General features: G+C 34.0%; 15 protein-coding genes, 3 long non-coding RNA genes and 1 other non-coding gene across 29 annotated transcripts in view; 10 read left to right on the top strand and 9 right to left on the bottom strand.

Moving 5' to 3' along the window:
• Positions 1-6,386, top strand: part of LOC108202838 (AP-1 complex subunit gamma-2) — a 14,940-nt gene extending 8,554 nt beyond the window's left edge. The window contains exons 9-18 of one of the 2 annotated variants that reach the window (XM_017371400.2): positions 35-89; positions 1,489-1,611; positions 1,715-1,810; positions 3,154-3,281; positions 4,107-4,211; positions 4,394-4,656; positions 4,911-5,165; positions 5,249-5,424; positions 5,568-5,672; positions 5,861-6,386. In XM_017371400.2, the coding sequence (XP_017226889.1) occupies positions 35-89; positions 1,489-1,611; positions 1,715-1,810; positions 3,154-3,281; positions 4,107-4,211; positions 4,394-4,656; positions 4,911-5,165; positions 5,249-5,424; positions 5,568-5,672; positions 5,861-5,956 (1,402 nt within the window). In that variant the 3' untranslated portion in view covers positions 5,957-6,386. The remainder of the gene's footprint in view (positions 1-34; positions 90-1,488; positions 1,612-1,714; positions 1,811-3,153; positions 3,282-4,106; positions 4,212-4,393; positions 4,657-4,910; positions 5,166-5,248; positions 5,425-5,567; positions 5,673-5,860) is intronic. The other variant, XM_017371401.2, reaches the window with a different exon arrangement.
• Positions 6,387-8,400: 2,014 nt separating this feature from the next.
• On the bottom strand, positions 8,401-9,830 carry LOC108200976 (RING-H2 finger protein ATL46). Its single transcript, XM_017369262.2, has one exon. The coding sequence runs from the start codon at positions 9,681-9,683 to the stop codon at positions 8,604-8,606; it is 1,080 nt and encodes a 359-aa protein (XP_017224751.1). The 5' UTR covers positions 9,684-9,830; the 3' UTR covers positions 8,401-8,603.
• A 10,223-nt stretch (positions 9,831-20,053) lies between these two features.
• LOC108200903 (WAT1-related protein At1g70260) lies at positions 20,054-23,645 on the top strand. Its single transcript, XM_017369173.2, has 7 exons — positions 20,054-20,319; positions 20,462-20,521; positions 20,619-20,735; positions 22,148-22,397; positions 22,834-22,992; positions 23,113-23,264; positions 23,346-23,645. The coding sequence occupies exons 1-7, from the start codon at positions 20,117-20,119 to the stop codon at positions 23,491-23,493; spliced, it is 1,089 nt and encodes a 362-aa protein (XP_017224662.1). The 5' UTR covers positions 20,054-20,116; the 3' UTR covers positions 23,494-23,645.
• A 2,626-nt stretch (positions 23,646-26,271) lies between these two features.
• LOC108200933 (MLP-like protein 423) lies at positions 26,272-27,560 on the top strand. Its single transcript, XM_017369205.2, has 2 exons — positions 26,272-26,524; positions 27,085-27,560. Exons 1-2 carry the CDS (start codon positions 26,335-26,337, stop codon positions 27,366-27,368), a joined length of 474 nt encoding a protein of 157 aa, XP_017224694.1. The 5' UTR covers positions 26,272-26,334; the 3' UTR covers positions 27,369-27,560.
• Positions 27,561-35,978: 8,418 nt separating this feature from the next.
• On the bottom strand, positions 35,979-39,659 carry LOC108200506 (cyclin-D1-1). Of its 4 annotated transcripts, none has more exons than XM_017368682.2 (6): positions 39,279-39,659; positions 38,956-39,045; positions 37,821-37,919; positions 37,515-37,716; positions 37,227-37,369; positions 35,979-37,158 (listed from the first exon to the last, which is right to left on the bottom strand). In XM_017368682.2, the coding sequence occupies exons 1-6, from the start codon at positions 39,525-39,527 to the stop codon at positions 36,925-36,927; spliced, it is 1,017 nt and encodes a 338-aa protein (XP_017224171.1). In that variant the 5' UTR covers positions 39,528-39,659; the 3' UTR covers positions 35,979-36,924. The 4 variants fall into 4 exon arrangements, with proteins under 4 accessions (XP_017224171.1, XP_017224173.1, XP_017224172.1 ...); XM_017368684.2 differs by having other exon boundaries at positions 37,227-37,357; XM_017368683.2 differs by having other exon boundaries at positions 37,821-37,916.
• Positions 39,660-42,522: 2,863 nt separating this feature from the next.
• Positions 42,523-48,112, top strand: LOC108200499 (uncharacterized). 2 transcript variants are annotated; one of them, XM_017368671.2, is made up of 10 exons: positions 42,523-42,622; positions 43,086-43,460; positions 44,390-44,548; positions 45,561-45,644; positions 46,310-46,399; positions 46,711-46,803; positions 46,879-47,022; positions 47,351-47,458; positions 47,622-47,673; positions 47,764-48,112. In XM_017368671.2, exons 2-10 carry the CDS (start codon positions 43,119-43,121, stop codon positions 47,793-47,795), a joined length of 1,104 nt encoding a protein of 367 aa, XP_017224160.1. In that variant the 5' UTR covers positions 42,523-42,622; positions 43,086-43,118; the 3' UTR covers positions 47,796-48,112. The 2 variants fall into 2 exon arrangements, with proteins under 2 accessions (XP_017224160.1, XP_017224162.1); XM_017368673.2 differs by having other exon boundaries at positions 42,526-42,622; positions 43,147-43,460; positions 47,764-47,962.
• A 3,782-nt stretch (positions 48,113-51,894) lies between these two features.
• Positions 51,895-53,471, bottom strand: LOC108200269 (protein JINGUBANG-like). Its single transcript, XM_017368369.2, has one exon. The coding sequence runs from the start codon at positions 53,334-53,336 to the stop codon at positions 52,119-52,121; it is 1,218 nt and encodes a 405-aa protein (XP_017223858.2). The 5' UTR covers positions 53,337-53,471; the 3' UTR covers positions 51,895-52,118.
• Positions 53,472-60,607: 7,136 nt separating this feature from the next.
• On the top strand, positions 60,608-71,485 carry LOC135149207 (uncharacterized). The gene is made up of 5 exons (XR_010287455.1): positions 60,608-61,946; positions 63,723-63,917; positions 64,793-68,323; positions 70,100-70,294; positions 71,170-71,485. It is a non-coding gene; the product is annotated as an uncharacterized LOC135149207 (long non-coding RNA).
• Positions 71,486-72,734: 1,249 nt separating this feature from the next.
• On the bottom strand, positions 72,735-74,022 carry LOC108200664 (metalloendoproteinase 5-MMP). The gene has a single exon (XM_017368894.2). It carries the CDS (start codon positions 73,856-73,858, stop codon positions 72,746-72,748), a length of 1,113 nt encoding a protein of 370 aa, XP_017224383.1. The 5' UTR covers positions 73,859-74,022; the 3' UTR covers positions 72,735-72,745.
• A 6,519-nt stretch (positions 74,023-80,541) lies between these two features.
• On the bottom strand, positions 80,542-81,537 carry LOC108201725 (mitogen-activated protein kinase kinase kinase 20). The gene has a single exon (XM_017370011.1). It carries the CDS (start codon positions 81,535-81,537, stop codon positions 80,542-80,544), a length of 996 nt encoding a protein of 331 aa, XP_017225500.1.
• A 1,572-nt stretch (positions 81,538-83,109) lies between these two features.
• LOC108202555 (uncharacterized) lies at positions 83,110-87,948 on the bottom strand. 4 transcript variants are annotated; one of them, XM_064084156.1, is made up of 13 exons: positions 87,838-87,948; positions 87,579-87,623; positions 87,390-87,488; positions 86,991-87,101; positions 85,576-85,762; positions 85,417-85,473; positions 85,181-85,317; positions 85,019-85,078; positions 84,849-84,926; positions 84,362-84,432; positions 83,912-84,029; positions 83,708-83,781; positions 83,110-83,516 (listed from the first exon to the last, which is right to left on the bottom strand). In XM_064084156.1, the coding sequence occupies exons 1-12, from the start codon at positions 87,910-87,912 to the stop codon at positions 83,713-83,715; spliced, it is 1,107 nt and encodes a 368-aa protein (XP_063940226.1). In that variant the 5' UTR covers positions 87,913-87,948; the 3' UTR covers positions 83,110-83,516; positions 83,708-83,712. The 4 variants fall into 4 exon arrangements, 3 of the variants coding, with proteins under 3 accessions (XP_063940226.1, XP_063940225.1, XP_017226498.1); XM_064084155.1 differs by having other exon boundaries at positions 83,110-83,492; XM_017371009.2 differs by having other exon boundaries at positions 83,110-83,492; positions 85,588-85,762.
• Positions 87,949-96,854: 8,906 nt separating this feature from the next.
• On the top strand, positions 96,855-100,915 carry LOC108202556 (transcription factor BHLH089). Of its 2 annotated transcripts, none has more exons than XM_017371013.2 (6): positions 96,855-97,358; positions 98,456-98,653; positions 99,025-99,090; positions 99,438-99,506; positions 99,579-99,650; positions 100,426-100,915. In XM_017371013.2, the coding sequence occupies exons 1-6, from the start codon at positions 97,161-97,163 to the stop codon at positions 100,552-100,554; spliced, it is 732 nt and encodes a 243-aa protein (XP_017226502.1). In that variant the 5' UTR covers positions 96,855-97,160; the 3' UTR covers positions 100,555-100,915. The 2 variants fall into 2 exon arrangements, with proteins under 2 accessions (XP_017226502.1, XP_017226500.1); XM_017371011.2 differs by having other exon boundaries at positions 96,889-97,358; positions 98,453-98,653.
• A 464-nt stretch (positions 100,916-101,379) lies between these two features.
• TRNAL-UAA (transfer RNA leucine (anticodon UAA)) lies at positions 101,380-101,462 on the bottom strand. The gene has a single exon. It is a non-coding gene; the product is annotated as a tRNA-Leu (tRNA).
• Positions 101,463-101,694: 232 nt separating this feature from the next.
• On the bottom strand, positions 101,695-108,525 carry LOC108202554 (disease resistance protein RUN1). Its single transcript, XM_017371008.2, has 5 exons — positions 107,964-108,525; positions 105,160-106,285; positions 104,630-105,049; positions 102,928-104,511; positions 101,695-102,735 (listed from the first exon to the last, which is right to left on the bottom strand). Exons 1-5 carry the CDS (start codon positions 108,449-108,451, stop codon positions 102,070-102,072), a joined length of 4,284 nt encoding a protein of 1,427 aa, XP_017226497.1. The 5' UTR covers positions 108,452-108,525; the 3' UTR covers positions 101,695-102,069.
• Positions 108,526-114,244: 5,719 nt separating this feature from the next.
• On the top strand, positions 114,245-114,961 carry LOC108202157 (uncharacterized). Its single transcript, XR_001803011.2, has 2 exons — positions 114,245-114,517; positions 114,689-114,961. It is a non-coding gene; the product is annotated as an uncharacterized LOC108202157 (long non-coding RNA).
• A 2,542-nt stretch (positions 114,962-117,503) lies between these two features.
• Positions 117,504-118,000, top strand: LOC135149740 (uncharacterized). The gene is made up of 2 exons (XR_010287935.1): positions 117,504-117,649; positions 117,733-118,000. It is a non-coding gene; the product is annotated as an uncharacterized LOC135149740 (long non-coding RNA).
• A 6,479-nt stretch (positions 118,001-124,479) lies between these two features.
• On the top strand, positions 124,480-125,576 carry LOC108201724 (mitogen-activated protein kinase kinase kinase 20). Its single transcript, XM_017370009.2, has one exon. It carries the CDS (start codon positions 124,485-124,487, stop codon positions 125,574-125,576), a length of 1,092 nt encoding a protein of 363 aa, XP_017225498.1. The 5' UTR covers positions 124,480-124,484.
• An 8,579-nt stretch (positions 125,577-134,155) lies between these two features.
• On the top strand, positions 134,156-139,231 carry LOC108203113 (uncharacterized). The gene is made up of 9 exons (XM_017371860.2): positions 134,156-134,646; positions 136,056-136,145; positions 136,258-136,731; positions 136,904-137,039; positions 137,202-137,364; positions 138,206-138,334; positions 138,453-138,635; positions 138,826-138,948; positions 139,063-139,231. The coding sequence occupies exons 1-9, from the start codon at positions 134,463-134,465 to the stop codon at positions 139,168-139,170; spliced, it is 1,590 nt and encodes a 529-aa protein (XP_017227349.1). The 5' UTR covers positions 134,156-134,462; the 3' UTR covers positions 139,171-139,231.
• Positions 139,232-139,277: 46 nt separating this feature from the next.
• On the bottom strand, positions 139,278-141,809 carry LOC108203112 (LRR receptor-like serine/threonine-protein kinase FLS2). 2 transcript variants are annotated; one of them, XM_017371859.2, is made up of 2 exons: positions 140,541-141,809; positions 139,278-140,381 (listed from the first exon to the last, which is right to left on the bottom strand). In XM_017371859.2, exons 1-2 carry the CDS (start codon positions 141,577-141,579, stop codon positions 139,627-139,629), a joined length of 1,794 nt encoding a protein of 597 aa, XP_017227348.1. In that variant the 5' UTR covers positions 141,580-141,809; the 3' UTR covers positions 139,278-139,626. The 2 variants fall into 2 exon arrangements, with proteins under 2 accessions (XP_017227348.1, XP_017227346.1); XM_017371857.2 differs by having other exon boundaries at positions 139,280-141,807.
• Positions 141,810-142,011: the final 202 nt, after the last annotated feature.

The raw sequence follows: 142,011 nt of genomic DNA, 5'->3' as shown, positions 1-142,011 counted from the left end.
CAATACATTATGTACTCTCTCTTTTTCTGTGTAGGTTTTCACCAGAAAAAATTTGGTACATTGATCAAATGCTCCAAGTTCTGTCTGAGGTATGCAACTTGAGGACGTACTCCCTACTTTACTTTTTTGCTTGATCTTACTGCTGAACTTTACTCAGTCACATAGTAAAGTTTCATATTCTATCAAACAAAGGTTTGAGATACCAGTTCATACTTCATAGCCTTATGACCGTTATTGTTCTTAGTAATCGTCCATCTCTGCTCATTGCAGACACATGGGGGACTGTGATCCAATATATTTATAGAGTAGATGGAAAGTAACTTTCCTCTAGAATATGTTCTGTTAGTAGTAAAATAAATATAGTTTTTTTTTATAACTAATTCTAGGCTTCTAGTACTTTTTACATTATTTTTCTGTTATCCTAATAGTTGGCTAAGAGTACATTCTTTTGCAAATCAAAAATGCTGCTGCTCAATCTGTATTGTTTTCTTTTGGTAAAAAATAAAATAAGATGAAAGTGGGATTTTAAGAGAGAATACATGCCCTGAAATTTATAGTCTCTCAAATGGTATGCCCAAGCAATATGTATCAGTTTCTTGAATGTGTTAAATTACTTAAGAAATGAAAGGGGGGATTTTAAGAGAGGATACCTGCCCTGAAATTTGTAGTCTATCAAACAGTGTGCCCAAGGTTTCATGAATGCGTTAAATTACTTTGATACAGGGCATTCAGTTTGACTTATCATTTACTCCCTCTGTCCCATTTAATTGTATACGTTTCTTTTCAACTGCTCGACACGCATTTCAATGCTCTTATAAAACATAGTTCCGTAACTTATTTTTGAGATTTTCTTTTTCTGAATAAAAATATAACATCCAAACTTTAATTCAGAAAAAGAAAATTTTAAAAATAAATTACACAACTACACTTTACAGGAGCATTAAAGTCCGTGCCGCGTCCCCGTCCCCCAATGTATACTACTCAGGGGGACGGAGGGAGTATCAAGTTCAAGCAGTCTTTTGTAGACATGTTTTTTCCCACTTTAGATGAGACGTATGTGATTGTATAGGGTTAGTTGATCATAATTATCATAATCATGTATGATGGTGTTAAATGTCGCTACGTTCTTGCAAATAAATGGACGCTCATTTTCCTATGCATGCATGCATGCCCATCTATGCCAACATTTATAATTGTTTGTTGCCTGTTTCATGTGTATACATGTCATTTTGATCAAATGCTGTTTAGGTTTTGCAGTTCTAGATTGTAGTGCTTCAGGATTTTGTTATAATTTTTAGTTAGTTCTTTGTAAAAATCACATATATGTGTGGCTTTTTATATTAGTTATTTTTAACCAGCTTTAATGCATCTTCAAGTGTATTTCTTTTATGAAATTGTTTTATGCTCAAATATTGCCCAAAAGGTAGCTAATTTGGTTTGTATTTGAGCGTGTGTATATATTAATCATTTCTTTGATATGCTTAGTAGGCTGGAAATTATGTGAAAGATGAAGTCTGGCATGCACTTATCGTTGTAATCAGCAATGCTTCTGATCTTCATGGATACACCGTAAGATTACTATACAGAGCAGTCCAAAAGTCAGTTGACCAGGTATATAATATGTCGGAGTTGGTTCAATTGGAACTTGACATGCCAGAATAATTAATTTTTTATTTATGTACGTACTAAAAGGGCAATTCTTTATGTCAATCAGGGAGTTCTTGTGCGAGTGGCTGTGTGGTGTATAGGAGAATATGGTGATATGTTGGTGAACAGTGTTGGAACACTAGCCATAGAGGAACCAATAACTGTGAGCTCTTGTTCCTCTACTTGAATCAATGCAATATATATTGTGACATTAGAACGAAGATTTACAAGTTAAATGGACATATACTCATATAGTAAAAGGTTCCATTGACTAGTAAAATAGATAAATGCCACGCAATATGTTCTTCCTTGTTTCTGGGAGCATATAAATTTTCCAATTGTACAGTTGCAATTGCTTGCTCTGTCATCGTGTCTTTCTTGTAATTTTAGTCGCAAGTTGTTTGACCTAGCTTGCAGAGGTGTTTCTTTTCTTCAAAAAAATTTCATGAAAGTTTTCCAAATTAAGTCTTACCATGTGCTATTGTATATATGTATCTATAAGATGTGTATATATATCTATCTATGGGTTGCGCTTAAGAGAGAACCGATCCTTAAAATAGAACCGTAGAACCATTAAGGTTCTGCTGCAGAACTCCAAATTTTAAATAGACTTTCAGGATCTAAATCTAAATACATGTTTTTTGCATCGTTGTGTATGTTGAGAAATAATTTCAAAATATAATACATAAACACGACATATTTTGCATGTGAAGTTCTGCTACGGAACACTATTTAATACCGAAATAAAACTAATGGTTCTAAGGCTTCTTAGGATAAGGGTTCTAAGTGGAACATATATATATATATATATATATATATATATATATATATATATATATATAGGGATAGGATCAAATAAAAACTTTTTTAAGTTACAAACTTACAAACTTTTTTTTATTCCCCTATCGTGTTAATCCTTAGTTATATAAAGTATCCATGTTGAAAATTTTTCAAAAAACATCACAATTTTTAAAAATAACACATAAATAAATCGCGTTTTCAACACATTTATAACTGGGGTTCAACATCGGGTGTTGAACACTAATTATCATTGTGTTGAATATATCTAAAAATATGTTTAAACTATACCTCTAGGGTTTGGGTAGGGTCTAGAAACATAAATATTAGTTATATAACATGTTTACCTTAGTTCTTACATTTAAAAATTGGTTTATGTATTTCTCCACCACTATTTTAGTCAATGTTCAACAAAAAATGTTGAAAAAATGTTGAACTCAAGTTATATATGCGTTGAACAAAAAAAGTTTGTAAGTTTGTAAGTTTGTACCAGAACCCTCCCCGATATATATATATATATATATATATATATATATATATATATATATATATATATATATATATATACACACATACTTATTTCAACATTCAGATATAACAGCCGGGTAGTTAATTATTATTATTATTTTTTTAATATTGTGACACTTTTTCTATTGTTATTGGCCATTATCATGATTAAGATACTTACAATCCTGTTTTCTTTAACAGGTAACCGAGTCTGACACCATAGATGTGATAGAGACCGCCATTAAGCACCATACCTCAGATCTAACTACTCAAGCAATGTGTTTAATTGCTTTGTTGAAGCTATCCTGTCGTTTCCCATCTTGCTCAGAGTATGTTGGCATCTCTTTGCTTATGTATAAAAGATTTGTGTTATATTTAGTATTGTTTATCATTTTACTTTCATCATTTCTGCCTTTTACAAACCACTTGCTTGTGCGTACTTTCTTTCAACTCCCCTGGTTACTGGCCCCCTAAAGTTCTATTAGGTTCCAACTTCAAATATATTAAGTGTTATACATCAGGACACACAAAATTGTAAATTTTTAAAAAATTGATCAGCAATCTAAAAACAACTTCTTGTGCAACCGGAATGAATGAAGTTTTAGAAAATGTTATACCACCCAAAATTTCTAACCAACCTTTGGAAAATCTTTTGTGAGACCGATATGGGAATTTTACAGGCAAGCATTTCTAAGCTTTTTTCTGTACAACTTAGCATCACCTGACCACTCAAGACTAGTACAGTTGGAGTCCTATTATTTGTACTATTTATAAGGAACTCGCTAGGACTCCGTTGGACTTGCTCTAAGAATGATAGATGGTGTGCTTGACTGCTTGTAGCTGAAGGCAAGGGAAGGATATAGGGAGAGTAGAATATGATCGGAAGATATGTAGGGGGCAGTGATAGTTGTGGTTGAGTCATGAGTGTAGGGCCTAGTGGAAAATATATGTTCTTCTCCGTTTGGTGTGATCCGTATTGTACTTTCAGTGCTTCATATGTTCCACTTGTTTTCCTACTGAGTGGTGCACAACATTCCCTACTGTATTACTATCAAATCAGAGAACAAGTCAGTCTGGAGTTTCCTTTTCTTTGTGACCAATATGACCTGGTAATTAATATGTCAATGATAACTGAACATTGATTACTCTCTCAGGAGGATACAAGACATCATCGTCCAAAACAAAGGAAGCCTTGTGCTTGAACTTCAGCAACGATCTATTGAGTTCAACTCTATTATTCAAAAGCATCAAAATATAAGGTATACTTCGTAATACATAGATCCTGGTTAATCTTTGTATAGTTTAAAGAAAAAATTGCTTGTTCTTAACTAGTAAGTCGTAATGCTGTCTTGGGCAGTGTATGCTGATATATTACATAGCTTCTGTTTTAATTATTTTATTAACTATAATAACGCCTTACTATGCTACTGACTATCTTCAGGTCTGCTCTGTGTGAAAGGATGCCAGTACTTGATGAGTCAACTTACAGTGTAAGGAGGGCTGGTTCATTACCAGCTGCTGCTTCATCTTTACAAGCTTCAGCAGTAACTCTTTCAAATGGTGTTACCAAACCCAATGCCGCTCCTCTTGTTGATTTACTAGATCTTAGTTCGGATGATGCTCCAGTACCAAATCCTTCACATGGCAATGATTTTCTTCATGATCTTCTTGGTGTTGATTTATCTTCTGGTCTATCACAGGCAGGTAAGCTTCAGATTGAGATGCATGACTGTTTTCTGTTGTAATGTTTCCTGAACTAGGACCTAGGAGATGTCTAAGGAAACAGAGCACCTAAATTCAGTTTTTCACTTTAGTTCTTAAGTTGAACTTTTTACAAGCACAATATTATTTTGATGCACAATAATCATTATATTATATGTATCTAAGATATTGATTATAGTTCTGGAGGATTTGGTATATATTCTCTGCTGTTCTCTTAGCCATCCACCAAATTTTAGGTACAAACCAGCCTCAGAAAAGTGGCACTGATGCCTTATTGGATCTATTGTCAATTGGAACAACTCCAGCTCCAAGTAACTTTTCTGCACTAGATGGTTTATCTTTGGGTCAAGGTGCCGATACAACAGTAAGTGCATTAGCGGGATTAGCATCAACTTCAACAGCAATACCTGCTACACAACCCTCACCTTTAGTTGGAAGTTCTCCTGTGCTGGATTTGTTAAATGGATTTGGGCCTTCTGAGCATATCCAGGGTATGATTGCAACTACTAATGCTTGAACAATGCTTAGCCTGTGATTTGCTGGCAAAATATTAACAACTTTATTTGTAACACAGAAGAGAGTGTGCCTGCTTATCCATCAATAGTTGCATTTGAGAGCAACAACTTGAAGATGACGTTCAACTTTTCAAAGCAACCTGGAAATTTACAGTCGACACATATAGAGGCTACGTTTATTAACAAGTCATCCAATGTCTATTCAGAATTTATGTTTCAAGCAGCAGTTCCAAAGGTAATATAAGACACATGAATGCTTTCCGTGCTCTATTTATCCATGCTGTCACTCTCTTTGACCTGCGATGTTTAATTGTTAGAACGTTATCTCTCACTCTTTTGTATTTGTGCGTATTGTAACATTTGTGTTTTAATTCACAGTTCCTTCAGTTGCATTTGGACCCTGCTAGCAGCAATACCCTTCCAGCAAGTGGAGAAGGGTCAATCACACAAAAACTACGTGTTACCAATAGCCAACACGGCAAGGTATGGTTTGTGAGCAAGCAGCATTGCATTTTGATTACCAATTTTATTTTAAAACTATCATTAGTACAGTATATAACATGAGAATATACGTGCTCTAAAAACTTTGTGAAGATAAAACAGAAAGGATGGGCATTAGTGTTCACACAAGTCAAAGAGAGAATCCCATTTAACTATTTTCTGATTTTCAGAAATCCCTTGTGATGCGCATTCGGATCGCTTACAAATTGAACAATGAAGATGTTTTGGAGCAAGGACAAATAAGCAATTTTCCTCATGGTTTATAAGCATATATGGTTCACAACATGACAAATATGAGCATTAATTATCATCCCCCCACAGATAAGTCTCTTTTTGAGCCTCCAGAGGTTTTTTAGTCCTGTTCTGTTGATTTTTGTAATTTTCATAGTGTCATGGTTTGGGGGCAATTGCTGTAATAATAGGATTTTTAGTCGGTTGATCTTGGGACCCATATAAAGCTTCACATCTTGTTTTCCCTTTTATCACTCCCCTGCAATTTTTATTTTTATTCTTACATTGTGATGGGATATCTCCTACACAAGTGATTATATGGTAAACAGAAATTTTGAGGCCTAGTGAGCAGCATGTCATAAGAACTAGAAGTACTTTTGGTTGTATTACAGTTCTGTATAAAAGATTGTGTAAATTATTATTTATTTGTGAAATTGTATCATATATTACAGTTTTTGAAAGTCATATTACAAGGTTTGTGTGTTTAATGCAGTAGGAGCTTGTTGAATGACTTAAACTCTGGACTTGATTCATTTATTAGCTATTCATTTTCTCTACTTCGTATCCTAAATTCCTAATTTGCATTCTGATTATCAGTTAGCTCCAGAACAAGAGTTTACTCCGAGTTTCCATTTACAAAATGTATTGAGAATTTATGACAGCTATTTAACAGTAGATAGACACTCGTTGAAAGTACGGCTGTCTGCTGCCTGTTCAAAATAGTCTATTGTTTGAGAAAGGGGTTGCAGTACAAGACGTTGATAAGATAAATGTTCGGTATCATACAACAAGATAATCAGGTGTTCTATCCTACAGGATACGTGGTCCCGATCCACAACTTGTCTTATATGGGGATTGTTCGCATAAACGGAAGAAGAAACCGATATGAAAATGTTTTATCGTCTGCAAAATCAGACATTGGATTCTTCACATGTTTTATTCCAATAATTCTGCTCCTGATACCCCGGTATAGAAGTCCCTACTAATCCATGGTAGGTAAGTGTCGTAATCCTCCCATGTTTATTATGCATTGTAATCAGGACTTGTTGAGAACCATTCTGTGATGGAGAGTTGAATTTATGAGAAACTTGAGTTCTGATATAATGTTAAATGATCAATTCTTCCAAAATCTGATATCATGTTAAGTGACCAATTTTCCCAAAATCTCAAGGTGCGGGGAGGGTGTGGAGAGGAAGGGTTATCAGGATCATATTGTATTCTAACAGAATAATCATATTATATTCGACTAGCGATGTAGTTTCTTATTCTTCTTACCTTTAACTATATGTTTTTGAATTGTCACTTGAATTTAAATACTTCTATAGGTTAAATCTCCCTCTACCAATGGCTTACTTCATTCCTCGGCAGACATGGAATAATATGGCATTTCGCTATCCACCTGCTGCAGGACGAGTAAATTAGGGTTGTTTTTGTCGTAGGTATCGACACATCGACATTAGCAGTTGGTACTTGTACGTGTAGAATCGACGAATACATCATCTTCATCATGGAAATGTATGTAAAATGATTGCACGTATGTGTTTTTTCTCCTAAAGTGTGACGATGCAGAGGGGATGAAAGGAACACTTTCTAACCCCACAATGCACCGACTATGACTATACTCTGTCAACCAAATGTTTAAAATTATTGCTAACAAGCTAGAGTATACAACTTTCAACTTATTCATCATAACAAGGCTTCCTTCCACTACTTTTCATGGATCCCACTCCAATCATCAGCTAGCTATAGTACCCAGTTTCTTCAGGCAAAAAAAGAGAGAAAGAAACTTCCTGTGCATTGTAGACTTTCTTTTTTGTCACTTTTTTTTTTCCTTTAGTGGGAGGCAAAGGTTCAGGATTCGAATTGTTAAGTGACCAATTCTCCCAAAATTTCAAGACTCGAATGCTCATTTATAATGATATACGGCGCCCATCTTGTTCTTGATAAATTACGAGGGGTCATAGAGAGTCTAATGTGAGACTGAGCTCTGATACTATGTTAAGTAACCAATCACGTGTTAAGGAATGGGCAGTGCTCTAATCGTCCTCAACCTTCTCCCTCTAGTGGGAGGCAGGGGTCGAGGATTCGAATTCTGTGTTGGAGAATGTGTGTGTGAGGTGAGGTAACTAGCCGTAAGAAGGGACCCTTCAACAATATCATTCTCCCATCGTCATTAATTCAACAACTCTGTATGTGTAGTAGATGCAGCAAGTGACTTGAGCATGTGATTCTACTTTATTGCCTAGACATGAGCTTTCCGTGATGCTGGTAGCATTGTGAAAACCTTTTCTCCGCAAATTAGCAAGTTACATTGAATTCTACTAAAGAAATTTTGTGTACTAGCTCGGTCCACACCCCGGGTTTACTTGAGAAACGACGTAAGTTTTGATACCTCGAGGCTCAAGAAGACACAAGTAGCTAATACATCCCTTTTATTTTATACGAGTTTTGAAATCTAAAAAGCATTGTAGAAACTAACTACTGGTGAGATCAAGATTCTTTAATTTGAATGAAAGGTAAAGTGCATGTTTCCATCTTTCTCTAGTGTGTGAAAAAGAAGCAATCACCAGTGGTTTTCATCTTAAAAGAATTTAAAGAGCAAGAAAAAAGTAGAATAGCAAAGAAGCTTTGGTTAGATCAATGAAGAAAGTTAAAAAAAATGACAAAACAACACATCTATCTTCATGTTACCGGAGATCTAATGCTCCATGGCAGACTTGCATTACTAGAAGAATTAACCATATGAGCATCGGCAGAATATGAGAACTTATCTTTCCTAGGCCAAAGCCAGATCTTCGAAACTGAAAAGCTCTCTCCTTTGCTTCTGTTAATTTTCTTACCTTCAAATTCCCCATCAATAGAAGAACTCCTATTCAGCCCAATCTTCCCTTTGACAGGCTTATCTCTGCTACTGGCACTCGGGCAAAAAGCCACTTGCAGCTCTGAGGTTCCGACAACATATTGAAATGATCCCATTGAGTAACACCTTCTTGCATCCAAATTGCTATTACTTGGTTCTCCCGTTTCATTTGTATGCTGATTTTTCCCTTCTACATTCGTGCTTCTGAATTTGCCTAGTCTCACCGGAAACATCCTCTTTTCATTAGTACCATTCTCGTGATCAGCTGGCTTTTGACCACAAGAAACACCAACGCGGATACTGCCTGAAAACCCATCTTCATCTATCCTCGAATCATTAAAATCAAAAACAGGGTTTTCAACAGAGAACCCGGGGGAGAAAAGGCTCCCTCTACAAAGAGGACAAGTTGAATTCGACAGTAACCAAGTCTCAATACAATCAATATGAAAAGCATGGCTACACAAGGGAAGCAATCTCAGTTTATCATGCTCCGAGAATTCACATAGACAAACAGCACAATCAAATGGCTCTTTCAAACCCTTTATTTCCTTGTAAAAAAACACAGGAAGAGCATCAATGAAAGCCTGATCCAGGCCTGAATCATGCAGATTAAAGAGCTGCTGTAATTGCCTCCGAAAAGATTCAGAATTCGACATTTCAGGGTATCTGCTGGACTGAAAATCTTGAAAGGGAGATCTTCTTCTCATGATAAATCTAACAAACAAGTGTATGACACCACAAATGAAAAATATAACAGCTAGAATCACTATAACAACAAGAACTGCTGGACTAATTTTACTACCAGAGGATGAGTTGGGCTCTTTCTGGTAAGTAGGAGATTGCACTATGGATTGGCCCACAAGAACATATCTCTGCTTAATTCTATGTTGGATCAAACACATTTTAGCTACTAGAATGAATCAAAACCAAACAATGTCATTCATATATAGCCTCAACTACAGTAAAAGTAAAACCTCTATGAAGTAATATTATCGGGACCAGAAAAAAAATATTACTTTACAGATTATACTGTGCCGAAAAATTCAAGATTTAAGCCAAACCGACCCAACTCATATATCAGAGGAAATAATATTTCTAGTAACAAATACTTAATAAGTAAAAAATAAAAATTTTACCACTAAATCAAGAATTTTATCTGATTAACCGATTAATCAGTATAAGGTGTTTTCACCGACTAATCCCGATTCTCACATAAAAACTCTTACTAAAGATGACAAGTTACTAAGACTTAACTTCAAACTTTGAAGGGAACTGAGGTTTGATGAACACACTTGAGGAGGTTATGTGAGTTTAGCAGCCTACACAAATGAATGTGAAGCATCTTCAAGCCTTGAAATCTTGGTTTTAAGAGGATTTGTGTGCATGTGTATGTGTATATTTAAATTTGGGTTTTGAAAAAGTAATGAAAGAAAGTGGTTTGGTTTGAGTAAGTTTATATATGAGTTGTATATGCATGTGAAAATGACTTGGGACTGCAACTACGTTCCAAAAAGGAGAGCTGTGCTGGTAGAAATACTCAAATAGCACCCAAAGAAAACAAACATAATGATAAAACATAATAATAATCAACTTGGTAATGACAGGTTTTATAAATGATAAAGAAGTTCAAGATTAGGTTCTAAGATTGACAACTGCCATAGGACAAGCCAAAAACCAGGCTGCAGGTTCTCCGTGGCACCCTGATTCTGGTTCGACTCTCGCTCATAAATTAGAAAAATGATAATAAAAGATACGTATAAATTTAATTATCAGTGAAATATTCCATCACGTTGGTGATATTAATTAATTAGGTTTAAAAACAATGTACTGAGACTTGAAATTAATATTGCATTACAACTTTGAATTTTTTAAGTGTAGAATGATAAATATTCAGAGATTTATACGGACTACAAAAATTGTCTAATGGAGGCGTGTGAACCACCACATAATCACTGTCCGCGCATCTCCAACAAAATAATTTACTCAAATCTTGCTCAATTTTAGCTTATATACTGGCATTGTCAAAACTTGCAAGTTATAAACTTTATTCAGTTGGGTAATTTCTAGGGGATTATTTAGTGCAAGTGTGGTCATGACATTATGTCAGGTTTATATAACATAGCGATTTTGATACAGGAAGCCACGTGATTAATAAATTTTTGTTATCTGACTGAAAAATACAGAGGAACAAGAAAATACTCATTCAATTTAATATCCAGCGGAAAAAAAGTGCCGAATATCATAATTTTTTTTAATAATCTTATCCGCTAAATACATAATCTAACCGTCCAAAATCTATATATTATATAAACCAATAAACCTTCCTTGACCTATATCAGTGACCAATTTCAATAGGCAGTGAAGGGACCCTGATAATTTCTGTATACACAAGCAAATTTCCAGTTCAGTATATGTCCCAGATATGTAAGTTTTATATATCGGGCCTTGTAAATGAGCGGGCTTGAATATTTAGCATATATATATATCATCTTTTATATTGGGCTGCCAACAAGCCCATATTTGTCGATGAACCCAAAATGCCAATTTCATTCCTATGAATCAAAAGGCCATGAAAAATAAGATACTGCGCATAAACATGTGACATCGTTACTCAGCTCGGCCAGACATAATGGTATAAAATTGCCAAGTTCAATATCATAGGCTCTTAAATATCATAGATCATCTACGGCTTAAAATAAATATATTACTGAATTTTAACTTTGAATCATGCTTTGTCAAACAAATTCTTGATTGATTTTCGAAACTCAGTCGAGACTGCAGTATAGATTGACTGCAGTATAGATTGACCTCAGCTCGGTCACTCGGTGTAATCGTTATAAACAGCTGTTACTATATGTGGCTTGTACAAGAATTCCGAATTCTGACTTTTCTTATAAATTAAAGTATATTAACCAGTCATATACATTACAATACAACTGAAAACAACAAGGTTCAACTCAAATGCAACCTCAAAAAAAAAAAATCCAAAAAAACACACAATCAAATTTAAAAAAAAACACTAAAATTATTAATTAGGTAACCTACATTTGATCACAAATGTGAGTGGCTGCAGCATTGGAAAGAGCTTGTAAAACTCTGAGCTGCAGCTTCAGCTGCAATATATAATCGGCTGTCATCTCGAATAAGTGATCATTCGACGATGACCCTTTTCCTCCGGGAATGAGCTTCTGCAATTTCTCCACCTTCTTGCGAACTGAGCCACTCGGCTTGCATGATAACGACGAGGAATGCTTCATTTTCCTTCTTGCAGCAATATTATGTTTTGTTGGCTTAGTTGTACTAATTTTCTCTGATATGCTCATTTTTTTTGCTACTATTTGTTAAGCTGGTTTTGTGTGTGATTTTGTGTTGAATGAATGATGAGGATTTGGAGAAAGAGAGTTGGGAGGATTTGTACACAATGCAGTGAGCAACGCGGAGGGAGATGAAATGAAGAAGAGTCTTGTGGGGAAGTATATATAGATACGATTAGGGCAATGTGTCTTAAACAGGAACTAATCTGATTATTATTTATGTGAGGATCTTTGAGAGATTTTTTTGAAAAATCAGATATTTCTAATCAAATCGGTGTATAATTTATAAACTAATAATATTTTTTCAAAACTTAATCAATAATATTTTAAATATTCGAAATTTTTAGAAAACTAGGTTTAATGTATGTACCAAACATATCTACTTAGATATATAAATCTCAGATACCGTATATGTTTGTTACTGATTTTTTTTTTTTTTTTGATTTTAAGGAAATATCACATAAAAATGGTATATATTTTGTACTAATAGTTATTTAAAATAAGATCACTCTATTACCATTAAAGTTAATTTAAAGATAAAAATTTGGAGAATATTAAAAAGTATATATTTTTTATATCCACTGTTGTTAGCAATAATTTGTGATGTGTGAAAGTGAACTCGTAATCTCGATAAAATAAAAAAATATTTTCATATAAACTATTTAGCCATGCCAGAAAAATGTGAACAAGGATCGAAAACATTAAAAATTTGATATGCGAACGATCGCATTTAATTTTCACTTATTTTTCATCAAAGAAAATTCTGTGACCACCATATTATAGTCATTAAAACTATGTAATACGTATACCACAAACATATAACACGTGTACATAACTATACAGCGATACACTAGACGTGGATAGATCATGTGAGCCGAGCCGTGTGGGCTTGAAGAGTTAAAAGTTATGTGGGGGAGTGAAGAATTGATGGTTCTGTCTTGTAGCGAGAAGAAGGCCCAATTGGCCCAATCCAGTTAAAGCCTAGCTACCAACGACCACTGAACGTGCTTGACAGCTCTTCGCCGCGCTCGCCACCCACCAATTAATTGAAACTGCCTGCGTCTTCTGTTATCAAGCTAAAATTTTTTAATCCAAGCAAACACTCTATCTGTTTTGAAATATAAGTCATTTGACTTTTTTAACTCATTTCTAAATTTTTGACCGTATGCTAAAAATTATTATTTTTGAATTTTTTTTGAATAAAAATATATAATTGATATTATTATTAAAAAAAGAAAAATTTCAAAAATAATGATTTTAAGTATGCGGTCAAAAGACTTAAAAATACGTGCAAAAAAGTCAAATGACCTATACTTCAAGCCGGAGGGAGTAACATTTTCTTATTTCAAAATAATAGTTGACACATAATAACTTATTTTCTTATTTTTATAAATTAAAATAACTTATTTTGTTAACAATATAATTATGACATATTTTAATCTACGATATTTATTTTAATATGTATATAGGAGTTCATTACATTTATAAACATGAATAAGTGACAAATTGATAATTAATTTTTGGTAATTTTAGAAATTCATTTAGGTACCATATGCATATAAGATATACTGGGCAAAGAATCTATAAAATGTGGAAATAAACAAATTAGTAAATTACCCGGACAACCGAGGTATGGGTCAACCTGATATTTCTGACCCACCAAAGATAACGAAAAAGGTCAACACTCAAAAAACCAACGCAATTTTTTCAAATCTCATCCTCGAATAAAAAACAATTCTTTATACGATATAATTAATAATGTAGCTAAAGAACCTGAAGACAAAGAAGCCAGCTCTAAGCCTCTAACTAAGAGACTAAAATGCACATACCCATACTGTATAGATATTACTCTATCATGAAAAGTTGTAGGGTTTCACATTAATAGTCAACTTGAAGGGTTTGCAAACAAAAAAGAATATCAATTTTTAAGAACAGAAGATTTTTTAAGGTCCCCTGATCCCTGCCTCACAAACTTCCAGTGTTCACGAGAGCATTACTAGAATAATAATAGCCCCCCATGCCATGTGAAGCTGTGTTCCGGACTTTGACGTATCTTATATGTGTGGTTATATATGAGTGTCGTCCGTGTGCATGCATAGTATCGAAGAGATGAACAAAAGTTGGTCGGCATGTAATATATCGAGGGATAAATTTAGATAATAACTTATAAATATAATATATCCGGCTCAAAAATACAATGTATTTCTCATATTTATTTTAAAAACCATCCAAATTTGATAAAACGATATTCAATTTGAAACATAAACTTTCATATATCCGCTCAGATTAGATCACGTTATTTTCATAATATGATTCTATATAAATATCCTAGTATCTTCCATGGTACTCTCTCTGTTTTGAAATACAGGTCGTTTAACTTTTTTGCACGTGTTTTGAAGTCCTTTGACCGCATGCTTATAATCATTATTTTTGAAATTTTCCTTTTTGTGAATAATAATATCAATTATATATTTTTATTTAGAAAAGAAAATTTCAAAAAAAAAATGATTTTTAGCATTTAAATATACGTGTAAAAAAGTCAAACAAATTATATTTCAAAACAGATGGAGTATCAAGAAATCCCGAATGAAAAACAAGAGTACTCTCAGATAAAATTAATCGAACATCCGGAGATCAATGCAGTGATCAGAACATCCGGAGATCTCATCATATGATCATTAGTGGTTCATAGAAGGGTAGCGAACAAGCTAATTAATAGTATATGGTTAATGGTAGGGTTGGAGATGATGAAACGCTCCCAATCATGTGCTTTGTCGCAAAGGAAACACGTAGATGATCAAGTCAAGTAGCTCGTCTAGCTAGGTTTAACATGTCCTAATTTCCTGGACCGCTAGTCCGCTACAGACCGGGGATTGCATGTAGGTACAAACCCATAACGTGCATGTGAGTTGCCAACTCACTCCATCGATAACTGTTTACCGGGTAACAGGAGTTCGTCATTTTCTGCTGCCTTTGCTACTATGCGCTACTCTAAACATTTTCCTACGTCAGGATCTTTGCCGACTTAAAAGTTAAACTGGTCGTTCAGTTCGGTTAACCGAATACCAGACCTAAATAATCGAAACATTTCTCCATCTCTCTCGCACGTACACAATCAAGACGGCAGCAGAGTTTGGAACTCAGATAACACCCCGACGACTCAGATAGAACCCTAGCTGAGCCGAACTATTAGATCCCTAGCTCCACAATCAATAAAAGCTTTTGGTAATAATGCTTCACCGGATTCTGTCGCCTCCGTCGGCTACGAAAAATTAGAGCAAAATAGCTTTCACCGGTGAAGAATTGAAGCCCGAAGATCTGGCGCAGATGACAGCAAACTCGTTTTAAAAATTATTTCAGTTATCTGTTCGGTAGTTCAGTAATCACCGAAATTTTATCGGTTTGTTTTTTGGTTCTGAGATTGGAACAATTTCGCTATTGTATTTATTAACCAAAATAAATTTCAGTCCGGGCTCGAATTACCGAATGCTCAACCTGTTTAAAGTTCTCCATCTATTATCAATGATGCAAATATGCAACATATGTTCAATTGTGATGCATGCAGTTTAGAACACGAGACACATGTACATGAGTAGTGCTAGATGCACAGAATTATTCTTATGTATATTGTTATAACAAAAGTATATAACAACTATTAACAAGTGTATTTATGACATAACATCTAAAACGGATACGACTAAGGCCAAAAATATGCATTCGTTGAATAGGTTAGTGAAACGCGAAGGTACTGGAGCTGAATGAGGAACGACAGCCGACATCGACGAGAAACTAAAACCTAGAAGTTGAGGTGCGGTCCATATCATTACTTCGGTTACTCCCTCCGTTTTGAAATATAGGTAACTCGATTTTTTGGCACACACTTTTAAATCATTTGACCGAATAGCTAAAATTATTATCTTTTTGAAAAAATTTCTGAATTATAATATTAATCATATATTTTTATTTAAAAAAAAATTCTGAAAATAATGATTTTAACAATGCGATCAAACGACTTAGAAATGTGTGCTAAAAAGTCAAGCGACTTATATTTCAAAACAGAAGGGTATTTTACAACTAGCTGCGGTTATGTTGAGGTGGTGGGAACGGAACGCACATGTTTTCACATGCTCTTCTGTGATTTATTTGGACTACGTTAATTTTGACTTTCTCCATTCGGATCCACGTGCATTTTAGGAGGGTCGGGCTGTTTGTTGCTTGACTTTTAAGGTGGCACTCCATAGTCCATACATTTCCCGATAATAATCGATTTGATTTCTTCAGATATTGTAAAAACAATATTTTTAAAAAGAGTTTGAATAAAATTTAAGATTTACCATACTATTCAGATTTTTGAAAAAAATAGCAAGTAATAACGTTACTTGCTTCAAGGCCAAAGTACAAATACATATGGAATTCATTTTCTCTGTATAAAGTTAATTAAATTACTCTAGTTACAGAAAAAGATAGTCAAATTTATGTTAGTTCCACCGCAAAAACAAGTTTATGTTTGGGCCTAGGAAGACGAGCTAAATTTAATTTAATTTTTGTGAGGAGCACCTCTAAAAGTCCCAAGGATTTTATAAATTTGTACAAAGCTCAATATCCAAGTTAGGCCCAACACTCAAGTCCAAAGTTGCAGCCCAAATCTGTAATCACACACGGGCCAAGGGTAGATTTCACAAAATCTTTTTTCAATTTTGTTGAAATATGAGTTTGTAGATTTTGGGCCTCTTTGGCAACGGAGTATAAGCTGTTCCTTTCCTGAGAAATTGACTTCTATTTTTTTTTTTTATCCATTTTTGTAAAAAAAACGGAAGCATTTTTAAACAGTTTGAAATGCTAACTTCTGTTTTAGAACTTTTATTTCTTTTCTAAACAGTTTAATCACTTACGAATCTTAAATTACTTCTCATTTAAATTACTTCTCATTTCTAGTCTATTTCGTAGAATTAACTTTTTTTAAGTTTATCCAAACGTCCCTTTTATTTAGTGAACGGTTGTGGAAGCATAAAAATTCATCATTATATGTGTATATGTTGCACGTACTTCACTGATCATTTTAACTTTTTAAACGTAATTTAAGATTATAAAAACATATTTTAATATATTATTTTTTTAGTTTTCACTTTTTAACTGAAATTTAAGATCTATATTTTCATTCAAAAAAATGAAAACTAAAATCTCAAAATTTATTATTTTAAAACGAAAGAAATAGTGTATATACTAAAAAGGTTGAAATTCAAGACCTAAAAAGCTATCCGACGTCTCGATTTCGGAGGAGACGTATATGATCTTTGGCAATTGTTTGGACTGATGATAATTATTATATATAAAAAAAATACGTATCACTTTTAGAAGTTTGCTTATTACATTTTACGCTTTGTTTTTATAATTGGAATGCACGAATCATACGTTGTTTGGACTTATTTAGTAAATAAAATAATTTATTAGATTTCTCGTTAGAAATATTTTATGCTAACAAGTCCAAACAGCTTAAAGACGCTAGAGCATGGACTTTTCTGTTGATGGATTACACATGGATTGCACGATCAAAGGCCTTCTAAGTTCTAACCCCTGAACTTCATTCAAAAAGAATGAGTTAAATTCAAATTTTTTCAATAAAACTTTTCAAATTCCAACTTAAAAATTGAAAATCAAATTATAAATTTACTGTGAAAATAATACAAACAAGTAATTATTAATTCAGAAGCTTTTAAAAAAGAAGTTTAGCGAAAAATGCACACTTATATTTATTTATCTATTTATAATGGTGACATTTAATTGCCTGCATTTCACAAGACCTTTGAGATTATCGGATTACGATGACCAAATTCATTCCTCATCGTCACTTCACCGGCCATTGACATATCTTGCCAGTTGCTAGTTGCCACCCCAAGCCGGGTCAGTTAAGTGATGAGCCAGATATGACTCGAATTATATTATTTTTCGAGAAGAGAATGAAGTGATGCAATTGGCGTAATTTGCAAATTTTCTTTTTCGTTCGTTGAAACTTCCCACAAGTGTGCAATTAGATATCATGTATGGCATGAGATCCGGATAAGTGCCTGATGGGGTGACAAAAGTACATACTCATATTCATATATAAACATAAACATATATATCATTACAAGCATCTCCAATGAAATTATCGAAAAATGGTTCGTTAAATTAGATTTTTGAAAAATTAAATGAAATTTCTTTAATTTGTAAAAAATTAGATAGAACTAATTATAGTAACTGAGTATACCTTAAAAATAATATTTTTTATTATTTAATATCATTATTAACGAAGTATATTATTTAAATAATTATCTCTGTAGTTTGACATTGTTGTTGCAGACAGCAAAAGCAGTTTTTTGCTGAAAAGATGGAGAAATATTTGGTAAATCCAAAAGCAGCTTTTTCAACAGCTTTTAGCTCAAAAGTTGTTTTTAAAAAAAGCAGATTCGCCCATATTTTTAGAGAAAACTGTTTTTTAGCTTTTGCATGAAGCTATTTCAGATTCCACTATCAAACTTTATCAAAAACATTAAAAATTATCAAATAATTATCTGATTTCTACAACAACACTTTGTTTACCAGTATTTTTTCTTAGAGCAAGTCCAATGGTGATGCTAAAATAGATGTAGCTATTGTTATAATTTGAAATCAAAAAGTGATTTTTGATGCTAAAATAGAACTTATGGTCCAATGGTAAATGCAAAAAAAACCAAATATTTTCAAATAAAGCTATATTCTAATTACATAATTTTGAAGTACATAACTATATTTGTTACTATTACTTTATTAATTAATGCATTTTGTCACTTGCATGCCTATGTGACAATTATAGTATGTGACAATTATAGCACAATCTATACTTGATTTTATATTTACATTCAAGTTTAACAACCCATTGGAGTTCGAATTTTTTGCTTAGATGCTATATTATAGCAATAGCCACTGGCGGAGCCACATTGGGCCCAGGACCCCGCTTCCCGCCCCCACCCCCGAAATTTGTACAAATACTTGTTATATAATAAGTAATCACATATTTTCTCTAGATCAGGTTCCAGTTGAGGTATAGTAGTCTAGAAGACCAAGTTATTGGCCCTCTTTGTGTGAGAAATTTTTTTAGCATATTTTGGTCCTCCCTGGCTATAAACTCTGGCTCTGCCACCGGCAATAGCATATTCTTTAACATCACCATTGGAGGGACAACAATTTTTAACGGCCATCAATGAAGATCCTGAAACACTTGTAAGATTGGAGATACTTTAACTGCTTACATAAGCAAACTCATTGGTGAATGTTTACCACTAAATATGGTGACTAATAAGCTGGCTCTGTATTTATATACAGTATAAGACAATGCACATATCAACCCAGTGACGCTACTTGAAGTAAACACTAAAAAAGGGGTAAATCTATTTTCAAATTATCGTTGGATCACAGTGAATCCACGGAGCCTACTAGCCATGTAGTGCAAACTATTAAAGTTTCTAGGTGGGCCCACTTTGAACATGAACCACAAAGTCAGTAACACATCAGATTTTAGAAGAGGTCATCTATTTCAACAAATGACAGATAAGCCTTAGATTAACACAGATTTTGAATAAGTAATAGTGAGTTTCATAAAAGTTAAAGGAGATGAATAGGATAATTAATTTTGAGAATTGGCAATAATAATTGTGTGGTCTTCTTTCCATTCGTTTGGGGCACACGAGTTGCTCTTTCCCTTCTTGAGTAGCTTCATCTTTCCTTGAAAGGTTACTCCTATTTGTCTCTGTCTCTCTCTCTCACATAGTGATGTATGCACACACTAACTCATTCTATGTCTTTTTATATTAAATAATTGGAGAGAGCCACCGGTACATGGATTACGTTAGGTATTTGCGTGTGCCCTGTATATAAACTACCGGAGAGATTTATAGGAGGATATAATCAGAGAGAGAGACAGAGAGAGAGGGAGAGAGAGAGAGAGAGAGAGAGAGAGGGAGGGAGGGAGGGAGGGAGAGAGAGAGAGAGGGAGAGAGAGAGAGATGGAGATGAGAAGGGTAATGGTGGGGGAAGGATTGTCATGTTTCTTGATGGTATTAATGGAAGGATGCACCATTGGATTAACTATAATGGCGAGCACAACTATGTCAAGAGGAATGAGCCCTTATGTATTTGTTGTGTATTCGAATGCCCTTTCTTCGATTTTCCTCCTACCTCATTCCTTAACTTTATTCATTTCGCAAAGGTATGTATTCATGTATGTGTCCTGATATTGATTTATTCATGCATGATAAGTGCGGCTCAAATGAGAACTAGTTCTCGGAGAACTAGGTGCAGCACTTGTAATAATTTCTGATTTTATGTGATTTTCTTTTTCTTTGTAAAAGGGAAAGTTGGCGGTCCATGACATCTCTCCTAATGCGATGCTTCTTTTTGGGTCTAATAGGGTTTGTTCTCCTTCTCCCTCGGATATATATGCATGCACCGATCATATATATATTTCATAATATCATATTTTATAATATATGTATGTATATTCTGTAGGGTGACGGTTGCACAGAATCTAGCATATGTGGGTTTAAGCTACAGTTCTCCAATCTTAGCATGCGGCATGGGCAATCTCATTCCTTCCTTTACCTTCATCATTTCCATTCTTTCCAGGTTCCATGCAAAAATATCTCTCTCTCTCTCTCTCTCTCTCTCTCTCTCTCTCTCTCTCTCTCTCTCTCTCTCCCTCCCTCCCTCCCTCCCTCTCTCTCTCTCCGACTCTCTCTCTCCCTCTCCCTCGATCTCCCCCTCCCTCTCTCTCCCTCCCTCTCCCTCCCTCCCATACACACACCACTAGCATACATACCCATTTGAATGCTGGCTTGAAGCTGCCTTAAACAGCCGCCACTAGTCAGGTAATGAAACTATAGGTGGAGTAGACCATAAAATATACTCACAGAAAATGACATAAATTTAAACTAATTCAGTTTTGAGCTAGCTAGTGGCGAAATTGACTGATCTAATAATCTGGGCCATTCAAGTCACCTGCTGTTAATTCAATTTTTATTCTTTTTTCTTGCCACTCGCCGCCGGCGCCCTCGGGCATAAAAAAAATTTAGGGAACTACTTGATTATACTTCTCCGTAAGTTGGATTTAAACACCGCTCAACAGATACCTTTATTAAAATCACCTGAGATGATTAAAAGATTTTTAATCTTGTGAATTAAAAGATTGTTTCTATGATATGAAATTTGCTACCATAAACAAATAATTGGTAAGAAAGTTGTGGTCGGTATTGAAGTAGAAGAATATTCACTTGTTGCGTATATCTTTGATGGGGCCAAGTAAATAGAGCCGAATTATATAGCATCATGATGGTTTTTCAATTTTTTTTTTTTTTGTCATAATGGTTTTCATTTTTATTTTCTTTTAGCAAATGATAGTTTTTCATTTTTCTTTTTCAAAACAAAAGGTAGGGACATAATTTACGTATTTACGTGATCGCCTGTTTGCCGTGGCTGGCTAGCTTTGCATGCATGCATGCATAAATCGTTGTTTTCGTTGAAAAAATTGTAATGTTACCGGTTCTCTCATTAGCAATCTTCCATTTTTCGAATATAATTTTGTTCTCATGTTCATAAGTAAATACGAGAATACTAAGGGTCACAGAATCAAACTCGACTATCCTACAGATCAGACTCTGATACCATATATAGTAACTTAACTATTCTCTCAAAACCTCAAAAATTTTAGTGAGGGTCTCATATATAGTAACTTAACTATTCTCTCAAAACCTCAAAAATTTTAGTGAGGGTCTGCTACGATTCTACGAATATATTGTATTCTGACAAAATTTTAAGATACAAGATATGATACTTTAATTATACTGATGCATGAAACATAAAAAAACTGAGAGGATATAAAAAGAAAACGCAAAAGAATGAATAGGATTGATGGAATTTTCTCTTGATGAATTTTGAATGAGCAAGAATCGAAAAACGACGGGATAAGTTGTTATTACCAGAATTTATAGCTAGAGTAACTGTAGCTTAATACTGACACGTATATGATGTCGGTGTTGTAGGAAAGCAAAAAATGAGTGGAGTAGCTCAAGTTTTCGGGCTAAAGTAGCAGGAACATTGATATCAATAATGGGAGCAGTATCAATCACTTTATACAAAGGCCCAGTTATCAAATATTCACCTTCGCATCAACTCCAACTCCATCTCTCAACAAAACTGTTCCTCTTCTCCTCTAGTCATGAAAACTGGATTCTTGGTGCCATTTTACTTGCAGCTGCTTCTTTCACTATTTGCAGTTGGAACATTATTCAGGTTTCTTCATTTTTCACTTCAGTTTACATGAGCTAGTTCCATGCAAATAGCGGTTAAACCGAGGCTTGGCCCGGCTGAATTTCAAAAATTTTATACATTTTTTTTTCCGAATGCTAACTTTTAGTTAAAAGTTACTCCATCCGTTTCTTCCATTATTATACGGTTTTTTCATTAGTTAGACACGTATTTTAAAACTTTTATAAAATATGATTCTCTAACTTATGTTTTACAATTTTTGTTTCTGAATAAATTTGTTTAGAAAAAAACAAGTTTAAAATAATTAATAAAACTATATTTTATAAGAGTTTTGATATGCATGCCGATTGCTTAGTCCCAAACAAACGTATAGACGGAGGGAGTAGTAAAAATATCATTTTAAGTCTTGGCTGTTATGTATGATATTTGAACTTGTATTTATGTATCTTCACTGGATCAGGTTAAAACTCTTGAAGCATATCCAGAACCAATGACGATAGTCTCCTTATATATTTTATTTGGGACGATATCATCTGCAGTTTACTCTGTATTTGTAGAAAGAAACATCAGTGCCTGGATTCTAAAGCCGAACATGGAGCTTCTTGTCATTATCTTAACAGTAAGTAAATAGGAAGTCTTCGATTCATCACCTTAAGGTTTTAGGAAAACCGTTAATAATTAACAAGTAATCAAGAGTATGCATGCATGCATGATTGATATCTAAGCCTTACTTGTACAGGCAATTTTTAGCAGTATAATCCGTACTCGTGTTCAGAAATGGTGCATGCGCGGTAAAGGACCTCTTTACGTGCCAATGTTCAAGCCAATGGGGATTCCAATTGCCACTATGTGCGGCTGTTTGTTCTTTGCCTACTCTTTTCACTATGGGAGGTAAAAAACCAGATATTATTAAGCTTTACTAATCAGATTAAAATTGTAGATTAATAATAACTCGAAATTTTATGAATGCAGCATTATGGGAGCCTTTGTGGTTGGATTGGGAACTTATACGGTGATGTGGGGGCAAATTACAGAAGATGATGTATATAAAAAGAATGAAAACGGATCGATGGTGCCTGATGAGAAGACCCCTCTTCTGCAGGGAGACAGCCAAGTATAAATAAGAACTGCAGTGTTTTTATTAGAGATTTTAGTTGATGTTCTTGTACATAGCATATGGAAGTGTTCTTGAGAATGTGCCAGCCTTTTATTGGTATATTTGTAACTTGATTGTTACAGAAAACAAAATGAAAATTGAAATTTTTGGTGATCTGATAATAAGCCTATGCAACTATTGCATTAAAAAATAAAGAATGCATTACTTCTGCTTACTTGAGCTACATATTTCAATGGTGTCGAATGCAAGATAGCTTGCAAACACATACAGTTTCATTCATTACCTACGCGGATGGCTCATAGTGCAGGCATGAGGGCTACATATAAGATGACAAGCGCAAATTATACATATGCTCTGGCCTAATTATAGTAAAATATGGAAAATATTGTTAGCTCGTGCCATCATTGACAGAGACCCTGTCAACTAAAGACTCAGAGTAGAGCTTTCTTCAATGCCTCACATCTGCTGGCACATGAGATTCATCATCTGGGGAAACAGACTGTAATTCTGAAATTTATCTGTAGAGAACCATTCCCTCTAAAACCTTAAGGTGTTAGAGGAGGCCACTTTATGGATCTTATACTTTATATTCAACACTCCCCCTCACTCGAAATCCCATTATTTGGGTTGAAGAGTGGATCATGGGCGCCCATCTTTGGGGTATAAATTGCTTTCATGTCCATTTTAAATTGTGAGAATATTGGGGGGTGGCAGGGGCTCGAACTCGAGACCTCCCGCAAACCTGAGCTCTGATACCATGTAGAGAACCATTCCCTCTAAAACCTTAAGGTGTTAGAGGAGGCCACTTTATGGATCTTATACTTTATATTCAACATTATCTATAGCACCAGGGTTGAATTAGATATATGTACGTGGTTCTAATTCTGAGAGGTCTTATACTCTTATCGTATCTCAAATGAATAAGTTGGTCTGTGTTGTATAATGACAATGTGGGGGATATTGTAGCATTTGGTTAGCCAGTGGCCTAGGAACCTCTCAGTCTCTGACAACAAGATTGTCGCCTTCACAAGCAAAGTTCTTAATTTACGACAATGAATTATCAAAAAAGTGATTGCAACAATATATTACGAATCCATCTGCCAGAATCACCCAAATTTATAGTACTTGCAGATGGTCCCTTCACAGTAAAGTACTGCATATCCATTTTTTAGTCACCACTCACTGAGCAAGTCCAGGCACAAAACATTTGAGAATTGCCTGAAAAATTCTACAGGCTACTTGACTGGAGCTCTTTGGTTTAAATATCAATACTTGTTACTGGCCTGTAGCATTCCTTATAGCTGAAGTACTTCATAGAGGCAAAGTATCGCCTAGCGGCTAGAGATCACCAGTTGCCTTGGAACGGTCTGGAACCTCTGTTACGACAAAATTGTGTCACCTTCACAATTGAAGTTCTCGATTTGTGACAAATCAACAATGGTTTATCAAGCAAATGATTTCAATGATATATTACAAATCTATCTGCCACATCTACCGAAATTTAAAGCATCTGCATGTGGCCCCTTTGCACTTAATATCCATTTATGAGAGTCACCAGGCAAGTCCATCATGACAATTGAGTGAATTGACAGTAAAATATTACAGTCGATGTCAATTGTTTTCCTAAACATACTGTTTCTTCCCTGAAAAATCGAATGACATAGTTATCCACATTGTTTGGCAGCATCCTTCTTTTCTCTGCAGAGTGCATCATACCCTAGTGTTGGTGATTCAGCAATGTAGAAGAGTACACAGCTAATGCACCTACAGATCCATCTCTGGACACAAACTAAAAAGAGCACCTGACCACAATCTCGAAAATGAGCAACAGTACCAGACAAAAATCTCGAAAATGAGCAACAATACCAGACATAATCTCACCAATGAATAACTCATAAAGTTGTCCTATCCGAATGATCATCTATATATACGGGAGTCGGGACTAACAACTAGTACTTTTTACTTGCGTGGATGATTTTTATTGTTTGGGATTTTTGTACATGCAGGGGCTATCATTATTAATGAGATTGGAGTAAATAAAAATCCGTCATCTAACAAAAAAGTGGTTGTTAGTATGTGTTCATGAAAAATCCGTTCCTAAAATCCTTAGGTACGGGGAGAGTGTACCATATGGAACACATTAATTTATTACAGAATGTTAATACGTATCGAATTCGTACAAATATCTGATTAGCAAATAAGAACTTTAAATTGCAGACATGACACTGTTACATTAATCACTGGAATGAGAAGAAATTAGAAAGAAGAATGCCGACAACTTCATGAAGTGAACTTGGCATAAATGGCATGCTTTGACAGTACAGGGGTGTAGAGCACGAGACTGAGTTAACGGGAATGGAAATCGAAGAGGTGCGAAGGGTATGATTTAGCCACCTAAAAGGACTGAAGTTCCCATTTAATACAACCAAATAACTAATTCAAACACTAATGCATGGGATTGAGGTTCTGATTCAGGTTCTGATTCCTGTTAACCGGCTTGATTAACCATGAACCAAACACCCCCGACTTTTACATTCACGGCTTCAAAAATTACATTAAGCAGTGCATTTGAAGAATCTATCTACTTCTTGGGAGTATTATGAGGACGCCGTGGTTTGATCAAGAATTAACGCCCTTCACCTAAAATTGAACGGCAACATCCATCACTATTTATTGAATTGTTTCAGCTCAAATTGCACATGACAATTAATTAATACCTACAACAACTTCCTTGTGCAGAATTTGCTTCACATCGACTATATATAAATGTGTAACATTTTCGATGTTTTTGCAATTCCATCTCGAAAAATATAACAGCTTTAATTTTACTAAATATACGAATATATGGCTGCAGTCACTGGAAAATTAGAAGTGGAAGTGGAGATAAAATCAGACGCGAAAAAGTACTGGCAAAACATCAGGGACTCGCACACACTCTTCCCTAAGATTTGTGCTGATCTCTACAAGTCCATCGAAGTTCTTGAAGGTGATGGCAGATCTGCTGGATCGATTCGTCTGGTCACCTATGCTGATGGTAAGCATATGCATGTCATATATCTCCTGTTTTACATGCATAAGCATTTTGCTGATCATGATGGTTTTTACAGAAAGCTTGGCGAACCTAATATTAGCAGGACCTTGGTCAAAATCAGTTTTTTGGACCCTGTTCATCATGTCTCATACATTTACATATAAAATTGAAATTGTTTTGGGGCGGATCTGGACGCAAGTCTTGTCTGTCTAAAACGATGATCACCCCGGTGTTCGTCTAACCCCATGCACTCTAAAACTCAGGAACACCACCGGTATATCTCATACATGTGTCCTAGACATAAGTCTTGTTCGTCTATAACGAGGATCAGCCTCTGACATCCATGCACTTTAAATTCATTAACAACTATGCATATCTCATACATTTATTCTAGAATTAAGTCTTGTCCGCAGCTGAGGATCAATATATGTGCGCCTAACTTCCATGCACTCTAAATTCAGGAACACTTAAGCATATCTCATACATTTGTTCGAGAACTAAGTCTTGTCCGTCTATAGTTAAGGATCTCTGTGCGTCTCACGTCCATGTACTCTAAATTGCAGGAACACCCCTAGTAACGTTCTCGAAAGAGAAGGCGGAGGTGTTTGACGACGAAAAAATGGCAATGGGATACAGCATAATCGAGGGAGAACTCATGGAATACTTCAACAAATTCGAAGCACATTTTACCGTGTGTTCAAAGGGAAAAGACACCGAAGGATGTTTAGTAAAATGGTGGTGTGACTTTGAAAAAACAAGTCATGAGATCCCGGATCCTTGTGCAATTCAGGAATTCACCGTGAAGAATCTGAAAGAAGTGGATGAGTATACACTAAAACAAGCCTGATGGCTTAATTCGGATGCAAGAAGAACATGATATAAAATGCTTGGCCTTTTTCAATGCACTAGCTATATTTGAATATCAAGTGTTAATAACGTGGGAGGACTGTGGTTTATTATTATCCGTATGTGTGTTTGTATTCATGTTTATGTTCGGATTTTTCTTTTAAATAAAAAGTTATGATACTTGTGTGCTTAATCCGGGGGAAGAGATGGACTACTAGTTTTTTCTTTTGGAGAGGAAGAGGAACTAATGAAAAGTCATACGATATCTCAAAAATAAATGTCGAAAAAATATATAAAGGATTATATTGTTGATTTATCCCCTGCTTTTAAAACTTTGTTACTAAATAATTTTAATTTTAAATATAATATATTATACATAAATTTACAAATACATATATGTTCTGATATTTCTCATGATGAGCCAGAGTCAAATCCGAAAATCCGAATTTCCCTAGAGACAACATATGAATAAGATCCACTTGAGCTTATTCATTCATTTAATACTCCCTCCGTCTCTAAAAACATTGTCCGTTTGAAATGTCGGCACTGTTCATAACACGAGACAAATTACTAATTTACGTCTAATCTATAAGATAAAATATAGTCATGAGTGATCTTGTTGGATTCGTATTTATGAGTACTTTAATACGGTGAAGTTTTTATATTTAATACTAATATAAAATCAAAGATATTAATGATTAAAATTGTATATTGGCAAACGTGATAAAGACAAACGGGAAAAGTACTTAGGGACGGAGGGAGTAATCTGTTCAAATTTCTATTTAAATATTCATTTAATTATTTAAATGTCTCCTTTGTCACTGAAATATCATAATGTCCTACCGTTTTATGTTTTTGAAGTCATTTAGAGATTTAGAAGTCGTTTGAACAAGTTTAAAAAAAAATTATTTAAAATAAAGAAATGAATTAAAAATAATATGTAAATAATTAGTTATAAAATGTTTTAAAAAAGATCGAAGCATTCTCAACCTTTACAAAATGGTTCAACCTTCATAAAATGCTTCTATTTATTACTATAAACAGGTAAAAAAAGGGAAGACAGAAGCAGTTTTTGCTTTCTTACCGACAAAACAAAGAAGAACCTGATATCACTGCTGGTCTCCGCTGTGAAATATTGGAATCCATTGCAGCCGCTCCGAGAAAGCTATTGAAAGTGAATGAGTTGATTATGGACGCTCCCTCGATATATGCTCTCTTCATCCCTCATTTTCTAAATCACCATCATTGCCTACCTTTTCTGCATTGCTGTATCACGTGGAAGTCTACGTATACACGTAAATATACTACCCACTCCGTCCGGTGTTCCTCTGAATTATACTCCCTCCGTCCCCCTGAGTAGTATACATTGGGGGACGGGGACGCGACATGGACTTTAATGCTCCTGTAAAGTGTAGTTGTGTAATTTATTTTTAAAATTTTCTTTTTCTGAATTAAAGTTTGGATGTTATATTTTTATTCAGAAAAAAAATCTCAAAAATAAGTTACTGAACTATGTTTTATAAGAGCATTGAAATGCGTGTCGAGCAGTTGAAAAGAAACGTATACAATTAAATGGGACAGAGGGAGTATACACTTTTCTTTTCGGATGTACCATTGAATTTTATACATTTCAAAATTTTCCCAAAATAGTAAACTTTTATAATATAAAAATCCCACCCACCCACTACTTCCATCTACTTTTTCAAATTTATCAATTAAATATGCATGGGTCCCACAACTTTACTTACTTTTTTTTCTCTTTCTCATTACTTTACACTACTTTATACACTTTTCTTAGTCTCCGTGTCCATCTCAAATGTATATATCCCAGAGGGACGGAGGGAGTATAAGAATGGCTACGGGTCGGATTTATTGAGATTCAGATCCGATCTTTTATATTTCGGTTTGGGTTCGTGTCTGGTTTAAAAAATGAAGATCCAGATCTGATTTGTGGTTTTTTTTCAGGTTTCGTTTCAGTTTTGGGTCTAATTCGAATACTTAAAAAATAAAATTCATTATAAATTAAAATATATATATATATATATATAATGCTTATTTTTTTTAAAATTTAGAAATATAAAAATGAATTTTACAGATTTCATTTAGTACAATAAACACGTGAAACATGTTAAATTAATTGTATACAATCATTCAAATTATCATTTATATTTTATTATTTTTGTTATATTAGATTTTTTAATACACAATATTGAGAAAAATAAAATATTGATGAAATGAATATAAATTATGTATTGCGCATATAAAATTTTATAAAATATTAATATTCATACATAATAATTCATAATATTTCACTATTTATACTCTACAATTAACATATATATTTAACACTAACACTGCATTATATTTGTACATATGATTAAGGGCATAACTTTTTTTGACAAAAAGGAATCAATTCATTAATCAAAAGCCATACGGCATCTACAAATATATTCGAAATTGGATAGATGCGGAATTATATCGCTGTTGAATTCTTCCTTTTTGGATATGCAATTAAGCGATTTGAAGATGATTTGAATATATGTACTCTTTTTCACCTGATTGGCTTTCACCTGACTGTTCTGAACAATCGACCATAGATGCGATTCCATAATAACCTTCAAACCTAAATCAAACCGATGAAAATCATGTCCATCTATAACTTCGGTCATGAATAATATCAAAACACACCAAAACAAAACCAACTCTCACAGGAAGGAGAGACTAACAAAACCCAAATAAATTGGGAATTTATAGAAGGGAAAACAAGATTTCAAACAAGAAAACAAAGAAAAGAAAAGAAATCAGGGCTTTCCACCGGTTAAAATCGATGGAAGTTTCCTCAAAAATCTTTAATTGAGGCTAGGGTTTGAGAGTGAGGGAGAGAGCTAGGGAGAGAGTTTCATTAGGGGCATAACTTATTTCAACATTCGTAAAGATCTATAGCCGAATTATATATATTTCGCATCTTTTGCTGCATGCAAGATATATGTACCAAGAATAAAGGTGGTTAAAGCACCACAATATTCTGCTTCAAAAGGCCTAAAATTCCAAGATATTCACTTCCATTGGGAGATACAAAGTAGTTTTTGTTTTTAGGGCAACTCCAACCCAACACCAAAACACCATTTTGGTGTCAAATTTGGTGTCAAATTCACTCCAACCCAACATCAAATTGGTGTAAAGTTGACACCAAATGAATTGGTTGACACCAAATTTGGTGTCAAGTATTGATTTGGTGCAACTTTTACACCAAATTTGGAGTTTTCCAAAATACCTACTATACCCTCACATATATGTTAATGAAAACAAAATTATTCCATCTATGTCCCATTAAAGTTGTTTTATGTTATATTATTTATTCTTTAATCATAATTGTTTTAAATTTTCTTTCTTTACTATTTTACTCAAGTTTTTTATTTATTTCCATATATCAATAAATTTATATTCTTATATAGAAGATATGTTTTTTAAATAGATTTGATTAAAAATAAAATACACAATGATTAAAATTACCTCACATATGTATACCCTCACATATGTATTATCATGCACAATTTGATAGTTGAGGATGAACGAGACTTGAATTTGCACATGTACATGATTAAGTGGAAACATCTTCTGCTACTGTCGAAATGGAAAGAAATGGAGATGACGAATTTCAAGATTTTCTTAGTAGATATCGACAAATTAAAGATAAGGAAGCTCATTTTGAACTTCGCAACGCCTTGATCGAGCACATATGGGAAAAGCATGGGAATTCATATAATTAAGTTGTCCTCTTGAATTTATTAATGAATTTATAATTATTTTAGGTCCTTGTTTATTGAACATGTTAAAATTTAAGTACAAATTCAATAATGATATAAATAACTTAAAAAGAGAAAATATTCCATTTAATGTGCAAAAGATTCTTTTTGGTGTAGGATATGGTGTTGATGGGTTGGAGTGAAATTTTGATTTGGTGTAGTTTTCACACCAAATTGGCGTATTTTTCTCACCAAAATGGTGTTATGGGTTGGAGATGATCTTAGGCTTTACTATACGCACTAGGATCCCTACTTTTAAAAATAATTGTTCTGAAAAATTGAAGGAAAAGAGAATGCTAGCTAGCCAGATTGATCGATTTAATCGACACGAGTACACAACTGAGCTCTCGTAAAGTAGGTCTGGTCCTCATCTTATTTTCATAAGAAAAATTAGTTGTTGTTTTTTTATCGACGTGTACATTTCCTCTTTGTTTCAATTATACCGTTATTACCAGTGGCAGATCTGATTATAAAGTTAATGGGGGTCATTTTTTTTGTAAAAATTTTTAAGAGGGGTCACAAAAAAATTAAGGGGGTCAATTTCAATTTTATAACCTAAAAATATGTATAATATTAAAAAATTAAAAATTTAAGGGGGTTCAGTTGCCCCCTCTTGCCCCTTCTAAGATCCGCCTCTGGTTATTACTCACCCTATTTGACAATAATATTTCACCTTTGAAAAAATTAGTATAAATAATACTCAATGGAGTTCTATTTATATTTATTGCGTTGAAAATGGTAGTTAAATAATTATTTGTAATCTAAATATAAATTAAGGATTAATTATTCATATGTGATATAAATTAATTTCCAAAATATAAATCAAAGATTAGTTTTTAGATAATAACGTTGTAAGGACAAGTAGACAATTCGTTTGAGATTAAAAACAAATCTTAAATAAGTATTACAAAACGGAGGAAATACTATATTTTCTACAATTGTTTTAAAAAAATTATCGCTACTAAATAGAAGTAGTCAATCCAGTGTGCAAGCGGAGAGACTCAAAATTTAGTGATCGACAATGTTTTTTATTTTACGTGACAAAATTAATTTATTATATATTTTCTCATAAATAATTGAGACTTATATATTTTTTAGTAATCTATATTTCTCTTTAGTTCTAGAATCTCTAAACCTTTTTTAACGGCCTTCCCACCAAATCAATATACTTATATAAAGGAGAAGCGAGGGACGTGTAGGTGGCGCCTCTCAGATAGCTCCGTTCTATTTTTCTAATTTTTTGGAATTTTTGGGTGAAAGATATAAAAAAAATTGTTTCAGATTCATTGATATGGTATATATCTTGGCATAAATTAATCTGATTCTGTTTCAGATTATTTATGGAATATAATAAATTGAAAGTAGTAGTCTGATTTTATTTCAGATTATTTATGGAATATAGTAGCTTGCAAGTTTTTTAATCTGATTCTATTTCAGATTATTTAATTATGGAAAAGAGTAGCGCACAAGTTTCTCGGCGCCTCTCAGATAGCTCCGTTCTATTTTTCTAATTTTCTGGAATTTTTGGGTGAAAGATATAAAAAAAATTGTTTTAGATTCATTGATATGGTATATATCTTGGCATAAATTAATCTGATTCTGTTTCAGATTATTTATGGAATATAATAAATTGAAAGTAGTAGTCTGATTTTATTTCAGATTATTTATGGAATATAGTAGCTTGCAAGTTTTTTAATCTGATTCTATTTCAGATTATTTAATTATGGAAAAGAGTAGCGCACAAGTTTCTCGGCACCTATAAATACCCTTATAGGTTGTAGGGTTTTGGATCATCTAAACACAACCTACACTGTCTCTCAATATCACAGTTAAGGGTGTGCATTCGGTTCGGTTAACCGAAAACCGAACCGAACCGAATAACCAAAATAATTTCGGTTCGGTTAATTGAAATTTATATTTCGGTTCGGTTTTCGATAGCCAAATTTTCATTTTTCGGTTATCCGGTTTTTTAACCGCGGTTTCATAGAATTTCAGTTTCGGTTAACCGAAATAAATTTCGGTTTCGGTTAACCGAATGCACACCCCTAATTACAATGATATATGTTTGTTGGTGATTCTTTTATAATATTCGTTTTGGTCATCGGACGTATTTGTTGTTGTTTGCAAGCTTACTGTCTGTTTTATTGATGTCATCAGTCAGTATAGTCGTATGCTTTTTATATGCAGGTAGTGGTGTATGTGTCTAAGAAGTAGTGTTTGGAAAAGTTAATGACAATGTTAGTCAAGAACATGATTACTTTTCAAAAAGAAAAACACAATTAAAATTAAGATTCGTCGTGCTTTAAATCGTTAATTACATGTAGAAACTTATTATCATTTTTTCACATATGAATTATAGTCCAATTTTGCAATTTTAAAAATTAATATTGGTATTGCATCGAGATGTTTATAATATAAAATTTATTTTATTTTATAAATATTAATTTTGAATCATTAATATAATCTTTATAAGTCGCCGCAAATTGATTTTATTCTATAAATATTAATTTTGAATCATTAATGTAATTTTTATAGGCCGCCGCAACGCGCGGATTCTTAACTAGTTAAAAGTAGAAAGGACAAAAAGCAGTTTTATATATGGTGTGTATATGACCCAAACCAAATCAATAAGAATGTGGTCGGAGAGTTGGCCTCGTGACCTTGTATTTAACTATATTTAGTTTAATAATAAATATAAAATACCTATTACTTTTTTTTTTTTTACGGATAAAATACCTATTACTTCACCTAAACTTTTGTTTGATACTTCTTTCAAAGGCAGGGTTATATATATCTGATTAAATTATATTATCTGCTGTTGATTACAACACAAACCACATAAAAACACGTTCAGAAAAAAATGGATGAGGTCGTCTAAACTAAAAAGAAAATGAATGTGGGACAAAAATTGTCAATTTTGACTAAAAAACACATGAATGGTTGTATTTTGTAATTTTTCGTGATGCACGATTCAGCTATACAGTAGTTTAGGTTTTGAACAATTACATTTTTGTAACTTTTGTGATGATAAATGTTTTTCAAGATTAATTCACGACAACATGAGAATTTATAGGGAATACTACGAAATTTCAATTGTAAATCAGAAAGATAATAATTTCATGAGTCGGATTCGGAACCTTATAAGCGATTTATAGAATTATCTATCTTTGACGGGCAGTTCTTTGATTGACATAAAGCTTGTTAATCGTATCCCAAGTTCTGATGATGGAGAAAATTGACTCATATTGATTACATTTCTAAAAAATTCCTTGACGAATGAGATTGGGTGAAGAAAAGGGTGATTATTGATATAGATGACTAATGAAGAATGGAGGATGAGGATAGACCGATAGAACATATTCGGTTCATTATTGATTTAAATGACTAATGACATATGGAGGTCGAGGATATCACATATTCGATCCTTTGTCCTTATATTCCTCGCTGAACACTGTAAATACGGAAAATCCTCTTGATAAAGAAGATGAAATATTTAGATATAGGAACGTATCAACATTATTGTAATCAATTATTTTATATTTCAGTTTTACAATTGTAGAAAAGCTCAAAAATAACTACAAACAAGTCGCCAAAAAAGTGTAAGAAGTGATCAGAAGAGGGGCAAGGCAAACATGAATGGTCAGAAATCACGAGAACGCTAGTCAAATGATTGAGCAGGATAGCCTTTCTTTCAGTGCTCGAGGCCCCGGGGCCTTCATATTATACAGTCGCATACAATTTCTCACATTGTTTTAATAAAGCTGATTACATAAAACTAGAGCTGTAAGCGAACCGAACTCGGACGAACTCGGACGAACTCTTATCGAACTCGAACAAAATCTTAACGAACCGAACAATGTTCGATAATTTTATCGAACAAAATTTCATGTCCGAACTCGGTTCGGTAACGAACCGAACCGAACACGAACTGTTCGCGAACATGTCGAACAAAACCGAACACGAACAGTTCACGAACAATGTATATTTTTAAATAATATTTAGGTTATTTTTTAATTATTTTAATGAAAATAATTAACCTAAATATTTTATTTATATATATACAACATATACAATATCAATTTCAAATAATTTTACAATTACAAAATAAAATTAATACCTAAATTATGGATATTATATATTATATTCACATATAATATTATAAATATTTTTATTTATTGTCGAACGAACACGAACTTCTCGAACTCGAACCGAACACGATCTTAACGAACCGAACACGAACCGAGCACCCTAAAAGTTCGGTTCGGTTCGTTAAGCTTATCGAACAGAAAATGTTGTTCGAACTCGTGTTCGGTAAGCTTACCGGACGAGCTTACCGAATTCGAACACGAACCGAACCGAGCGAACTTACCGAACAGTTCGGTTCGTTTACAGCTCTACATAAAACAACTAAGAAAGTTGCGAATTCTTTCATTTTCATCACATGCATGCCTCACTGAGTCACTGGTCCAACTGGATGTAATCTTGTGTTTGTCTTTAATGAAAATTGAGTGGATATATACACCCAAATCACATTCTATCACACTTCAATTTGACCCAAAAAAATTTAATTAATTTTTTAAAATTATTTTGCTGATTTACTGATTACACTTTGATTTGACTAAAAATTCCCGATATATCAAAAAAACCTCTGATAAATTCTCAATATATCAATAAATCCAATTAGTAGATCAACTGATTAATCCTGCTTTCTGATTTTTGCTACCAGGATGGATCATGGATGGTAACAAAATATCAATAAACCATCATTCAGTATTTGAACAGTTAATATTGAGAAGACACCAACACACAAGAAAAAGGCCCCAAAGACCTTTTGTATAATTAGGCCAAAATTTAGCCATCAAAGAGCGACTTTCTCCTCAAAAAGAGAAGTACAATGAACTTTCAAGCTCAAATAATGAAAAAGAAAATGACAAAATACGCGCATAATCACCATGTTACACGCTTAAAACTCGAAAAGTCCAGTATATAGTTAGGACTGTGAGGGGCCATACCTGCCAAAACAACACTCACAATAGCATGTACACACACAAAGCACTCGAAAGAAGTCATGGAGCCATAGCCATCACCTGGTTCTCTCCCTTTTTTCTTCTATTCCAAATCCTTAATAAAATGAAAGCTTCATTGAGGAGTGACAATGATGGTACGGATCAGCAGCCGCTTGACTTTCTGGCACACATACACCGTTCACGTAGCTTGCCCTCCATCTCGGTATAATCATGCAGAATAAATAGGCTTATATGTCAAACATTTAGTATCTTTTCCAAGAATCTTCGGAGGTGAGCAAAAATCAAGCTCATAACCTACGGCGATGTAGGAAAAGTCTTTACCACTGGACTATCCGGTTATGCCTTCAAGTTCATTCTACTCCATATATGACTCCCACTCACTAGTACCATTAATTAAACTAAAATCACACTCTTTTTTCTTCACTTTCATTTTGTACCAAATGAACAAAATGATTCCCATTCCCTTGGGAATCTGCAAAGCCAAAGTCATGTTAATGAATGACTGGCACTGCCCACCCATAACCAAAAAAATTAATGAATCTAGAGCCCTCTCATCATACATGCCTATAAAAGTAATAATCTAAATCACTCACTATCTACTTTTTCGAAATCAAAATCCTCAATTCAATATGAGGACTAATGGTAGGCCTCTTGGACCACCATTATATTTGTCATTTTCTTATTTTCTTATTGTCGATGAAAATTATTATGCTTTCTGTTTCTCCTAGCATGCACCTTGCTCAGATGTTTCCAAGTCATCATGAACCCACAAACTGTTATTTAGTCTCCTCCTTTTGTAAGATGATGCTGCTGAGGAAGAGGAGGATTCCGAGTCACCAAACGACACTTTACTAGCTCGTTTCATGACTCGGATCTGCGGTGACGCTTTTGATCGCTTTCTTAACCGAGTATTCTCTCCGATTCCTTGCACTAGTCGGTAGCAGCTGACAATACTCTCCTGCAAATTAAATGAATAAAGACATACACATTCACAGATTTTAATTAAATCGTGAGAATTTATCTTACTTTTCGAAGTCCTTCACACCATAATTCAGCATGGCCAGCGTTAATATAAGAGAAGTTTGGAATATCATTCGCAGCACAAAGAATAGTAGCAGCAGCTATGCATGATGGCCAATACTCCAAAAAACTGGCCTCTGCAAATATCACTGAATTTCAATGATCATTCGGCATTTGAATACCTCGAGTCAATCATGACTACGTCTCGTAAAAACATTATTAATGTACAATTGTACATGTATGCGGCACTATGAACATTCTGTTGTGTGAAAAACAACAATCCCTGTTAGATACCTTGCATATTCAATAGAATAATATCAGTGGCTCGAGAGATAAGGAAGTCGTTGAAAGTTCCCGCGGAATCAAGTTTGTAAGCAAAGAAGCTGAGAAAGGTGAAAGGAGTGATGGATCTTAGCCTCCAATCAAGAACACCAAGCACAAGAAACTCCATTCTTCTAATAGTTTTCGGCTCAAATAAAAATTTTGCACCTTCAACCTAAACAAACAGCGCTATCTATGCTCAGAAAATGTACTAAAAATGAAGATGTGAGTAATTAATAGTTACCGTCCGTAATTTAAATATTACAGTAAGCAAATTACCTGAAGATCTAGAAGAGAAGGTACCATCGGTTCTTCCATTTTAGCAGCTAATGACAAACAAGCGGTGGATAAGAGTTGCATTGGCCACCCATTTGTCTGCTGAAATTTTTAATTGCACAGTACGACAAAATCCAACAAGTTTAGTATAAAATACTCAATCATCGCATTAAATAATTGAAATAATTACCACATTAAGATATGACAAAGAGACCCATTTGTCTGCTGAAATGTTTAATAACACAATTAAGACAAAATCTAACTAACACAGCTACAAAATTCTGCATACAGCATAATTACACAAGATTATCAAAGAATTATACTGCACTAGGATAAGACAAAGGGACGCTCCTTAATAACACTTTTGCATCAAGGATTCACCTAACATTGTTGATTATCTATTACTAAGGATTTAAACATACCAACATTAGTCAAGAATAAACAACTATTGCGGCCCTCGGGTGTTTTAGCCTTGGACCCTAAACTAAAGCCTTGGCTGACCTTCAAAAATTATCATGACTTTTAGTTAAAAGTCGGTACAAAACTGATTTCGAGCCCCGACTTATTTACCAAATTTAATGTTTCAATGGTTTAGCCCCGAGTGTTTTCGAAATCTTGCTTCCGCCACTGTCTAGCCCTGAAACTTTGACATTAACAGTATAAACGCACAAGGCCGATATCAAGCGAATAAAACCGGACAACTTTTCAATTCAAAAGCATTAACAATAAATTATGCACTTATGATTCATAAACACACACTTGCATACTAGAAATTTGTTAGACCATAGTTTTTAATAGCATTCTTCCACTCATTAAACGACAACACATTTCGTAACTTTATAGAATTAGGCTCCGCTCCTACCTTTCAATCTCCCCAGAAAAAGTCTATATCATCACTAAAAATCAAAACTCTGATCCAATCTTATTACAGAATACTATTACAGTGCCCCGGAAAATGTTCCGAATTTTAGGGCCTTGACCATAGTCCATAAATAGCTCAATTTTTTTCCCTTAATTAAAACATTCTAGACCAACACTGGTTAGAGGCATATATTGAGTAAACATAATGTCATTAACTTTAATTTGATTACAATAAACAAGCTATAATTTTTTTTCTGCTGCTACAATTATTTTTTACCTCGGGCAAACTATGACAGTTGAGGAAACGGTCCATGTAATTGACAGAGAGATACGCTGTTAATGGCTGAAAACCATAATAACGTTGCACCTGCAAATTGCAACACACAAAATTCAGTTATCCAATAAAATGATATCTTCAAGTCTGAGTATTTAAATTTCCGTAATTTATCATCAAAATATTGTTAAAAAACAAAATCAAATATGCTAAATTACTAGAGGGAAAAAAATAAAATTCGATAAGCCCGCTTCCCGACACTTTACGGTTTTAGTAGAATTGATCGCTTAAAATGCGAAAAAAATGAACAAAATTTTTATAATTACCTTTAAAATCCATGCAACAGAAGCTTGTCGAGCAGCTTGATCAACTGATTCCGACTGACTCTTCCGGGCAGAACTGACACCAGGAACATACTTTCTCTCACCCTCTATGAACAAAGCAATGGATTCCTCTATATCCGCCGAAGTTTCAAAGGCCGATGAACACTCCGGCGAGTCTCTAGACAATATCTCGGAGTCCTCACAGCAAAGTAAGTTGGAAAACAAGTCTTCGGTGCATGATAAAGCTGACATGGTTGCGATGATTGTTGTTCATGTTGGTCTCATCTTTATCGGAGTTCTCTTGATTTTCCGGCGAGTTGTCGGAGAAGTGGCCGGAGTGTTTGATGCGGAGGTGCTTGGAAGTTGGAGGGTTTCTTAGCTTTGGTGCTTCTCTGTTGTGTGGGATATAAATACACGTGCATAGTTATTTTTATTTTTCTAATATTTTTTTGCAATGGTGTGAAGAAAAATTATTAGTTAAAATGATGTATAATAATTATTTTCAAAAAAAAATAATGTATAATAATAATTACTGTATTATTTACGGTCAATTAAAATTGTGTTTGTAAACATGCTTATGGCTTTTAGATTCTAAACGATATAATTTGTGTTTAAGTCCTAGAAATTTAAGTTATAATTTAAATATTTCAATTGTAAATAAAAATTAATATAAATTTAAACAAAATTCAAAATATTTTTATAGAATTTGATTTTAGACCAAATTGAATTTAGACCAATCAAAATCACCCAACTACATCAATAAAAATCCACTAAATTTATTGAATTTGATGCTTAGCATCACACTAGACAAACCTAATGAATAATATCACTGATTAATAGAGTTTGTGTAGACACATGATCTCTTAAATTTGATATATGTATATATATCGGCTCGGCTCCACCACGACGAGTCTGACTTGTACAAATTATACAAATTTGTATACTTTTGTTTTGATAAATGAGTTCGTTCAATAATAAAAAATCATATGACATGTATATAAATAATGACGCCATAATTTGTATAATTGAAGTCGATCATATTCTTGTAAATTTGATTTTAGACCGCTGCATCATCATGAGGAGTTTCCCTACCTAATAATAAAAATCAAATTGACACTGCTGTGACACTCGATATCTTATCCTACTTCAGTGAGTTCAAAGAAAGCACGTATAAAATACACTTCCAATTAGCTTATTCAACATGAGTCGATCAATGTATAGAATTGTATATAGTTTTAAAATATTCGTATCTAACTATCGTACATTACTTTACTTTACGATCATATAAGAGTAAAGAGTTGATGCAACTAAACACAAAATAAATATGTAACTAAAATATTTAGACAACGTAATTATATTGATTTTTTTGTGAATAAAATATTTTCCCGATATATAATGACAATAACTTAAGATATACACCCAAAAAATTAAAAGAAAGATATTTAATATAGAAGTTTGTTTATCATTTTATTATTTGATAATTAATGGCGTTCTAGAAAGTCCAAATCTCGAGTCGAATGAATTGACAAAATGCTATGTGAACATTCACATCAAAGACACGATGTGAAAGTCAAGATTATTGGTGACAATTCATACCACAGCTAACAACAATAGAACGAAGAAATAGCAACACAAACATGATTATTTTGCTCCACTTTGCTTGGTTCGTATGCATATCAAACACTTGTGGAAAGGAAATTTCAGTGTGCACAGGGGACTTTGTCAGATAAAAACGGGAAAATCACAAAATATAGTAGTCAGATGTTGTGTCGGAATCAAAATTTGAAATGTGTGGAATTAAAATTTGCGACAATAATTATTTTGTGAAATGTTAATAATTAAAATTTTAAAACAGAAATCCCATCAATATTTTATATTTTTCATACTCTATCGTTAGTTAATCAATTCATCTAAAATTTTTTTTATAAAAAACTCATTAAATTTTATAATTTCTATTAAAATATATTATGATACTCAAAATCCTCCTCTAACTTTGAGAGATTGAAATAATTGGCGGCTTAACATGATGACACTAGACACATAATCTCTATACCTAAATTTGAAATTTTAAAAAAGTAGTCATTTATCATATTAGGGTCATTTGGGCAAATTTAAAAAGAGTGATTTCTTGCTTAAAGTAAAAATTTGGATGAGAAATGAGAAGGTTAATAAAGTGTTTGGAAAAAAAGCAGCTCCAGCTTATTTAAAACAAACAGGCCCATTATCGATTCCCTCTTCTTCGGCAAATCTTTGCATGCATGCATGGAGCCAAAATTATCTTATGACACCGATTAACCCCACGGCCCGTGATAATCACATTGTTATATACCGATAAATTGAGCCCCAGTCGAGGACACCATAAGACATAACCTAACAATAACAAGAAAAATGATGCAAATATGAAACACCAAAATAATGAGAAAATGAGATAATTGGTGGTGCCCTTGTACACCAACAGATCAACTTGTGCAAAAAAACAAGGCATTATAGTATCACATGAAATGCTACAAGCAGCAAATGCCCTAAAAGGTGGGACAATTATGAATTATACACAACACACCTACCATCTTATCAACTTCAATTTTGCATTTTGTTTATATAATCAATTTATCATTCAATATATAACCATCAAATTCATTTTAATTATTATAAATTTTGATAAATATTTTAATCACTTATAAATTTTAACTTATTTTAAACTTCTACTATTTTATACAGGAAACATTTATTTTAAACTCGTTCAAACATATCGGCCACCCTCGTGAGTGCCAAAATAATACCGTGATCGAGTTATTAAAGTTTAGACCTGTAAAGGCTCCAGGGGCCTACTCGATATTTGTTGCCATCTAGCAGGACATTATATGTTTGGATTTATCTACAATATTCCCTTATTTTCCACATTTACTAAGATAGTAGTATATTTTTACTATCTGTTTTGAGCGCAATGTAAATAGATAAAACATAAATTCATATACAAATAAAGAGTTTTGTATTTTCCTGACCAAAGGAAAAAGAAAAGAGTTTTGTATTTTCTTCACTTATGACCCTCACTCACTCATTTTTGCCAAAATTTATATTTTAACTTTTCGAAAAAGATAATTATCAAGCATATATTTTAATGAATCATAACCCATCTTTGAAAGTTAGCCCATTAGGCCATTACACAACTTTCAGACAAGTCCAATAAACATTTGTTCACGGCCTGGTTCAAGCCCAAAACCTCTGCTTTACCTTGGTGTATGTCTAGTGTCTAGTACTCCAGTTCTTAAATCTTGTGTGTATATCTGAACTAAACCCTTTTTGCCCAACCCGACCCGGATCAACCCCAGAATTCTACTTGCTTGTTGGTATGTATGTTTGTATATTCTTGAATAATGCTCTCTGTTATGAACAATTTTAATTGCATGTGTATGTTTGTAATGGTTATAATTGTGTTTTGACTATGATTTTTATCATTTTTTCACTGACATTTGTAAACCCATATGATAATTTGTTTGATTCTAAAGCTAATTAGGTTCTGTTAAGTAAAATTGAGGAGTAACCATGTGATTCTTGGTTGAGTTTATCAAGATTTTAGGATAAAAATCATATCTTTTTTTTTTTAATTAGATAAGTAAAAATCATATCTTTATTGTGATTATGATTTCATTAGCCTGTTGTGTGTGTGTGTGTGTGTGTGAGGGAGGGAGGAGGGAGAGAGAAAGACAGAGAGAGCTACTGTTATATATATGTTATAACAAATGCATGTTATATTTGAGTAAATAAGAAAATGGGTGGATTAGTTTTCATTATAAAGTATTTTTTGTACAGAATTTTCGAGAATCTGGGAAAAGCTACTGTGTAATGAACTGCTTGTTTCATGCCTATTCAGCTACATTGTTATTAAGGAGTAGTCGTTTTGTGTATAAGAGCTCGACTTGTTGGTTTTCAACTATCTCGTTTAAAAGGAGACATGAATATGATGCTTTAAAGTCGGTTAATTTGGATTTTTTGCTGACGAGATTTGGTGTCCGGTGCTACGCTACTCGAAGGGTTAAGGGAAGTAAGTCTAAGTCTGTTTCGGAGAAGGTAGAATTGAAATCGAAGGTAGCGATGGTGAAAGAAGAGTTCTTTGTTGTTCGGAAAGGGGATTTAGTTGGCGTTTACAAGAATTTCAGTGATTGTCAGGCACAAGTCGGATCATCGGTAGATACTCTCCTAAGCATTTTCTTTGAAGTTTTTTCTTTTGTGTCTAATAATAGTTATGATTGATTTATTCCTGTGCAATTATAGTTTTTGAATATGAAATTATTATGGTTTTGGACGAGTTAGGCATCTCCACCTTGACGCGTTCATTTTACTGAACTTTCAATTAAGTTATGATTGGTGCTTGTTATCTTTTACATGGGCAATATGCACAAAGTTAATGCCTGAATGGGTCAATTTAAAAAGTTTAAAGTAACTATTACTCTGCATTGCTAAAAGCTGAGAAGCCGATGGTCTACACTGTAGTCTCTTGTATGGCTTTTCCTTAAGTGTGTAGCATTTATTAATTTTGTTGCGCTTAGGAGTTGGACTTTTATGTGTCCATATTAGTTTATCACATCTCTGCATCATGCCTGTATAATATTTAATTGATACTATTATCCAAGGAGTACAAAATTTCCTTTCGGAGTCATGTCCCCACTGGGTCTTGTTTAATTAAATTTCTGAGAGACCTTGAGCCTTGAGGATCTTCACAAATCCAATTTCTTGGTTTCTCAACTATCAGAAGACAGTTCAGAAATCATGAATCGTTCTGGGGTTCACAGCTGATTGCAACAAAAGCTAGCCCCTTTCAGATATTATTCTCACAAGAATATTTCGTGATCATGCTGAAAGTTGTGCAACTTTTTGGTAGAATCGAGACGAATCACAGATAGCTCTTTGTTTCCTTATTAAATTATTTCTTAAAATAAATATAAACTTTATCAGCATACTCTTCTCATTTAGAATATCCTATAATGTTAGAGAAGGTTCTACTGCGTTGGAATTTATATTACTTGTTAGTTGTTACCATCTCCGTGCAACAAAGATTTTAAAAGTTATGTTTACCTGTCTCAGCCTTAACCTGTATTTGCTTTTCTTTGTCATAGATATGTGATCCTCCTGTCAGTGTGTACAAAGGTCAGGCGATGCCTAAGGATGCAGAAACATATCTTCTCTCTTGTGGGCTAAAAAATGCGCTATATTCCATCCGCGCTGCAGATTTAACTGAAGGACTGTTTGGTACTCTTGTGGCATGCCCTTTTCTGGTAATGTCCTTTATATAAACTTAGCATACATAAATTTCATGATCGGTTTTCTGGAATGAATCAGATACATTTGAACTCTACCTGTTGACGATCATAAGGGGTGTTCTGATGTTAGATAAATGTTGTAAGCGCTTTTGTTTAATTATTGCTGAAGTATTCAATTCCAGTTTCCTTTCTAGTGTCTACGTTACCAGAGTTAAATTGTTATTGAAAATTAAAGGTGACTGGTAAATGCCTCAAAGGTTTTATTTATATATAGAAGCAACAAGTTTTTGCCATTAATTAGGGTTGCAGAAATTATGATCTAGTCCAGTAGAAATTCAGGAGTATGCATGTCGTTTTTTGTCTAACATATTTAACCAAATGTCTAGAGTTTTACGAGTTAATAGTTTTAAGGGAGTGACTTTTTTATTTGGAATTATATGGGTAATTTATCCTTGGAAATAAAGTAGCAATTATGTTCCAAGGGTGATAATATGCCATTTTGGGATTCGTAATATGGATTTTAAAGGTCACATGTTTAGTTGTCCCTGCTTTGTACCGATGTAGTAATTGGTATCAATATATCTACTGAATTTATGAGCATTTGTTTTCATAAATAACTTCTGAAACATTTTGTATATTCCTAATATGTTTCCAGAACATTGTAATTGAACCAAGAGTTAGGTGATTTGATGCTTAATATCCCATTCTTCATTCAGTAGAAGTAGGAGACAGGCAAGCATTCTAAGAAATATATGGAAACATTGTCACAGTTAAAACTATGCCCATGTCTGAACGTCGGATGTTTTCATTGTAATTATGCCGCCATGCTTTGTTATAATTCTTTAGGTCTACAATAGCTGTACATCTGTGATCTGTTTATACATAATCACCACAAAGGCTGAACAAATGAATATTTGTATTTCATTTCTTTTGTTGAGCACATTTGCTCGAAGCAATAAATAAATGAAGGCTCAATTCTTTGCAACTCTTTACTATTCCGTGTTTCAATCTGATTTGTTTGAAGCAGGAACCATCTCAATCCAGAGGAGAAACACCTAGTGATGTGCTTCCGCGAAAGCGATTGCAGGAACTGCTTGGTCCAGAAATTTCAGTATGTTTTGAATGCATCGTTAATATATATATGCAAATATGTTTTTGTCGCAAGATCAATTTGTGCCAAAGAAATAGTATTATTAGGGAGAGAGATGATGACAGGATAGACATCTCTTCAAAAACTTGCATGGATAGAAGAGCTGAGAATAGAATGACATTTGAACTAAATTTTAGACATGTTTTCACAGATATATATACCTTTCTCGATTCCCTTTCTCTGTTCTGTACTATGGTTAATTCCTTCCTATTGCAGAAAATATGGTCATTCTTTCTTTCACCGGTTCTCGCACGAGTTTTATCATATAAAAGTTGCATTCTTCTCATACCCTCACCTATGCATCCTCATGTTACACTTATTATATCTCTTGAAATTCTATTCTTCTCTCTCACCATCACATATACTTCCTATCAATTGGGAAAACACAAAGTACCTGTTTCATATGCAGAGTTGCAAACTTGATTTTGCTGTACTATACGGTCTATACTTTAGTCTCTTAAAATGTCACACCAATGTCTTGACTAAGGTTTTAAAATAGAAATGACTCTATTCAATTGGAGCACAATATATATTTATGTTGGTATAGTCCTCACAAGTCCTTCATACTGATTTATTAATTGTTCTTATCTAAGATTAATCTGATCATCTGCAGTTTACATTTGCAGAAAGAATCTGGGTCTTTATCACTTTCAAATTCTTCCCGAAAGCACCCGAAGTTAGAACAGCATCTCAAAACGGATGTGCTGTTTTCTGGAGTAAGATCATATTGGTTTTATAACTTTTTAGAACTGTAATATGGTTGTATTAAGATATTTTGGTCTCCATTTTTAACTTTTTTGAAGTTTCCCTTTGGCATGTACTCCCGGCAAGTATTTCAAACATTACTCTATGCGTATTTATATTACTCACAGAAACTATGGGTGGAATATTCCATCTGTTTCTGTTAAGTGAATTTAAAATTGACATCTTTTGAGTATAAACCATATATGTGTTTGCATACCAATTTAGTGATATTTAAGTTTGTCAAATCAGCTGTTCTGAAACACTGATATTTTATGACATGTAGCCCTCGTGTATACTTGAATTTGATGGTGCATCGAAAGGAAATCCTGGACAAGCTGGTGCAGGAGTTGTTCTGCGAGCTGATGATGGCACTGTGGTAAAAATTTACCAATTTTTTTGCCTGTCCTGGAATTTACCTGCATAATCTGTATCCTATTGATTTTTCTTACAGATTTGTAGGTTACGTGAAGGTCTGGGTATAGCAACCAATAATGTTGCTGAATATAGAGCTATGATTTTAGGATTGCGATTTGCACTTGAAAAGGGTTTTACAAGTATCCGGGTTGTGGGCGACTCCAAACTGGTCTGTATGCAGGTGAGCTATGAGATATGTTTTTATATTTATTAGTTCAGTGTTGCATTGATTGGGTTCATCCTATTTTTCATTACTTATTTTCTAAACTACCCAAAAGACAAAAGCTGTATATTTATTACTTTCTTATTACAATGTACAAGTTCTTGCTTTAAAATGTAGCCCCCCGCTTGAAGTTTAAATTGTGTTTTGTTTATTTTCCTGGTTTTTGGACGAAATCATACTTAAGATGTGAATGATTAGTAACTTTATATTGTTAAGTAGGCTTGGCCCAGTGTTGTGTTATTTTTTTTCCTGCAAGTTCTGAAATAAAAGATACTGCACGGGACAGGTGCAAGGTTTATGGAAGGTGAAAAATCAGGGCATCTCCAGATGGTTCGAGGAAGCTAAAAAGCTGAAGGACAAGTTTCTCTCTTTTGAGATAACTCACGTTTTGAGGGTAGGTTCTGTAGTTCCTTTAGGTGGGGTTTATCTATGTTTTTCTCTATATAATTCTCGAAACCAATCAGTTGCATATTGTATTCTCTCTCTTGTACTTTAAATTCTGCAATCCGTTACCCCAGTGCTCAATTCTTGGAATAACAATATATGTATTTGCTCAGGACCTGAATTCCGAGGCTGATGCTCAAGCCAACTTGGCAGTTTCACTTGCTGGTGAGGCTTTCTTGTCTGGTAAAACTATACTTGATTTGTTTTTGGTCTTATCAGCCTTGTTAACATATAAAGAACCACTTCTGATTGCAGATGGCCAAGTGCAGGAGGACCCTGGCGAATAGCTTACGGAACTATCCCAAGAATAGGCACCCACAATCTTGCACCTGGAAATTTTCCGGAAGCTTATAGCGATGAATTTTAACAGCAACGCTAGATAGGTGATTTGTTCATCAACCACATGATCCAGGAAATAAATTATATGATTGGTTTTTGATATGAACCAACTTAACATTTTTTGCCAAGTTGATAGCTACCAACTCGGTCTATTTCAGGGTGACATATATTTGTATGTTACTCAAGTTAGTACTGGTGTTTATTTTGTCCAATTGTAAAGTAAAAGCATTTGTCACCAAGCAAATACTGTACTTTTTTCTCACTATTTCCGGCCCTCAATCAGTGTACCCTGATTTAACCGATTAATTTCGTCCAATTTTGTCGACTAATTTTTGATATTTGAAATCTGATTAATCCTTATAAATTTTCTTAATTGAAATTTATATAATAATTTATCAAAATTAAAATATTATATCATTTTAAATCTGAACCATTATGGAATTTATAATATAGTAGATATATATTTGTTAAGAATAAGTGAATAACTAATAAAGTAATAATTAAATATTAAATAATATTTGAATATCAAAATTTCTTCGGCTTTAAATTATAGATGGGGTAGGGGTGTAATTCGGGCCAAGTTTTGAGCCGGGCGTAATTTGGGCCGAAGTTAATCGAGCTGAGCCGGCTCATTTAACTAATCGGGGTAGGGGTGTAATTCGGGCTGAGTTTTGAGCCGGGCGTAATTTGGGCCGAAGTTAATCGAGTCGAGCCGAGCCGGCTCGTTTAACTAATCGAGCCTAAATCCCTACTTGAACTCGACTCGTTTAATTTCAGGAGTCGAGTCGAGCCGGCTCGTTTAATTTTACACTTAATCGAGCCTAAACCTCTACCTGAACTCGGCTCATTTAATTTCACGAGTCGAGTCGAGCCAACTCGTTTAATTAAACGAGCCGGAACCTTTGCCCGATCTCGGCTCGTGTAACTAAACAAGCCGAGTCGAGCCTAGTTAAACGAGTTCGAGCTGGGCGAGCTCACGAGCCGCACGACTCGAATTACAGCTCTACTGCTGGGTCATGAGTTCTAATAAACTCTAGCAAAAACAGGGGTCTTGTGCTGGTTAGACTATACAGCCCCTGGGACTGAATAGTGAATACACCTGTAAGAACTGAAAGAAAGTAATGCTTTTATATTACCAACTATGCAATTCTATATGAGCTATTAATTAGAATTTAATGTCAATATGGTAACTTTCTGATGACACTTAACAAAGTATTGCTCTTATTTATTAATTTAATATTTGCACTTTACCTGATCATTCTGATTCTGTTTGTAGTTGATTATATTAGTCTGTATTGAATAAGGAGTAGTATTGCTTGAGCACTATACTGAGTTCATGCTCTTCACTAGAGACAGACAGCAAGTTGAGCTTATTTAAGTCTGTCACCATTAGTGATGCTGTAGATTAACTTCCAAATAGTAATTTACGTTAAGTAGATTGTAACAGAAGGTACTATTTAAGTAACTGAATGCGATTAACTTGATATAATAGTAGTAATAGTTGCCTGCAGGCTGTGTGATTGCTCTGGTCATTTTATTAAATTGTTTGCTAATATATAACAAAATATTTACACTTTACATGACTCTTCTGCTGTTTATCTTGCAGTTTATTAGTCGTATTGAATAAGGCTTAGCAGTACTTAAGCATTTAAACAGGTTCTAATCATGTTCTTCGATAGAGAAAGACACCAGGTTGAGCTTATTCTAATCTGTCACCGCAACTGAAAGTTCAAATTAATTTCCAAATAGTAATTTACAGAAGTAGTTAGTGACAGAAGGCAAATTTTTATTAGCTGCGGTTAACTTTATTATGACAGTCAGCAATAGATTGATCTTATGTATATGATGTTTCCATCACTAGCCTTAGTTTAGATGTGAGTTGGTTTTGGTTCTTCCTTTAAATATTTGCACTTTACCTGATCATTCAGTTTCATTCGCAGTTCATTATATTAGTCTGTGTTGAACAAAGCGTAGTAGTACTTGAGCATTATACTAAGTTCATGTTCTTCAGTGGAGACAGACTGCTAGTTGAGCTTATTTAGGTCTGTCGCTGTTAGTGATGTTGCAGATTAACTTTCAAATAGTAATTTACAGAAGTAGATTGTAACATTAGACAATCTTTTACTAGTTTGATGTGATGAACTTGATTAAAAATGTTATTGTTACGAGTAACTTGCAGGCAGCCTGATCCCTCTGGCTATTTTATCAAACCGTTTGCTAATTATACTATACGTGATAGTTCAGTTGGCTGGAATTCATCAGTTAAACGGTCTCAGATAGTTTTATCTGGTATACGTATTCTTCATCACTGAATGCTGTTCATGATTTGGCTCTAGCGCAATAATAGATGCATATTGCATATACTGTCGATGTTTCCAACATGAAATAAGTAACCTAAAGAATTACATTTGTCTTTGTACTAGCTTAAAAATGAACGTATGATGTTGAAGGTCGTTCTTGAGGCAAGTCTCAAGTGTCTACTTGATATCCGCTAGGTCACGTGTTCTAATCAACCTGATTTAAATTTGGTTGCATACTTTAGCCAATTTGGTTTCCGTCATGATATCAGAACAATTTTCCTCTTATAAGAATCTAATGAATAATCTGAAAACCTTAGCGATGATATTCAATATGACGGAAACTTACCTAAAACAATAGACTTTCTCATTTTCATTATCATTTCAGATACCTGATAATCAAAGATAAGTCTATTCAACCCCTCTGAATTTTTGTAATCAACGCGTTTGAAAAATTGATCACAAATGAGTGAGTTTTTACCAAATTATGCAGACTTTTAATACAAATGTTGTATCCCCTTTTATCCGCATCCCCATATTTTTGAATTTGCCTAATTCTCGAATCCTGTTACACTTTACATGATTATTCTGTTTCTAATTGCAGTTCAATATATTAGTCTGTGTTGAATAAGCTGTAATTCAAGCATTAGATTAAGTTCATACAATGTTTTTCGACAGAGACAGACACCAAGTTGATCTTATATTAGTCTGTCAACATTACTGGTAATGCAAATTAGCTTCCATATAGTAATTTACACAAGTAGATTGTAACATTAGACAATTGTTTATTAGCTGATGTGATCAACTAGATAAAGTAATAGTAACCTGCAGGCTGCGCGATCATTCTGGCTATTTGTTCAAATCGCTTGCTAATTATACTATACGCGATAGCTAAGTTTCCAGGGACACCTCAGTAAAATGGTCTGAGGTAGTTATCTGGTTCCAGTATTTTAGTAACCATGATGTTTAGTAATGCAAATGAAGTTTACTTCTTGCCCTTACCTGTGTTTTCTTCATAAGTGATCGAATGGCTTTATGCCTTGCCTCTAACACGACGACAAAAGTACAGGGTCGATGTTTCCAACGACTATTTAGTAAGCTAAACTACTAGCAAGTAGTGATACATTTGTGTTCGTGGTCGCTTAGAAAAATGTATGATGTTGAAAAGCGTTCTTGAGATGATTATCAAATTTACGAGTTTGAATCAAATTTTTTTTTAAAGGAGAAGTAAGTTTAAGGTGATGCAGAAGGTGCAGTCGGTGGATAAAATATACGGCCTCTTGGAGGCGTTTGGATGACAAATGAGAATGGAAGTCGGGAATCAGAATGAGAGGCATGAGAATGAGTATCCAGTGAGTGTAAAATGAATGATTTACCCATCAAGTATAACTAAAGGTTCCCATTCCATATCACTGGCTAATCCAAACACACCAACACATTGGTTTGTGATTCCGATTCCCGTTAACCAGACACATTAACCATGAACTAAACGTCCCCTCGTCTTCGGAATAATTATACACTTATAATTAAAGGACTAATTATACACTTAAAATAACTTGATGAAAATGATGGAAGCAGGAACAAATTGCAGTCTACAAACAGCCTGATTCCCATCTCACCTTTTATGTGAAAACCTTGTTAAGAATGATCAAGATGAAGAAATTATACTAACACAACAGACACTCTTATTTTTCATCATCATGACAGTGGACTACACTGAATTATACGAAAATTCTGAAGTTCTGATGCCTGATAATCAAAGATAAGTCTATTCCACCCGTCTGAGATTCGTTAAACTGTGGTTGAAAAATCGATCATAAATCAGTGATTTTTAACCAAATTTCCACGGACTTTTAACATTCAACCTTTATCAAGCACTAATACAATTATCAAACACTTTACACAAAAGAACAACAGAGTAAAGAACTTCTACATTCTTAATCAAGTAGAGCTCCTATGCAAAAACCTCGAAAACTATACAAACGGAACCCATATTTGCCAAACCTTAACATCACAGTCCAAACTGCCACTATAGATCAAGTAAGGAGTGCCAATAGGTGATGAATTGTTGTCGGAATTAGAATGATCAATAGCTGCAGTCAGACACTTAACCGGTCCTCTGTGACCTTCCAACACTGCCAAACATGAGTAGCTGTTGTCGTTTCCTCTTCTCCAAACTCTCACTGTTTTATCAGCTGATCCGCTGCAGACCAAATCCGAAACAACTGCCAGACACAAAATGGCCTTAGTGTGGCCTCGGAGCGCCCCAGCCACAGCCATATGTCGGCTGCCAAATGCTCTCTCCCACACAATTATGGACCGATCACACGCACCAGAATATAACACAGAGCCATTGCTGCTAAGTGCTAATGCATTTACAGCTGATTTATGTTCCTCCAAGGTGTCAATTAAAGTGTGCCTTTTTTCGCCTTCTTTTTTTCCCCAGACCTTAATTTTTCTGTCCGCGGAGCCAGTGTAAATAAATCCATCGCCAGATGACACGATTGCATTGATAGCATCGTCATGAGCATTCCAAACAGACTCAATACACTTGAAATCCGATGTTCTCCATATCTTAAATGTTCTGTCCCATGAGGCCGAGTACAAAAAGGAACTATCTCTCGATGACAAGGCCAGAGCCGACACTGTGTCAACATGGTGCACCCACGTACACTTCTTGTGCCTCCGCACCTCAACATAATTCTTAGCAAAAAACAGTCTCGTGACACGATCATTAAGCGTTGGCAATGTAGAAACGCATTTATAAGCCTGCTTTGATTTATCGCTCCCTATTTTCCACACTCGGATTTTGTGATCCTGGTGAGCACTGAATATCTTGTCATCTAGTACTACTATGCACTTAACTGCACTCTTGCATGCAGACACAATGTTTTCATCTGAATTCTGATGATCTGATGGAGCCCGGGACCACACGCGTAATTGGCTATCGGATGAGCCGCTGTAGAGGTGTTTTCCGGAAAGAGTGAGTGAAAATACATAGGAAGAGTGGCCTTTTAGGGTGGAAATGCAGTGGTGGTGGATGTTTGATTGTTCTTGGGATAGTTTGTTTAGAGATGGGACTAGAGGTAAACTTGGTTGAGATGAAATAGAGGAGTTCATTGATGAATCTGAAGTAAGATCAGTAGATTCTTGATCATATGTATGAGAGAGAGGAAATGGATGAATTCCCATTTGGAAAGTTGAGAATTTTTTTGCAAAGTGTTTGATGAGGTTTGAGAATTCCTGGTTTGTACTTGTTTATATAGGATTAGTGAAAGGAGGAGGTCATCACCTTAGCTGGAAAACAATAACGAATAAAGAAAAATGGTGAGCAAGGGACAAAGCAGTTTCGAGTGCGGGGTTGATTTGAAATTGGATCGGAAGACTCGTGTTCGAAAGTTTTTGTTCAATTTATCACTTTTTTCATAATTAAAATTTCAGATATTATTACCATAAAAGATGGTCCTAAATATTAATTTGTAATTTAAAATATTAGATGAAAACGTTTATCTATCTTTCTCTTTTTACATCAAATTATCTGACGTTTTAAGGTCTTGAACACAATTTCACAAAATAATATCTTCTTTTTTTTCAAAAAATCAAAAGCCTGAATTATGTAATATATTGGATATTTTTGCGAAATCTAAAGTTTTGATTGATACTTTAAAAATTGTGGTCACAAAACTTTTTCCTCAAAATTTTAAACTTTTTTATTCAAATTAATTTGTGTCGAATTGAAATCGGATCAGATTCGGGCGTGATTCCACCGTAATTCGTAATTAGGAATAGGAAATAGGAGGACTTGGTTAGCAAATAAGTAGTATAAACATGGACCGTTGAATCTGAAGAAAGGAATTTAGGTGGAAAAAGAGGGGATTGCAACTTGTATGAACGTGTGGAGTGAGTTTGCAATGGTCAAGACTTGTTAATTGGATGCCAGAAGAGAAACGGAGGATAAGTTTTTTTAATCAGAGTCTAGTATCCACTGTACGTCTGTACCCTTGTTTCGGAACCATAGCTTTTTGAAATAATTGCAATAATAGAGCCGATGCATGCATCGATCATCATGCAACTTGCAACTTATTCAATACTTTTGGTTGCTGCAAAACTATGGGCCTGGGCTAATAAGAGGTCGTTTGGGTAAACTTAAAATAAGTGTTTTTTGTTTAAAATAAAAAAGTAGAGTGGAAGTCAGAAGCAAGTTAAGACATATAAGTGATTAAACTGTTTGGGAAATAAGCAGAAATCCTGAAACAAAAGTTAGGAATCCTAACTTCTTTTAAGTGTTTCTTGACTTTTTACACAAACGGTACAAATAAGTGCTTATAACTTATAAACCAGAAGTCGACTTATAAATGTCCTGCCCACCACCTAAATCACCGAGGCTAATCTGGTAGGTTCACAACCTGCACAGTAGATACTTGATAGTAACCTAGTAAGAAAAACAAATTCTCTCCGGGTTCTGTACTTCTATTAAGGCATTTTATTTTTTACACGTGTTTATAGGTGATTCGAGAATTAATATTGTTATTATTTAAAATTAAATTTGGAAAAAATTTATGATGTGTATTTTGTTAAGAAAGAAGTTAGTCTTTCTTTGTGCTCCAATTTAGATGAAATTTTTGACAATATTTTTTATATCAAATTAGTTGAACTTCACCTTTTTTGATATATATTTATCAACAATTTCTCGGAATTATCCCTTCTTATTTATCATTTTCAAGTATCATCTATCGGATACTAAAAAATTAAAACAATAAATATGGATATACATAATCATTTTAAATTTCATAATATGTGTAAAATTAGTAAAAAGGTGTCTAAATCAGCGCGGAGGTAATATCTTAAAAATGCATTTACTTGTTTATACAAACGGAGTTAGGAAAAGCAAAAATGGAAGCACAAGGTGCTACTCCTAAACAAAGGGGCAAATATCAAGTTAGTTTTCCCAAAAAAATCAAATAATTTACAAAATGGACTCTTTATCAAACATTAAATACGACTCCAAATACACTCAAAATTTGTTCAGGAGAATTCGAGAAGATTTATAAGATGTTAAAAGTTAGAAAAAAAAAACAATAAAAGCTGGAAATTAAATAAAGGGACCCCGACAGTAGGATTTGAGGATAACTTAAAATAATATCTAAATATCTTTTAGATATCTTTTTATATTGCTTTTAATTAATTTTGAAATAGCAGCAACTTGAAGGTGCAATTGGGTGTTTTGATAAGATGTAACAGAATAAATGATGAGACAAATGGTCCCAGTTTATCTTCTAAACTAGCTGTGAAACAAAAAGAAAAAGCTGATGGTGATTTTATTTTACTTTTATTTTTTATTTTTGTTTTGTATTCATGAAGTTTCCACGGAAGAACAATGATAGCAGGAAGGAGACTCCAAGTTTCCAACCTTTCTCGAATCAGAAAAAATTCTGTCCCAGTTAGGTGTCTACTGTCTTGCTAATGTCTTCTCACTCATTTTAAGATTAATTTTAATAGTACTGTTATAATATTAGAAAATTGCAGTATTAAGGCTCTAAATTTGACATCCAGGAGCATGATAGATAGTTGACTTATTGTTGATTTGGTTCAATTATTTCTTCATATTAAATTCTTTTATTTAATTTGCTAAATAAGTCATAACTGGAGTATTTGTTTATTCCAAGGTTATCCATTGAGTGATATATCTAATTTATTCACGAATATTTACAATAACAGTATAATTAATTATGTAGATAACAGTTCAAATTTATAATTATCAGTTTTGACTTAAAATAAATGCTGAAAAATCAATAAAATATATGCATGATTCCCGAATATGATTAATTATTTGATTTTTTTAACTTTTCCCATATATAATGTTATCAACACTCACCTAACTAAACCGTTGATGTCTGGATACATGTCATAACTCATAACCAGTGTAATTTAGTGGGCAGACAGTCGGTGGCAAATGGCGGATTTAGGAGGACATTTTTGAAGGTCAACAAACAAATTTTTAAAATTATTTATATTTTTATATTTTTTCAGAAATCTTACAAAATTTAAAATATGTTAAATATGTTAAATATTTTTTAAAAAGACATGTGTTTCCCGTACCTCTCACTCGATCGGTCCATGCATATAAATGGTTCAGTTTATATTTCAGTTTATAGCATTTAGATGTAGCTCTGCGCGTTAAACATCACAGTCCATTTCTCTAACTCCTGCATGGAACATGGTCCCTCTTCCGACAAAAACCAACGCAATAAGATAGCTTGTACACAAGGGGATTGCGCAACACTAATATAAAGCTTGCTTTTAAAAGCAATGCAAGTTGGCAAGAGGCACCAGGCAGGTCCCATGGCTTTAGTGATATCGTGTATGCATAAAAATATCGTTCAATTTAATCCGGTAATAATTAAGTAAAAATATGATTAGTGTAATCAGATGATCTATTCGATTTGATATGAGCTTGGTTGATCAATACGTTTTTTTTTATTTTATTTTAATAGAAAAAATGAGATAATGAATATAAAATAAGTGTAATATATGAATTTATGGTTTTAACAGGTTTTAAAGAAATACAATGAAATAAGGACAGAACATATTTTTCTGATGCATAACCCAAGCCCACTTCCGTACTCAAAAGTAAAAGCCCACATTCAAACCCATCTTGTTGCTAAATGCCTAAATTAGCATCACATGATATTAACATTTCTTTTCTTTTGCACTTAACTGTACTCTTGCATGCAGACAACAGACGCAATGTTTTCATTTGAATTGTGATGATCTGATGGAGCTCGGGATCATACGCGTAATTGGCTATCGGATGAGCCGCTGTAGAGGTGTTTCCTGACAAGAATGAGTGAAAATACATAGAAAGAGTGGCCTTTTAGGGTGGAAATGCAGTGGCGGTGGATGTTTGATTGTTCTTGGGACAATTTGCGTATAGATAAGACTAGAGGTAAACTTGGTTGACATGAAATAGAGGAGTTCAGTGTTGAATCTGAGGTGAGATCATTATAGTCTTGAAGATGGCATAGGAAAAGAATGAATTCCCATTTGAAGAGTTTGAGAATTTTTTCTGAAAGTGTGTGGTGAGGTTTGATAAATTCTTTTTATTTTATATTTTTCTGAACTTGAATTACATCTATACTATACTATAATAAGCCAACATAGGTATAATTTGTAGTCGTACAAAATTTTGGTTTGGTCATCTCTTTTGTAACCACAAGTCTGTCACATGTAAACTTCTCTTACTCTTACAATATTAAAGAGTTTTATACCGTTTAAATTACAAACACTTGAGATGTAGTACAAGATAAAAACTCCACCATTATTTTTTTAAATATAATTTATATACTAAGATTCATCAATTCTAAAATACTATTAAAATAATGTTAAAATTTAAATTATAATTAATAAATTACGAATTTTATATCCGCCCGTGCTTCGCACGGGTTAAAGGCTAGTTATTATTAATAACTTAAAATTACCTATTTATAATTATTCAAACATATAATTTAAACTATTCACTTATCACATATCTCATTTCAATTATCTTATATTTCATAAATAAATCACAAATGTTTAAAAAAATAAATTTAATCCTGTAAATAGATTTCAGACAAGTCCAATTTGACTGTGCTCATGCCCCTACTCTAGGTTTGCGGTCCGCCTTACTTTACTGCTATATATAGACTGTGGTGTAGTGTAGGGCTGAGCAAAAAACCGAATAAAAACCGATCCGAAACCGAAACCGGTAAAAACCGGTTAAAATCGAGCCGCAAAAAACCGATCCGAAACCGAAACCGAAAATTAAAAAACCGAGCCGAGTTCATGGGTTCGGTTCCGGTTATTGGTTAAAACCGAACCGGAAAAAACCGAACCGAACCGATTATTTAAATAATAATAAAAGTAAATAATATAAATTGTAGATTTACTCCAGATTTTAGCATAATTTGCATAAATATGAGGATTTTCTAGTTTTGCGGCAAATTTGAGGATTTTCTATTTTGCATCAATCCACTTATGTCTCTGTTTTGCAGCAATTCACTTATGCCGTATAGAGTTTTACAAGTCTGAAGCCAGTTTTAATAATTGGTTCAGTAGCCTTAAATAATTGGCTCATCTGCTTCTTTCAGTTTTCCGTAGCAAGCTGGGGAGTAAGGGTAATGAAATTCTCAAATTAAATCAGCTTAAATAAAAGAATGCAGTAGATAACTTTGCATTGGTCCAATTCTCTTCGACTGTTCACATTTTGATTACAACACTCTATGCTCTTTCTCAACATGCTTTTTTAGAAGATCTGTAGATTCAAAAGATTTTACTCTAAGCACAAAAGACATGCCTTCAGGCTTCAATCAGGCCATATCAGTATCTCCAAAAAAAAAAAAAACTCACTAATTAGTTACTGGCTAGTTACACATCCAGTGTCCACACAAGGAGATAGATTTTGCATATACTCTTTCTCAAAGTTTACTAAGTTACAGTGTATAAAACTTGAACCTAGAATATACTCCTATTATTTGTGCTAAACGATCGACTCTTGTATTAATTATTATGTATGAATTGCGCGCATTAATTTATCTTGTTTGTATATTATTTTTATCGGTTTTGTAACCGAAACCGAGCCGATTATAACCGAACCGGGGTTTTTTAAACCGTAACCGAAACCGACTCCGAACCGGCGGTTGCGGTTTTTGATTTTAAAAACCGAAGATATATGGTTCCGGTTCCGGTTTTATCCAAAAACCGAGCCGAACCGGCCCATGCTCTCCCCTAGTGTAGTGTATACTTAAAATACACCTATCAAGCTTAGCTAAAAAAAATATAAAGGGAACATCGAGAAGCTGTAACGTGCAGAATAACGAGTCGTTTATAGGGGCAAATCCTGATAGGTAAGAGAGGTCAGTCGACCCCCTTTAAATTTTTGTGCTTCGTTTTATATAATCACATAATGTCGTGCAACGGTAAAAAATGACATAATATGAATATTAAAATTTTGTTTTTTATATTATCATTTTGGTATCCACCATTCCAATCAAGGTGGACATGACTTATTTATGCTGTGGAACGGTAAAGAATTAGATAATATGAATATTAATTTTTTTATGTTAATCCGATTAATTATCGTTACAAAATATTATATACGACATCCCTTACTTTCGAAGCTGGATCTGCCACTAGTCGTTTAGCCCTGAAAATGGAGGTAAAACGAAGCCCATTTGGAAGGTATGCATGCATTTCATATATTTTTGAGTTTTATGTTATGTGTAATATAACCTGCGATCTGGGTTTTCCTCTTTACACTGCTGGTGTGTTTGGACTACATGAAGGAGTCGGTTGGATATTCAAAGAAATCGGCGGGGACCGTTGCGTTTGAGACCGCCACGATTGTTTCCGGGATCGGCGGAATTGCTATTTTTGTTGGTGACAAATTATTGAACCCACCGGTAAAGGAAAAAAAGCTCAAACAAGTTCATGAAATGAAACAAACTGTTGAACCATCAAATGAGAAGACCTTGGCCTCAGTGTCACAACTATTGGCTGATGAAAGAAAGCAAAGAGAGGAGGCAAAGGTAGCTTACATGAAAAAGGATGGTTCTGATAGTAATTTAATATTTGGAGTCCCCTTTTGTCCTAAGTCTTGCTGTCTCCTTGTTTTATGTTTGAGAAGCAAGCATATTTTGTTGTGGTTGATTATTAGGGCAAGGCCCTGGATTGGGTGGTTGATGTTGTGTTTAATTTTCGAATGCGGTTCAATTTTGCTCATGATCTTAACATTTCTTTTTCTTTAGCTTAAAAAAACCATTTCTTTTTCTTTTTTTGGGAAGAAACTTGTTGCAACTTGTGAAAATTGTTCTAAAATTCAAATTAATTCGTATTTCATAACTCATTAAACTGGTTAAAAATTTCTAGAGGAGCAGAACTTTCAAGTCTGCATTCATTCATTTTTATTGAATCATTACTAGGGCACAGACTCTAATCTATATAAATGTTTAATTATTTGACATGCAAATAAGAATAATATTTAGGGAAAATAGATTTCTTTACCACTCAACTTCTTGTGTTTTTAGATACTTGTCACCCAACTAATTTTTTTTTCTTTTACTCACTAATGTTAGGTTTGGATATTTTTTCCGCCACCAACTTGGGTTCGGGTTTGATTATTAGCATTATGATATATTTTTTTTGTCACTAAACTTATTGCGTCTTTAGAAATTAACCACTCAACTATAATTTTTTTTATTTACTCACTGATGTTAGTTCATTTTTTTGTCACTGAAGTTAGGTTCGGATTTGATTATTAGCATTACATAAATTATGTGTAGCATTATTAAAATATAGTAATAGTCTGTAATATTTTGATAATTTGGTATATGTCTCTATCTTTATATATTTATGTATAGTACTTTTTATGTCTCCAATGTCGTTTACGCCTTGGGTGATAAGAATTTTACATGCATTTTATGTGTAATATCCCATATTATTAAATTCAGATTTGATTATTATAAATCTATTTGTCTAGATATTATTGTTGTCTCTAGTTGAATATTGATGTGATTATGTGAATAGTATGTATGTGATCCTACGTGTTTTGTGGATTAATATGGATTTTACAGATTTTTCGTCCTCCTTCTTTCTTTGATTCCGAGGACGGAATCCCTATAAGGAGGGTAGATTGTAATGACCCGGATTTTTAAAAATATTTTTATTAGTATTAAAAGTGATTTTCTTCAAAGAAAGGAATAAGATTTAATATTTTATTCCAGTTTAATGAGTTTCCAAAGTTTTATATTTAAACCCCGGGTTATTGTGTTATTGATAAATAATTGTATTTTCAAAACTGATTTTCATATATTGTTTTGAAAATTCTGTATGAATATTATGTGAATATATGTGTGTTATGTGATTAAGTGGTATTGGTGAATTTGGTTGTTAATTAATTATGATTAATTATTAATATTATATGATTAATATATGAATTTTTGTGAATTTTGTGTTATCTAGTTTATTGAGCTGAATGCTCGTATGTGTTCGTATTCGCGAGATTTCAATTTCTATATGCTCAGGAGAAAATATAGTTTATTTGGATATTTTCATATCGATTTATGGAATGTTAGATGATTTTATAATCAATTTACGGATTTAATTGCGTATATTTATATGTAATTATTGATTATTTGATTATTCGTAAACCGTTCACTCGTAACGGTGTAGCAAATTTTCTTCCCGGAAATTTCGAGAAAACTCACCTTTAGCCTAATTTGAATATTCTGGACATTTTTCGTGTTTTGACTTTTTCGATCCGGAGTACGGTTTTCCCCGGAGTCGGTCCGGCGGAGTTTTTCGGGTATTTTAATTGTTGATAATTATCTGGTTGTCTCGATAAACGTGAAACTAGATATTTTGATTCATCTTTATCTTGTAATAATTGCAGTGGGACCCGCATACTAATGACTGATTAAAAAGCCCCGTTTTGATGATTATCTTGAAAACCAGTACCGATTGGACCCCGCTTTATTAATATAAAGCTATTAAATACGTATTTTCATGTCATATACGATCCAAAGGGGTACCAATTATTTGTAAATATAAATAGACCTTTCTAGAGCTTTATTTCACCCGTAAAATCATTTCACCAGTTTCTCTGCACGAATACCGAGAGAAACCGAGCTGTGTTCTTCGTGTTCTTCATAATCAAACGAAGATTTGAAGGCGTTATTGGAATCCGATGGAGGTGTATGAATTAGTCAAAACGAAGCTATCGACGTGTAGATTATAGTTTAATCATTCGTTTGTGTGCAGATTCAACAGGTAAATTACTATTAATTGTTGAAAATTCGAGTTATATTGATTTGAAATATGAATTTTTGCAAACGTGATTGTTTGATGATTTTGATGATACCATGTTGTAGTACGTGCTTTTCTCGTCGTTTTGGTATATTATATGTTGAATTTGGGGTTCGGAATCATATAGAAACAGTGGTTTAATTCTTGAGTTGAGTGTTCTTGGTGTTCTTGAGGTTCCTCGCCGGAAAACTCAAGCTCTTCGCCGGAATTTTGATCCGTTAAGTCTGGGAAGTAGTGGAATATATGAATAGAAAGAGGAGAGAAAGGGGAGTATGCTGGTGTGCTTGGTTTGAGCGGAGGTGGCTCGAATCGCCGCCATCGGCGGCGGGAAGTCGCCGACTTCGGCCGGATTTTCCGGCGAATTCGCGCGACTTCTGCCTAATTAAAGATGGGGGATTGATTTATGGGTGTGTGTACTACTTATCTGGAGTAGATGGTGAGTGGAGGACGCCTGGAAACGAATTTCCGGCGAGTTAGTGTGGTGGCCGGCGGCTTATTGCTGTTTGGTCACCGAAGTTTTGAAGATGATGAAGTTTGTGTACTCAGGTTTTGAAACTTATGAATTACCCCCTGTAACTTTGAAAAGTTGCACTTTAAACCCTGGACAAAACTTTCAAAAGTTTACAAAATAAACCTTTTGATTTAATTTTCTAAAATTGTTTTATTTAATTATTTTAAATTCCAAAAATAGTTTTTAATTATTTATTTATTCAAAAAAATAAATCTAAATTAGTTTATTAATTAATTTTAATTAGTAATTAATTATTTTAATTGGTCAATTAATTTAAATATTAATTGATTAATTATTTTAATTAATTATTAATTGATTTTAATTGGTTAATTAATTGGATTTAATTATCCTTTTGATTTAAAAATTCCGAAAAATAATTTCGAGCTTTAAAATATTTTTCCAAATTATATTCAAGGCTCGATAATTGGTTATGAATGATTTCAAGTCCAATTTCAAGTATTTGGGACTTGATTATTTATCCGAAAAGTGATTCTTTTATCGATTTTAATTCCGAAAAATGTTTAAAAATTACAGAAAATTCCCGAAAAATCATTTTGAACTCAAGATTTGATTTGACCTCTATTGGGGTGGGAAACCTTATGTGTAATGTGTTGTCTGCTATTGGTTGGATGTCTTATGTGTCGATATAAGAGTGAGAAAACGGTTTTAAACATATCTTTTGATCCGTAAGTCGGAATCGAGTGAAACGAAAGAGAGATGAAAGCTTATAAAGTCTATTTTAATATGACATAATAATATGATGGAGTAGAGAATGTGAATAATTGTTGTTAAATGTGCACAATGTGATTATATGTTATTTGATTGCTATTAATTGATGATTACGTGATATACATGTTTATTCATGATAGTATACACGTGTGATAAAAGATTTGGATGACATAGTGTCGTGAGTTGATTGATATTGGATAAGAATATATGGATTATAGTAATTGGATCTTGTCGGTTGATTGTTGATTGAGATAGGATAACAGGTGGATGGTCTAATAAATAGACGAGACGATGTCGGATTTTCGATAAGATTTATATGATATTTAATTGATAATATGTTATGTGGAATATGACTTGACTATATGATAGAGTCAAAACATGCTTATGTGTTAAGTGATATCTGATAAGTTTAAAGGGGTATATAAGTGGGTATCGATATACGTGATATGTATACGCGATATATTGTTTAGTGACTATATTATTATCTTATTCTCGTAAAGGATTTGGAGGAGACGTGTACGCTCGAAGACGTCAGAAAGTCGGAATGGTATTGCAAAGCGAATAAGGGATGTATCGAGTAAGCGAAGCGATGTGGCGAATAGAGTATAGCTAGAGATGGTCTAGAGATTACGAGATGCGTAGATTGTGAAAGTTGAAAGATGAGAATGAGCTGTGAAACTGGAGTCAGATTTAAGGCAAGTATCCTAAACCTTTCTCTTGGATATATTGCAAATATTCTGATCCATTCCTTTGGTCTATGTTTCAAGTATTCATACCTTTCTTTTCAATGTTCGAAAATGCGAGTATTCTAACCCATTCTTTCTAATCTTCAAGTTTCTAAAGAATCTCCGTTTTACAAATTAATTCGAAGTTCAGATTGTCATTGAAGCATGTGTTGCTCAGTGATAGTTAGAGCTTTGAATGAATTGGGATCTTCTTGATTATTCAACCCGCCATTGTCATGCTGGTTTAGCAGGCTAAATTCAGTTGCTTAGCCGATAATGGAGGATATTGAATAGTTAGGGATTTCCTGAACGATGATTTATGAAAGAATGGACTGTGACTTATGAAAAGTTTATTATCAAAGTTTGATTTGAAATTATTCAGTTGTTGATGATGATTATGATTATGTTCTGTTAATTTACATTGGTTTCATGAACTGAATTATAGAATTGGATTATTGTTTTTATAAAATTATGTGGACCAAATGAGTGGTCAGACCAGATGAGTGGTCATGTTAGGCCAATGAGTGCCTTGGATCCAGTGACAGAGCATGGCGGGGCCTGCTCGGGGTTAGGTATGACTGATCAGCATCCTAACCTTGGTTTTTAATTAAAATGTGATAGTCCAATTCAATAATTCTCTTGTGAAGGATTGAATTCCTCAGGTTTCTATTGCTGCAAGGTATTGTGATTCTTTTATACAATACCTGAATTTGTGAACTCAGGTTGAATCTTTTTATATCTTGAACTCGAGAATTTCTGTTATATCACTTCAGCACTTTCATTGTTTATTATTACTTGCTGAGCATTGTTGCTCACTCTTGCTATTCCTTTCTTAATCATTTCAGAAAGGATTAAAGATGAATGGCTAGTCTATGATTGCGAGTAAAGCTAAGGCTAGGCGAGGAGTCAGAGGTGTTAAGGATCCAGTGATCAAGAAGTGTGCAGGAAGATTGATAAGGTTGGTGCTAGCTAGAGTTGAGCTATTGAGATTCAGATGTAAGTCATAGCTGGAATAGTTGACAGTGATTCTTCTTATCGAAGATGATATGATTTGGTAAGAGATGTGGTGTAATAATAGTGGTTGATTCTAATTTCAATACTGTAACCTGGAAGCGATCCTGTTGTTTTAGGGGGTTCAAATGTTCTCTTTCAAATCTTTTATTATGGCTTTCAAGTTTGAATTTCAAGTTTTTAAATCCTTTGACTTTTATTATCATTTCAAAAAAAAAAAAAAAAAAATAATTCAAGGGTGTTTTTAAAAGGTTTTGTGTGGTGACGTCAGAATCCAGGCCCCCGGATTCTCGGGCTGTCACAGTTGGTATCAGAGCAACAGGTTACAAGTTATTGAAATTTGAATATAGATTATAGTCTTAAGTTTTCTAGAGAAGAAAGTTGTGTAACCTCACATAGAGGTATGGTTAGACTATTTGGGAATAGTCTAGTGATGTGAGTGAAGCATAGAGTCTAGTTAGACGACTAAGTTGAGTGTATAAGTTTAGAGAGATTTTGATCCCTAAGTTAGACATATGATTTTTTAAGATGACTCATTGAGATGATGGATTGTGAGAAAGGTCAAGATTAGACCTAGGTAGAATAGTTTGATAATGAATGATTGAGTTGGGATTGGTAAAGATGCAGAGTTCAGAGTATTCTGACTATACTGCATAATTGAAAATGGTCTATTGTATTGACTTGAGAATGATAGAGATGCATGGTTCATAGTATGTTGACCATGTCAGATATTTGGAAGAGGTATATTGTTTTAGTGAGATATGAAGAGTTAGTGTAGAATATGAGTTGTGTTGGATTAGAAGAAGAGATTTGTAGATAGAGGTTGATAGCTGAGAAGTGCATGATAGAGAGTATGTGGAGTTGAGTCCAGTTATTAGAGGTGATGTGTGCGAGTAAGTTAGAACGTTAGTCCTCGGCGATGACGCTTTAAGTTAATCGGGACTTTAAACGACATCAAGGTGGGCCCATAACCCACAGGTTGGCGATCCATACAATCGATGATATGCTACGTGTTTTGCTAGTGACTTCACAGATAATGGGGATGAAGTGGAGGCCAAGACTTATTACGAACTATAACGTCTACGATGACATCTTACGAGGCTATTACGAATCAACATCGATCGATTATTGAGAACGTTGAAAAGAAGACATATATCGAACAATGATTTATTGAAGCAGAGCGAAAATCTGAGAAGACCTTGGTAATACCTCTCTTCAACTAAGATTCTTTTGGATTGTTTTTCTCATCAGTGAGATATTATAATGATATCCTTTCGACCAAAGTTTCGATAAATGAGATTTTCAATTTCTCAAATTCTAAGATGATAATGATATTGATTATTGGTGTGAGTTAGTATTGAATCGGTGTATGATAAAGGCGTGTTATGAAGAGACAGTGGAATTCCTTGATATTATTGATATTCTGTGATATCCCTTGATATTCTTCCATATTCTTTGATATCCCTTAATATTCGTTGATATTCGTTGACATTCTTTGACACTCTTTGATATTCCTTGATATCTTTTCGATATTCCTTAATATATTCCTCGATAATCCTTAACATTCCTTGATGCTCCTTGAGATTTCTTGGATTCTTTCCATCTGATTGGGAGGAACAACCCTATGTATAGGGGACACAAGGTATACCTGTCTGTGTGATAGGAGTTGGATGGGACGCCATCACTTGTGTGTGTTGTGATTACAAGAAGGTTAACAACCTTTAGTAGTGTCTAATATGGACACGCAACATTAAGTTCATTTGATCGTATTGATCTCCCAGTCACCCTTGTATTCCAATGTGACCTATTTTGAAAACACCTAGTTCTATTCGAAAATTCCCAAAGATCGATTCTTGGGAAATGAATTTTGCAATTGTGAAAGTTGATTCTCCTATTTCTTTAAAGCTAAAGGTATGCCAAGGTTGATCAAAAGGTGGATGACGATATGATATTACGAAGTGTGTACGTTTTAGTTTCTTCGGAGGATTCCGAGGACGGAATCCTTATAAGGGGGGTAGAATGTAATATCCCATATTATTAAATTCAGATTTGATTATTATAAATCTATTTGTCTAGATATTATTGTTGTCTCTAGTTGAATATTGATGTGATTATGTGAATAGTATGTATGTGATCCTACGTGTTTTGTGGATTAATATGGATTTTACAGATTTTTCGTCCTCCTTCTTTCTTTGATTCCGAGGACGGAATCCCTATAAGGAGGGTAGATTGTAATGACCCGGATTTTTAAAAATATTTTTATTAGTATTAAAAGTGATTTTCTTCAAAGAAAGGAATAAGATTTAATATTTTATTCCAGTTTAATGAGTTTCCAAAGTTTTATATTTAAACCCCGGGTTATTGTGTTATTGATAAATAATTGTATTTTCAAAACTGATTTTCATATATTGTTTTGAAAATTCTGTATGAATATTATGTGAATATATGTGTGTTATGTGATTAAGTGGTATTGGTGAATTTGGTTGTTAATTAATTATGATTAATTATTAATATTATATGATTAATATATGAATTTTTGTGAATTTTGTGTTATCTAGTTTATTGAGCTGAATGCTCGTATGTGTTCGTATTCGCGAGATTTCAATTTCTATATGCTCAGGAGAAAATATAGTTTATTTGGATATTTTCATATCGATTTATGGAATGTTAGATGATTTTATAATCAATTTACGGATTTAATTGCGTATATTTATATGTAATTATTGATTATTTGATTATTCGTAAACCGTTCACTCGTAACGGTGTAGCAAATTTTCTTCCCGGAAATTTCGAGAAAACTCACCTTTAGCCTAATTTGAATATTCTGGACATTTTTCGTGTTTTGACTTTTTCGATCCGGAGTACGGTTTTCCCCGGAGTCGGTCCGGCGGAGTTTTTCGGGTATTTTAATTGTTGATAATTATCTGGTTGTCTCGATAAACGTGAAACTAGATATTTTGATTCATCTTTATCTTGTAATAATTGCAGTGGGACCCGCATACTAATGACTGATTAAAAAGCCCCGTTTTGATGATTATCTTGAAAACCAGTACCGATTGGACCCCGCTTTATTAATATAAAGCTATTAAATACGTATTTTCATGTCATATACGATCCAAAGGGGTACCAATTATTTGTAAATATAAATAGACCTTTCTAGAGCTTTATTTCACCCGTAAAATCATTTCACCAGTTTCTCTGCACGAATACCGAGAGAAACCGAGCTGTGTTCTTCGTGTTCTTCATAATCAAACGAAGATTTGAAGGCGTTATTGGAATCCGATGGAGGTGTATGAATTAGTCAAAACGAAGCTATCGACGTGTAGATTATAGTTTAATCATTCGTTTGTGTGCAGATTCAACAGGTAAATTACTATTAATTGTTGAAAATTCGAGTTATATTGATTTGAAATATGAATTTTTGCAAACGTGATTGTTTGATGATTTTGATGATACCATGTTGTAGTACGTGCTTTTCTCGTCGTTTTGGTATATTATATGTTGAATTTGGGGTTCGGAATCATATAGAAACAGTGGTTTAATTCTTGAGTTGAGTGTTCTTGGTGTTCTTGAGGTTCCTCGCCGGAAAACTCAAGCTCTTCGCCGGAATTTTGATCCGTTAAGTCTGGGAAGTAGTGGAATATATGAATAGAAAGAGGAGAGAAAGGGGAGTATGCTGGTGTGCTTGGTTTGAGCGGAGGTGGCTCGAATCGCCGCCATCGGCGGCGGGAAGTCGCCGACTTCGGCCGGATTTTCCGGCGAATTCGCGCGACTTCTGCCTAATTAAAGATGGGGGATTGATTTATGGGTGTGTGTACTACTTATCTGGAGTAGATGGTGAGTGGAGGACGCCTGGAAACGAATTTCCGGCGAGTTAGTGTGGTGGCCGGCGGCTTATTGCTGTTTGGTCACCGAAGTTTTGAAGATGATGAAGTTTGTGTACTCAGGTTTTGAAACTTATGAATTACCCCCTGTAACTTTGAAAAGTTGCACTTTAAACCCTGGACAAAACTTTCAAAAGTTTACAAAATAAACCTTTTGATTTAATTTTCTAAAATTGTTTTATTTAATTATTTTAAATTCCAAAAATAGTTTTTAATTATTTATTTATTCAAAAAAATAAATCTAAATTAGTTTATTAATTAATTTTAATTAGTAATTAATTATTTTAATTGGTCAATTAATTTAAATATTAATTGATTAATTATTTTAATTAATTATTAATTGATTTTAATTGGTTAATTAATTGGATTTAATTATCCTTTTGATTTAAAAATTCCGAAAAATAATTTCGAGCTTTAAAATATTTTTCCAAATTATATTCAAGGCTCGATAATTGGTTATGAATGATTTCAAGTCCAATTTCAAGTATTTGGGACTTGATTATTTATCCGAAAAGTGATTCTTTTATCGATTTTAATTCCGAAAAATGTTTAAAAATTACAGAAAATTCCCGAAAAATCATTTTGAACTCAAGATTTGATTTGACCTCTATTGGGGTGGGAAACCTTATGTGTAATGTGTTGTCTGCTATTGGTTGGATGTCTTATGTGTCGATATAAGAGTGAGAAAACGGTTTTAAACATATCTTTTGATCCGTAAGTCGGAATCGAGTGAAACGAAAGAGAGATGAAAGCTTATAAAGTCTATTTTAATATGACATAATAATATGATGGAGTAGAGAATGTGAATAATTGTTGTTAAATGTGCACAATGTGATTATATGTTATTTGATTGCTATTAATTGATGATTACGTGATATACATGTTTATTCATGATAGTATACACGTGTGATAAAAGATTTGGATGACATAGTGTCGTGAGTTGATTGATATTGGATAAGAATATATGGATTATAGTAATTGGATCTTGTCGGTTGATTGTTGATTGAGATAGGATAACAGGTGGATGGTCTAATAAATAGACGAGACGATGTCGGATTTTCGATAAGATTTATATGATATTTAATTGATAATATGTTATGTGGAATATGACTTGACTATATGATAGAGTCAAAACATGCTTATGTGTTAAGTGATATCTGATAAGTTTAAAGGGGTATATAAGTGGGTATCGATATACGTGATATGTATACGCGATATATTGTTTAGTGACTATATTATTATCTTATTCTCGTAAAGGATTTGGAGGAGACGTGTACGCTCGAAGACGTCAGAAAGTCGGAATGGTATTGCAAAGCGAATAAGGGATGTATCGAGTAAGCGAAGCGATGTGGCGAATAGAGTATAGCTAGAGATGGTCTAGAGATTACGAGATGCGTAGATTGTGAAAGTTGAAAGATGAGAATGAGCTGTGAAACTGGAGTCAGATTTAAGGCAAGTATCCTAAACCTTTCTCTTGGATATATTGCAAATATTCTGATCCATTCCTTTGGTCTATGTTTCAAGTATTCATACCTTTCTTTTCAATGTTCGAAAATGCGAGTATTCTAACCCATTCTTTCTAATCTTCAAGTTTCTAAAGAATCTCCGTTTTACAAATTAATTCGAAGTTCAGATTGTCATTGAAGCATGTGTTGCTCAGTGATAGTTAGAGCTTTGAATGAATTGGGATCTTCTTGATTATTCAACCCGCCATTGTCATGCTGGTTTAGCAGGCTAAATTCAGTTGCTTAGCCGATAATGGAGGATATTGAATAGTTAGGGATTTCCTGAACGATGATTTATGAAAGAATGGACTGTGACTTATGAAAAGTTTATTATCAAAGTTTGATTTGAAATTATTCAGTTGTTGATGATGATTATGATTATGTTCTGTTAATTTACATTGGTTTCATGAACTGAATTATAGAATTGGATTATTGTTTTTATAAAATTATGTGGACCAAATGAGTGGTCAGACCAGATGAGTGGTCATGTTAGGCCAATGAGTGCCTTGGATCCAGTGACAGAGCATGGCGGGGCCTGCTCGGGGTTAGGTATGACTGATCAGCATCCTAACCTTGGTTTTTAATTAAAATGTGATAGTCCAATTCAATAATTCTCTTGTGAAGGATTGAATTCCTCAGGTTTCTATTGCTGCAAGGTATTGTGATTCTTTTATACAATACCTGAATTTGTGAACTCAGGTTGAATCTTTTTATATCTTGAACTCGAGAATTTCTGTTATATCACTTCAGCACTTTCATTGTTTATTATTACTTGCTGAGCATTGTTGCTCACTCTTGCTATTCCTTTCTTAATCATTTCAGAAAGGATTAAAGATGAATGGCTAGTCTATGATTGCGAGTAAAGCTAAGGCTAGGCGAGGAGTCAGAGGTGTTAAGGATCCAGTGATCAAGAAGTGTGCAGGAAGATTGATAAGGTTGGTGCTAGCTAGAGTTGAGCTATTGAGATTCAGATGTAAGTCATAGCTGGAATAGTTGACAGTGATTCTTCTTATCGAAGATGATATGATTTGGTAAGAGATGTGGTGTAATAATAGTGGTTGATTCTAATTTCAATACTGTAACCTGGAAGCGATCCTGTTGTTTTAGGGGGTTCAAATGTTCTCTTTCAAATCTTTTATTATGGCTTTCAAGTTTGAATTTCAAGTTTTTAAATCCTTTGACTTTTATTATCATTTCAAAAAAAAAAAAAAAAAAAAAAATTCAAGGGTGTTTTTAAAAGGTTTTGTGTGGTGACGTCAGAATCCAGGCCCCCGGATTCTCGGGCTGTCACATTATGGCTTTTAAAAGATGTAGTTTCATAAATAATTTTACTTTTTCCTTCCGAATAAAAATTCAGCGATTGAATTTTTACACACAAAAAAAAATTCACAAAAATAAGTTATGAAACTATATTTTGTAAGAGTCTTAAAATACGTGCTAAGCAGGAGAGAAAAATGTAAACTAATGAGATGGACAGAGAGAGTAATAATAATAAAATGATGCATTATAAAGGACAATCATCGAAAATTAAGTTTTCCTCTCTATTTATTTATCTTGAAAATTATAATAAGAAAAAGTTATTAAAATTTAGAAGATAAATATAAGAGAGCTCTTAGACTAAGCTAGTCGATTGAAACTTTAATAGCGAAAAATGATGCATCATACAACTCAATTATACTTTATCTTATCTGGGAGGGTGAATTGTTTGAAGTCTTTGATTTTATATTCATGATTATTGAATTTTTAGAATTCTAATTATGATTTTTCATGATTTTAATTTTTATCAGCTCATTTATATTATTATTGCTATATATAAAGTAATAAAGATATAAACATATGACACATCATCAAAATATTACATATTATCATTATTTATAAATTTGCTGCAAAAAATTATCATAATGTTAGTAATCCAAACCTAACATTTGTAAGTAAAAGGAAAAAAAAAAATTAGTTAGATGGCAAGTTTCTAAAAACACAATAAATCGAGTGACAAAAAAAATCTATTTTCTCTAATATTTATATAAACTTCTAAATGTTATATCAAATTAAACTTTAGCTTTCAAATTATGGTGTTCACGTGCATTTTTTCTGTAATAAGACTGATATCAATAAAAAAAAGGATGGTGTGAAAAGAAAGAATGGACTTCACCAGTGAAGTCACGAAATCAGAAAAAATTAAAATGATTAAAAATTAATTAAATGATTAATTGAATAATCGAAGATTTAATCAATTCGACAAGTGCGACATATGGATTTAGAATGTCAGAAATTTATCGATAAATCAAAAATACAGTCAAGAATCTTTTAGCTAACATTTAACCGGCATTCTAAATAAAATATATCTGGATATGTTTTCAGATCTCGTAAGAATATGTTTAACGATGTAAAACAAAATTTACAGAACATTCATTAATAAAATGCCAAAGCTCAAGCTTAACGATCCCATAAAGAATGACCTAGCAATAATACCTGCACCATTGGTATCGCTCTCCTCCAGGGTCGGATTCGGTGACCCGCTATAACCCGGACCCGACCCATACAACGCCTGAACCCCCTCTATGTCATCGCCGGCGAGCTCAACTCGCCGGACTCCCGACGAAATCGACGGAAACATAATCGCACTCTCCACCGAAGAATGACCTAACCCTAACAAATGTCCAATCTCATGCACCACCACCGACTCCAGATCCACCGCGTCCTCCGCCGGCGACCGGAGAATCTCGCCGTTGATGACCCAATTCTCGTCGCCGTCCAAATGCAAGTGCCCACTCGGCGGCGAAAACGCGTGCCCCAACGTCCCCAAAACGCCGTCAAAGGGCTCCCCATCGCCGTGGTCACGGCTGTAGAACCCTATCTTGATATCCGCCTGAGAATACGACGCCGTTTCGCGAAAAGTCAACGGCGTCACCTCCGCCCACCGGTCAAACGCCGTCGCGAACACCGCCTTCACCGACTCATCTAACCGATTCTCCGGCAAAAACGCGAACGTCAGCTCACTCTTCTTCCCTCCCCACCGCGGCGATCCGGAGAAGAACGAGTAATGCTTAACGACTCCTAAGTTCCTTCGTTTCGTCACATTCGAGTTTGACTTCATCGTCGTCGTGCCGTTGACTATATCGGCGACGCCGCATCTCGGCTGAAGAATTTGAGTTAATGTCGAATCGTCGAGTTCTCCGGTGGAGTTCAAATTGAAGTTGAGCTGGTAGGTTTTGATAGCGGCCTCAAGTGAATCATCGAAGTTATCGGAGAAATTTGAAATAGTCAAGTAACCGAAAGAGTGGAAGTACTGTTTGAGTTTGGCAAGGCCGGGTTTTTGGTCGCCGGAGTGGCAGCCGGCGAGGGCGTGGAAGGAGTCCCATGCGGCGGAGAGGTTGGAGTGGGGGATGGAGGAGATGTTGGGGAAGAAATGTGGGAGAGATGGGAGAGATGGGAGAGAGAGAGATGATGAGGGTAATGTTGAGAGTGTGAGTATGAAAAGTGATAGGAGATTTAGAATGTTGTGATTCATGTTGTGATGAAAATGTGATAGTTGGAAGTTTTGGTGGATTATTATTACATAGTAGGGTTACAGAAAACTACAAGAGATTATTACATCTTCGTGGTTCCTGGAAGTCGGCAACGAGGAGTCAACTTAACGTTGTGGAATGAGGTGCTTCAAACTTGGAGCCGTCTTGCTTGTCTAGTTATATTCGTTTTTACTCTCTTGGTTAGACGACGGATATGGCATAAAAATTTTGGAGGTACCAAATAGTAAAATTTTACTCCCGTCTCTCTCATTTGTTTACATTGGGGACGGAGCTCGGTACTCTCGTAAAATGTAGTTCGATAAATTATTTTGAACTTTTTTTAAATAAAAATTTGATGTTTAAATTTTTATAAAAAAGAATTTAAAAATAAGTTATAGAACTATGTTTTATATACATCTTAAAATACGTGTTGAGCAGTGTTAAAAAACGGTAAAAAATGAGAGGGAGTAGATAAAATTTATATATTTTCAAGTTTTAGATTTTGTTTTATTATTTTGTAAAATTTGAAATGATGATCGATAAAATTATTTGAAATTTTTTTTGAGACCATTTCGACATTCTGATATAATTTCGATAAATTATTTGTTTTTTGAAATTTTCGAACAACTCTTAAATCTCAGTTTCTAAAAAAAAAAAAAAAACTCTTAAATCTCAGTTAAAGTTTGATAAATATAACCCGTCAAAATTGAAAAATGGAGAAAGAATATGAAACTATAACCTGTATAAAATAATGTTTGTGCACTACTTTTAGCAAATGTCAAGGCTTCATGTTACGCAACCCTGCTGTTTTTGGATGAAATCTAGCTGTTTTTAAAATAATACAGTACATAATTTTAGTTTGACTTGAAATCAATCTGATTGCTGACACAAACACAATCGTTACCGGAATTGCCACCCCTCTCGACCGTATAAATTGGAAGTTTCTCTATGTTTATTTCTTGGTGAACTGGTACTCACGGACAATTGTTAATGTCTTTTGAGTTGTGAGTTCATTATTTTATCAGCTAGGTAGAATAATTCAGTACTCGACTTCAAAACAGGCCACCATTTATTATTTTACTAGCCGATAGAATAATTCAACATTCCTTTAAAATCGGAGCATAATAATTAAATATCATGCACAAGTTGTGTACGAATAGTGAATAGACATATGCTCATTTATTTAGGGGTAACCTATTTTTGTTCTTAGAACAAAATTTGGTGCTAGGAAGCGAAAAAAAAAAAAAAGTTGTATACTATGGAGGATCTATCACAATTTCTACGTAAATAAAAGTGATGTTTGGAAGTTAAAGGTTTGGACAAAAATTAGAAGTTTGAGGTGGTTTAGAGATTTGACCATTAGAATCCGCTAATTTTAGTGTTTGGTAGTTAGTTGATTGAAATATAGGTTTGGGTCCAAAAAGCTGATTTTGAGAAAACTAATTTGAGGAGTTTTTTGGATTAGAGATTTTGGTATGTGTCACAAAAAGCTAATCAATCAATTATTTGAGGAGTTTTTTTTCTGAATAAAATTTTTTAAAAAATTCCAATTTTATATCTGTAGTCAAAGACGTGTCTAAAAAGTCAAAGCGAGAGGGAGTGTGATTCTATTTTTACAACAATATATTACAAAAACTTAAATCAATTCATTCTATTTTAATGCAACATATATAGTACAATATAATCAGAAAACTTAAATTAACTCATTCGGTTTACTGATAAGTTACAAAAACCTAAATCAACTCAAATCTATTCGTCAGTACCTCCTCAGTTACAAAAACTCAAATCAACTCGTCACCTCGCTGAGGGTAAAAATAAAAAATAATAACGAATCTGATTTAATAAGACACATTTTGACAATATATGAGGACCTTGAAATTTTGTACAGTATTGAAACATACAAGAACATAATACTTTGGTAATTTCCTGCTTTAAAAAAATCATACACTTCTACTCCAGTTTACAATGTAGTTACAGCTAGAGGCCGCCATTCGGGCGGTTAAAAACCCGGTTCGGGGCGTGCCGGTTCAGTCGGTTCGGCCCGTTTGGCCACCTCTAGTTACAGCATAGATATGGAAGAACAAATGAACATGAACAACGAAGCAGTAAAATTGTATGGTAAAATTTGACTGTGAAGGATCAGAAAGATGAGGAAAGTTTTATCTAGAGCTTTCTATTGCCATTCGCTCCTGTAATGTCAAGTGATACAGATATAATCAGAACCGACGCCAACAAACAGGAGCAGAATCAAAAGGAAAAGTCAATGAACTTGTACTAAGTAAGCATAACTGCATAAGTATGTTACTACAAAGGATCAAAAACTCATTGACCTCCTGTAAAAAAAACAAAAAAAAAACTCATTGACTTTCAAGCAGAAAGATGCTCTCAAGGACTCGTATTTAAGAGATAGATTGGTTCCCATAAGGAGAAATACTCGATATATTTTAACACATTGATTTCGAAATTGCTCCCTATATAGGCATGGTCTTCAGTAGTGCACTAAACTGTACTTCTTTCCGATCATTTCTTCATAGTTTGTTTTTTAGGTGTTTCATCCAATTCTTTACATTTTAAAACTTATTAAAAATAGTCGATAGGTCCTATTACTTCCTCATTTTTCTTCCATATTCATACTAAAATCATTCTACTATCTCTCTTTATATATTAAAAATCAATGAGACCCATCACTTCACCCCGCTATTCTTTCTGTTTTACACTATTTAATTTATACATATTTCTTCACCTTAGTGCTCAAACCATACGTAAACAAAATGGCTGGAACAGAGGGAACAGGAATTATTATGTTTAAATGCATGCTTAATAAAAAGAAGGTGGTTGTTATAACTAGACATAGCTGTACGGGTATATTAAATTAAATATTGGTAAATGAAGATAAGCTGGCCACCAAAAGTCAACGATAATTTTTTAAGGTATGCTATTAATATGTACAAGGACAAAAAATAGTGAGTTATGCAGTGATGTAAGATTGTAAACTTGAAGCCTATAAAAGGCTGTTGTTATGCATGTAATAAACACGACCGGGTGAAACAAAAAAGCATAAGAAGAGAGCTGAAGCTCCGGTTCTCTACTGAAGAGACCTTCAGTTGGTCGAGAATCGATGTCTTCAACCCATAGTGAATATGACTTGGAAATTGAGCATGTTAGAGAGCCTGTTCATAGTCATATTTTTTAATTAAAAGAAAAAAAGACAACTGAAGGTATATATGGCTTGGGAACTGAGCATGTTAGAGAGGTTGTTCATAGTCGTTGTGAACTAAAAGAAACAAAGGCAACTGAAGGTGAATATGGTTTGGAAATTGAGCATGTTAGAGAGGTTGTCCATAGTCATATTTGTGAACTAAAAGATACTCCCTCTGTCCCATTTTAACTGATGTTTGACTTTCTAACACGTATATTGAGGTGTAAAAAAACAATATCTACACTCAATAAAAAATTTCAATTCTTATATCAAATAAAAGTTTAGATTCTAAACTTTTATTTGATATAAATTTTATAAAAAATAATTTTTTTAGATGTAATTTTTTTTAACATCTTAAAATACGTGTAAAAAAGTCAAAAGCAGTTAAAATGGGACGGAGGGAGTACAAAGGCAACTGAAGGTGAATATGGCTTGAGAATTGAGCATGTTAGATAGTTTGTTCATAGTCATATTTGTGAACTAAAAGATACAAAGGCAACTGAAGGTGAATATGGTTTGGGAATTGAGCATGTTAGAGAGGTTGTTCCTAGTCATATTCGTGAACTAAAAGATACAAAGGCAACTGAAGGTGAATATGACTTGGGAATTGAGCATGTTAGAGAGTTTGTTCCTAGTCATATTCGTGAACTAAAAGATACAAAAGCAACTGAAGGTGAATATGACTTGGGAATTGAGCATGTTAGAGAGGTTGTTCATAGTAAACTAAAAGATACAAAGGCAACTGAAGGTGAATATGGCTTGGGAACCGAGCATATTGGAGATCCTTTCCGGAGCAACATTGATGATACAAAAGCAACTGATGGTGCATATGAATTGAGCATTGAGCATGTCGGAGAGCCTTTGCATAGCTATATATTTGATGCTCCAGAAGATACCAGAAAAGAAACTGAAGGTGAATATAATATGGAAATTGAGCAAATGAGACGGGCTGACCATAGGATCTGCATTAGTTCTGAATTGGAATGTAGAAAAGCAATTGAAGGTGAACGTGACATGGGAATCGAGCATGGTCAATCTAGTAACCGACTCAATCGGTATGATGAAGAGGTGCAAGAAATTGGGGATACAAAGACAAAAGTGTTGCCAATTTTTTTTGAATTGTTGGAGTTGGTTGAAAAAGGAGATCAGGCTGTGGAAGAACACTCCATTCCGCGGTCTGAAGTGCTAGATGTCACAGAACTTCTACATGACATTGAAGGGGTCGACGTTGCTCGGAGTGTTCTAGAGAAAGAAGTTGAGTATATGAAAAATGAGTCTGATGTTCATTGTCCTATAACTCAGTTTCAGAAGGAAATTCTTGAGATATTGTTGAAAATATGTGACACAGAAGCATGTCAAACCACGATTTGCAAGTTAATAGGTAAAGCGAAAGGGGGCAGAGTTTCTTGCAAGCACTGTAAAGTGGTGCAAGTCAATGAAGAAGCAAATCAATAAGCAATGCAAGAAAAGAAAAACGCGACTTTGTGTAATGTCTTCCTTTGCCATAAGAATTTCCTTAAGGCGAGGCTCGTCAAGGTAAACTGTAACACAATGATTTCTAGTTGATTATATGTTGATTACTGCGAGTTCAATTTAATCAAATTATATAAAGATGGATGTCTCTTCCTTTGTTGCTAAGACTTTGTCACTGAAATTAGCTGTCTCCAAATGTGATTCCAGATTCAGTATTACCTTGTTCTTTCTTCTAAGCTCATCTTCTTTACTTCTCAACTTAGCATCAAGTGTACTGATCTTGTCTGTGTGTAATATTTAACACTTATAGCAAAATAAACTATGAAACTGCAATCAGCATTAAATCAGGCAGATGAAAATGGTAAATAAGCATTCGATGGTAACCCTCTTGACTTTTGATCATCTAACCAGCAACTGAAAACAACAGTGAGAGTCTATAAAATTACAATATGATACTCTTTACAGGAAATGGTTCACAGCACGTCGAAAATACTTGAATTGAACCACCCAAAAAGTCGAGCTGGCCAGGGTGACTTGGTGACTTGCTCAAAATCTGATCCAGAGTACAAATAAGGATATTAACTCAAGTTTAGGGAACATATTTTTTTCAGTCAATTAAATCAATATATTCTTGAAGTCCTGAATTAAGAGAGATTTAAGCACAGCTAGACAATTTTCTTTGTTAATGAGTATTATGCGCGTTAACATTCACCAAAACAACTTATAATATTTCAAAAGTTGATTAAATAAGAAACTGGGAAACTAAAAATTAATTCAGCACTTTGGTATCTGATTCAAACTCACTACTACTTGTAAATAAACAAAGAATTGTGGTTACGTCTATTCTAATGAAGACAGTGATATTAGTTGGCTGCTTGGTTCTCCACTCATTGGTCCAGAGTTGATGTCTTCAACTCATTGTGAATATGACATGGGAATTGAGCATGTTAGAAAGGCTGTGGAAGAACAATCCACTCTGCGGTATGAAGTGATGGAACTTCTACAGACGGTGAAGGGATCGACGTTACAGGGATTGTACTGGACAAAGAAGTTGATCATATGAAACATGAGTCCGATGTTCCTCGTCTGATAACTCAGTTTCAGAGGAAATTCTGGAGATATTGTTGAAAATATTACTTCTGAGCTTAGCATAAAGTGTACTGATCTTGTCGATCAGGTAATAAGAAGAGAGTTAATATATGCCAAGTGGCACCTAAACGCTTATGTTTCTTTTATAGATTCTATTTAGTTCATAACTGAACTAATTACCATAGCAGAAGCTCATGGCTAAGGAATATATATAACAGTTAAATTTTCCACATGACATTCTGGTTTAATTATACACATTTATAGAGGATTTTCCAAATTAGAAACAGTTATTACCAATTCCTTGATATTACTTCAACATTCTATTATTAAAGAAGGAAAAAAATCAAAACAGATTAAAAAAGCACAACAAAAGCAACTAAATAACTATTTTCTCACTTCTTTGAAGCTGGTTTTTGTGCATTTGCAATGGTCAGGTATAACACTATTGAAGCCTCACTCAAAACCCTAATATCAGGGATTAGAGAGTTTAGAAGGCTCACAGTAACAGAACATAAGACTTCTAACATTAACTTGCTCAACAGAACCACCATATATATATATATTAACACTAATTGCTAATGAAAAGATCAACTGCAGCTACAAATCTCCAGAACATTTTTCAAAAAATTAAAGAGAAATCTCTGGAGAATTGAATAACAAACCAAAGGAAACTTCACATGAAGGATTGTTGAGTTCTAACTTCCATGTTCCATTAACTGCACAACCAGCGATGAAGGAATGTCCTAGCTAGCCAATACACAGCATATTACTGCTTAAAGAACTCTGACAAAAATTAAATTCCAGGCAGTGATACTGTTTACCATCCATCTTTTAATCGCCTTCCCAAATTAGTCAACATAAGCAAAACATTACTCCTAATCAAAGAGCCTCTGATAGTTTGATACTTGTTCTGTCAAGACTGAACTAAAATACTCCCATGAATGGTCCGAATATTGCACGACTGAGTAGTGTATCCTGTTGATACTTCATCAAATTCTGGTAGGAATATCTGGCCTCAAACTGCCTCACCAGCCTCTGGTTGCACGTAATGAAGGGGTGGCTCAAAAGTTCATCTGCAGTCCACCTATCTTCGACCCTCTTTGTCAAACATCTTCTCACAAAATCCTTTCCATTCTCCGACAAATGATCAAGCTCAGGCACCAACAAAATCAGCCTGTCATCCTCATAATTCGCAATCATCTCTGCCAAACATTGTGCATCTTCATCAATGCATTTTTTCCATAACCCGCCCTCCCCCAAAAGCAATTCCAGAACAATACAACCAACAGCCCATATATCCATGGCTGCTTCATGCACTCCAAAGACCACAGACTCCGGGGAACTATAAAGCAACGTTCCCCTGTGCTTGTACTCCTCCCCTGCCCCCAAACTCATCTCTCCCCCCTTCTTGGCCAATCCAAAATCCGCTAATTTCAGATTACACTTAACCACACCCTTAAACTCATCCCGAGGAATATTAAAAACAAGAACATTACTCGGCTTCATGTCACAATGAACGTACCCTTTCCCATGCACACGCGAGAGACCCTTAAGCAACATCAACGCGTACCAACTAGCCTCGTACTCAGGTATCCATCCCCTCGACTCAATCACCTGCTGTAACGTCCCTCCATCCGCATACTCCAGTACAATATTATAACAACTCGTACCATCCTCATTAGTACTCTGAAAATCCTCGTCCTCGAAGCAACGAACAATCTCTTTACACCCTCCAAGATCACACAACACCGATTTCTCCAACGCCAAAGACCACAATAACCTCTCAGAAACCGATTTCACAGCCACTGTCCGGGGTACATTACAAGCATAAGCCAGAGACGGTGATGCAAATTCAGCCCGAAACACGCAGCCATAAGACCCTCGTCCAAGAAACTTAGTTGGAACCCATCTGGAGGCCATAGTGTATGAGAATCTAGTGATATGAGACAAGTAGTTTATGTGTTATCATGTGATCTTGTAATGTAATGTGAAGTATATAAGGTATGATTGACTTAGGCCTCAAGTTTTGGTTTTGAAGTGTGTTTATAAGCCTGTTAGAACTCGGAAGTGTTTATAGTTCGGTAGTCCGAACAGGTTTCCTTGTGAGGTTATGATTTGCTGAATCTTAGTTTAACGGTAATAATTATGATAATAACCAAAATTATTATGTTCACATTACTATCTCTTTTTATGTTCATACAAATAATAATGTGTTTGTGTTTAATAACAAAATAAAATTATCTTACAAATAATGAGTGTCCGATGTTCTAAAAATCTCTTATTTGTTAAAATTTTATATTAATATTTTAAAAATATTTTACCGACTTAAATAACAAGTCTGATTTGACTAAAAATTCGCTAATAATTACGATAAATCAGTGATAAATTCTGAATTTTTAGGCAATCCGACTAGTTCTGAATCCCGATTTATAAAAGGGAAATTTTTGATGGTACCCTCGTAAAATTGGTTTTTCTCAATGGTATCATTGCATTTTTGACTTCTACCAATAGTACGCTCGTATTTTTAATTTACTCTTTATGGTACCCTTGTGTACTTTTAATTTACTCTCTGTTGATTTCAAACTGTAAAACAAATTGTATATTTGAAATCCTTGCAAAAAGTTACATAAAATAGACCATTAAATCATGTAAAATAGAGTCAAAATGAGTGAGATATATTCAAACTTCATAACCAAACTTTGTCATTAAAATCTCACTCATTTTGACTCTGTTTTACATGATTCAAGGATCTATTTTATGTAATTTTTCGCAAGGATTTCAAATATACAATTTGTTTTATAGTCTGAAATCAATAGAGAGTAGATCAAAATTACATGAGTGTATCATAGAGAGTAAATTAAAAGTACGAGGGTACCACTGGTAGAGATAAGAATGCGATGGTACCATTGAGAAAAGTCAATTCTATGTGTGTACCATCAAGAATTTCCCTTTATAAAATAGGTATGTCCATCCCACATACTCCCTCTGTCCCTCTCATTTTTTTACAGTTACTATTTTGGGATGTCCCTCTGATTTCTTTACGTTACTATAAATAGTAAGTTTTTTCCATCATTACACCCACTATCTTCCCCCACTATCTCATATTTAACAATAAAAACTACTATTACACCCACTACTTTCCTCCACTATCTCAAATCTATTATTAAATATTGATAGGCCCCACCATTTTACCCACTTTTCATCTAACTTTACTCATTTTTTATACATTGTCTTGGTCTCCGTGTCTCCTTCCAGTGTAAACAATTAAGGGGAACGGAGGGAGTACTAGTTTTAAGCCTATACAACCTTGTTACAATATTTGTTGTTATATCGTATATATTTTAATTAATATTTTATTAAGTCTGTTAGATAAATTTTTATTTAATATATTTAATAAGTTTTTATCATTAAATCTCAGCTAATTAAAAGTTAGGGGAAAAAATTTGTTTTAACTATAATAAAAAAAACTTATTAAATTAGGAGAACCCCGCGGATCAAACATTCAATGTGCACCATAGAATTTTCCATGTGTGCTTACTAGCACACAATCACAATTCAAAATGGGAGGTACAATTATTTTATACCAAGATAAATTAACAAAAAAATGTGCATAATACATAGCACAACAGTTTTACGACAAATTCATTGATATGACACTTTTCAAATTTGCAATAGTTGCAGTATTGATATTCAGAGACAGATGATAATCAACACACACAATGACACTTGTGATTCTTGCAATGTGCTTCCATTCCCGCAGTGTCTGAGTTGCATCTTTCTCGGATGATGAACCTGGAATACATCCCCCAGCAAGATTGTCATGGCAGCATTCTACATCCAGAGATATATGAACTGAGCTTCCCAAAAAGTCGGTCCTGTCCATGCTAACTTGTCAAAGTCTGATGCATATACAAATAATACAGCTAGACAGTTTTCTTTGTTAATGAGTATTATGCGGGTTAACTTTCACTAAAACAGCATATAACATTTTTAAAAGTTTGTTGATTTTGCAATTGGGAATCAAGAAATTAATTCAACAGTTTAGTATCTAATTCAAAATAATTACCACTTGTAAATCAACAAAGAATACCTATATTATGATGTTTGCGGTTGTGTTGTTGAGCACTCTGAATCTAGCTGGTTTACTGATGTTCTGTAGTTTTCCTGCACAAGTATATAAAATGGAGCAACTTACAACACTTCAACGGTCGCAAATATATATTAACTGATAGTGGAAATTTGTATTCTGATATAATATATGAATACGCTAAGCAAAAGGCTTATCTTCTTGTACCTTTGCTTCAGCAAAAGAGATGTTCAGAATATTCATAGTGGATTCAGGTTGGGTAGACTGTGGAGGATCAGAAAGATGAGGAAAGTTTTCTCTAGTGCTTTCCATTGCCTGTTCGCTCCTGTAATGTTGGTGATACAGAAATAATTGGAACTGACGCCAACAAACAGGAGCAGAATCACTGTGCACTATCAACGATAGCAAGACTGAACAAATATATCAGGTGTTATTAAATTAGTAAGATCTTAACACATTTTAGTCTTTCAGTGCACTGAATCACTTCTTACATGAGTGCATCCAAGTATTAGAGTTCATTTTGACTTGTTAAATTGTACATAATTTGCTAAAATATGTTAGATAAGTTGCTTCTTGCATACATTAGTCGCTGAATATGCAGTCTGAAAAAAATAAGTAGAAGTCACTTGAGAGAAATAAATGCTTTCAAAAACTTACCTGTCTTTTTCCTCTACTCTATCAGCAATACATTCTCCATTAGCCATCATCGAGGAGAATGCCTTTTTACTCTAGCATGAGACGGGCCATCAAAATGAACAGATAAGTACATGATTTAAGCAGACCAAAAGATATATGGTCATTCAGAGGTTTTACATATTTCTATGTAATATATAACTGAAGGATGAGTTAAGAATATAGGGCTCTAAAGTGTCATCCAAAACAGGTAGTGGCAGGCAACGTCTAAAATTGTTTTCTTTATCTTCATTAAAGAGACCATTATATAGATTATCAAATGATTTTGTTTCAAAAATACCCTCGAAGATGTCTTTGCAGGCTAAGAGCTCATATTTCTGTAATTTCTGTAATAAGTCAAAAAGGAGGTAACCCCTTAAGTGTTATAATTTAGAAGTCCATGTTCAGTGCACCATAGGACAGAATATTTCAGCAAGTTAGAAGTTATTGACCAGGAATAAGATTGTCTAACCTCTTCATCCATATGTCTGATGAAGCCTTGAATTTTCTTAATGACAACTTGTAAACTGCTTAATTCGAGATGCAATGCCTGAATGGATTGTAGAAGAATACCACTTTATGAAGGACATAGATATAAACAAGTTTAATCAAGAGGAAAGACCATCGGTCCCAAAGCCTCGCCTTTTTCTCCGAGATTAGACTTTGTATAATGTCTTCCTTTGCCAATATAGATTCCTTAAGGTGAGGCTGGTCAAGGCAAACTGTAACACTATGATTTCTAGTTGAATATATTGCATTAATTAGAGCGCGTTATATTTAATTAATTTTCATAAATATGGATATCTCTTCCTCTGCTGCTGGACCTTTGTCACTGAAATTAGCTGCCTCCAATTGTGATTCCAGGTCCTGTATTATCTTGTTCTTTCTTCTAAGCTCATCCTCATTACTTCTCAGGTTAGCATTTAGTGTGCTGATCTTGTCTGTGTGGAACATTTAATACTTATGGCAAAGTAAACTATGAAAATGCAATCAGCAATGAATCAAGCTGATGAAAAAGGTAAATAAGCATTTGATGTTACCCATAAATTCAGTTCCCAGCATAGTAGCCCTCTCTACTTTGATCTTCAAACCAGCAACTGAAAACAGCAAACAAAGTTTATAAAATAGAAGATGGTGCCCTTTACAGGAAATGTTTCACTGCATATCCATAAAATTGCTAAGTGAACATACACACCAACCAAAACACATGCCTAATTCCTCTTTTTCCCGGAGAACCTGTTGCGCATTATCCACAATATGCTTGACAGATGAAGCCTCCTTTTCTATTGAGGAAAACAGTGACATGTGTAATCGTATCTTCTCCGTAAGAGCAGAAATAGTATTATCTTTATGGATGATTGTTTGTTTCATTTCGAAGGTAGAGTCCTGCAGTTCAAAAGTTAACCAACAATCAGCAAATATACTTCAGGTTTTTTATGAAATCCCACAAAAATTAAACACAATATATTGCACGAAATATACTGTACTGAACTGTATGAATAGCGAAGAAATTAGGGGGGGGGGGGGGGGGGGACATCAATTATCAATTTTCATGTGTATGCCTGCTTTCATGAGGGTCCACATTTTAAAAGTTGAGCTACACTTTCACTTGGAAGTTCAAAAAACAAAATTTTATTAGCTGGGATAGTTCAGTGAGATCAGATGCCTGACGGGTAATGGACAGAATTACAGGAAAGTTACACATAACAATAACTATATTCAACTCAAGCCCATCTATAAAATTGCATTTCACTAAATACATGATTTAAAGGTGTTCATACTGCCTAGTGACTAGATCAGACAGAGTTAAAGATCCTAGTCACATTGTAATGCATCCTTACACAAATATAACCAACACAGCTAAGGTAATATGTTGACAAATAACGTAACATCAAAAGATTTGACTAATCAAGAAAAACAAAAAAAACTTCAAAGCCAGTATAAAGTATGTACAAGTGTACAACTAATCAGGGGCAGATTCAGATCTGGCGCTGCTGCTCAAATAACAATGACTGAGGATATTTATTAAGCAGCTTGCGTGAACCTCTTGTAGACTGGTAGTTAATATTGTTGCTTTGCAACTTAATGGATGTGGGTTTGACTCAGGTCAAAAACTTTTGTAGACTGGTAGTTATACATAGCAATTGTTTGAAATTGCCTAGTGTTTTATCATAAGAAAGTGATAAATTTAGCTAAGAAATCCAGGACATAAGATAGGATTTATATTGCTTCGGTGTTATTTCATCCACTTATGCTACCATGCAAGGCTCCCAGTTGTATATAGCCAATTCTATTAAGAATTATGAATGCGATTATCTTTAAATATCTGAGTGCTGATTATAATTCTCCCCTCCCCTTTCTAGATTATCTCATTCCACCACTGAGACTAGTTTACAAGTTTGCAATAGGAAATATTGTAAAGCAGCATACATGTGTGCATAATCATAAACAAGATAACAACTATTATGTTCAAACAATTAGCAACTTTTCAGAAACCAAGCTTGAAGTCGTGAACCACCGAGCAAACCCAATTGCTAGACCAAGAATGCCATCAAAAATTATAAAATTAGCATAAGAAACATTTCATAGTACCGATCACAATCAGTATACACACCTCGTAAACTTTAACAAAATTTTCCTTTGATTGAAGCAATCTATTAATAGTTCCTTGTAACTCCTTTTGCTTGTTATCAAGCAACTCGTTGTCATTCTGAAGGTAATTCAACTGCAACCACAACAAAATCCACTGAATTTCTGAAAACAAAAACAAGTGACAACGACGAGTAATATCACCTTAAGCCTACAATGAATTGATTCCTGTATATACAATCCCGCTCTAACTTCTTATATCCTATATAAATATATAACACTGGGGACAACAACGAAAAAGTAATATTATCTAGTTTTTAACACCAATTAGCTTCCGATCAAGCTACCTCGTATTTTATCAAATACGTCGTACACATAACTTAAACCTCATATTCCAATGCAAATAAAACGGATTTATACACACCTTTGTTTCGAGTTTTTGACGGAGATCATTTGATGCAGCTAATTCAGCTTGCAACTCATTCAATTTTCTGCTGTATTTTTCTTCGGTTTCATTTTGCCTCTAGAATATCAATTACAAAGTAAAATCAGTACAAAAATATGATTGATGATTAAAAAATGTTTAAATATAAACATGTGTATGTAAATGAACCTGAAGTAAGAGATTGTATTGCTCCGACGCATAGCGTTCCTTTTCCTGGAATGAAGAGAAGGAAAGTGTGTGTGAGAGAGAGGGAGGGACAGAGAGAGAGAGAGAGAGAGAGAGAGAGAGAGAGAGAGAGAGAGAGAGAGAGAGAGAGAGAGAGAGAGAGAGAGAGAGAGCGAGGGAGAGAGGGAGAGAGGGGGAGAGAGAGAGAGAGAGAGAGAGAGAGAGAGAGAGAGAGAGAGAGAGAGAGAGAGAGAGAGATTACTCTGGATTGTTTGAGCGATGAGATTAGGGCTCCAAGTTGCAATTTGAATTTTGACAATTTGAGGTGGAGCTCCATTTCTGCATTTTTCCCGCCAGTTGTACTCTCTCTATTTTATCTCAAACTGTTTCGATTTTTTGCTTCCTTTATCGTGTAGTCGACGTAGCGGGTGGGCTGGGCTAGACGGATTAGATGGGCCGTTTTATTCAACAGAAATATGGGCTGATTAGAATATCAGATTGCTCTTTCCGTTAGAGATTGAACTTAGATAGTCACATGGGTATAATAATACAGTAATAAATGGTGTTTTTTTAGTGCCCACACTAACAACTACTTTTTGGCTTTGTTCTAAAAGTCGGTGATTAATCACGATTAATCACCGATTAATCTCTGTTCCGTAACTCACCAAACTGATTAAATATCCGATTAATCACTGATCAATCCGATTAATTCCCGAACAATTCAATAAATCTCCGATTAATATTTGTTCCGTGACTTCACCGATCAAGTCTGATTCCCGCTTTTTACAACACTGCTTTTTGGTGAAGTAGAGGATTTTTACTGGTCATGTTTTTTGTGCATTTGCAGGGGCCATGATTATTAATGAATCTTAACCAATAGAAATCTTCCATCTACTCAAAAAGTGGTTGTTAATGTGTGTTCACACGTACACACTAGAAAATCCGTTAATAAATAGAAACGAAGTTTTGGTTTGGTGAAGATATTAATTAGATACTATTAACTGTGGAATATAATGAAAATTTTGTGAATTTAGTTCAACAACAAAAAAAATGCAAGGCGTAACATAGGTACTCATTCTCATATTTTGATGTAATAATCAAAAATATATGACTAAGTTAAAGTTGTTAATTACTCCCGTCCTTATTATAAGTCACCAAGACTTTTTGCACACATTTTTAGGTGCTTTGACCACACACTTAAAATTATTTTTTTTAAAATTTTCTTTTTTTAAATTAAAATATATATCAAATATTTTAATTTAGAAAAAGAAAAATTTTAAAAACATAATTTTAAGTAGGTGATCAAAGGGCTTAGAATTGTGCGCAAAAAGTCTTGATGCCTTATAATAAGAACCAGACGGAGTAATTCCTTTAACTTGGATGTTACATAGTGAACAAAACATTGCAAAATATATAAATTTGAGTTAACTTAGTAATTATATAATTGGGACACATCAAAACTTACGGACATGATAACTATTCATTCTCAAATTAGTTGATACGATGTGCATAACTTCAAATCTCCCCTAGATATTTATTTCGATTCTTTTTCGTTGTTGATAATTCATAATTTGGACTCTAGTTAATCCGATCTTTAAATCAATGAATAATAAAATGGGTATTATACGACGGTGCCTTTTATTTCATTTATATCCTACGAACAGTGGCGGAACCAGAGGGGGCTAGAGGATGCTAGAGTCTCTCCAACCTCGAAAAAACAGTGTATATTTTTTTTTCAGCCCCCGCTGAATTATTCATGTCAATATAATTTAGGCACTTAGAGCGAGTTCAAGAAATGCATTATAACATGTCATAAGTCATAATTTAGGGCATTTGATGTAAAATGTTGATCCAACAATGTCCTAGTCATGCCTAATCTCACTAGGACAACCTCTTGAAACCTTATTTAGGAGGCACCTCTTTCTCCTTGTTCTATCTTATATATTATAATAAATTCCTATACATACTCTCTTTCTATCTTTGCTTTGGACTTGCTCTTAGTTTAAAGAGAGTCTTATTTATAAATGCATTCAAATAGTTACACTCATAAGTCATACGCACACACTTGACACTACCTAAACTCAGCTTCTCATTGTGATAAATTCATTCAGTCGCGATCCTGCAACAACCTACTTAGTTGCGCTCTCCGTGCCAACGGTCGGCTCCCAATGCCCACAGGCCTGCAACCTGCTCTCTCTGACTCTCCCTGCCTTTAGTAGGCTTGATATTTCCGGTAATGAGATTCTTGCAGAAACAAGGACAAACCGGACCCTTAGTGAAAAGCCGTGTCACTTGGAACTGGTTGTTTACGCTTTTTCGGAGGTTTACACTCATTATGTGACGTAAAAAAATCGTTATTTTATAAGTCAATTTTTTTTTGGACGTCGTGCTTACTACTGTATTTATGTTAGTGTACTCCAAACAACGTTCTCTTTTAGGCCTTTTAATCAATCAATACGTGCAACCTAGAGAGATGGCTGTCTCTCTTTGATGAATGTGATATCGAGGTTCGGTATTCAAATTCAATCAGTCTTTTACAAATTAGCTTCCAAATTTGAGCCCCCTAAAATTTATTCCTGGTTCCGTCACTGCCTACTAAGCATGGCAATTTTTGAAATTTATTTAAAACTTTAGCATTTAACCATTTTTAGAAAGTGTAAGCAACAATATTGAACAATGCCGTTACCAGACAACAAGTATGGTTCAAGTCTTCTCTCATTCTCTTCTCTTCTACTCGTACATAATACTTCCATAAAATTGCAGAACTGGTTCCAGCAAGTAGTACCCTACTGGCCATGAAAAGTCTTACTGACTTCCAGACAAAGCTGCACTGGCCTGCATACATGTAAGTGAGTGAACCCCAGTGTTCTTAGCCTTAAGTCTTTATTTTGAACCCGATAAATACTCAGACATGTATTTTAAAACTTTATAAATTATTTTTATTTTTTTATTTCTTTGGTAGAATTTAATATTTAAACTTTATTGAGAAACAAATTTTTTAAAATAAATTATAGAGTTATATTTAAAAAAACCTTAAAATATTTATCAGGTTAAAAAAACTATAAAGAGACAAAGAATCAAGACAGTTATAAAAAAAACTTATTTTTTCGCTCAACATAAACATAAATAAGAACTTATTTTGAGAGTGTAAGGCATGTTTGCTCAACATAAATAGAGGAAATAGGAACTTATTTTGAGAATTAAGAGAAACGGTCGATATTTCTTACATAATAAAATTAAGTACTTATTTTTAGAAAATTATATTTTTATATATTGTTCTGAAATAAAAAAATTATTTGAGAGAAATAAAATACGTCAAATTGATTGATCTAAATTGGTAATTCATGGATCTCGAACATGATAAAAAGTTGTATAATCAAATTTATTTAAATTCATTTTGATAAGATTCGAATTCTCGAAAACTCGTTACAAATAAGTCATTAATGATATACCCGATTTGAGTTGGCAGCAAGGCAGCAAGTATTATTAAGCTGTTGGGTAGGCCGATGGCGCAATCCTTGGACACGAAATGACAGCACAAATGAAGTGCAACTAGACTTCCCTGCCTAATACTATGCCCAACTATTTCTAGCAATTTGTCACGTTTACATTTTAACAATATTTCTAGCTTGCAAGCTTCATTACGAAAACGCAACTCTACAGACTTTTGTTGGTAAAAAACATTTAGCCTTTCGATTTATGCGCATAAATAGTATAATGGCAAATAATATTAAGCAAAACGTGATGAAATTGTATTGCGTGGATAAATCTGATGAACTTGTACGGCATTAGTGTTTCAAAACACATCTCAAATCAAGGGAGGGAAGTATCATGGTTGTCATGAATTTGACTAAAATGAAGAGATTTATTATAAAAAGTTTCTCATCACATAAAAAAGAGAATGATAGCCTAGTGGTGGGTTTATCCTCTGTTGACCCGGGACACTAAGTTGTAAGGCATATAAGCCTGCATTGTCAAAAAAAAAAAAAATAAGAGAATGATATGAGTTTTCAATTTAGCCTTTGTAATTTGAAATTTAGAATATGTAAATATTTTTTTAATTAGAATATCTCTAATCATAGATGTGCGTAATAAAATGGAATTTATAATGAAAAACGCAACTTTTTCCTTTTATAATGAACGGAAATGAAAATGAAAAACGCAACTTTTTCCTTTTACAATGAACGAAAATGCATGTTTTCAAAAAGTATTTCCGATATGTGTAATAAACATATGGTAATTAATATAGATTGTAATTTTGTGATATATCAGATATTGACCATTTGAATAGCGTATTGAAGTAGTGGTTTAGATTCAAAAAATCTAATTTTAAAAAAGTTATTTGAACGAATTTTTTCAATCTAAATAAATAATTTGTATGTTATATTGTTTGAGAAGAAGTTTTGAACAAAATTTAGAATATATAATACAATTCTTATAAAATTATTATTGTTGTTCTTTAGTAATTATTATATAAGAAAATATGGCATAGTCTTTTAATGGAAAAGGGATGTATAAGTATAACTAATATACATGCAAAAATAGGAAATGTATAAGGCATGAGATAGGAATAGTTGTATGTTATATGTAGGGGTGGCAAAATCAGACACGACCCGAAACCCGACACGAACCCGACTCGAAAAAATACGAATTAGGGTCGGGGTTTTTACATTTCGGGTCGGGTTCGGGTCGGGTAATTTTTTACCCGAAAAACTCGGGTCGGGTTCGGGTTGACCCAGTGTACCCGAACCCGACCCGAAATATTTATATATAAATATATTATATTAATTATATATATTTATATTTTAAAATTACATATATTTATGATATATTTATATAATATTAAGAATATTTTTGTCACATATAATCTTATTAAATTATTATTAATATATTTTTAATATATTATAATTAAATATAATTAAAACAAATAATTTTTAATAAATTTCGGGTCAAAATGGGTCATTTTCGGGTCAATCGGGTACTGAACAGGTCGGGTTCGGGTTGAGATTTTCGACCCATTTCGGGTTCGGGTCGGGTTCGGGTTGACCCAAAAACTGGACCAGGTAAGACAACCCGACACGAACCCGACCCATTACCCGAAATTGCCACCCCTAGTTATATGCAGCTTTCTATTCCAATTATTTTGTCAAAACATCAATAGTAACCCTATGTGTGCATGGACAAATCTGCATGTATCTAGTTAATCATACACACCGAATTCCGTATTTGTGTTAGGCTCTTCTACTGCACTTAGAATCGTATTAAATTTTAGTTTTTGTTCGATTAATTTTGCAAGATCCTTGTGTTTATAATTAAGAAATACAACCGGTACATATATTTGTAAAAGAAAGGAATTGGCAAAAGTATATATCCTAATTTGGATCAATAGTTGTTTCTGCGTTTAGATCGGTTTCTGCGTTTAGATCGATTTCTGCGTTTATTTAAAATTTTTGATTTGGGTTAGATTATTCAAAATTCATTTCTGCGTTTAGGTCGATCTCTGCAGAATATTTGAATCACGTCGGTGTCGGTTGGAGTTGGGTCGAAAACGATCTCAATTTATTTAAAATTTTTGATTTTGGGTTGGATTATTCAAAATAATATCACGTGACTTATTAATGATAGTCACATTATACCAATATCATAGTAAATTTTAGTTTTTATTATTGTAACAACACATCTATATATCTGCCAGAATTGTCGAGTAAGCATTGGAATACAACCATTTCGCTTTGTCTTTTCAATAAATACTTGATGAATACTTCAGTCATTAGCTTACAAGAGGATTGAAAAAGGTAGTATTGAGTTTTGCTACTCTGGTCCAGATTATTTTGTGGAGAAGCTGGCTTACCGTGTCCATGAAATATAGTGGGTGTTTGGCTAAACTCATTAAAAGTGCTTCCGGATTTTTTTTAGCACTTTAAGCAGTTTCTATTTTTTACGTAGTGTTTGACAAAAATAAGCAGAAGTGCTTCTTCTGAGTTTTTAAGTCAGAAGCCGGAAGCTAGAAATGCTAGTTTATTTTTATCTTTTTTAGTGATTTGCATTTTATTATGAAGTTTTAAAATTTTTAATATGTAATAAACTTTATTTATTAATAATTTTTTTTATTTTAGTGATTTGAAATTTTTTAAAATTATAAATTTTAATTACCAAACACTCAGTTAACTTATAAGCAAAAAGTTATCCAAATACTTTTAATGACTCATAATTCAAGTTCATTTATCAATTATAATCCGCTTCTTTACTTTAAACAATATGTCACTTTTTTTAAGTTTAGCCAAATGACCCCATAGTGATTATGTAAAGCTCTCTCCCTTTTTAATTTCATATAGGTGGGCTAAAACATTTTGCAAGCTTTCAAATTTTGAAATATCTCATAACTACTTTTTCTAAATAAATTCATAATTTCTATGAAAAAAATTATAATATTCCTCCTGTCTTCTAATAATTAAAAAGTCACGGATACTTTTCCTTTTATTTATTTATTAATATTTTGTACTTTTTCACCGTTGAAAATAAGAATATAAATGCACAACTACCTCTTTTTCATTACACAAATATACTTGAGAAAAATATAAATTTAAAACTAAATTAGCCCTATTTTCGAATAAACTGTCGTACTCCGTACCAATTCGCCCTAAATTATTCATTTATTTACTCTATGATTTATGATTGCCAGATTTGCTTTCAATTTCTCTCATACCGGTAGGTCCATTAAATAATTTAAAGGTGGGACTCACCATAATTATCCAATAATCATCGCAGATACTCCCTCTGTCTCAGTCAATTGTATACGTTTCTTTTTCACTGCTCGACACGCTTTTTAAGGCTCTTATAAAACATAGTTCCACAACTTATTTTTAATATTTTCTTTTTTTGTATAAAAATATAAATGTTATACTTTTATACAAAAAAAGAAAATCTTAAAAATAATTTACAGAACTATACTATATTGAAACATTAAAATCCGTGCCGCGCCCCCGTCCCCCAATGTATACTATTGACTGGGACGGAGGGAGTAGGAGAAATAGCTGGCTCTAGAACCCACCAAAAGTCCAAAACTACTCCTTTCATTGTCAATAAAATTCCTTAAACAGGGCATGTTTCCAATTATAGCAATAATTAAGGAAATCATGCTAATCGACAAAACCATTGTGATTAATTAGTGTAACTGTCGATCTTTCGGAAGATATCACTACTCTGCTTTTCGGAAATTATTTTAACTTGTGATACAAAAATTTAATTCATAAAATAATTTTAAGATAATAATTTTTGTTAAGTAATTAAATTTGTTTAAATGAGTGCTTAAAATCTGAAGTGAAAAATAGCAAAATACAAATAATTATTTTTTAACTTACTACCCTACTATATCAAATTATTAAACTCACCGGATCAATCACCAAATCATATAAGAAGTGTTGTGTTTTGTAAGACAGGATTGTTATATTTATCAAACAATCTTTAAATTAAAAACTCCACTTATTGTTTCTAACGGTAATGCCAAACGGGTCGGCACTTGAATTTTTATATACTATTAGAAAGTGTTTTTAATTTAGGAGGGAAGAGAAAAAGAGATTTTTGACATTATTTTCCTGAATTTTTTTCATTTTGGGAGAGGAAACTATGTTACCAAAATTCATTGAAACATGCCTTTCGATCTATTGTTTTGAATTGAAAATTTTCTAATATTCTTCACTAGTTTCTTCTCTCCTATTTTCAATACAAGAGCATGACGCTAATTTATAAATTATGAATATGATTATAAAAAATCAAAAATCCAATATCAATATTCAGCAGCTTTTTATCATATAAAACTACAACCGTCATTTCTCTCTCATGAATACATTATTTTATCCGCAATTCTTAAATATCAAATCAATCATTTTTCTTTTCGGACATTAAAATTTTATTGTCTAAATTTCTCCAGTCATCTTGCATGTCCGACGGTTAGATAATAAGTTTTCTTGAATGAAAGAATTATCACGGTAAATTGCTGATTCTTATTTGTGAGATTTATTCTCATCTTAAAAAAAAATCATTTTTAGTTTTCTCTCTTTGTTTTCATTCACAAATTACATTTTCATGGAACATCCAGACACCTCCAATATTATATGATAAGATTATTTTCATCCACACCTCTGCGAACCAGAACATACAACAGAAATGATGCTCATTGGCCATTGCTCAGAGCCTCATACTTATTGAAGGAGTAGTAACAGTACTTCAAGTCTGATAATTTTCTTATCCCTATCCAAAAACAATGACAAAAATCTAACCAAAACAATTTCTTTCATTTTTATTATGTTAAATCCGTGCTTTTAAAAACATCAATTTTTTAAAAAATTTCTGAATAATTGAGATTAATTTTTGAATATATATTACCGTATTCATTAATTACAGCACACTCCAATGCCGCTGTTTGAAAGTTAGGGGTCGTTTGGTTCGAGGAGTGGTATGGGGTTGGAATGAGGAATCGGGTTAAGTTGGTATGGGTTTGAAGTATCATATCTGATATCATGTGTTTGGTTGAGTGCTGGAATCAATATATACAATTTTTGTAAAAAAAAGTTATTAATTTATATTAATTAAAAATATTAATAAAATTATTATAGTTATATATTTTTGCATAATTAATTTAATTTTGTATCAAATATTAATATTTCATTACTAAAAGAGAGACAAAAAAAAATATGAATGAATCTGATACCCCCATCTCATACCCACCCCCCACCTGGGTATCAAAAACCCCTACCTTGGAGGTTTAAGGTATGTGCATCAGAATTTATTTTTTCCAACCAAACACCAGGTATGGGTTTAGAATAGACAAACCTCATACCTGATTCCTGATACCCATGAACCAAACGATTCCTTAGAGGTTTGAGGCAAAATTAAAGGTTTGGGGGTGGCTTTAGATTCCGCTAATATAAGTGTTTGATAGTTAGCGGATTGAAATAGAGGTTTGGACTCAAAAAACTAATTTTGAAAAAGCTATTTTGAGGAGTTTTTTAGGTTAAAGGTTTTGGTTTATGTCAGAAAAAACTAATCACTCAGCTATTTACCAAACAGTTTTACGAGAAACAACTAATTCAGTCCGATAGTCAAAACATCTATTTTAATCCGTTAGTCAAAATATTTAATTCAATCCGCTAACAGTTAATTGACGAAAGCCCAATATATACTCCGATTTCTACGAGGATCTACCAGAACAAAGGTGGAGTAACCAACAGAAAGCATCCCTAATTTAAACGAGATTTAAACTCCGGTCCCAATGAATGAACAGTGATAAGATAGTGATAGTGTGCAATAAACGCGAGTGTACACCCAAACACCTCCCCACTGTCCAAGGAGATCACACACACTTAACACATACTCACCCTCTCTCTGCTCCCCTTGCCCCCCCATCTATACTTACACATCTCTCTCTCCCTCCCTCCCTCCCATCTCTCTCCCTCTCTCTCCCATCTCTCTCTCTCTTAAACTAATATTTATCTATACCTACACATTACTTGTATCTCTCTCCACATCCAACTTCTCTCTCTCATCGATACACATTTTAAATGCGGTTTTGATTAAGTGATTGAAATGGATCCGCCGGCGATGAGCGCATTTAGGTCAGACAACGCGACGACGCCGTATAGCTTGACGGAGATCTGGCCGTTTCAGTTCGGGCAGTTTTCGGATAATCCGACCCGAGAGGATGACCCGATTGGAGTGGAGCAGAGAGGAGAGAAGAAACGAAGGAATGATGACGTGTCCACTAGCACGGCTCCCAATGTCATGGTACTACCTCATTTCGTATACATATATACGTATAAATGTGTGTTGTAAGCTGCAGTAACTTTGTTATTTTGAGTTTTGAATGTTTGTTATCCCGGTAATGTTGCTGTTAATTTTGTGTCTATAAGATAGAGAGAGAGAGAGAGAGAGAGAGAAGTTTTCAATTGAACAGAGTGTTATAAGCTAGAGAGAGAGAGATAAGAGAGAGGGGGGAGAGGGAGAGAGATGAGTAATCAATTGAGCAGAGTGTTATAAGCTACTCCCTCCGTTTCAAATTAGATGTCCACTTTCAAAAAATTACACAGTTTAAGAAAAGTGGTTGTTCACAAATTAATTGCATTAAATGAGCATAATATGTGGTGTAAGATTGATCTAGGAAATATAAATAAGAGATATGTGGAAGAGAATTGACTTGGGAAATATGATTTTGCATTGAAAGTTGAAGTGGACATGTAATTTGAAACAAATTTTTTTTTTGAAAGTGGACATATAAATTGAAACGGAGGGAGTAGTAAGCTACAGTGATTTTGCTATTATGGCTTAATTTTGTGCTATTTTGATGAATTTTGTGGCAAATTTATGTGGTATATGCGAGTGTGTATGTATTAATGGGTAATTAGTTGAGCTATAAGCTACAGTGATGTGCTATTATGGCTTAATTGTTTGCTATTTTGATAAATTTTGTGGTATATGCGAGTGTGTAAGTATTTATCGGTAATTGGTTGAGCTATAAGCTACAGTGGTTTTGTTATTATCTTTCGGTTGTTTAATGAATTTTGCGGTTAATTTGATGTGTGTGTATAAAAGTAATGGTTATTGGAGCTATAAGCTACAGTGATTTTGTTATCATTTTTAGTGATGTAGTAAATTTGAGGTTTTACATGTGTGTGAATGTTTAGGTGCAGTACAGTTATAACCTACAACTTTTTTCGATTAGCCGCCTTTAGTTTGTTGTTTTGACGAGTTTTGAGGGAAGTTTGCGGGAGATGTGTACGTATGAATTGTGGACTGATTATGTGTGTAGATTTTGGTGATAAATTGCAGTATTCTATCACATTTTTATTGATGAAGTGTTTGTATATTGGTATATTGTTAAGCAGATTGATAGTGATGGTAAACGAATTAAAGGATCTGGATCTAGAGATGATAATCCGGAGTCTAAAGTTGAGACGGAGGCAAAGTCTGCAGGGAAGCAAAGTGAGCAAAGTGTAAAGCCAAATGAGCCACCTAAACAAGATTACATACACGTGAGAGCAAGAAGGGGGCAAGCTACGGATAGTCACAGTCTTGCAGAGAGAGTAATTTTCCCCATTTCAGAACATGATTTTATGTTTTTATCCTGAATTTTTTATTCTAAAACCTAGATTTTAACTTGGATGGATTGGATCATAATTTTTCAATAGAAGGCATATGTGCTATGAGGTACTTAATTTGTTAATCAGAGTTGTGTTTTCCAAACAAACAAAACCTTTTTAACTTTATTTAAAAGATTCTATGTATCATTAGATAGTTTTACAAAAATCTGTTCAATGACAAACAATAATCTAAAAATTCATATACCGTGTCATAGATCCATGCATGCAATATTCTGAATTATACGTCAATCTCATGTTCCTGGCTGCAATAAGGTAAGCATGAAATTTCATATATTCTGATATATGTTGAACAGGCAAGAAGAGAAAAGATAAGTGAGAGGATGAAGATTCTGCAGGATTTAGTCCCTGGCTGCAATAAGGTATGCATATACTTTTTAACTGCATCATCTCATGTTTCCCATTAGTTCTGTTTATTATAAATCACTGTATATACTAGATTCTACAATGGTCTATTAAAAAGTACTGTACATGTTTCTTTTTCCCTGATCAGTTTTGTTATGCTTTCACTCTTGCCTGGCTGAGCAGCAAAACAAGTCATAATAATTGGCTCTATATATAACTTGATAATAAAGAGATTCTACAATAATTATGGCAGTCAGATGTGAACTTGCTTTAACTCAAGATTTAGCTCTATGTTACAGCATGTCGTGCATTATCATTTATCACAACAAGTACACTCTTCTTAAAGCTTTAACTTTGGGTTCAGGTTATTGGCAAATCATTGGTACTTGATGAGATAATAAATTATATCCAATCACTGCAACGGCAAGTGGAGGTATGTCTCTTTGTACTACCCTGTGAGAGTGTGATAGAATTGAATCTTAAATGCTTATTGTTGGTATTGCAGTTTCTTTCCATGAAGCTTGAAGCTGTCAATTCAAAAATGAGTCCTAGCATTGAAGGATTTCCTTCAAAAGATGTAAGTTAATACTTCAAGATCTGTGGCAAAACAAAATGAATGATTTTGCTCGATGTTGATGTTTTCTTCGTGTTAAACTGTTTGCCCCCTGTTATAATATACTGTATCTTTCGGGATAAAATATTTGCTTTATTAAAGTATGAACACTTTGTTGATTCATCCTTGAGACTTCTCATTTAGCAAAACCACAAAAAAGCTGCTTCTCTTTCCAAAAATTGTCTTGTAGTTCTACCAATAATTGACTTGGCCGTCTTAGCTAGTTATCTTAATCCCGATGAAATAGTATCCACTTATTAGCCATATCTCTTACTTAACTCTGCCAGTACTTTAAGAAATATATAGAGATTTACTTGCATTGTTGACAACTGACATTGCCTTCAGGCACAAGTGAAAGAAGATATCTGATCTTTTTAATAGAGAAAAGGATATCTTAAGATCCTTCTGGCTATAAGAATATATATGCTTACATTATAAGCATTGGATCCTGTAAAATTTGATCATAGGAACATAAACTTAGAAGCAATGTACCTCATATTAGAGCTCGTCTTGTAAGTATGAATCGAGTAAACAGAGAATCAATAGACTTCTCTGTACCTTGTGTTGCTACATGGTGTCTGTTGTTTGCATATGAATCAGTAAGTCAGAGAGAGAATCTATTGTGCTGGAGTTTGGTCCGTGTAATTTAATTTTGATGTTAAGGCAAGGTGATAGAACCAAGATAAGATATTCATTTGTAGTGCCATAAGTTTTCTTTACAAGTTAATTTTTGTTGCAGTTTGGTCAACAAGCATTTGATATGGCTGGAGTGACATTTAATTCACAAGCTCCAAGGGAACTAAGTAGAGGTTCATCGCCAGAATGGTTGCATATGCAAATTGGTGGCAATTTCGATAGATCAGCCTAATCCATTATCCTCGTCAGAATGATAATAAGAGCACTAAGGGCCACTCCATTTAAAAATGATACAGAATATACATATAGCAGCTGGGAGCCTTATTCCCAATTTCTACATCGAAAAAGAGTTCTGCCTTAGGGGACTGCTGAATAGCCTGGATATCAGAACTAAGCAATCCCCGACTGTTCTAGAAGCTAAACCTATAGTAACCAATTGGGTTCTGTATTGGTATTGGTTGCATATTGTTTGACATTGGATACAATAAGTAGCTGATTGTTGTAACTTCAGTGAGATCCAGTATGATTTTACTACACAATATGGAACCTTCTGTCTTGATTTTGTCGTGTATTTCTATTTGGTTGTTGATCGATATTAGCATGTGTTTGCGTAAGTAGGTCTTGTTCTTGTTTGTGTAAAGTCGATGGAATGAGTTGTATCAGGCACTAAATTGCGGACTAAAAGCTTCAGCCTGCAATATCCACGAAATTGGTGATAGAAAGAATCCCTTTACTATCATCATCATTCAACATTTTCCTGTAACCAGAAGTTCGGGATAGGTTCAAAATTACGAGTTTTATTAACAGTATAGGTGTGTAAACGATTCGTAGTCCAAACTCTAAAATATACTAACTCTCTTCCGTCGAATCAAAGTCCTTTACTTTTCGATAAACTAATTCCAGACTTCCAGTTAAAGACCATACAGGCTACAGCTCAAAAATAAATTTAAGCTGGCTGAAAATAAATAAATAAGTCAGACTTTGAGAAGTTAGTAGAAGCTAATTTTTTTAAAAAAATTGTTCGATCTTTAGCGCCACCAAATAGATTTCCAAAAGATGCTGGCTGTGGGGTTCGAACCCACGCGCACTTATGTGCAGAAGATCTTAAGTCTTCCCCCTTAACCACTCGGGCAAACCAGCTCCCACATGTACAGAAACTGCCGATCTAGAATATAAACGAGGTTCACAACAGTGAAAAATACTAATCCAAGAGCAACATTGTCAAAAACATCCTTCTAACAAATCGATTATCAGTTGCTGGCTAGATCAAGTGCAACATTGTCAAGCATAGAAGGCTTCTTAACTGAAAATTACGTTTCTGCGGATCCATATTAAAGACCCTGAACATAAAGTCACTTGAAGACATTTCGAAAACCTCTCAAACCAGAAGCCTTTTAGTGGTGAAATCTAAGACCAGCCAATTCACAACACAATGAACCAAAGGCGAAATTTAAGACTAGCTAGCCAATTCACAATACAATGAACAAGAAAGAACATAACGAAAATCGTAATTCAATGGCTAGATTCTGTGTCTTCTCTCCGTCCCTTCTCTTGCATTCTCTCCTGTACATGTACGGAGAAAGCAAGAAACAACATAATAATGTCTTTGGAGTAGAACTCAATTGCAGGATCATGATAAAAAGGATCATGTCTTTTTGGAAAATCCCGCCAAAACCAGAATCTTGCAGATACATAAAGAATTATCAGACCTCTAATTCGTCGTCACTTCAGACATTTCATAAGCCTCTTAAACCAAAGCGTCCTCAAGTGACCAAGGCAGCACCAGCCAACTTATCAACACCATAAAACAAGAAAGAAGAAAGATACCGAAAATCATATTTCTATGGCTAGATGTCTCCTGCATTATTTTCTGTGCTTCACTACTGGAGTTCGTGGCATTGTCTAGCTCAGAAGAGTGGATAAACTTTGTTATTTTCTCTGATACAGAAAGTTGAGCTTCGTCTAGTGATCCTTCATCTTCGTCGTAGTCATCATCATTTTCAAAGATAAGATAGATGCCACTTTTCTTCACTGTAACGCCCTTGAGGTAAGGCCCTTCAGTCACGAATACCTCTACTACATCGCCATCTTCTAGAAGAGAAACTAAGGGAGTGTGATGTGTATATCTGCACAAGTAAATTTGATCTTCGTGTGTTTTTGGAATTTCAAGCTTCATTGCTGTTGTGAACACAGGCATGTTTGTTCTAAGGATTCTTGCCTTAATACCATACAACACGGGAAATTGATCTCTTGTATCATTCTGTTCATCTTGATCAACCGAGACAACTATTCCTATAATGATACCCCTGATCACCAAGTTTTTGTGCTCTGAAAAACGGACCACTTTTTGCGTTAGCCATTGTGGGAGATTGCTGCCTGGCATACTTAGATTCCTGAAGTTCCTCACTTCAGTCTGCATCCAGAAGTCAAATGTAATTCAAATTTTCTGTTGAAACTGATGAGAGAGAGGGGGAGAGAGAGGGAGAGGGAGGGAGAGGGAGGGGAGGGAGGGAGGGGGAGAGAGAGAGAGAGAGAGAGCGAGAGAGAGGGGAGGGAGAGGGAGGGGGAGAGAGAGAGAGAGGGAGAGGGAGAGAGAGAGAGAGACCTTGTTAAGTTTTTCTTTTACTGCCAGAGAGGATAAACGGCAACCACACATGTGCAACCTTGTCAAGGACTTCAAGCATTCAAATCCTGGGATGTCGACTAACTTCTCACAGTTCGAAAGGTGCAGCTCTTCTAGATGTTCCAGCTCTGACAAGTCGGATATAGTTTCCAGCGCTATACAGTTTGCAGCATTTAACTCTGTCAAGCTTGAGGGTAACGGTGGAAGAACTCTTAGCCTTTTGCAGTGAGCAAGATCAAGCTTTTCAAGAAAGTGAAGTTCTCTTAAACTTGATGGAAGATGACAAAAGTCATTATGCCCCAACTTCAGTTCTTTCAGTAGACTCAATTTTTCAAAATCATTAGGTATATCCTCCGTGATCTTCCATGCACAAGCATTAAACTCCTTCAGCATAGAAAGATTAGAGAAATTCAATGGCAGTGCAATAACCGCAGGCTCTTGGTAATCCAAAGGTGCTTCAGCCCACATTTTCTTGCCCATTTCCAGTACCATTAAACTAGAGAGCATCCCAAAGGTTTCTGGCAAGCTTCTCAACTCATTATGTACCATGTGAAGGTGACACAGAGACTTCAAATTTCCGAATGAAGAGGGAAGTGAGCGGAGGAGCTTGCAGTTGTTTAGCCTCAGCGTGATGAGATTTTCTAGTTGCCCAAATTTTTCTGGCAACTTTTCTATGGCAGCATCTACGATGATCAGTGTCTGAAGACTCAATAATTCACCTAATGTTTCCGGTAGGCTTTTAAGAGATTTGCAGTACCTCATCTCAAGTTTCTGGAGTGATTTCAAGGAACCAATCTCATCTGGAAGATCCACTATTGATGTCTTATCTAACTGAAGCTCAGTAATAGAAGCTAACTTTCCGATAGAAATAGGCACTGCATTAAGATTATGACAATCACTAACCGATAAGACCCTTAGATAATACAATGAGCCAATGCAATCTGGCATCTCTGTTAGTGAGCAACCATTAAGCCAAAAGTTGCTTAAGGATTTGAGGTCTCCAACAGAATCCGGAATAGCAGTAAGTGATTTACACCGCATCAAGCTTAATTCCTCAAGATTTCCCAGAGTTTTGACAGAATCAGGTAAATACTCTACTGAGGAATCATTTAGCAAAAGTTTCCTTAAAGACACCAGCTTCCCAATGCAAAAGGGCAATTGTTTTAATGACCGGCAGTCCATCATGCTAAGAATTTCAAGTTTTGTGAGGCGGAATATGGATTCTGGCAACTTCTCTATGGCAGTTCGATCAAGGAGCAGTTCAACCAAAGAAGTCATGTTGCCCAAGTCTTGTGGTAGTTCTTTTAGTTTGGAGCATTTAGAAAGCACAAGAGTCTTCAAACATTTCAGCCCAGACACTTCTCTTGGAAGTTCAACTAGGTTTTCACATCGTCTCATATTTAAATAAAGTAATTTCTTCAGATCCCCAACTGATTCATGAACCCTAGTCAATTCAATACAACCCTCAAGAATAAGTTTTTCTAAGTTAGGATGGCCTGATAAATCCGGAACAGCAGTTAAATAACAACAGCTGTCGAGATTCAAAACCATTAACTTTCCTTCCACCTGGTGAACAAAGCATTTAAGATGGTTAGATTGTTGGCGGAGAAATAGAAATATCAGGGCAGAACAGAACCCAAACACTTGAGTGACTGCAAGAACACCATAAATATATAACACTTACCTTTTTATTGTACCAGGACCACCTCTGCTGACCCCAGAGGTTTTTTAGTTTGCTTTCAGCAAGATCAAGGACAGTGAGCTCTCGAGGATAGAAAGACGGAAGATAATCTAGAGGACATTTTCTCCATTGCAGCCATTTCAGCTCAGCAGGAAAATGCTTAAAACTTCCTTTTAGCGTTGAATTACTTATGTAAAGCAGCCGCAGGTTAATCATCGGTTCAAATGACTTCGTAAAGAACACCATTCCTCCATCATGTTCATAGTAGGTCTTAAACACCTCCAAAAAATATCTTAGTTTAGAGACCACACCAGGGCTATTCTGAAGGTTGTACCACGCAATTGACAGATCACTCACTACCACGTTTTTTTTAAATTGCCTCTTGTCAAAGTCGAGTGTGATTCCTTGGATATTCCTTGTCCCCTGACATTACTCAAAAACATAATGCAGTATTAATATACTGTAAATTTGATATCAAGTAGGTCAAAAAGATTATCTGTATTATATAAGAAGGTGAGTTTCCATGAGCATACCTTCCGATTCAGCAAGACGCCCTGAACATCATTATGATCCCAGAGTCTACTACGCATTCCAGGATCTACAAGGTTCTCACTTAAGATTATTTGCCTTCCCATGTCTTTAATTTGATCATGGATCCAGAAAGTATTGTCCACATCAACCTTAATAAGAGATCTTGCTATAAGGACCTTGATTGCAGACTCCGCTCCAAAACCACAACCCCTCATGATATCGACTATATCATCTTTAGTCAATCTCAGAGTTTGAAGCAAGCATGCAATATCTAAGAATATGCATTGCTCTTGCTTGTCGAGGCCATCAAAACTTAATTTTAAAACATCAAGAAGACGACGAGGACTTGCTTGCCTAAGTTTTTCCAAAGCGTCTTCCCAATCCTTCTCCTTCCGCATATCAAATAAAAAAGAACCAAATACTTCCAGAGCCAAAGGCAATCCTCCAGTGAGCGACACAATTTCTTTGGCCTTGTCCAGAAATGTTTCTGTGGGCTGATCTCTTCTTAATGCATGATAACTGAGGAGTTTGATTGAATCAGATGAATCCAATTCCCTCACCTCATATCTCTTATTTACGAGATAGGCAGGCAAAACTTCTCTATCTCTAGTACTAATTATAAGAATACTTCCTTCATGAAACCACTTTCTCCTCGCAGCCAATGCCTTTAGTTGCCTTAAATCATCAATATCATCAAGCACAAGAAGAACTTTCATTTCTCGTAGTACACTTTTAAGCGTTTTCCTACCAGCCTTTTCATCAGATACGGGTTTTGCTGATTTAGAAATATGATGAATAAGCATGTTTTGCAGCGCAACTAAACCAATTCTGTCAGAAGTTTCTCTGACATCTGACATGAAAACGCGACATCCAAAATAACCGAAAAGCTTATTGTAAAGAGCCTTTGCCAGGGTTGTTTTTCCAACCCCGCCCATGCCAAACAACCCCAAAACTTGGACCTCAGTGCTCTTAAGATCTATCATTTTCCACAGTGTCTCCAGCCGAGGCTCTACACCGACTGCACAGGGAGCCACCACTTCTGGACTGTTGCGCAACTCAGCCAAGATTCTGTTAACTAAAGTTTCAATGGCCTTTTTGTTAACTAAAGTTTCGGCCTCCTTTTTTCCTCTGCATATAAACACATATAGAAGTAAAAATCATACATACCAGAAAGACCATTAACACACATCTCCTAGGAAGTGATATATGAACATTTGTGATTTTTTTTCATAACAAACTATAAAAAGCACCACTCTAAGCTAGCACCTTGGTAAAATGTCCCGCGAGTACAAGATTATGAGCCCGTCTGGGTAGGCTTAAAATAATGATTTATGACTTATACCGACTCTCTACCAAAATTAAGCTTATCTGTCATTAGCAAACCAGAATCTAACTTTCTGCACAATTAAACTCAATTGTAAGTTTTATGCTCAAATGGTGCAACAAAGAACAGCTTAAACCGATTCCGTTTCAGAATCCAGTTCCTACAAAATAGTGCTGTAGGTCAAGTCAAGTTCTTAGTGGTATGATTATGGTGTAATCTGACAAAATTAAACAAAAACTATAAAGTCCTGGGAACTAAAATATACTTCTAATTCTTTAAGCCCCTTGTTTAGTCTTATTCATAGTGTCATCATACTGTAAAACTCGAAACAAAGTTAACTTAAAAAATGGCTTAGTTAAGTATTTAGGTGTAATCAACCACCTCTTAAGACCATAATCAGTAGATAACCATGAGATATTTTAAGTCAAAATTTCATGCTATCAATGTACCAGAACATTGATCACCTCAGAACCTGGTGAAATGTGCAGATCCACCAAAAAAGGCCCCGTAAGTCTCAGAATCCAGCAACTTCAACATTGTTATATTGAGATAACAATGGACAGTGCCAAGTTTCCACGCACAACTTAACAAGTAATGATATTTAAAAAAAATCAGGATCTTTACGGAAACAGTCCGGGTCTTTTAAATCTCTCAAAAAAAGACTTTTTATTTCAACAAGTACAATAAAACCGTACAAAACCGGTTGTCTAAATTATTTGAAAAGTATCATAATTGTCCCTTTTTATGGTTTGAATTTAACACATAAATCCAACCACATTATCATAATTGGTCAATTAAAAAATTTATAACCGACCAATTTTGACAGTCAATTTTTTTTTTGATATAACATATACTACTACTTATTAGTTATTATATAGATCCATCAGTATTACCCTAAACTTAAGGAATCTACTGCACATAAAAAATCATCAGAATCTACTATACATAAAAAAATTGGTAAAGTGCAGCAGGGACCACCAACTTGTATTGCCCTAAAGTCAAGGAATTGAAGATTCCAAAAACACAACAATGGCGTATTTTAAAATAGCTATTTTTTCACATGCCCGAAGTCTTCACATATTTAATTCAACTACCCAAAAGATGTATTTTGTAATCCAAAAGTTTAGTAGGACTAATCCATATCAGATTAACTAATTATCTAACTAATTAAAACCTGAATAACATCCTATTTCACGAGTATCCATTAACAGATTATGGATCTCAAACCTCTAATTCCTTAACATGGTCGACATCCTCATACAAAAACAGAAATTCATTTAAATATGTATGGTTACATAAATCGATATTATGATTGATCAGTTGATTTATCGATTCTCTGGTTTATCAGAGATCTTTCTGATAAATCAGAAATTTTTAGTCAAATTAAAATATAACTGATGAATCGATTAAATAATTTTCAAAAATTAGTGAGAAATTTTTAAATAAATCGGAGATCTTTAGAACACAAAAAACCGATGATACCTAAACTGATCCACCTGCAGAACCCAACCAGAGATAGCCCCAACTCTTTTCATGGCATTCCTCCATCTCCCCACCATTTCACTCGAATACATTCCCTCATGCTTTCGAAAGTCTCCGGCAAACGGCCCGGTCTGTCTCCGCACATCCGATGGATCAACGCCGTAAAAAACCGGAAGCACGAGGCGCCCACCCTCGCAGATCCTCGCCAGCTCCTCCAGGCACCACCTCGAAGAAGCATACCGAACCGATATCACAGCGATGGAAGCAGCAGAGTCTTTTATCGCCTCGAAGAGAGTGGGGTCAAGCGAGTCTCCTTGAGTCAAGCCATCATTGTCAATAAAAACACGTACATTCCTTGCGGATAAGGCGGAGTAGAGGTCTTGTGTGATGGTATCGCGTGTGTCTTCGCCGCGGAAGCTGAGGAACACGTCCCAGCGGAGGCGCAGAGGCGGAGATGAGAAGGGTGTGACGTCAGTTTCCGATGACATTGCGTTTGCAAAGACTTTGAGATCTTGGATTGTTAGCTTTATGATAGTCTGTGGAAATATGGACCACAGCTTGTGCGGGTAGGGTATATATGTCCATGCATGCATATACATGCACAGGAGCACCGTGTCATGTCAAATATTTTTAGATTAATTCAAAAGACATACAATATAATTGAAATTTAACAAATACGTAATAAAATAAATATGAAGTTATTCTTCCAAAATATAATTAGGGGTGAGCAATCCTGTCCGGTTATTAATAAATAAACTGGATATCCGACTTTTCGGATCATGACAAATCTATTCTGATTCCGGTGCTGGTTTAATCATTTAAGCAGAATTCATTATAATTAAATTTGTGAATAAATATTAAATACAAACTAATGTAATTAAGAGAATTATAAGAGTTGTGGAGTCCAAGAATGGACTCCAATATGAGGCTCTTACAGTCGACACGATGATAGTGGGATGTGCCGTGACCTGAGTCGGTGATGTCATATAAAGGGTGAATGATATCATATACGGGTGGAGGATGTCATAAAAAATTATTTCTCCTATTTTGTTTATTTTTTATTTTAATGATTTGTATATGACCAATTATCTATATCACATATATACATATACATACTCAAATAGACACACATTAAAAAAAACTAGAGACTAAATTTAAAATTAATCATAATCCCCTATTTCATCTTATCTCTCTTACTTGACTTCATCTTCTCAGTCGATAACCTTCTAACTACTTCAAATTCTCCTCCAACGAACTCATGATTTCCACATTCTCGTCAACACCTTATTTATGCTCCATCTTAGGCTCGGCTCGAAACTCCCGGCTCGACTCGAATTACAGCACTACTCCATCTCCTTTATGAACCAACTACCAGACCGTTTCCCTATCATTTTTCATTATGATCGGTGTTTTTTCATTATTATCGGTCCGAGAAGCTCAACATCTCACCATACCATCTCATTCTTCACCAGTGATTTAGAAACCTTTCATCTATAATATAATTTGATCCAATAGCCTCGACATTTTCTCTCTCCTCCGAAGACTGACAGTGACCAGGATACTGATGATTGTTACCAGAGATACTCCCTTCCTATCCTGAGTAGTATGCATTGGGAGACGGGGACGCGACACTGACTTTAATGCTCCTGAAAAATGTAGTTGTGCAATTTATTTTTAAAATTTTTCTTTTCTGAATTAAAGTTTGGATATTATATTTTATACTGAAAAAGAAAATCTCAAAAATAAGTTACGGAGCTATATTTTATAAGAGTATTGAAATACGTGTCGAGCAGTTAAAGAAAACGTATAAAATTAAATGGGAACTCAACTTTTAACAATTTTTATTGTTTTGAACTCGTCCAGGTAATTGTACTTTTCTTTATAAGTTGTAAATTAGGGTACGGGTGAAATGATTTGTTGAAGAAATTATGTATTTACATTTAACATGGCTATAGTTTCGTATATTACATCCGTAATTTTACATTTTACGTCCTTGATAAATGATCTACTGTGTAACTGTGTTTACTCGAATCAGAATGTGTTGCCCCCCGCGCACTGATCTATGTTTTATTTTATATATTATATAATTATATTTATATTAAGTATTATTATAAAATAATTAGAGTATATAAATATTATTAATTATATAAATTTGTGATATGTTATTAAATTATTTAATATTATTTCTCAACTGTGAATATTTTACCCTTTTCAAATATTTTAAATATTTTTTTTCAATACAAAGATTTCTTGACATGACTTTCCCTCGATCTTTATGATGATAAATTCAAATATGATTATTATTCTAGAAATAATAGCATAAAACTCTCAATTATTTTGTAAAAATATATGACTAGTTAAATGGGGTGATTTGAAGAGTTCAATTATGGTCGTTTAAAAATATATATACACATATGTATGAGTGTTAAATTTTAGGAATTATTATATTATATATTTTACACCATATCCCACATTCACTTTTTTCTTAAGCATTTCTGTGTATTGCATTATCATTATCAAATCACTCTTCGTCGTATTAGAGCTGCATACATATATTTACTTGAGGAGTGCTAGGTACACAAAATTGTGTACATGATAATGTGGTGAGTTTTAATTGTGATGGTTGATGTGAATACAGGAGGTCGATTCCGATTAAAATCTATCACATATCAATTTGTACAAATTTTTGTACACAATTATGTGCACCAAGCATTTTCTTATTTCTTTATGCTAAGAATTTTCGTTCTTCCATCTTTCTTCAATTCTTGCCTTCTTGTTTCAGTCTCTTTTCATTCTTAACACAGTAAGACTCATGACTAGAGGCACTCTTACGCTCTCTTGAAATTCAGCTATATAAATTGGGAGTTGTTAAAGTTATAATCACAAAATATAACAAGTTTAATAGATCAAATTTTATTTAAATTTAAAAATCAAAGGTTACAACATCTTTCACAGGAACCAAAATAAAATTAAACGTAAATTGGGATTTGTTAAATTTTTGCATGATGAAATTTAGATAAAATTATATAAATTTTAGTCTAAAATTATTATTAAACCCATGTTAGATCCTAATTATTTTTTATAATAAAAACTTAATATTCATGAAATTTGAAATTTGAAATTTGAAATAATCTAAATAATATTTGATACTAGATTTTATTTTGTTCTTTCTGTTACGGGGTTTATTTTATAGGGCTTATTACCGTCCTCGTGTATAATTCAGACATGTTAAATAATACTCCGTCCCACAATACATGTCTCTTTTGAAAAAATTACGCATATTAAGAAAGCATTGATTAGATAAAATTTTCTCACCTCTACCCCTAATAAATGCATGAATGTAGACTCTTATTCAACCTCCATTAATTGTTATACAACTTTCAAGAAGGGTAATTTTGAAATATTTGCAATATATTTGCATTGGAAACTAAAAGTAGACATGTATTGTGGGACAAAATTTTTTTCCAAAAAAGACATGTATTGTGGGACGGAGGGAGTAGTATTTAAATTAAAGTCCATCTTTGTCTTTAAAATGATTGCTGAATGGTGGAATTTATCATAGTCCCGGTACTGTGAGATGCCTTTAATCTACTAACATTGCCAATAAATTTTCTTAAGAAAAAAATGTTAGCCAATAAATATACAAGGTCAACTCTTTCATACACCACACAATTATCAGTTGAGCCATATCTAAAACGTCAGTGAAATCTTCTCATAAATACTTTACTCTTGTACATCATCAATTGAGGTCAATCAAACTGAGATAATCTACGTGGGTGTTTGGGCGGAGCTTTTAAACCCCGCTTCTCGATTTTTAATTTAGAAACACTTATTTGTACCGTTTGTGTAAAAAGTTAGGAGTTAGGAAACATTTATAAAAAGTTAGGAGTTAGGATTCCTAACTTTTGTTTCATGACTTCTGCTTTTTTTTTCAAACACTTTAATCACTTATAAGTCTTTAACTTGCTTCTAACTTCTACTTCACTTTTTTACTTTAAGCAATAAGCATTTATTTTAAACTCACTCAAACGGTCCTTATATATAAGATATGACTTATTTCGGTTTCAACACAAGAATTGTATATAGTTTATGATTTTGAATATAGAAGGGACAGTACTTGAATTAATCTCAAGAACTTGAGTAAAGCTAGTTGCTTCACAACTTGGCATGGGTAGTATTAGAAATAAGGTGCATGAATGAGTCGTGCGATCGTACTATGTGAATTAGGTGTGAAAGACGCGTGAGTCATTTTTTATACTATTGGAATCGGAGCGAGAAGAAGTGGTAATCAGAACTCAACGTACAGTAGACCGAGATTATTAATTAATTGAAATGATTAATCCGATCATTAATTATAAATAAATTTAATATCATTTATAATATAATTATATATATGTGTTGGGCTCATTGGAGTATAGATATATTGAAGTGTTTGGAGACCCAATCCTACACCATTAAGGGGTCGTTTGGTTCAAATAGTGGTATCGGGTTGGAATCAGGAATCGGGTTAAGTTGGTATGGGGTTGAGGTATCATTTCTGATATCATGTGTTTGGTTGAGCGCTGGAATGTATATGTTTGATTTAAAATATTTTTACATTATTAATTTTAAAATATTAAGTTAATTATTAATTTAATATATTTTTAGTTCAATGAATTATATTTGTATAAATTTTTACATTAAATTGTTAAAATTGGAATGAAAATAGTGTCAACAAAGTTCATTCCTCATACCCCTCCCTCATACCCACCTCCCCCCTTGGGTATGAGAAACCTATACCTTGGGGGTTTGAGGAATGGGTTTGAAATTATTTTTTTCCCAACCAAACACAGAGTATGGAGTTGGAATGATCTAAACCGATTCCTCATTCCAGAATTGTTCGAAACAAACGACCCCTAAATCATAACAAAATAAATTGCAGATTGAGAGACACGTGGAATTGTTTTTATAATTTAAAAAATTGCCATTGACTTTTCGTATACGTACAATACAGGAGTGTATTATACTGAAGAACAAGATCTCACTTCCTCTTTGCTTTTGGTGAGATCGATGTGCAGAACAAGTGATACAGTGTTGATTTTCATAAGCTATTATGAATTGAAAAACAAATGGATGAGTAAACATTTGCAGAACACTCAACTATAGTGCGGAACAAAACACTTTCAACTAAAGTGCGGAATAGAAAACAATTTACATGATTGTTCTTTGTGAATAACTTATTTGTAGAACAACCGGTCAAGTCTAATCTTGACAGAAAATCAGCGAGTAACAACTTTGTAATCAATTACAAAGAGAAGAACGGGGGAATATTTTGTAATCAATTACAAAGAGAAGAATAGGGGAATAAATTAAAGATTCTTCAAACGAACGCTTAATCATAACAAACAGTTACAAGTTTTTTACACGTTTAAAAGATTGTACACGTATACGATAACAATATATACACAGGTTTTCAAATAAAAAATTAAAAAATTACAACCGTTAGATTTCATTAAAATGAAGGGACCAGATGGAAGACTCCAATACTCCAAGTTAGTATGGTCTCCATATAACTTAAGCCTATATGTCATTATTTTGAACTTTTTTAAATTTGTTCCGACTTTTTTTTATATAAATTTTAACATTTTAATTGATTTTTGGCTGATAAATTTGACTTTTCCACTGATTGATCGCCAATTAAGTAAGTATTTAACATATTTCGACTGAATATTATTAAATCATATCGAAATTTAACCTATTTTTTATATATTCATTAATTTAGTTGAACTATTGTTCACAACTTTAAACACAAACTCCAACTACAAAACAAAATTTCTTGTGCAAACTAATTTTAATCAAATGAATATTTTTTCTAATAAATAAATATCAACAAACAAATATTTCCTTCATAAAAAAGTGTTTTAAAATCGTTATATTACATATGATACTGCACATATGTATATACTTTACACGAAAAAGTGTTACATTTTAAAATTAATACTAAACACAAACAAAAAAACATGTATTTAGATTTAGATATTGTCTAAAATATATAGTTCTATGTTAAATATAGGGTTGCTGCAGCAGAACACCTTACTGCTTAGTGGTTTCTATGATTCCATTTTAAACATCGATTCTCCGACCCTATAAAAATAACTACGTCATTATTATTTTTTCACTATATTTATTTATACATTAAACTTTAATAGGTGTCATTATTTTATTTTATTTTACGTTTTCATTCTTATTTTTTATATTTTATTAATCCCTGTATAACATATCAAAAATATTTGGGCGGAACCGAGAATTGAATTGAAGAACGGTCCAATCGGCAATCCCTAACCCAATTCTGTTAACTTCTCTTTTTTAAGTAACTCTGTTCTGATTTGATAAAAATTGAGAAATACTGAAAGAATGTATGTAGTTTGAGAGAGATCGAGAAATACATAGATCGAGAGAGAGAGAGACAGAGATATTCTTAAATCAAGAAAATAATACTGGGATTGTCGAGATCGGCTATGTCGTGGAGGGTTTCTCGCCCAGCTCTGCGCCGTTATCTGGACACTGCCAATAAGGTTTATATATTACTATTAGTCTTATGTTTGTATGTGTTCTTTAAGTTTGGTATGTTTTCAGACATATGGGTGTTTAAGTTTTGTTTATGTCTCTAATCTTGTCTTTTTATCGTAATGTGTGTTTGAGTTTTGTTTATTGTCTCTAATCTTGTTATATTATTGTAATGTTAGTTTGCTGAAAGGAACGAGAATGCAATATCATGTATGATAAGTGTTGCCACGGCTGCAGGAATGATCGCCTCTTTATTCAGGCTTCGCAGAAATCAACGAGACGACAACTAATCGTGTATCGACTATTCGACTTAACTAATTAACTTGGCTGTAACGGTCATGTACTGATGTTAATTATTCTTCGACTTGGTTAATTAATATGGATGTATTGGTGATGTACTGGTTTTGAATATTCTATGACTTAATTAATTAATTATCCCCTGTTTAAGCGTATTTTAACATTTTTGTTGTTGGTTTAGCATTCTTAATTGTTTGATTTGCGAAATTATAATTTTTCATATGGGACTGTTGCCGTGTAATGTGTTAGATCTTGTTGATTAAAGTGATTGGGTATGTGGAGTATACATATGTTAGGTTATGAACAAGACCTAATTCCCTGACAAGGCAGTTGCGCAAGTTAATCGTTTAAATACGCTACTTGGGGGGAGGGGGTGTGCTCGTGCATTATTATAATTAGTTTCCTATTACATGCATAAGTGGCCTTGTCCGTGGTGTTTATTATCAAAGGAGCTCAAGAACATGTACATATAATAGAATTGCAGGAGGAGTATTTAATTTGTAAGTCTGTCAATGTCCGGTTGTTTCTGTGGGTCATTGTAACCCAACGCTTAAATTTTATGTCTTGACTGCATGTCTCCTGTGATTTCTATTTGTTTTTTACAACTTAAACTGGGGATTGTAACTGAAGATTCCGTATATGTGAATTTGTTTCTTATGTGAATGAATTTGAATTTGTTTCTTATGTGAATGAATTTGTTAGGTCAGTTATGTCTGTTATGTCATGGAAATGCTTGTCTGATTGTGATAAAACTTTAGTTGTGCCCTTGCGTGATTTCAATATTTCTGTATTTTACGCTACTAGCAGTATAGTTTGAATCCTGGGACCTCTATTATTCTCATAAATCAGTTTGAAAACCAAGGTTGAATGTTTGTACAGTATGGCTCTTCTCGTAGTGAACTCTCTAGTCCCTGAAATTATGATTCTGAGGCTTCAATAGTGTTATACCTGGCCAATGCAAAATTCTGTCGGATTCTATCATAAATCTAAAAAAAAATGTTTTGTTATATATATGTAGACTCCCACCCTTTCAATAATAAGGTATGCCAGTGTGAATCATCCTCTTGCTTAGTTATTTGAAGACCAGACTTGTAAAATATTTCTAATGTTCTCTACACATTAGCTAAATTATGCTTATTATAAAAATGAATGTGAATCTGAAGGTATGGTGCATTCCTTTAATAATCAAAGGGAAACACAAGGTTAGATGTCTGTCTTCTGGTTTGATACTTTAATACTCCCTCCGTCCTATTTTAACTGCTTTTGACTTTTTTACACGTATTTTAAGATGTTAAAAAAATCACATCTAAACATAATTATTTTTTATAAAATTTATATCAAATAAAAGTTTAGAATCTAAATTTTTATTTGATATAAGAATTGAATTTTTTTATTAAGTGTAGGTATGTCATTTTTACACCTAAATATACGTATTAAAAAGTCAAACATTAGTTAAAATGGGACAGAGGGAGTATCATTTAATATAAATACAGAAAGTACAGAAAGTATATTGTTTTAGCGGCATCACGGTTATTTTCTTCATGCGATAAGCCTTGTTAGAGGTAACTAGGTGTGTGAGTGTGCTATATCTTGTTAAAGGTAACTAGGTGTGTGAGTGTGTTCAAATAGCAAATAAAACTATAAAAGGCATGTTTACTCTTTTCTTAGTTTTGTCCGCCAATAACTTTTATGCATAAAATACATGTCTGTTCTGTTATTGGAACTGGGATAGTCTTGAAATGCCTAGCCAAGGGGATACCATGAACATGCTCATATTATTTGACTAAGGGTAGGTTCTTTCCTTTTACAGACAATTTTCTGTCATTTATAAGTGGAGACATGTATTTGATTTCAGTGAAATGCAAAATCCAGAACTCTGCTTGCAATATGGTTGATTACGAAGAGAAGATCATGACAGTTATCAAAAGTTGAGCATACTTTGGATTTGTAATAAATCCGTATTATTGTTTCAATGATTTCGTTTTACATTATTCTGTAAGCTAGCAATGGTATTAACATGTTTTCGTATTTCTGGCTTACAACTTCTAGCTTAAAAACTCAAAATAAGCACTTCCGCATCTTTTGTCAAACACTACGTAAAAGGTAGAAGCAGCTTAAAATATTAAAAAAAGCTCAAAAGTGTTTATTTTAAACTAAGCCAAACACCAACTACATATACAGATTTTCTAACATGTGTCGTAACCACAAAATTATCATTTTCTAATATATCTAATATATATCCATAATTATATATATAACAATTTAGATGATATTAACATTTTTTAATACGTGTTCATAAACACACACTAATAATTTAGATGACAAATATGACTTCAATATCATTAATAATAATGGTCCCTTATATATACAAAAACCTCCATCATTAATCATAGTAAAAAATACTCTATTCGTCCACTCATTTTTATATGTTTTTCAATACCCAGCACGCATTTTAATATTCTCATAAAATATTTATATTAACTTATTTCTATTTTTTTTAAATAAAAATTCAAATATAAAACTTTTATATAATTTTTAAAAATAAAAATAAATTATAAGATTATATTTTAGAAAAACATTAAAGTGCATAATAGGACAAGTTATTTTAAAGTGCCAACTAGAAAGGCCCTCATATATATTTAAAAAATACGCTAATCTGTTTTGACCTGTGTGTCGGGCCCAACCCAACGAACAAATATTGCGCGGGCCTCTCCACTTCTATAAAAATTCAGGAAAAGCGTGCCAGTAACCCTAAAAGCTGGAGACATTTTAAATCGAGAGCGAGAGAGTTGGGGAGAGAGACGAAGATGGTTATTATCAGAGTTTTGAAGAAATTCCATCAGGTAATCATATGTCATGTATGTGTGTGAATATATACAACGTATTTGTATTTATATCTGATCTGTGCATTGTTTGTGATATTTAGGTTATTGTGAACAACAAGGCGATCGATTTAGCATTGGTTGCTGCAGTCAACGCAGCCGGGGTGGCCCCGTTTTGGATTTATAGTGGCAAGAAGAGTTGATCCCTAGATAAAACCGAGATCTTGTTGTATGTAATGGATGTAAATGATCCAATGTAGTTTAATTCTATTTAGTTTAATTAATTAATTATCCCCCGTTTTTAAATATTTTTGTAGTTGGTTTAGCATTCTTAATTGTTTGATTTGCGAAATTATAACATTTAATATGGACTGTTGCAGTGTAATGTGGTAGATCTTGCTGATTAAATTGATTGGGGATTTGGAGTATACATATGTTAGGTTATGAAGAAGACCTAATTATTATAATTGGTTTCCTATTACATGCATAAGTGGCCTTTTTACATGCATAAGTGGCCTTTGTCGCTGGTTTTTATTATCAAAGGAGCTCTTGAACATGTACATATAATAAAATTGCAGGAGAAGTGTTTAATTTGTAACTGTTTCTATGGGTCATTGCAACCCAACGCTTAGATTTTTATATGTTTTGACTTCATGTCTCCTGTGATTTCTATTTGTATTCTACAACTTAAACTGGGGATTGTAACTGAAGATTCCGTGTATTTGTAGCAAGTTCACCCTTTATAAAGTATGCATATGATAATTTTTAGTTTCTCGGACTCTTCATGGTTTGATAACCGAACTGCAACATATAAAACCGGAACCGCTCTACTATAAACTGAACTGCACCAATGGTGTTTGGTTTGGTTTCGGTTTTCAATTTTAGAAACAGCACCTTTGTGGTTCCAGTTGCGGTTTTGGGTGTAAACCGCACCAAACCGCATCGCACACATCCCTCGAACTAGCCATTTAAGGGGATCTCGATGCTGCTTTGTACACTATTGTAGTTATGCTGATTGCACTTTCATAGTTTATTTTGCCATAAGTGTTAAATATTACACATAGACTATATCAGTGCACTTGATGCTAAGCTGAGAGGTTATGAAGATGAGCTTAGAAGAAAAGAACAAGGTAATGCTGGATCTGGAATCACATTTGGAGGCGGTTAATATCAGTGACAAAGTCTTAGCAACAAATTAAAGTGAAGTTGCACTGGAAATGCCAATCATTAGTGTTTTTTTTAAGGAGCAGCACTAAATATGATGGGTAAAAAAAGAGAATATAAAAAATATTATATTTTATTATGTGATACATTTGATCATCCTGGGACCTGGGATGCATGAACTCTCATAGAACTCACTGGACATCTACTCTAAATTCCACTCGGCTGATTTAGTCTGGGACTGATATTTGTTCGATGTAGAATCTTTTTCTTCCATCATTTATTTTTTTGCATACTTGCACAAAAGAAATACTGCCTCTGTTCCATTTAATTCTATACGCTCACTATTCGGTACGTATTTTAATACTCTTATAAAATGTAGTTTATAATTTATAATTAAAGCTTGCTTTATTTGAATAAAAAATTAATATTTAAATGCTGTGTTTAGAGAAAAAATTAAAAATAATTTATTAAATTATATATGCTGGAGGAGGAGAGAGTAAGAGAGAGTAACATTTAGTGCAATTCTTTATATGCCGACAAAGAATTCTCAAAAATCTGTTGTGCTTCCCGGATAAAATCAAAAGCAAATAAGCGTCAATAATTCTCTTTAGAAGATGACCAAACAGAGATCATCTCAAATCAGTTTTCTGTTTTGTCAATAATTCTCTTTAGAAGATGACCAAACAGAGATCATCTCAAATCAGTTTTTTGTTTTGTGTTGGGTAATGCTTGCTTGTATCATCTGTTTTTATAAATTTGTTATTAAATTTATAAGTTTCTTGTATGTGTAATAAAATTGAGTTCAAAATCGACCGAGACATAATTTTCAAGTTCGAATTTGAGTCAAAAACTTAGATCAATTTTACTAAATATTAATATTTAGGAAAAATTCAAACACAATTAATTTAGCCAGAGTACAAATCGATTAAGATATAATATACTGCATATTTATACATTATTATAAAACTAATATAAAAACAATTATAATTTTAAGCAGAACCATCCATAAAAACTAAACAAAACCATCCTTTACATATATTAAACTACACCATCTATTACATAAATAAATTAACCAGAAAGATCCATAATCATACAAAAAAATTCATAACATTTATAAATCCAACAGGGGTCACCCCACCTGCTGAGATTGCAGCAACCAATGCTAAATTGTTCGTCTTCTTCTCTTCAGTCTCCATGCACGCTAACTAGATTTCTTGCCCTTGTCCAAACTACCCGAATGCGCTCAATTGACTGTTTCATTTTTTGCTGATTTTGTTCGAGCCATTTGCCCCACGACTCCGCCTTGTTCTGGTTTTCTTCAATTCTGATGTTTTCAGCCTCCATATGGTCCTTCCATTTCTTCCTCTCCGCTTTCTCTTCTCTCTCGGCCTTTTTATCACTTTCCGCTAATAAAATCCTGCCGGTTGTGAAAGTCATACCGACGGTCGTGAGCTCCATATAGTTTACTAGTTTATTCTTTATAATGCCAACGGTCGTAGACTTTCCATCTTCTATTTTCACACTCTCATTATTTTTCTTGACTTTTTTCTAAACGGATCTTGATAGGGGTAAGAGGGTCAATCGACCCCCTTAAATTTTTATCCTTAATTTTACATAATTACATAATGTCGTGAAACGGTAAAAAATTACATAATTTGAATATCAATTTTTTGTTTTTTTTGTTATCTTTTTGGTATCCACCATTCTAATCAAAGTGAATATGACTTATTTATGTTGTAATCCAACGTTTATTATCCTTACTAATTCTTAGTAAGTCCTTGTCAAGGGTGTACTTATAATACTAGTGATTTCCTAAGACTACTCACTAAAACTTTCGCCAAGATACTTGTTTCTGGGTATGAAGCTTTCCTTTACACATCCTCTATAACGTAATCTATTTATAAGTTATAACTATTGACAAAGATATCAATACTCAATATACCCTATATTTTATCCCACGTCACCAAACTAAACATTGCTCCTCCTAATAATTATCTAAAAATTAATAGATATTAGTAGGTTAAACTTTCTCCACGATAAAAAAAATGAAAAAACAAAAACTATACACAAAAACAAATGCAAAAATGAAAGTTAGTGGGAAAAAAATATTGAGGCATACCTTCAACTGGAATTAGCAAATACTGATACACAATAAATCCAAGCTCAGTTTCCACCAGAGTCTCATCATGTACCTTATATAACCCCATAAAAGTATAACCCATGTTTCTGGGTATGAAGCTTTCCTTTACACATCCTCTATAACATAATCTATTTATAAGTTATAACTATTGACAAAGATATCAATACTCAATATACCCTATATTTTATCCCACGTCACCAAACTAAACATTGCTCCTCCTAATAATTATCTAAAAATTAATAGATATTAGTAGGTTAAACTTTCTCCACGATAAAAAAAATGAAAAAACAAAAACTAGACACAAAAACAAATGCAAAAATGAAAGTTAGTGGGAAAAAAATATTGAGGCATACCTTCAACTGGAATTAGCAAATACTGATACACAATAAATCCAAGCTCAGTTTCCACCAGAGTCTCATCATGTACCTTATATAACCCCATAAAAGTATAACCCATGTTATTAGGGTTATCTCCAAAGTTGTTGCCGCCCGGTGCTATTTCCGAATATACTATGAGCCGGATCGCATTTCTTGCCTCACAAGTACTACGCATACCCCGGTTACCCACGGTAAACCTTTGATGCTCCAGAACTCTATGCCACAGAGTATAAGCATCAGCAATAGAGCCTCCATCCCCACCGACATAAATCGTCCCATTGTCGACGTGAAAATTATGCGTCGGATACTTAATAACAATAGCTGTTGCTGTGTGTCCGTTACAACATATTCTCCGGATATACTAATTTTGCAAACCCGCTAGCATAAGCTAAATTGATCGTCTTGTTCTCTTCAGTCTTCATGCACGCTAACTAGATTTCTTGCCCTTGTCCAAACTAACCCGAATCCGCTCAACTGACTGTTTCATTTTTTGCTGATTTTGTTCGAGCAATTTGCCCCACTACTCCGCCTTGTGCTGGTTTTCTTCAATTCTGATGTTTTCGGCCTCCATATGGTCCTCCCATTTCTTCCTCTCCGCTTTCTCTTCTCTCTCGGCCTTCTTATCACTTTCCGCTAATAAAATCCCGCCGGTTATCAAAGTCATACCGACGATCGTGAGCTCCATCTAGTTTACTAGTTTATTCTTTATAATGCCAACGGTCGTAGACTTTCCATCTTCTATTTTCACACTCTCATTATTTTTCTTAACCTTTTTTTTAGACGGATCTTGATATGGGTAAGAATGGGTAAGAGGGGTTAATCGACCCCCTTAAATTTTTATCCTTAATTTTACATAATTACATAATGTCGTGCAACGGTAAAAAATTACATAATTTGAATATCAATTTTTTGTTTTTTTTTTTGTTATCTTTTTGGTATCCACCATTCTAATCAAAGTGAACATGACTTATTTATGTTGTGAACGGTAAAAAATTATATAATATGAATATTTTTTTCCCTGTATTTATTCTGCTGATTCTCTTCAATTCTTATGCTCCTGGCCTCCATACTGTTTTCCCATTTCTTCCTCTCCTCTTTCTCGTCCTTCTTGTCTCTTTCCGCGAACCAGATGCCTCCGGTTATTAAAGTCATACCGACGGCAGTACGTTCCATAGAGTTATACCTTAACACAAAAAGAAGAAACATTAAAAAACTTGTGAAAAATCTAAAATTTTAAAAATTAAAACTTGTGAAAAAAATAACTACCACAGTCTGCCTAAAAGTGCCAATGGCCGAAAGTTTTCCATCTTCTTGTTGATCTTTCTTCACTAGCAAATTTTATTGGATTATAAATAATCCTAATTGAATACCGTCGGATTTTTAAGCATAATTTAAAATCCTGATAAAATACCACCAAATTTTGTAGCATAATTTGAAATCGCAATTGAATATCCCAAGATTTTCAATTAAATACCCTCATATTTCATAAATGAAAAAAAATCCTTTAAAATACTAACCGAATACATCCCTAAGTCATAAGTCATAAGCTCAGTCAAATAAGATCTAGATTGTCTTAGAATTCTTGCCTCTCTTCAAACTGACCCCGATGCGATCAACTGCATATTTCAGCTCTTGTTGTTTTTTTTTTAGCCTCTTGCCCTACGCCTCCGTCTCATGATTATTATTTGAGTTAATTACACTTTGTAACCCCTAGGTTTGCTCCAAACGCAGTTTAGTGCCTGAACTTTAAAACGTGGCAATATGCACCCTAAACTTAACATTCTCGTGCAAGTTGTAAACCCTAGTCACTATTCCGTCCAAATCTGTCGTTAACTTTAACTGTTTGTGAGGTAACAGTTTGTATAATAGATTCTAACAACTACTTTACCCCATGTGACCCCTCAAAGTTTATGTATTATATTTTGAAATTATTTCTGAACACACACAAAGATGTAAAAAAAATTAAAATAACTTTTAAAATATGTACTTATTTTAAAGTTTTAAAATAAGTTACATCGTTTATTTAAAAATAAATAAAATTTCAGATTATAAATCTAGATACATATTTTAAAAGTTATTTTAAATTTTTTTACATCGTTGTGTGTGTTCAGAAATAATTTCAAAATATAATACATAATTTTTGAGGGGTCACAGTGGGTAAAGTAGCTGTTAGAAACTAATATACATACAGTTACCTCTCAAACAGTTAAAGTTAACGGTAGATTTGGACGGAATAGTGATTAGGGTTACAACTTGCACGAGAATGTTAAGTTTAGGGTGCATATTGCCACGTTTTAAAGTTCAGGTACCAAACTGCGTTTGGAGCAAACTTAGGGGTTACAAAGTGTAATTAACTCTTATTATTTTTATGTATATAAAAAGAGAGTAATGTGTACATAATAATTGTGGTTATTATTAAGATAATTAGCGTTAAGTTTAGGGTATACAGTATATATAATCAATCGTAAACTTGCTAAAAAACCTACCCCGACTACAGGTAGAATTTTAACCCGCTTAGAGCATCTCCAACCATTGAAAACCTTTGGCTAAAATGTGAGTTGGCATGCTTAAAATAAAAAAAATTTAGCCAACAGCTTGAAAAACTCAACTCCAACCATGCTCAGCTGTTATCTATAAATTTAGCCAACCTCCCATGGATGGCTAAATTTGTCGAAACTCTACATTTCTGTAAGGAAATCTGTAGGAAGATTGCAGATCATTTATTACCATATTGAACTGATATATTCTATTTTAACAATCTAAAATATTAATAACATACTATTTTTTTTCTCAAAAAAAAAACATACTATTTTTAAATTATAGCCAACCAATATAGCTAATACCGCTGAAGTAGAATGTCTTACAGGTTCAGCAAATTTTACATAATATCTTATAGGTCGTATTTAGCCAACGATTATAGCCAACGCCGTTGGAGATGCTCTTAGAATTTAGATATGCACAATATAATCTACCCAACCGATAAGTCTATTTTTCATGTTTATACCAGACTCTTAAACATACTCTGAAACCAAACTACATGGAACATACTCAAAATCTAATTAGAAATTTAAACTTGGTGCCAAAGTAATAACACACCTTATATACTCATACTACACACTATCTGATACAATATTACATACTGTGCTACACAATACTACACACTATCTGATACAATATGGCTTCAAGATGGGTTCCAACTAAATTTCTTGGACAAGGGTCTTATGGCTGCGTCTTTCGGGCTGAATTTGCGTCACCATCTCTGGCTTATGCTTGTAATGTACCCCGGACAGTGGCTGTCAAATCGGTGTCTCAGAGTTTATTGTGGTCTTTGGCCTTCGAGAAATCAGTATTGTGTGAACTTGGAGGGTGTAAAGAGATCGTTCGTTGCTTCGAGGACGAGGATTTCAAGACTACTAATGAGGATGGTACGACTTCTTACAATATCGTACTGGAGTATGCGGATGGAGGGACGTTGAAGCAGCTGATCTATTCGAGGGGACGGATACCTGAGTACGAAGCTAGTTGCTACGCGTTGATGTTGCTTAAGGGTCTCTCGCGTGTGCATGGACAAGGGTACGTTCATTGTGACATGAAGCCGAGTAATGTTCTTGTTTTTAATATTCCTCGTGATGAGTTTAAGGGGGTGGTTAAGTGTAATCTGAAACTAGCGGATTTTGGATTGGCCAAGAAGGGAGGAGAGAAAAGTTTGGGAGCAGGGGAGGAGTACAAGCACAGGGGAACATTGCTTTATAATTCCCCTGAATCCGTGGTCTTCGGAGTGCATGAAGCAGCCATGGATATATGGGCGGTTGGTTGTATTGTTTTGGAATTGCTTTTGGGGGAGGGCGGGTTATGGAAAAAACGCATTGACGAAGATGCACAATGTTTGGCAGAGATGATTGTGAATTATGAAGATGACAGGCTGATTTTGTTGGTGCCTGAGCTTGATCATTTGTCGGAGAATGCAAAGGATTTTGTGAGAAGATGTTTGACAAGGAGGCCGGAAGATAGGTGGACCGCAGATGAACTTTTGAGGCATCCCTTCGTTACGTGCAACCAAAAGCTGGTGAAGCAGTTTGAGGCCAGATATTCCTACCAGAACTTGATGAAGTATCAGTATAGGAAATACTTGATAGGCACTATAAGAAACAAATTTTTACGATTATCAGCTAATGAGTGTCTCAGAGGATTTAGACTTATACAGGGTGATAGAATCAGAGATCTCTGTGGACTTTGGTGGCTTAGAAACACTTCATGCTTTGAGTGATGAATGTGATTAGAATTCACAAGATATGCCTTGTGGTTGCATTCAAGGGTTTACTTGAACATGTAATAAATATCTAAGGGACCTTGTAGTTCTACTTAAACTGGTGTTTGATGCTGCTATTAGAAATTTGAATGCAAATCAGTGTTTTAGACTGGCTGTCTTGAGTCTAATAAGTTGGTTACACTTCAAGTGAATGTACAATGTGACAATGTCCATCTAAGTTCAAGCTTCAATCATGCATTCGAATCATCCCTGGGAGTTTATTACTCCGGTCTTGACAGAGCTAGTTAATTTGATGCAGCAAACTATCACAGAATCTCTGATTTGCAGTAATGTGCCTCTTAATTCTTATGTTATAAATTCGGAATGGTCACTAAAGATGGATGGTAAACAACAGACTTTTGTCGAAGTTCTTGAAGTAATAATTTGCCACGTATCGTCTCATGGAACCTTCCTCACCGCGCTCAGAAAGTCAGAATCATAGCACATCCTTCATGTGAGTTTGCTGTAGTTGATTCAATTCTCTTGAAATTTCTCTTTTTCTTTTTCTAATAAAAATTCTGGAATTTGTAACTGCAGTTGCCTTTTCATTAACAAATTAGTCTTGAAATATATGGTGATTCTGTTCAGCAAGTTAAGGGGCCTTTTGAGTGAGCTTAAAATAAGTGCTTCTTGCTTAAAATAAAAAAGTGAAGTAGAAGTTAAAAGTTAGTTAAGACTTATAAGTGATTAAAGTGTTTGGAGAAAAAACAGAAGTCATGAAACAAAAGCTAAGAATCATAGCTTTTTATAAGTGCTTCTCGACCTTTTACACAAACGGTACGAATAAGTGCTTCTAACTTAAAAGTCCAGAAGCGGGGCTTAAAAGCCCCGCCAAACAGCCACGTTAAAACTCTTATGTTATGTTATTGACTTACTGTCAGCCTTCTAAACTTCTGTTACTAGAATGTTACTCATGTTTATATGCATGGTTGTTTTGCTAGTCTTGTGACCAACAGAAAATTAATGATCATAATTTTCCTTAGGCCCAGTTTGTTAACATCTATATACCATATTCTGGCCCACTAATAAACAAAAGCCCAATAAAATGCTTCTTCAGTTTTAAGCCCTTTTTCTTCTCCTGAGTTTAAAGCCTTTACTTCTAGATTTATTTATATGTAAATATTATAATATTATAATATAAAGACTGAATAATAATTTTATTCGTATTTTCTTTTTAAAATTTCAAGTGATAATTTTAATAATACGTTTACCATCTAGTTTATGAAAAATTAAGAATTTTCTCTCAATATTATGAATGTATCGTGTAGTTTGTAACGTAAAAGCCATTTCTCAAATTTAATATTTCAAAATAAATATTCATCCATTCATATATTATTTTCTAATATATTATTATCGGAAAAATATTTATTTTTGGAAATAAGTTCCTGATACTCCTCGATATCAAGGTGTTGTAAATTAGAGTTGCATAAAAGATTTTACCTTATTTTGAATATTTTTTTTCATAATTTAGATATTTTTGAAAAATATCTTAAAATATATATCAGTAAAGACCGATTGATAGTGAACTCCGGGTTCATGTCACACTCGGTAGTTAAAAGTGAAATATTAATTTATTCGCATCAAATAATTTTCCAACTCAATAGTACTCTCAAATCGAATAATATCAGCAAATAATGTCCACAAAATAGCGACATTTCGTTGCGGTTCCGTTATCGTTCGTTCGTTACTTTAGCTGAGAGCCAATCAAATTGCATAAAAATTATATGATGCGTACTTGACTATTTGTGAGTTGTGACTTGTGACAATATATTCTTGTAAGTATCTGCAAGGAAATATTCTGTACACCAATTTAGAAAAATCTCGCATTAATACGCCAAAAGCTTTTTACGGTGTAGGATCTCGCTGATTTTTTATGTTGAGATTCTCAAACTTTGTTTTGTCATCTTGTTTTAAAAATTTATTGTTGCTGGAAAAAAGTGATTGAGTTGATAAGAAAATTGAGTAATAATTATTCAAGTTTGTTCTTTGTTGCCTAACACTAAGAATTTCTCTTTCGGGGGAACCAAATAATATTCCAAAGGCATATCATGTTAAAAAGTTATTATTATTGAAAGGAACTGATTTAGTTAATAAAAAGTTGTGGGAAAAAGAAAAGCAAAAAAGATAGATAATAATAATGTAAGTTTGTTCTTTGTTGCCAACATTTAAAAAGAAATTTTCTTTTAGGGAAATTCTTTCCATTACGAAAAGCTCGACTAAAAATAGTTATAAAAATTTGATCTCGACTGGATAAGATCAAATTTAATTATTTGATCGTCCTTTTATGATGGTCAAATTTATTTAGTTCCGTCGAATTTGATATCTTTTAGACGAATAGAAAGTTATTTTGCTCAAAATTTAATATTCAGAGACCAATTTTTCCGCATATTAATTACTGATGAACCAATTTTCATTTGTCAGGTTAAAATAATTAATATGAATAAAGCTGAAATCAAATTATATAATAATATAATTTCTTTTAGTACTGTAATAGCGGAGAGAGTAATGATAATGAGGATAGATCAAATACAGTGGTGTTTAATTGGCATTAAAAAGCCGGCAGAGAGTAAATGTATCCGGTGGTTGGATCATATGATGACCATACACACACATTAAATTTAAAAATCTGATAAATTTGTATCTGGAAGACTGCTAATAATAATATGAGCAATTTAATATTGACAGCCCACTCCACTGCCATTATCCAGCCCTCATTAAACCTCGACCTTGAATCTTAATCATGTACATGCCCTGCATGCATGCTTCGATTCTTTTAATTGTGTCTTGATTTTGTTACAGCGATTGCAGGAGAGGAGGGCTAAACGATCGACCAGACTTTTGGTCTAAATATTTTAGATCGAGGCTTCGAGTTAGGAAAAAAATCGAGTCACGGTTTTTGAAATTGAACTTAGTTTGGCAAAAAATTTGATAGGTTAGAATATGAGGTTTCGAAAATTAAACTTAGTTTGGCAAAAAATTTCATAGGTTAGAATTTGATTCGAATAGTGGAGCAGTAGGAATTAGTGGGAATAAGTATCCAGTTAACCCACCCCAACTCAGTCTCGATGAATATGTTTTATACATTATATAGGAGTATTAGTAAGAATAAATAATTAGGCTCATGAACTTAATGAAACATGTAATTTGAAATCTAGCTTAATAGTTCGACAAACAATTTGAATAGTTCGAGTTGATTTCAGCTCGCTATTATGATATTATCCCAGTCGAGTTTAGATATTTTTCTGATCAAATTCGAATAGCTGACGAATTTCTTCAATCGAACACCATTTGTTCTTTCTGAAATTTCGTGCTACCTAGAATTTCTAAGACGTGCATTTCACTTCACTCTATTCTCTGTATGGTCTACTTTTGTACAAGGAGAATGAAATGTTCTAGGTAAATCATTTTGAAGGTACTTCAATCTTAACAGTAATTGAGTATGGGATACTCCATGCTTTCGGCATTTGCTCATGTGTTAATTGCTTATATTATTTGTTAAAAGAATTATTATTTATATAAAAAAAACTCTGACAATAACGACAATAAAAATTTGAAACGACGTCAAATTTTTTTGGCAAAGTTGAAAGTTATTGGTTTAAAGTTGTCTCTGACTTTAAACTGCAAAATATATAAATTTTCACTGACCTTTTTTATAATGAGATTTATTCATAAACTATCTGTGAGTTACTTTTATTTTTATTATTAATCTCTCCATCCCAAATTAGATGAGCTAGTTGACTTTGAGCACGTAACTTAAGGTGCATTGACCGACAAGTTTCGAAATTTATTTTTAAAATTTTTTTTTTGTAAACGAAAATTTCATATTTGAACTTTTACCTGTAAAAATAAATTTTTAAAAATAAGTAATGCAGCTATACGATCAATGAATTTTAAAGCGCGTGCCCGAAATCAACGAGCTCATCTAATTTGGGATGGAGGGAGTATATTTTCAGTACCTCATAAGTCACTAATAAGTGAAATTATTCAAGCATCTTACCTTGTAATAAGCGAGAAAAAACTAAAAAATCCTCGTAGTATTAATTATTACCCAATTTTTACTGCCGAAAATGGTTCTGATAGAGTAAATTAATGGGCACATTTAGTGCTATTCGCAAATTTTGCGCAACTTAGTTTTCCAAGACATTGACCTTAGATTCACACACACACCTTTTTAATTATTGGCAACCTACTTTCAACTACTTGCACATTTCTTAAACGTCTGCCTAATCCTTGTCATTTTCAGCCTTTTGCTTGCACACATTTTATAGTTTTTGATTGCTCACATCTTACCTAGATCATTCCCTTTCTGACTAACTTAACCCTTAATTAATCAAGACTCCATCATTAGCACACTGCCCCATTTAGAGATCTAAATACTATACTCCGGTGATTTAGTTAAACACTTCTGCTAATTCTCGATCTGAACAACATAATCCTGTATATTTTAGTTTAACACTCTTTGCTAATTTTGAGTTAAGAGTTCCAAAGACGATGCTTCCACAATTTCGTTTGCACTTCTGCTAATTCTAACTTAAGTTTTGAGTGCATCCTATCAAACATCTCACAGAACTAGTTTTGATTAAACGAACGATATCGAGAGAGTTATTTGATAGATGTTCATATTTTGAATGACCATATATTTAGAATGACCATGATGTTCATACCTTGTAAGATTCATAAATTATACTCCCTCCGTCCCATCAGGATGTTTACGTTCATTGTTCGCACGTATTTTGAGTTTCTTATAAAGTATAGTTTAATAATGTTTTTTTTTATTTTTTTTAATAAGAGTTTAAACGTCAATTTTTTTTCATAATTTTTTTTTAAAAAAAAAAATATTATGGAACTATACTTTATAAGAGCATCAAAACGCGTGCAAAAAAGGTAACGTAAAGCACCTGGTGGGACGGAAGGAGTATTATACTCACTAGTTTTCAAAAAATATATTGTGATAAATCAAATTTAATAAATCGAATCGACAAAGCACCTCGTAAGATTAATCAATCAATTAACTATTTTTACAACCATTATTTTTAAGCAAAACCGCCATATTTTTAGTATCTCATGTTTCTAACATTCAATTCGAGATCTTACTATCGATATATTTCGTACGGCAACCAAATATTCCTTCCATCAAACCACAACAAATGAACAAATAGCAATCTACGAAAGTTGGTTCATGGGTAGGTAAGTGTTTTATAGCAAAGCCATAATAACATTGGACATGCAGGTGAAAAGCCTTGAATGTGGTAAGTCTGCTGTCAAATCTATCTTAAACTCTTAGCTTTAAATGGGTGTGCATATGATGACAATGTTGTACCACAATGCTTACAAATTTTTACTGCCTTGAATAGTGTACTGTGGAGGATCCGCTTTATAGTTTGCGAATCTTCCGCACACATTACGCTGTTTGGGTAAACCTCTGTCAGTGAAGAAAAGTACCGGCACTGTTTTGGTACGGTGTCCTAAAAGTGGCGTGTTTTTGGTTCAAAATATTTGAGGGGAAAATTTCAACCTCTTATTTTAAACATTTTGAATGTTGGACAACTTGTATATTTGTCAAATCTGCGATTCTCGTCCCGTCCAATTCAGATTTTTATATTTAGATTGGATGCTGAAGATTAAAAAATATAGAACATAGAAATGAGAAAACTAGAATAATAATGAGACCGATGATATTTAACATATAAAATTTTTCATATTAACATTTTCAATTTTTCAATTTTTTTTATTATAGTAGCATCTTCGAGTATTTTTTTATGAAATTTTCCTTATTATTCATGATCGATGTAAAGATATTTTATAGATTCATTTTAATTGCGATTACGTTGAATGTACCCAAATTTGCACCATCAACGAAAAACATGTAACAACTATGACACGTCTAAAATGAAACACTAAAATTTAATTAATATATCTCCAACTAGTAAATTTCTCTCAATTATCTTTGAACTATTTAAGATTATTTCATACATTAATTTCGATTTCGGAATACGTCCAAAACACTAAGGGGCCGTTAAGGAAACGGAATAAATTCTGAAAGCGAAACAAAGAGAAAGGAAAGGAATGATGCTAAATTGTATTACCTGTTTGGTTTTGATCTACAAACGGAATGAAAAATTATATGATTATTCTTATATTTGATTTTTAAATATTAAATAATATCAAAAAAGTCAAATATATTTACGTTTATAATTTGATATATTTTATCATTTAATAATTTCATTAGTTTTATAAATATCTTGACTTATAAATTATACTCAAATTATTTTTAATATGTAAAAACTAAATTAAAATTTATTTTTGATCTTCAAAAATATTTTATATATTATTTATTAATGTTATTGATTTTTGAAATAAATTATAATTGAAAATAGAATAAGAATCAGGAAAGGGAAAAGAAATACCTGGTGTGGGGTGGGGAATGGATCATTGAGAGATTTGGGATAAACCTAAAACCAAAATAAGGGAAAGAGAATGACAGATTTCATGAAACAAACAACAACAGAGGAAATGAAACGGGTTGTTTCCCTTTCTCTTTGTCAGTTACCCCTAACCAAACGACCCTGAGTGGGTGTTTGGTAAAAACTTATAAGCCAGCTTCCGCATTATAAGTTATGAACACTTATTCATATCGTTTGTATAATAAGTCAAGAAGCACTTATAAAAAGTTAGGAATGCTAGCTTTTGTTTCAGGGTTTCTACTTATTTCCCAAACACTTTAATCACTTATAAGTCTTATCTTACTTTTAACTTATACTCTATTTATTTATTTTAAGCAAAAAACATTTATTTTAAGCTCACGGTCCCTAAATTTTAATCCGAAAATTCAGAAAAGAGCCTCTTGTCTCCAAAGAGAAGGCGAACATGACACCAACAAAAGCCAAGCAAGGGCAACAAAAATGCAGTACCATCCGCGGCCAGAAGGGTCAGAACATTGTAATCACAGAAACGAAAGAGGCGAGAGCCAAACACGGCCTTAATAGATTCAAACAAATTTAGATTTTGTGACAGACAGCTGAGACAATAACGTTTGAAGATCCAATAAAAGCACTTCATTCAGTCCACACGAACAAACGCATCATCTTACGTTTCATCACCGGACCCCACTTGTCACACGTTTACATGAACATTTGACCGCTTTGTCACTCCCACCTAATTCGGTTTTATTACCGCTATTTAATCGTGATTATGTGCCTAAGTTTGCGTTTAGTGGTCTTGAAGCGGTGGTTTAAGGTTAGTTATTACGTTGGTTTAAGGAGGGCTTCACTTTTCTGTCGGCATTGTAGACTTTTAGAAAAATAAAAATATCTGGTACTCTCTCTTTTTTTTTCTTTTTTTTTTATTTGCAATGTCGAGACTGTTCATAACATGACATAAATCACTAATTTACGTTAAATTTGTAAGACTAAATATAATCGTGAGTGATCTTGTTGGATTCGTATTCACGAGTATGTTAATAGGGTTAAGTTTATATATATATATATATATATATATTTGAAATGATTAAGTTTTTATATTTGATATCAATACGAAACTAAAGATATTAACGATTAAAAGTGTGTATTGGCAAACGTGTCAAAGACAAACATGAAATATATTAAGAGACGGAGGGTGAAATACATATTATTGACTGCGAATGTGTAACATAGAATATGAAAATATAAAGGCATATATTTATTTAGATATTCGAGGATTAAACTTCAAGTATTTTTTGGTGAATACATGTACAAGCTTGTAAATTAGTATTTATTTAAATAATGGAATTGAGAATCGGAAAAAGCAAAACATAAATTTTATTATTAAACTATTCAGTTGCACTCGTTTTTTTATTTCGTTTTGAAGTGCGATGATTTCTTTTAGAAAAGGTCAAAGAATCTCAAGAATCTTTACGAATTCATTAAATCATCGAAATAGAGATTGCCGGATATTTCAATTTTTGAAATTTCATTGAAAGACTAAAGATTTCACGATTGTGAAAAGAGTCCACACAAAATTAAAATCTCATTAAAATTTATAAATTATGTGATTTTATATATTATTATATAAAAGTGAGTAAATTTACGATGCCGACTAAAATTTTCAAATTTTCTCAAAATGACGACTGCTATGCAAAATAGTAAAAATTTAGCCGATCATTTTATCCGTCTTCCGTCAACTGATGTTAACGATATGGCCTTCAGTATTAAATATTAAAAATTAAACTTCTGTTTGATAATTGAATTTTCAAAGTTTCATAAAATATCAGTTAATAATCGGCTCGTACTTTATGTAAATCAGAAAATTTAATCAAAATTTTTAAATTTACTCTTTAATTTATAATACCAACATAATTGGTTAACTAGAACTACTACTTCAAAAAAAACGGAAGAAAAAATTGATTAAATTTCTCTTAAATTCCATAACAAATTACTATTCTATAGAAATTCGAATACTTTAACTACCACTTTGTTGTGTAAAAGGATATAAATACGAAAAGAAATTACGGAGGAAAGAAAGAAGCATATAAATATGAATTTAACGTAACGCTTCTGCCGTCAAATAATGCTACGATATTTCAATTGACTTCATCTCTATACGCCTAGCCTAGCTCCTCCAATTCACCGAATTCATCTACAGATAAATCTACACATCCCTATATTTAATACACAAATTTTATATTCACAAAAGTGGCGAAAGCTTTTGATGTGATACACACAGAGAGATATTTATTTATTCAAAGGGTTGATCGAAACACGAAATTCCCATCTCTTGTGTTTCACGTTTGATCGCTTGGTGATCGAATAATATTTATTTATGCGTAGAGAGATTGTGGAGATTGTGTGTGTGGAAGAGTGTGTGTAGATGGGAGGGTGTACGTCGAGGCCGGAGAGTTGTGTGGGAGGGAGGAAGGGGAAGAAGTTGAGGAGGAAGAGGAGAGGTGGTGCTAAGCGCAGGGCTTCTTCTCGGTTGTATGCGTCAGCGTCTTCGGGTGGAGCTCAATCTGATGAGGTGGTTAGCAGGAAAGTTGAGGGTCTTGGTTGTAATGGTGAGAATCTCTCTCTCTCTCTCTCTCTCTCTCTCTCCCTCTCTCTCTCTCTCCCTCTCTCCCTCTCTCTCTCTCTCTCTCTCCCTCTCTCTCTCTGTATATGTAAATCTTTTGGGTGTGTGGAGTGTTAAACTATGCTTGTATGGTGTCTGATTCTTGAAATTGTTAGTGGGCTGTGTTTGTTTTGAACTTGTTAAGAGTGATTTTTTTAATTTTGATGAAATTCTTGAAATTTGGTTAGTGCATTTTTTCTGTGTAGAGTGTAAAGGGATGCTTTATGGTCATTGATTCATGACATAGTTGGTGGATTGTTTTTGTTTTGAACTGTTTAAGAGTGATGAATAGATTGAAACTAAATTCTTGAATTTTAGCTAGTTTTAGTTGGATGCATATTTTGTTGATTCGTTGAAGATGAGAAAGTCAATTTCTTTTTCTCATTCGACTACTATATGATGGAATCTTCTGTTTCGTGATTATTTATATTAAGATGTTAAACTTGTTTAATCTATGAAGTTTAGCTGTTTGAAATTGATATAGTGCTAGAGGGGTGGTTACGGGTACAATGCAGTTATGTAAGTGATCATATAGCTGTAATAATTTGAACATTTGTGGAAGATGTGATGAAAACTATGCTGCATTGCAGTTGTAGCTGGAGTGTGGATTTATAAAGTTTGCTGTCAAACAGTCTTTTATGGTGTTGGGGGAAGCATGTGTGCAATGAAAATTTGTGAAAAAAAATTAAAGATCAAGGAAACGAGGATAAGAGAAAAGGCCGCAAGAGTGTGCAAATTTTATATAGGAGATTTGTAAAGAAAATGAGTAGAAGTAGGAATGATTTTCTGAGGCTTCCAATCCCGAATTTGTGGTATTGAGCTCTAGTTTATATCTTTACGTATGATATGGAGGGCGGACTGATATGAACATTTACCTTCAAAACTGTCTGAATTCGATTTCATTCCTTTCAGCAAAAGAGTTCAGTAGTAATGGACTGCGGTTTGCAAATAAATAAGCCTTTAGTATTTTTAACAACTTTAATGGTGTGAAGATCAGATCTAGGATTTATAATGAGATGATGAGATCTTCCTTCAGGAAACTATTTCTGCATCTTCCCTTGATTTCTTGATAGTGCTTATAGTAAAAGATGTCATGTAATTTGATGTGATTTGCAATTACACGGACGGGGCTAGGGGTAGGATTTGGAATGAAGCTGGGGATGTCATCTTTAGTTTCTCTTGCAATTCATTTTACTGCATATCCTTGGAAGTATATCAGAAGTTAGGGTACTCTAGCTTAGACTTTCTATTGTATCTCAAAGTCTGTACCATTATTAAACATTCTATAGATTTTCGGTGAAATTGCAATGCCCGATGCTTATTTTTTGGAAGATTACTAATATGTCACGGTATCAGCAAAAGGAAGCTTGGATGACATGTGGTTCGACTCTGCTGCAATACTTGAATCTGACTGTAGCGATGACGATTTCCAAAGCATTTCTGATGGTATATTAATATACATTTTTCAGTAAATAATACTCTGTATAGATCTGAAATGAATTTATTACATTCATTAACTGCATACTCATGAAGTTATGGATGCAATGTTTGTTCACAGACGTGTCATCACAACATGAGTCCGAAGCTGCATCCAGATTAAGTATTTCTTCACTTAAAGATGCTCATCATAGAAATGGTGATGCCAATGTACCCTATCCCCACCACTCTGCACAACTGCAAAAACAAGAAGACTACTCAGCAGGCCATTCTGCACGCAACTCTGTCAGTGACACTTCCGGAGGTTCTTTGCATCGAGGAGAGCAAGACTCACGCCTGAGATCTGATGGGACTTCTCATGACAACTCAGTTTTCGTGGATGAAACCTCATCTGTTGAAGGAAGTGGAGGCAGAGGGGATGATTTATTGGATAATTGTGGAATTATCCCAAACAACTGTTTGCCCTGTCTAGCTTCCACTGTTCCCACAGTTGAGAAGAGAAGGTCTTTCAGCTCAAGTCCACCTCATGCAAAGAAAAAAGCAGCGATTAAACTTTCTTTCAAGTGGAAGGAGGGCAATTCTAGTTCCAGTTTACGTGAGTGCTACTGTTCCTTGTTATCACTTAAGCTATTACATGTATTGAAGTGATTATCTGTAATTATTACTTGATAATTGCAAACAGAACGTGCACACCCTATCAAGTTTTTTAGTGTATAATTCAAAAGGATCAAGTTAGTATCTCTTATCCACTTTCTGGTTTCCTTCAGTTTCTTCAAAGATGCTTATCAAGAGACCTATAGCTGGTTCACAAGTACCTTTTTGTCCGGCTGACAAGAAAATGCCTGATTCATGGTCACAAATTGCTGCGAGTACTTTCAGAGTCAGAGGAGAGAATTATTTAAGGTGAGAGCACAAGCAACTAGTGCATCAATTTACATGTAGGCCACGTTGAATGAGAAGGCCTATGGGGAAGTTGGATGCATTTCCATTTTAATATTTCGTATTAGATACTTCTATCTACTTTGAAATTCTCTTTCATGTTTTGACTCAATTTTTTTTCATCAGGGACAAAAAAAAGGATCTTGCTCCCAGCCATGCTGCATATAATCCATTTGGGGTTGATGTATACTTATCTCAAAGGAAAATTGATCACATTGCTCGATTTGTGGGACTACCTAATATTAGTTCGTATGGAGAACTCCCTCCAATCCTTGTCGTAAATTGTCAGGTACCTTCTATTCATACTTTTGCCTCAGCTCGTGTTTATGGTTTTTCACCTCTTCAGAATCCCCACTGAGGTCAGGAATTCCAAGAAAGTAATATCTGTTGATTTTGCTAATTTACAAACCTCTTTCTCTTGTTCTTAAGTATGTTTGTTCGCTCAATCAACCTATTAGCACTAATTGCTGAAATTGTGATGGCCTTGTTACCTGAATAAACCTGGAAGTGTCCAACATGAATCTGTGTCCAAGTGTCGACTCAACTATATATTGAAAATTTTGCATCTTTTTTGGACTATTTTAAAGAGCACTGTACATACCCACTTCTCCGAGTGTCAGTTTCCTCGACAAGGGTACAGAAACAAAATCGAAGAGTTCGGGTAACAGAGGAGATGGATGAGAATCATTCCAGGTTTTAGTTGCCGTAATGTAATATATCCAAATCTTGGAATACTAGAATTGGGTAGCCACCTTATATAGCAGATACAAGGACGCTCATGCAACAACTTGATTAGAAAACCTACCTTTAATGTGTCTTCCTGTTTACGGTTTTCTGACTTCTGCTTCAACTTGCTATGCATCTATATTCAGCATTCCCTTGCTTTTAGGGTCCCCCTTGATCGAATTAAGGACCTCCTCTGACCTTTGTATATGTTGCTGCTACCTTTAATGTCCTAATCAGCCTCCAGCTACTTCTACTGTTTATAAAACCATTTTTGTTTCTTGCAATACTTAAGAGTTGAGTTAGGACCGGAAATTCAAATTTTCATAATGATTCAAGGGGTTCATTTGTAATACAGATAATTTAGTTTTCTAAGCATTTTTCTTTTGCTCTTGATTTTTGTACAGATTCCATTGTATCCTGCAGCTCTCTTCCAGAGCGAAACTGACGGGGAAGGAATAAATTTTGTCTTGTACTTCAAACTTTCCGAAAGTTACTCTAAAGAACTTCCATCTCATTGTAAAGAAGGGATAAAAGTAAGATGAAACCTTTTCAGTATGCTATTTCTATTCCTTGCGAGTATTATTTGTGTGGAGATATTTTAATTTTGTATAATATGTTTATCCTTCTGAATCCTTTGTTTTGTACCACCAGAAGCTAATTGATGATGAAGTAGAAAAGGTTAAAGGTTCATCTGTACCATTCCGGGAAAGGTTAAAAATATTGGGTCGTGTAGTAAACGTGGATGACCTTCAGTTAAGTGCAGCCGAGAGAAAACTGATGCATGCTTACAATGAAAAACCCGTTCTTTCACGTCCCCAGCATGAGTTCTACTTGGTAAGTTTGTACTGTGATTCTTCATACCAAGACAACAATTCCAGATGCTTTTTCTTAAATTCCCTCCGGTGATATATTTCCTTATTTAAGAAAATGGATAGAACCAGAGGGTTGTGGAACGTGTAGTGTATGAGAGGATATTAAAAAAATAATTTAGCTACTTCTCATAAAAAAATTACTACTTTTTCAGGGAGAAAATTATTTGGAGATCGATTTAGACATGCACAGATTTGGTTACATATCTAGGAAAGGCTTTGGAGCATTTCTAGATAGACTAAAGCACTGCATATTGGACTTCGGCCTTACGATTCAGGCAAGTCATATAATACCTAAACAACTATGATTACTTTCATGTACTAGATTCATGTTTGCACAGTCAGACTATTTAGGCTCTGCTATTGCTAACAATTTTTTTTTGTTTACCCAGGGAAATAAACCTGAAGAGTTACCGGAGCAGATCTTATGTTGTGTGCGGTTAAATGAAATTGACTATTCTAATTACCAGAAGCTAGGGTTGAGTCAGGAGTCCCCTTGATTAGTGTATGAACTTTAAGGTCATTCAGATAGTAATATATGAAAAGAGTCGCTTTTGAGTATTTTTTGCAGTTTTCCTTTTTCTTTATATTTGCAACTCAAGTTTACACATATTCTTGTGCTCGCTAGTATGTCCTTATGATTCTCCTTATACATCAAGTTTAGAAATAAGGGAGGGGCGGGGGTGTTAGAAGAAAAAAATGAAAGCTTTTGAAATTGGCCTGGTTCACGACCCTCACAACTTACAATACCCTACCTTTCTGTCCCTGGTGAAGTTTGACAAGATGCTGCAAACGAATTCTAGAATGTATATCTGTGTGTGCCTGTATATCCACAAATGCCCTTCTATGTTTATGAGCATATACAGGATTTATAGTTTACCAAGAATACTGAGCCCTATAATGTACTAGATTTATATCATTTCCTTGCATCTGGTGTTAGAGCAGTAGATGAGAACTCAAGACATACAAGGATCCAGGGGTTTTCCGCACAGACCTTTATTTCCAGAGTAAGTACTTCGTGGAAAATCACTTAGAGGCTTGCCCAAAGGAATTCTCCCTACAAGTAGATTATCTGACACATCCAGCTCTTTCAACCTTCTCAAATTCAGAAACTGATTTGGTATATTACCAGTAATCTGATTCTTCTGCAGCTTTAGTCTTTCTAAAGAGTGTGCATTTGCTAGAGATATTGGCAACTGTGAGCTTAACTCATTGTAGCTCAAATCTAGACTGTCCACTGATTTTAACTTCCCTATCAAAGTCGGAATTCTTCCATTGAAATGGTTGTGCGACAAATTCAGATACTGTATCCCCGTTTGTGATCCTCTGCCAATCTGTTCGATGCCACTTGTAAACCTATTGTCAGAAAGATCAATATAAGTCAAAGAACCTTCAAATCTACTTTGTATATGAAAAACCTCATTGATTGTGCCTGTTAGCTTGTTTGAGTGGATGTCGAGCACTGTCAAGCTTCCTAAGTTTGTAATTGTTTTTGGAATTGTAGAAGTTAGCGAGTTTCTTGAGAGGTTCAAGCTCCATATCTGAGTCAAGTTTCCAAACCAAGTAGGAATCTCTCCTGTGAGGTGGTTTTCTGATAAGTCCAGCACCTGTAGTGAGCTAGAGGCTTTCTGCAGGTAATCTGGGATCTCACCTCGAATTCCACATCCAGCCAAGTAGATTTGAGAGAGCGATGGTAATCCCAGGAGCCACTCTGGGATCACAGAGAGGTTTATGTCGTTGAAAGACAAATCTAATATTTGAAGGTTTAGAAGCAATGATAATTCATGGGGTAATGGTTCTTGAAGCATATTGTTTGATATAGTTAGAGCTAGAAGCTGAGACAAATGACCTAGTGAACTAGGAATCTGACCTGAGAAGTTATTTCCATCTAGGTATAACTCTGATAGAGACCTTAGAGTTCCCAAACTATAAGGAATAGGCCCTTCGAGTTGATTATTTGATAAGGAAACTCTTTGAAGAGAGGTGAGAAATCCGAAGGCTGAGGGTAGCCTTCCGCTGAGACGATTATTCTGCAATCTTAGAAATTTTAGAGCAGACATTTGACCTGCTATGGTAGGGAAAGGGATCTCCCCTTCAAGATTGTTGGTATTTAAGTACATAGTTGAAATGAATGTGAGCTTACATATGGAAGATGGAATCGTTCCGGATAGCGAATTGTTTGAAAGATCTAGCTCCTCCAAGAACTGCAAATTACCAATGTCAGCTGGTATATTGCCAGTAAGAGAATTTTGGTGTAAATCCAGAGACAACATGTTGGTCAAGTTTGTAATGGATTCTGGGATTGCACCTGAAAATTGGTTTGTGTGTAGATACAATCTTCTCAGAGACTTGAGACTTCCTAGGCTAGAAGGAAGGGACCTAGAAAAGCTGTTCTCATGCAAGTACAATCCTTCAAGATTTGACAGCTTACCGATAGATTCAGGCAATGAACCACTAAGTCTGTTACCAAAAAGAGTGAGCTCTCTAAGTTTAGGAAGATGAAAGCCTATCTGTGGAGGAATCTGGCCAGTGAGATGAGAGAGCGCGGAGAGATCTATAACCTCCAGGGAAACCATTAGCGTAATGGAAGGAGATAGCCATCCTTCCATATAAGTCTGATCAGGAGCATCTCCAGAAGTAATGAATCCTGGGAGATATAGCTTGTTCACCCTCCCTGTCTTGTTATCACAAGATACGCCGTCCCAAATACAGCACCTTTCCCCAGTCCATGTCTCCAGGCGGCCTGAGGTGTCCGACTTGATTGATGCCTTGAAATCCTTGAGTCCCTTGAGGTCATCAAGGTGGCATTCTTCCTTGTCGAGCAATATTCTGCTTTCTGCTGCACTAACTGAAACGAGCATTACATAAACCCATAATGCGCGAGAGACCAGATAGCTAGATGATCCCATTGGTCGAAAAATCTGGTTTTTTAACAGGAGAGTATGATTAGCTACCCTCAGAGCCCCAGTGAGCCAGTGTCTGAGTGACAAGATAAGCAAGAAAACAAGGTTATGGAACAGAACAAGGTAAAGAAACAGAGTTTAGGGTCAAAGATCTCAAGATGCTTTTTCTTTTTTGTCTTCTTTTCTCTTTACAGTTTGTAGTGCTATAATTAACAAACACATGTATGTCTGATTTTGATGCTTTTGTCATGGCCAAGAACTTATTAAGATTCGATAAGGCATCCAAATATTTAACTGACACAGACAGGATTCTCTTGTTGTTTAACTTAGTTCTACTAGATTGAGATTTGAGAGGAGCCAAAACACATTGCCTTGAGAAGCTGCATATCATGTTCCTCAAAATCAGGCTAGATTACATTAGATTAATACTCCCTCCAT

The sequence above is a fragment of the Daucus carota genome, chromosome 9 (genome assembly GCF_001625215.2).
Source record: "Daucus carota subsp. sativus chromosome 9, DH1 v3.0, whole genome shotgun sequence".
Lineage (NCBI taxonomy): Eukaryota > Viridiplantae > Streptophyta > Magnoliopsida > Apiales > Apiaceae > Daucus > Daucus carota.
The sequence above is the reverse complement of the archived record's forward strand: the minus strand, read 5'-3'. Positions and strand labels throughout refer to the sequence as shown.

What these genes read in the sequence shown, in the direction of transcription:
- LOC108200976 (XM_017369262.2), bottom strand. Translation starts at nt 9,683, where the DNA reads ATGTGTTTGATCCAACATAGAATTAAGCAGAGATATGTTCTTGTGGGC.
- LOC108200903 (XM_017369173.2), top strand. Translation starts at nt 20,117, where the DNA reads ATGGAGATGAGAAGGGTAATGGTGGGGGAAGGATTGTCATGTTTCTTG. An exon ending in GCAGTTGGAACATTATTCAG is followed by an intron (nt 22,398 to 22,833) that starts GTTTCTTCATTT and finishes TCACTGGATCAG; the next exon opens with GTTAAAACTCTTGAAGCATA. An exon ending in TACTCTTTTCACTATGGGAG is followed by an intron (nt 23,265 to 23,345) that starts GTAAAAAACCAG and finishes TTATGAATGCAG; the next exon opens with CATTATGGGAGCCTTTGTGG.
- LOC108200933 (XM_017369205.2), top strand. Translation starts at nt 26,335, where the DNA reads ATGGCTGCAGTCACTGGAAAATTAGAAGTGGAAGTGGAGATAAAATCA. An exon ending in TCTGGTCACCTATGCTGATG is followed by an intron (nt 26,525 to 27,084) that starts GTAAGCATATGC and finishes TCTAAATTGCAG; the next exon opens with GAACACCCCTAGTAACGTTC.
- LOC108200506 (XM_017368682.2), bottom strand. Translation starts at nt 39,527, where the DNA reads ATGTCAGCTTTATCATGCACCGAAGACTTGTTTTCCAACTTACTTTGC. An exon ending in CTTCTCTTCTAGATCTTCAG is followed by an intron (nt 37,717 to 37,820) that starts GTAATTTGCTTA and finishes CTGTTTGTTTAG; the next exon opens with GTTGAAGGTGCAAAATTTTT. An exon ending in TATTCTATTGAATATGCAAG is followed by an intron (nt 37,370 to 37,514) that starts GTATCTAACAGG and finishes ATTGAAATTCAG; the next exon opens with TGATATTTGCAGAGGCCAGT.
- LOC108200499 (XM_017368671.2), top strand. Translation starts at nt 43,119, where the DNA reads ATGAACTGCTTGTTTCATGCCTATTCAGCTACATTGTTATTAAGGAGT. An exon ending in GAGCTGATGATGGCACTGTG is followed by an intron (nt 46,804 to 46,878) that starts GTAAAAATTTAC and finishes TTTTTCTTACAG; the next exon opens with ATTTGTAGGTTACGTGAAGG. An exon ending in CTTGGCAGTTTCACTTGCTG is followed by an intron (nt 47,674 to 47,763) that starts GTGAGGCTTTCT and finishes TTCTGATTGCAG; the next exon opens with ATGGCCAAGTGCAGGAGGAC.
- LOC108200269 (XM_017368369.2), bottom strand. Translation starts at nt 53,336, where the DNA reads ATGGGAATTCATCCATTTCCTCTCTCTCATACATATGATCAAGAATCT.
- LOC108200664 (XM_017368894.2), bottom strand. Translation starts at nt 73,858, where the DNA reads ATGAATCACAACATTCTAAATCTCCTATCACTTTTCATACTCACACTC.
- LOC108201725 (XM_017370011.1), bottom strand. Translation starts at nt 81,537, where the DNA reads ATGGCCTCCAGATGGGTTCCAACTAAGTTTCTTGGACGAGGGTCTTAT.
- LOC108202555 (XM_064084156.1), bottom strand. Translation starts at nt 87,912, where the DNA reads ATGGAGCTCCACCTCAAATTGTCAAAATTCAAATTGCAACTTGGAGCC. An exon ending in GCTGGGAACTGAATTTATGG is followed by an intron (nt 85,318 to 85,416) that starts GTAACATCAAAT and finishes TGTTCCACACAG; the next exon opens with ACAAGATCAGCACACTAAAT. An exon ending in GTCCAGCAGCAGAGGAAGAG is followed by an intron (nt 85,079 to 85,180) that starts ATATCCATATTT and finishes GACCAGCCTCAC; the next exon opens with CTTAAGGAATCTATATTGGC.
- LOC108202556 (XM_017371011.2), top strand. Translation starts at nt 97,161, where the DNA reads ATGGATCCGCCGGCGATGAGCGCATTTAGGTCAGACAACGCGACGACG. An exon ending in TAGTCCCTGGCTGCAATAAG is followed by an intron (nt 99,091 to 99,437) that starts GTATGCATATAC and finishes CTTTGGGTTCAG; the next exon opens with GTTATTGGCAAATCATTGGT. An exon ending in AAGGATTTCCTTCAAAAGAT is followed by an intron (nt 99,651 to 100,425) that starts GTAAGTTAATAC and finishes TTTTTGTTGCAG; the next exon opens with TTTGGTCAACAAGCATTTGA.
- LOC108202554 (XM_017371008.2), bottom strand. Translation starts at nt 108,451, where the DNA reads ATGTCATCGGAAACTGACGTCACACCCTTCTCATCTCCGCCTCTGCGC. An exon ending in GCGTCTTGCTGAATCGGAAG is followed by an intron (nt 105,050 to 105,159) that starts GTATGCTCATGG and finishes GAGTAATGTCAG; the next exon opens with GGGACAAGGAATATCCAAGG. An exon ending in TAAAAGAAAAACTTAACAAG is followed by an intron (nt 102,736 to 102,927) that starts GTCTCTCTCTCT and finishes TTCTGGATGCAG; the next exon opens with ACTGAAGTGAGGAACTTCAG.
- LOC108201724 (XM_017370009.2), top strand. Translation starts at nt 124,485, where the DNA reads ATGGCTTCAAGATGGGTTCCAACTAAATTTCTTGGACAAGGGTCTTAT.
- LOC108203113 (XM_017371860.2), top strand. Translation starts at nt 134,463, where the DNA reads ATGGGAGGGTGTACGTCGAGGCCGGAGAGTTGTGTGGGAGGGAGGAAG. An exon ending in AGAGGAGAGAATTATTTAAG is followed by an intron (nt 137,040 to 137,201) that starts GTGAGAGCACAA and finishes TTTTTTCATCAG; the next exon opens with GGACAAAAAAAAGGATCTTG. An exon ending in ACTTCGGCCTTACGATTCAG is followed by an intron (nt 138,949 to 139,062) that starts GCAAGTCATATA and finishes TTGTTTACCCAG; the next exon opens with GGAAATAAACCTGAAGAGTT.
- LOC108203112 (XM_017371857.2), bottom strand. Translation starts at nt 141,579, where the DNA reads ATGGGATCATCTAGCTATCTGGTCTCTCGCGCATTATGGGTTTATGTA.